The following is a 144179-nucleotide window of genomic DNA, read 5'->3' on the forward strand; positions in this document are numbered from 1 at the left end:
AATTCCCGATATTTTGGATCTTTAAATCTCCACGGCAAATGTCGGCTGTTCACTTCCGCTGTTTTCTACTTTCAGTTCCCTCTTGTAAACCTTACTTTCTATCTTTTTTTTTGCCTTAAAATTTAGGTCGCTGTGCTTCACGGTCACTCCGACTAGCACAGAAAATTTCAGCTCAAAAATCGGCCGTTTTCCATGTTTTTAACGGGTGGGAAAGTGCGTGTTTCCCCATTCACTAACATGTACCGAACTGACATATGTCCTCCAGTTAAAATTTTCGGTCACGTGTGGGGGGATCTACGCTCATTTGACCTTTGGTGAAATCACCCTATACATAGCAAAGATCCTACAGCTCTGCTATAGTATCTTTGATACGTAGTACGGTCATGGGCAGATTCATGGGTAATTTTAGGCCCCATTTCCGTAACCGCCTCCCGTCTCCACACCAAAGATCCCATAGCGGAGCAAAGATAACTAGTGCGGAGGCGGAAGCCGGTTACGGAAACATCCTCGTAAAAATAAAAGTTATTTGGTAAAAATCTTCTCCTCATTTTCAGAATTTTAATGTATTAACACAAACTGTTCTCCCGCAACGTTGATTACACTGTGAGTCGGGTCGGGTTACGGAAATGGATGAAAAAAAGGTCCACGTTCCGTTGCGTAGCAGGAGTGATCTATCTGATCTTTGGTGGAGTCATTCTCTGCAGCCCGTTGCCATAGTGACTTACGCTTCCCCCCCTCAATGCGGCTTGCAGGTTTTTGTGTTCCCTCCCCATTTTGCTCCTTATCCATTCCTCTCTCAGCTGAGGCGTGACGCCGTCGTTCAATCGCAGTTCAGCTTCCACCAGATCCCCACTGCAAGAAGCAAGCAAAGATAACGACAGCTCGATTCCGGCTGAATCCCAGCGACGTGCCAGGCTGACAGTGAGTACTCGATACAATTTGTATCAACTGATACAACATGGAATGTTGAGGAATGGATACATCGCACACGTGGCCCATTCACTCCACAGCCGGCCGGTCGCTCGCTCGCTCGCTCGCCCTCACACACAAATAATTCGACTGTAAACCACTTTGAGCCAAAAATAAAACACGTTAAAATATTCCCAGCGTCGCCTCGGATAGATTGACGACTGATAGGGGGGGAGAAGAATGGGGGTTGAAGTTTAAGACCCAAGTGAAAATGAATAGTGTGTTCTTTACCTCCCCCACCCCAACCCCCAATTGTTTGTTGATATGTTCCCGGTCGCAGTCGGGGTAGACTGTTGGAAAGGAAGGGTTCGCACAGATCTTTAGTGGTCGGATGAGATACAGTTTTGGTGTCGAACACCCCTCTCCTATAGTCGAGCCCGGCGAGTCGTACTTTATTTCGGAAATTAACAAGAGGCAGGAGGAAATTGATGCGCCGAACGGTGCCGCGAGACAAGGTGCAATTCTTGGGAGACGGTCCTGTGCGGGTCTTGTATCTGATCCAAGCTGTATTTTAGCACAAGAAGACTATTTTCTCCGTCCCTTCTTTCTACCTCGGCGTGACGTTAGCAGGGCAGGTTTATCAAGGACGGTGTCGTCCAGTTAGTTGCACATCTATCTGAGGCTCTGTCGCTTTCATCTTCGGCACTGTGCTCGCACCAAGGTGAGTTTATGAAGCTCTTAAATCAGTGTTTTTTATTCTTGCCCTCCCCCTGTAAAAATGTTCGTTGTTTACAGAATCAGTATCATCTAACACTGTCAGTTCAATGTGACCTTGGCAGGGAAGGAGGGAGGGGGGGGGGGCGGAAGCGTGTGTCTCATGTTTTGTGTGTGCAATAGCAACTCTTGCACGCACTTGTCTATTTCTTTCCCCGAGGCCACTTTAAACTCATTAGGAGTTGCCGTGGTCCGTCGGGGAAATGGGGAGGAGCGGTGGGGTGCCTCCAAAAACAATTCATTTAGTTGTGATAGAGGTGGTTAGATAGAGAATGAGGAAGAGAGACAGCTCCCGGGATAGTCCTGTGTTGTTGCCAAGCGCTGAGCCAACTGAGATGGCGTGGGTGACTCCATTGGTTTGGCTAAAGACATTGGGTTTGGAGAGTCATGCAGCACGGACACAGGCCCTTCGGCCCAACTCGTCCATGCCGTGTATGCCAACGCCACCTATTCCTTTTCTCCAGAGATGCTATCTGACCCGCTGAGTTACTCCAGCTTTTTGTGTCTATGACACTTGAATGTAATTATGACGAGCTTTTGTTTTGTATATTCCTGAATAAAGTTGATTTTTGAAATTAAAAAAACAAGATACCTCATTAGCCCGTGTTTGGCTCATTAACCCTCAAAACGTTTTCTTGTACCTGCCCAAGTGGCTTTTCAATATTGTTATAGTACCTGCCCTCAACTGCCTCCTGTGGTACCTGCCTCAACTACCTCCCCTTCTGCCAACTCATCCATGCTGTTGAAAGACAGGTGTGAATATCACTGAATATGACACTGTTTAATGTAATTGTGATGAGTTTTTGTTTTGTATATTTCTGAATAGAGTTGATTATAAAAAAAATTAAAAAAGGATGCCCTACAAAGCTGCAAATCCCGTTTGGCCCATAGCCCCTCTAAAAAATTCCCATCCATGTACCTGTTCAAGTGTCTTTTAAATGCTATTACTGTAGAGTATCTGCCTCGACTACCTCTGGCAGCTCGAAGATAGACACAAAATACTGGAGTAACTCAGCGGGACATGCAACATCTCTGGAGAGAAGGAATGGGTGATGTCACAGGTCGAGACCCTTCTTCAAACTTCCTCTGGATCCTTCAGACTTCCTCGTTCCATATACCTACTGCCTTCTGAGTGGGGAAAATACCCCAGGGGGCCACACGAGTGGCAAAGGTGTTTTGTTTAAAGACGAGTGCGAACACTACTGAGTTTGACACTATTGAATGTAAAGATGCTGTGAATGTATGATTTTATTTTTTTTTTGTTTTGAGTATTTTTACTCTGAATAAAGTTAATTTTTGAAATAAATAATTAAAAAAAACCAGAAAAGGCTGGAAATGCTTAGCTGGTCAGGCAGCATATATAGAAAGAAGGAGGAGTTAATGTTTTGTGTTTGGGATCTGGGAAAGAGATATTGGAGATGGTCAGGTCCATGAGTCATAGGAGCAGAATTAGGCTGTTCGGCTCATTGAGTCTACACCGCCATTCAATCGCGGCTGACCTATCTTTCCCTCCCAACCCCATTTTCCTGCCTTCTCCCCGTACCCCTGACACCCTTACTAATGAAAAATACCCAATGACTTGGCTTCCACAGCCATCTGTGGCAATGCATTCCACCATTGGCTCAAGAGGCTGGGCTAGGAAGAACATAGAAACATAGAAAATAGTGCAGGAGTAGGCCATTCGGCCCTTCGTGCCTGCACCACCATTCAATACGATCATGGCTGATCATCCAACTCAGTATCCTGTACCTGCCTTCTCTCCATACCCCCTGATCCCTTTAGCCACAAGGGCGACATCTAACTCCCTCTTAAATATAGCCAATGAACTGGCCTCAACTATCTTCTGTGGCAGAGAATTCCAGAGATTCACCACTCTCTGTGTGAAAAAATGTTTTCCTCATCTCGGTCCTAAAAGATTTCCCCCTTATCCTTAAACTGTGACCCCTTGTTCTGGACTTCCCCAAAATCTTCCTGCATCTAGCCTGTCCAACCCCTTAAGAATTTTGTAAATTTCTATAAGATCCCCCCTCAATCTTCTAAATGCTGATATAACAGGGGTTTATAGGGATGAGAGGATGGAGAGTGTGCCAAGGCGTGCATTATCCGGCTGGTAGCGGGCATCGACGTTTAGAGGTGGTTGGTGTATTTTCTTGGGACTCAAGTTGTGGATAGGTACAATGGGCAGCATGGATAAGGTGGGCTGAAGGGCCTGTTCCTATGCTGTATTACTCTATAGAACAGACAAGGTAATATTGTGCCTTACCGTTTGGACTGTGGAGGATCCATGTGACCATTTACAGGAGGTGGAACAAAGAGATCGGCTAGGAGTATACCGAAGCAGTGACAATTGAATGCAAGATGCATGTCTGATACAAAAAGGGTTTTGATACAAAATGGTGGGAGACTCAGTAGTTCAGGCAGCATCTGTGTGGAAATAGAATAAGCATTTCTGGTTTAAAGAATATAAAAGTTGTTGACCTTTTGATTTCTCTTTCTCTTTTGTTTCCCAGTATTGGAGAGGGTCCAGAGGAGGTTTACGAGAATAATCCCAGGGATGTTGAGTTTGCGTATGATGAGCGTTTGATGGCATTGGATGTTTTTAAAGCAGAGAATGATAGGTTCTTGATTAGGTAGTATGTCAAAGGTTATGGGGAAAAGGCAGGAGAATTGGGTTATGAGAGAGAGATAGATTGGCCATGATGGAATGGTGGAACAGATTTGATGGGATGTGGGGAAAATGGCCTAATTTTGCTGGAATGAAGGAGCAGAATGGATGCGTCACTGACTCTTTGTGCCATTCCTTTGCTATTACTAACTGTTTTGAACGGGAATATTCAGGGGGAATTTAGCTAAGTTTGCAGATACAACAGTTCCTCGGTCCACCGAGTCCACGCTGACCTCGATCACCCATTCGCACAGTTCGTTATCCCACTTTCTCATCCACTCCCTACACACAAGGGGTGACATACAGAGGGCCAATAAACCTACAGACCTGCACGTCTTTGGGATGTGGGAGGAACCCCAAGCAGTCACAGGGAGACCAGGCGAACTCCACACAGACAGGTCCGTGATGCTGGAGGCAGTAGCTTTACCCATTTCCTCCCATGCTCCAAAGACATGCAGGTTTGTATGTCACTTGGCTTTGGTAAAATTGTAAATTGTCCCTAGTGTGTAGGATAGTGCTGGTGATCGCTGGTCAGCTGGGACTTGGTGGGCCGAAGGGCCTGTTTCCATTCTGTATCTCTAAAGTCTCTCTGTGTCTCTTACCATCCTATTCAGTTTTACTTACTTAGTTTTGGATTTAAGGCAGCATTTTGGTTCCCTATCCACTAGGACATTGACCAGCTATTTGGAACGCATTACACTTCCTTATCACTCTTTTAACATCCTCAATAGTAGCTTGTCCTCGCCCCAACTACATCCTCAATCTATTACAGGTATTCCATTTGTCCTCTGCATCCCTCCCTCACCTTCTCTGCGACTTATAAGACCCTAAGACATTAGGTGCAGAATTAAGCCATTCAGCCCTTACACTTTAGACTTATAGCACGGAAACAGGCCCTTCGGCCCACCGAGTCCGCGCCAACCAGCGATCACCCTGTACACTAGCACTATCCAACACACTAGGGAAAAAATTAACAATTTTACCGACATTTAACCTACAAACCTGTACATCTTCGACACATGGGATGAAACCGGAGCACCCGGAGAAAACCCATGCGGTTGCAGGTAGAACGTACGAACTCTGTACAGACAGCAGCACCCATAGTTCGGGTCAAACCCCCAGGCCTCTGGTGCTGCACCACCCAGCTGCCCATCAAGTCTACAGAGTCATTCAAGAGTTGGGTGAGACTTGGAGCTAACTTGTTGTCTCCCTTTGAGGTTTAACAAAGGGCTTAGCAAAGATGAGCTGAAGGGCCTGTTTCCAGGCTGTATCTCTAAACTATACTAGTCCCCCTATCCTCTGCATCTCATTGTTGTGACATGGGCTAACTGGGGGAAGGGGAATGTTGTGGAGATGTGTTGTGTTGCTGAAATTGATGACTCTTTCCCTTCACTGATATCAGTGCAGGAATGTGGGACCGGTGAAAGATCCGTATGTGCGAGTCGCACAGAAGTAGACGTGACAGTGATCACGCTTGTGAAGCGGCTGACACCCCACGTGGTGTGTTGGGTCACTCAGTCCTGCCCAGTCAATCACGTGGAGATGGCAGGCGGACATTGTAACTTGAATCGTGCTTGAAAAGGGAAGATTACTCGTGCTTTGTCAGATTCTAGGTCACGGATATATCATTAAAGTCGTCTCGTCATCTGTTTATGAGGGTTTATGCATCTAACCCAGATGGATAGGATTTCATAATCAGCCTGCCTGGAACATTTAAAATATGCACCAAAATTCTCCAACCTCGTAATTAAGTAAAGTCCAGCTAAAGTTTAAAATTACTCAGCCAAAGGAAATGCAGATGCTGGTATGGCTAGACCCAACGTGCTGGAGTATTTCAGCGGGTCAGGCGGCATCTCAGGAGAACATGGAAAGGTGAAGTTTCAGGTCGAGACCCTTCTTCAGTCGGAACGTCACCTATCCTTCTCTGGGGATGTTGCCTGGTCTGCTGAGTTACTCCAGCATTTTGTGTCCATTTGTGTATTAACCAGCGTTTGTACTTCTTTGTTTCTAGATATTTCAGCATGTAAGCTTACACCGCCAGGCTCAGGAGCAGCTTCTGCCTCTGTTATCAGGTTTCCGAACAGTCTTTCCATAAGCTAGGGTACTGTCTGATTCACCTCTATTCCATTGCAATCATTGGAAATGGTGCACTACAATTAGAACTGTATTCCACACTCTGTGTCTTTCCTTTCTCTCTACCTATTGTACTTTAGTTTGACTTAATTGTATTGGTGTACAGTATTATCTGCTTTGATTGACCACCAAGCAAAACAAGATCATTCACTGTCCCTCTACAGCGGTAGAGTTGCTGCCTTACAGCGCCAGAGACCCGGGTTCGATCCTGACTACGGGTGCTGCCTGTACGGAGTTTGTACATTCTCCCCGTGACCGCGTGGGTTTTCTCCGGGAAGCTCCGGTTTTCCTCTCACACTCCAAAGGTGCACAGGTTTGTAGGTTAATTGGCTTGGTGTAGGATATGCTAGTGTGTGGGGATCGCTGGTCGGCGCGGACTCGGTGGGCCGAAGGGCCTGTTTCTGCGCTGTATCTCTAAACTAAACTAAAGATCGGGCAGTGTTGCCCATTCTAATTCCAATTTCTAACATCCACAATCCTCTTGCTCTTGAATGCTTGTTTGTAGCTGTGGGTAGCACATCCACCGAATATAACTGCCTCTATTAATGTGCCAATTTGGCAAATAGATTCTTGCAGCCTTCTGATTTATTCTCCTCTGTACAAATCTATTTTAGTTTACTGCAGCACTCTGAAAAATCCGATCGTTTAAAGTCATAGTTTTACGGGATCATAGAATTTTACCACATAGGTGTGTCTCTTAGTTCCATTACCTTCAGAATTATTCAACACCTTTCATTAGCTTTGAAAGGATTCTGCTTCCACTGCTGTTTCTGCTAGGCTGCCCCATTCCTACAAAATAAAATGCGTTTAAAACCCGGAAACAATCTTGCATTTATCTCAATCTACTGATTTGCCAACTATTTGTCTTGGGAAAAGCCCTCACGATCTTGAATTTAAATCTGGTTTAATTAGATAGAAAGACACTCCACCTCATTAACAGCTCCTCGTAAAATAATGCATCACGTTGCTGGTGTCACCTTCAGAAATCTTGCTTCGAAATTCTCCTTGGCCTTAATCTCTTCCCTAGAGCAAGGCACCTTAAAGGCATTTCATCCTAACTCTGGTGTAACTGTAAGCTATTTAGGTTTAGCATTTCTCTTTGTCGTAGATACAATTGAGAAAATAGTTCCCTCTTGGGATCACACCATGCCTAGCCAACCGTTAGCCTATCTGAGTACCCCGCCGTCTGAGGTAATGTGTTGCTGCCCTGATGTGTCCGGGTCTTTTCTTGCTTCCAGTTCCCTCCCCTCGCAATGAATCTGATGAAGGGTCCTGACCTAAAACGTCACCTATCCATTTTCTCCATAGATGCTGCCTGACCTGCTGAGTTGCTCCGGCATTTAAAAAAAATCTTTACCACGTTAGAAAACAGTTCCATTCTTTTCTGCAGCCTTATTTACTGGTATCTATTATATCCTAAAAGTGCTTGATCCAGAATATAGAAATATAATGCACAGAACGACACAACATGTTGGAGTAACTCAGCGGGTCAGGCAGCATCTCTGGAGAACGTGGATAGGTGAGGTTTTAGGTCTGTGCCTTCCCTTTGTTCACCCTGATCCATTGGTCCATCCTACTTGCTCAACAAAGAACATAATCTAATTAATCCCATTCCCTTATCCTTTGCCCAGAGCTCTGCAAATTTCCTCAGTCTTTTCAAATTCACTCTTTCATTTTTTTTTCTCCGTACACCTTTTTGGTCTCTTTTTTTTGTCTCCTTTTGTTGCCCTTGTGACTCTCTCTAGCCGTTGCCCATTCATTTGCCAATCATAATGCCCCCACCCCCCCCCCCCCCCCCCCCCCCCCCCCCCCCCCCCCCAACCCCCCCCCCCCCCTCAACTGTATCCACCCATCACTTGCAGGCTTTGTCACACCACCACCTAGGGCCATACATCGTGGAAATGGGACAACATGCCCCATCTACCTGCCTTTGGCTCATATCCATCTAAACCTGTCCTATTCATGTACCTGTCTATATGTTTCTTAAACATTGTGATAGTGCCTACCGCGACCACCTCCTCTTGCAGCTCGTTCCATACATCCACCACCCTTTGTGTAAAAAAAAAAAAAAAAGTTGTTCTTCTCGGGTTCTTGTTAAATCTTCCCCCCCCCTCCCATCTTAAATCTATGTCTTCTGGTTCCCTTTTAACCCTACTGGGTAAATGTCTTTGTGTATTTACCCAATCTATTTTTCCGCATGATCTTATACACCAAAGGAGCTGATCTTCTACTGATGTTTTCCATCCATTTCGCACCTCGGGTGGTGCCTGACCTACTGAGCTCCTCCAGTAGTGTTTAATGTTCCAGAGAATACATCCTCAGCAGAGATTACTTCTTTTCCACCTTTTCCGCGCCTAGAGAACTTCTGCTGAGGGGGGGGTAATGAGGACTAAGGGGGACCATGATTAATGCTCTTGTAGCTTTATCGGCGCCTTTACGTGGCGGCTCTTTGCGTACGTGTGTATTGTATGCAAAACAAAGAATTTCACATGTGACAATAACTCATTCATGTACTTAACGGATAAATATAATTCTGTGACAGACTTCTAAACTCGAGCCTATTTCCTTTCACGATTGTGGTTGCTTTAACGAGAGCCAGAGCCAGCCATGATTCAGTGCAGGTTGGCACTCGGAGTGACAGGGAGCCGGGCTTCAAGGCTCCCAAAGTGTGAGCAAATTTCACTTTGCAATTAGCTTATTGCCATCCTATTACCGCCCGCTGTTTATCACAGCGACCAACCTCCCCGTGGTCCATTGATTTATTTTCGCACTCTCTGGATGGAGATGGTTGAGTGATTGTAACTTTGTCACACTTTTATTGCAGAGAGTGTAAGAAATAATCGATTCATTGCTGACTACGCAGTTTGTGTTGAATCAATTCGAGCTTGATGCTTTTTAATGAGTGTAGCAGCAATGAAAGATCTTTGTCATTCTCTCGTTCGTAAGGTCATAGGTGATAGGAACCATTCGGGCCCATCAAGTCTACTCTGCCATTCAATCACTCCCTGTAACCGTGTAGGTTTTCTGTTCTGGATCCCTCTGGCATCCAAAATACATGCTGGTTTATAGTTAAACTTTAGAGAGACAGCGTAGAACCAGGCCCTTCGGCCCATCGAGTCTGCGCCGACCAGCGATCGCTCTGTACACCCCCACTATCCTTCCTACCCACTAGGGACAATTTACAATTTTACCAAAGCCAGTTAACCCACAAACCTGTCGTCTTTGGAGTGTGGGAGGAACCTGGAGAAAACTCACCTGGTCACACAAACTCTGTACAGACAGCACCCGTTGTCAGGATCGATCCCGGGCCTTCGGTGCTGTAAGGCAGTAACTCTACCTCTGCGCCACCGTGCCGCCCTACAAGGTTGCTCAGCCTCTGTAAATTCCCCTCGGTGTGTAGGTGGATGCGAAAGTGGGGTAACACAGAACTACTGTGAGTGGGTGATCAATGGCCAGTGGGCCGAAGGGACTGTGTTGCGACATATTGTCTTTTCAGAGCCCTCTACTGTGACTTAGCTGATCATCTGGGTTATCATTCAGACAGCCAGTGGCAGCATCTTTGAACAACACTGTTCTTTCACCATCTGCCTTTATTTCTGTACTGGTTTCTTTATGAACCATTTGAGTGGACTTTGGAAGGTATGGGGAGTTATTGATTCACTTGAATGATGCCAGAAGCAGAGGCACGTGCGATTGTGCCATTCGGACAGGTTCATGGATAGGAAAGATTTTGTTTATGTTACAAAGTGGCCATGTTTGATCTAGTCTCTGACCCACTGAGTTATTCCAGCCTTTTGTGTCTATCTTCAGTGTAAACCAGCATCTGCAGTTCCTTCCTACACGAACAAACATCATGTCGTGCTCCTATAAGACGGGGAGTGAAATACCGGAAGGCCCAGGTTTAAGATTAGAGAGGAAAGATTTAAATGGGACCTTAAACGGGTCGCGAGGAGCCGTGCGTGCGGTGGGAGTGTCCCGGGGAGCTGCGCGCGCCCAATCCAAAGGCACTTAGGTCCTTGGAGCAGAAAGGTTTGGAGAGATGTGGGTCGAGCACAGGCAAGTGGGACAGGTTAAATAAGGTTGGCATGGATGAGTAGGGTGAGGGGCCTGTTTCCTTGCTGTATCGCTCTCTCTATAAGCAAGCCCAGCACAGAACATTGCACAACAGGCAGAGTGGCACAGCAGTAGACCCGGTAAACCCACTGCCTTGCGCCAGGAACCCGTGTGCAATCCTGACTTACGGGTGCTGTGTGTGCAGAGTTTGCACGTTTTTCCCATGACTGCGTGGGTTTTCTCCAGTTTCCTCCCACATTCCAAAGTCGTACAGGTTTGCAGGTTATTTGGCTACGGTAAGAATTTTAAATTGTCCCTAGTGTGTTGGATAGTGCTAGTGTAACGGAGGTGTTGGTGGTCGGCGGCACTTAGTGGGCCGAAGCATTTGTTTCCACACTGTATCTCAAGTCTAAAGGAATATGGTTCAATAAATAAGTTTATTGGCCAATATACAAGGAATTTGCCTTGTATGAGTACATACAATTGCCTTGTGTGTGTGTGTGTGTGTACATTCAATGGTGCATTATTGTCATTAGGAGCCAAGTACAGTTAATTTATTTTTTGCATACAGTTCAGTGATGATACTAAGTATTGGAGTGTGTGCTTCACTATACAGTAGGATTGTCACTTTCCTCAATATGCCAAATATACCATTTGCTTCAATAGTCTTTACCAGTGTTTGTACACCTCGTGAAATTCTGCCCCCCCCCCCCCCCCCCAGTCTGTCACAACCACTACCTTTGTCCAATTTGGCTTGTGGGAGGAAACCAGAGCACCCGGCGAAAACCCACGCGGACACGGTGAGAATGTGCAAACTCCATAAAGACAGCACCTGTAGTTGGGATCGAAACTGGGTCTCTGGCACTGTAAAGCAGCAGTTCTACCGCTGCACCATCATGCCACCCACGGATACAGGCCATCGGTACCAAGGGTTAACATCATTATTTAATTCCTGTGTCAGTCGATTTTTTATTCTCCATTAATTTTTGGTATAAAATGCTGCCTTCAAGGAGCACAGGGCAATATGTTGGCTTAATGCCTCCAAGCTCCTGACATTTATTATCCAACACCCTTCCCATTTGTCCAGTTATTAAAACGGAAATCTGTGGTGGATGGAAGCAAGGCCTGGATTGTGATTGGGAGACTGCTCCAGGTTTAAATATCATGCCAGGGGAGAGGTTGGGCTTCCTTCATTCTGCACCAGCCAGTAGGTTGGGCTTCCTTCATTCTGCACCAGCCAGTTTCCCACTCGCAGGTCAGAGAACTGGCTTATTGCTTTTAAATTCACTGATGTGTCTAGAAACAATCAGCCTCCAGCTCTTTGTTGAAGCCTTTTACATTGTTTATGATAATGAACGTTGAAGATTTTTATTTGGTGTGTGTACCAACACTGAGGTTGTTTGTTGACTGCGGCAAAGCTTAAAACAGAGGAAAAGATTGTCATTATAAACCTGTTACACCAGCATCAGTGCAATGATCCTCTTCTGCATTAAGGTCAGCAGGCATGGATTCTCTGCATGATTATCAGGTAGTTGGGGTTATTTTCTCTTAATCTTAAGACGAGGAGTGGAATCGATCCATACTTATGTATCCCCCCCCCCCAATTATAATGTAAAGCAATGTTTCCATAAGACCATAACACACAGAAGTAGAATTAGGCCATTCGGCCCATCGTGTCTGGTCTGACATTTGATCCTGGCTGATCTATCTTTCTCTCTCAACCCCATTCTCCTGCCCTCTCCCCATAATCTTTGAAGTCCTTACTAATCAAAAACCTGTCAATCTCCGCTTTAAAAATACCGTATGATTTGGCCTCCACAGCCGTCTGTGGCAATGAATTCCATAGATTCACCACCCTCTGGGCTAAAGAAATTCTCCCTCATCTCCATTCTAAAGGTACGTCCTTTTATTCTGGGGCTGTGCTCTCTGGTCCTAGATTCTCCCACAGTGGAGCAACTGGTAGAGCTGCTGCCTCGCACCACGAGCGTCCTGGGTTCGATCCTGAACTTGGGTGCTGTCTTTATGGAGTTTGCATGTTCTGCCTGTGACCGGGGGAAAAGGGAGTTAAAAGGGGTAGGGACTGGGAGATCCCACAGACCAAGGCAGACCGAGCACAAATGGTTCTCGAAATGGTTGCCAGGTCTGTGCTTGGTCTTGCCAATGTACGGCCAATACTAGATTAATCGAGTAACAGTAAGCTTCCTCCCCTCCTCCCTGGAGCAAGGAAGGATGGATGGAAGGTCGTTGGATCCTGCTCCCATTCTCCAGTTGAAGGCTCCCCTGGGAACAGCCAGAGTAGCTGGCAGCCAGGGAGTCGCTCTTTCACAAAGAATGGTTGATGGTCATTCCTGGGAAAGATGCCAGAATCATTTGGCTACATCTCGGAATATGTTGGTGTTTCTGAGAGCTGAGAGGCGCTGGGTAAAGTGTTTTAAATGGGAAGTTTCAGCTTGGGCATTGTGACCTTGCCAAGCGACTGTCAGGACTTGATGCCCTGAATGATAGGGAAAGGTTGGCTGGCTAAGTCTTTATTCCTTGCAATGCATGAGGCTGAGGGGTGATTTTCCAAAAGTACATAAGATCATGAGGGGGATAGATTGGGTGAATGCACAGTATTTTATCCAGAGCGGGGGAATCGAGCCAAAGGACATGGATTTAAGGTGAGAGGGGCAAGATATACAGGAACCTGGGGGCATTGTTTTCATCAAGGGTGGTGGGTATATGTAGCAATGTTACAAAATTTTGAGATTTTAAAAATCAAGTCTGCAATTTATCCCATCAGATAAAGCATAAAAATAAATTTAATTTGACACCTAATTCACTTTCATATCTTCAGTATTAAAACAGTTATGGCCATTTTCATACTTGGAAATTAGCATCTTGTTCCCTATTGCTTTTCTATTGACTTAACACAAAAGTTGTGATCAAGGACAGTCAAATGGCCATAACTTTATTAAAAATTAAGAGAACTGAAAGATATTTTCAGTTATTATAGATTGAAGCATTCTGAAACAAATATTAAACAATCTTACTTGGATGACCTGAAATTAAAGCATATAATTAGTTAGTTACCCAATTGTAGCTAATTCCAAAATTAAATTACTAGATCTAAACATCTATCCATTTCTTAAGAAAAGATTAACATTTTTAAATAGCCTAAGTGTCCAAAGAACATTCACACAAGAATTCACAATAAAACATGATTTTTAAATCTCATTGCCATTAATTTATAGGCCAAATGGAAGGAATTTAGTGTTTAATTGCTGTAAATTAATGGCCATTTAAATCGGCTTTGCGGGTGGGTTTTTCTGGAACGCCTTGTCCCCTACGTGTAAAAATAATAGCCTACCTTGCCTTGTCCCTTACGTGAGATACGTCCCGTTTGCGGGTTCGCGGCTTTAGAGGATGATTTTTAATCTACTACATCAATTAAATAATCCAATTAAGTTTAAAAATAACTGCAGCGAACGAATGTCGCAGCGATTTTTCGTCAGCAACTAAGGAGGCTGAACAACCTCGATTTCAATAGCCTAGAGAAAACGGCGTTTTAAACCCTCTCAAAGGCGTCAAAGTCGCGCACGGGCAGCGACAGAACTGCAGCGCTGCTGAAGGTAAGTTTTGCAACATACCTAGTATATGGAATGAATTGCCAGAGCGGTAGTTGAGGCAGGTTCTACAGCAACACTTAAAGATGTTTGGACAGTACATGGATGGGAAAGGTTTGGAAAATAACTAGTGACCAGATGGGGCATCTTGGTCAACATGGGCAAGTTGGGCCAAAGGGCTTGTTTCCATGCTGTAAGACTGACTCTACGACTTCGTAGAGTCAGTCCCCGCAGATCTCAGTCATACAGCGTGGAGACAGGCCCTTCAGCCCATACTGACCAACATGTCCCATCTACACTAGTTCCACCTGCCTGCATTTTGCACATATCTCTCTAAGCCTATCCTATCCATATACCTGTTGCGATAGTACCTGCCTCAACTACCTCCCCTGGTAGATTCTTCCATTCATAACCCTCTGTGAGTACAATTTTTTTTTTTTTTTAAATTACCCGTCGGGTTCCTATTTAACTCTCACCCCCACCACCTCCCCCAACCCTCCTCCTCTACAGGTACAACATAACCTGTTGAGCTACAACCTGTATTAATGTGAAAGTCTAAATCTCTCCTTTGAAGGCAATGATACCAGGCAGAACAAACGCTGGCAGCGTTGGTATTCATTGCCATCCCTGAGGAGAATCAGTCGGCTTCCGCTGCAGTGGGGATGGGTGTGTGTTTAACCGCTGGCAGCTGGAGATGTTTCCAGTTACCAATCGGGCACATCGATAGTGTTGCTAGGAAAGGGACTTGTACCGGGTGTGTGTGTGGCTCGCTAGCTAGCAAGCGCACTTTAGCACCTAGCATTTCATGACTTTGCGATGTCCCCAGAGTGCTGTACAGTCAATTAATTACCGGTACTTTTTTTGAGTCTCTATTGCAATATTTTCCACTTTGTCGCCCGGGGGAGCCGGTGCCATTTTTAGCCTCTTTATCTCAGCTATTTGTGGAACGACTGAATCATAAAAGAAGCACACTTGTGTCCCGCCCGGCCTTGCCATCTTGGCGTTCGCAAAGCACTTTGTGACAGTGAAATGGAGATCATGGAAATGCTGGAGCAACTCAGCGGGTCAGGCAGCGTCTCTGGAGAGAAGGAATGGGTGACGTTTCCGGTCGAGACCATTCTTCGTTGCCCTATACGTGACGCCTCTTTACATACTCTGTGTATAGTGTGCAAAGCAAAGCATTTCACTGTGACATGTTGCATGTGATAATAGAAACATAGACATAGAAACATAGAAAATAAGTGCAGGAGGCCATTTGGCCCTTCGAGCCAACACCGCCATTCATTGTGATCGTCCCCTATCAATAACCCCTGTCTGCCTTCTCCCCATATCCCTTGACTCCACTAGCCCCTAGAGCTGTATCTAACTCTCTTAAATCCATCCAGTGATTTGGCCTCCACTGCCCTCTGTGGCAGGGAATTCCATAAATTCACAACTCTTTGGGTGGAAAAGTTTTTTCTCACCTCAGTTTTAAATGACCTCCCCTTTATTCTAAGACTGTGGCCCCTGGTTCTGGACTCGCCCAACATTGGGAACATCTTTCCTGCATCTAGCTTGTCCAGTCCTTATATAATTCTATGTTTCTATAAGATTCCCCACCCCCCCTCATCTTTCTAAACTCCAGTGAATACAAGCCTATATAATAAAATGTTATAAAGTATAAAAGTTCTGAAGAACGGTCTCAACCTGAAACGTCACCTATTCCTTTTCTCCACAGATGCTGCCTGACCCTCTGAGTTACTACAGCATTTTGTGTCCATCTCTTCGGTGTAAACCGGCATTTGCAATTCCTTCCTACACTCATGATAGCCGACAAAGAGCCCAGTTAGGTCCCAGAGACGGCAATTGAGTATTGTTTAATGACGAGTTTAAATATCATTTCATGTCGCCTTGTGTCTCTTTGACTAATCAACTCAGAAGAAAAGGACGTACCTTCAGTAAGGAGATGAATTTCTTTAGCCAGAGGGTGGTGAATCTGTGGAATTCATTGCCATCGACAGCTGTGGAGAGCAAGTCACTGGGTCTATTTAAAATGGAGATTGACGGGTTCTTGATTGGTAAGGGTTTAAAAGCTTATGGAGAGAAGACAGGAGAATGGGGTTGAAAGGGAAAGCCATGATCGAATGGCGGAGTAGCCCCAATGGGCCGAATGGCCTAATTCTACTCGTGTTTTATGAACATGAAAACAGAAGGGCCACATTAAGCAGCATAAATAGTTGGCGATTGCTAATACATGTAAACGTACAAATTAGCACCTCTTGGATGTTCTATTGCCATTTAATGAGATCGTGGCTGATTTGAATGTGAAAGGACACTAAGTGCTGTAATAACTCAACGGGTCAAGCGGTAGCTCTGGAGGACTTGGATGGTGTCCTTTCTCATTTCTTGATTACATTGGAGACCATTTGGCCCATTGCATCTCTGCTGGCTCTCCATTCTGTTTTTCCCATGTATCTCTCTGTAAATCACTCTCTTCCCTTGCTCACAGACATTATTTGATTCTGCACTAGCGGTAATTTACAGTGGCCATTTACTCTACCAACTGTGGGAGGGAACTGGAACAGCCAGAGGAAATGTGGTCACGGGGGAACGGGCGAACTCCACTTAGTCAGTACCCGAGGGTGGGGTTGAACCTGGGTGGCTGGAGATAATAAGCAACTGCACTACTTTCAGTGGCGCAGTTTGCCACGCCCATGGTCCTTCTAGGAAAAGATTGGCATTTTTAAATTGTTGAACTGTGAAAATATTTTTCCAAGCTTTGCTCAGATCACCTGTGGAGCCCGGCGTCTACAGCTCACGATAATTGCCTGGTTGACATTTAATTAGCTTGTATCTTTATTGTCCTTCAAGTGGGTAAAAATTCCAAAGGTTTATGAGGTTGTTATCAAAGATCCTGAAAGCACGGTCTAAACAGCAGGCTTTGAGGAATAGAGTTAAGAGTCTAATGTGTTTAATTGTCATATGGATTGACAATTCTAACTTGCAGGAGCATGAAGGGCCTGTCCCACATCCATCGTAGTTGCAGCAGGTCGCCGAAAATGTTCCAAATGTTAAAACTTTAGCGGCAACCAGAAACGGTACGACTCTTTGGCCGACTACTCGCGACTAAACGGGTGTCATCCCGCGACATGTTTCGTCGTGAGTAGTCGCCCAAAGAGTGGCACCTTGTTCCGGTCGCCACTGGATTTTCAACATTTTGAACATTTTCACCGACCTGCTGTGACTTTGATGGGACTTCCAGGACCTTGGAGAGTCTAAGAACACCAGTGATGAAGTAGTAAAAATAAAGGGCATGAAGGAGAAAAGGGATAATAATAATAATACATTTTATTTTCGGGCGCCTTTTAAATCTCAAGGTCACCTTGCAAAGATTAAACAGAAGAAAAAAAAAACATATAGTCGGAGAAAAATAAATAATAAGGACATCATCAATACACAAATTAAAGATAGAAATCGCTCCACAAAGACACAAAATCAAAAAATCAAAGAAAAACACAATGTGAAGAGAGAGCAGCAGCAGCTAAAGTGCGCCAGCGTCCACTCTCCCTTCCGACAGCCATCTTGGACACAGACTAACAAAGTACCTTACACACAGAAAAATCATCCCCCCACAGTGGATACCACTGTGGGGGAAGGCACAAAAGTCCAGTCCCCAACCCCAGTTCTCCCAAAAGTCAGGCCTATTGAGGCCACCGCTGTTGCCTCAACGGAGGCCCGATGTTCCTGGCCGTTCTAGCCAGGTGGTCTTGCTTTGGGAGAGTCCTCACAGCGGCTGGGCCAGCTGGAACGGCCGCTTCCTAGCAGGGGATTGTCGGCTTCCGAAGCCGACAAGGACGCACCGAGTTGGAGCTCCCAGGCTCCCGATGTTAATGTCGGCACCGCCCGCTCCGCTCCGCAGACCCACAGCCCGGAGATGTTGCTCTCGGCGGTCCAGCTCACAGGAGCTCCAGCGCGTCGATCCAGCGCGGCGACCCAGGCAAGGCATCGCCCGCTCCGCTCCGCGATGGCGCTCCAGCGCTGTGCCGCCACCGAAGCCGAGATGCTGGGCGGTCCCCACCAGGAAACAGCGCTCCAAGCCCGCTGGTAGGCCACGAGGATGGGTCGACGGGCAGCCCAGAGAAAAAGCTGCCTCACCGACCAGGTAGGGACCTAGAAGTAAGATCACCTCCTTCCCCCCACAATAAGAAGTCCATTTCTCCGAAAAAAAACGACGAACAAAACTAACTAAAAACTGAAAAAAAAATGAATTAAACGGACGGCTGCTGGTTAGCAGCCGTTCCCCAAGATGGCTCCTCCTCATGGTTAGTGGCCATGTTGGACTGAGACGGGTAACAAGGACGGAAGGAGAAGACAATGCTAGCTTTGGAACAGAAAAGAATGCTGGAAAATTGCATTTGACAGTGATTCACCAACGTGTAATTTCCATAATTCAACGGTCTCACATTGACGTCAGCTGTCAGATTTATTGACTGAGGATTTTGATGAAGGAGCAGCTTTGATTTCTCAATCCTGCAGTGACTTTCAAAACCGATGCATTAATAATTCCAGTTTCATTTAAAACTAGGAGCGAGTGCTTTGTCCTCTCTGCATACTCCTGGATAAGAGGATGGATTGCTCCTTGGAAATTCTTTTAAAGCCGCTCACATCTCGGTGTAGTCAGGGAATATAATTTCCCTTATTTCCTTGTGATATCGAAAGGAGGCTATTTTGGCCCCTCTAATCTGTACTGCCTCACAGAGCAATCTGGTTTTCCCTGTAACCTATTCTCATCAACTCTCTAACCACACCATTCTACCCACATCTGCAGAATTTTATAATAGCCAATTAAGGGTGACATGGTTGCACAGCGGTAGAGTTGCTGCCTTACAGTGCTTCCAGCGCCGGAGACCCGGGTTCGATCCCAACTGCAGGCGCTGTCTGTACGGAGTTTGTACATTTGTCCCCGTGACCTCGTCGGTTTTCACCGAGATCTTCGGGTTCCAAAGACGTACAGGTTTGTAGGTAAATTGGCGTAGTATTAATGTTAAATTGTCCCTAGTGTGTTTAGGATAGTGTTAATGTGCGGGGATCCCTGGTCAGTGCAGACTTGGTGGGCCAAAGGGTTTGTTTCTGCACCGTATTTCTAAACTAAACTAACCTACCCACCTACTTATCATATACACACACACACACACACTAAACACACATACCTATATACACACACGCACACACACACGTGTATGTATATATACAGCATGTCCCAGCAAACATCCTTGTTGTACAGCACAGGTCCCAGACTTCTAGCTGCAATAACTACCTTCCACTGTTATCCCCTGCCTTCCATAAGTAAGCCAGTTCTGAATCCAAACTACCAAGTCACAGTGGATTCTATGTGGCCTAGTCATCTAGATCAGCGTACTATATACAACTTACTTGAATCCATGTAGACAACATCCACTGTCATGCTCTCATCAATCACCTTCATCACAATAATAAAACTCGTCGACTTGGTAAGATATGAGCTGCTTTGGACAACCCATGCTGAAGCTCCCTATTTAGCCCTTTATCTTCCAAATGGAGGTAAATCTCATCCCAAAGAATTGTCTCCAATAGCTTCCCTACGACTGACGCGAGACTCATTGGCTTTTAATTTCCTCGATTATCTCTACTTCCCTGTTTAAACAAAGGAGCAAATTGACTATTCTCCAGGCGTCTGAGACCTTGCTTGTGGCTAGAGAAGATTCAAAGATCTCCATCAAGCCTCCTGCAAACTCCTCTCTTGCCTCTTTCAGTAGCCTGGGATAGATCCCACCAGCTCTTGGGATTTATCCAACTTAATGCTTTTCAAGAGTTCCAACATGATCTTTGCTTGATCTCAAGGTGCCCTTGCATATCACTACACCGCACCAACCCCATTTCCCCCTTGTCCTTAGTGAATGCAAACAAGTACTTGCTGACACTTGACTACAAGCATAAATTCCCTCTTTTACTCTTGCGAGGTCCCATCTTCTCCCATTATCCTCTTGTTCTTAATGCAGATATCAAATGCCCTGGTTTTATCTTTAATCCAATTTAACCAATGATCTTTTATGGCTCCTGCTGGCCCTGCTAATTGCCTGCTTGAGCTCTTTCCAACTTGTTTTTTATTCCTCAAAGGTCTTGTCCGATTTCATAATTCTAAACCTTCTATTTCGTTTTTCTTTTACACCAAACTTGCAACTGCTTTGATCATCCAAGGTACCCTTGTCTTGCCGGTCCTGAACTCTCATCAGCTGGTCTTTTGAAATGTATTCTGTGGCTTTTTATAGTTTGGTTTGGAGATACTGCATGGGAACAGGCCCTTTGGCCCACCGAGTCCGCGCCCACCAACAATCACCCACACGCTAGTTCTCCCCGCCACACTAGGGACAATTTACAGAAGCCAATTAAGCCACAAACCTGCACGTTTTTGTAGTGTGGGAGGAAACCAGAGAAAACCCACGCGGTCAAGTGGAAAATGTGCAATCTCCGTACAGACAGTGCCCTTGGTCGGGATTGAACCCGGGTCTCTGGCGCTGTAAAGCAGCAACTCTACCGCTGTGCCGCCCTACTGGGAGTGAACTAGTGTTCAGGCTTGTTTTAATTGTTCTGTACCATTGGGTTGCTTGAGTTTGTTACAGGTTAGACATTAGTGGAAAGCCTATCTTTGTGTGACAGTCATTTTAGAAGATAGACACAAAGACCTGGAGTAACTCAGCGGGGCAGACAGCATTTCTGGAGAGAAGGAATGGGATCAGAGGAAGTTGAGGAGGGGATTTCTCGATGCCAAACGCCCCCCCCCCCCCCCCCCCCCCCCCCCCCCCCCCCCCACCCCACCCCCAGCCCTTCTCTCCAGAGATGCTGCCTGTCCCACTGAGTTACTCCAGCTTTTTGTGTCTATCTTCGGTTTAAACCAGCACCTTCAGTTCCCTCTTAGTCATTTTGGAAGCTCTGATATGGTGTTACAGATACATTTGCATTAAACAGTGTGACATGTGCATTAAGTCAGGAGATGATTCAAGTAACTTTTGCAATTAAAAATAGCTGACTATTCCATAATTTTGATTACAGTTTTGAATATTAATAACTTAATGGAAATTAAAGTTTTTAATTGAATTTTTACATGATTTGAATGCACTTTGAGATCCCTTGGCAGGTCACGTTGTAGTCACTGTGCCAGAGTCATTGATCAATTGATTAAAAGACACAGCATGAAATCGGACAAGGTGCTGGAGAAACTCAGCTGGTCAGGCAGATTCTTCCCCTCCCCCCCCCCCTACCAAACATCATCTCGACCTCAGTCCACTCGCCTGCCTTCCTCCGGCCCCAACCCCCATCCTTGCAGTATGTTCACCATCTCCCCCTGACCTCCCCCTCTCTGATACCGAATGGGGTCTGTCCTCAGCAGAGGCCTCACCTTTGTCCCCCTCTGTCCCCAGCTCAATGAGTTCCGCGCCAGCCACGATGTGGAGCTCTTCTCCCGTCGCCTCTGCCTCACAGCATTCTTCCATGGGAAGGAGACCTCAGCCCACTGGCTCCACCTCTTCCTTTCTTCTTCCTTTCCCCCCCCCCTCACATCAGTGAAGAAGGGTTTCAACGTTGCCTATTTCCTTCGCTCCATAGATGCTGCCTCACCCCCCTGAGTTTCTCCAGCATTTTTGTCTACCTTCGATTTTCCAGCATCTGCAGTTCCTTCTTAATCATGGATAGGCAACGTTTCGTGTCAGGACTCTTCTTCGGGTAAGTTTCCTGACCCGAAACATCTCCTAGCCACGTTCTCCAGGGTTGTTGTTAAGCTGGAATAGGTACAGAGAAGATTTCCAAGGATGTTGCCAGGAATCGAGGGCGTGAGCTATAGGCAGAGGTTGAGCCGCCTAGGACTCTATTCCTTGGAGCACATGAGGATGAGGTTGATCTTATGGAGGTACTAGATCATGAGGAGAATAGATCGAGTAGATGCACAGATGCACAAATCTGTTAGTCCAGAGTAGGAGAATCAAAAACCAGAGAACATAGGTTTAAGGTGGGGTTGGGGGGGGGTAAAGATTTGATAGGAGCCTGAGGAGAACTTTTTTACATAAAGGGTGGCGGGTGTATGGAAGATACAATCACAACTTTCCAAAAACATTTGGACAGGTACATGTACAGAACTGGTTTAGAGGGATACGAGTCAAATGCAGGCAGGCGGGTCTCTTGTATGGTTCAATGGTTTCTTTATTGTCACATGTGCCAAGGTACAGTGAAATACTTTTTGTTTGCATACAGCTCAGCGAGACTATGACCACACATTAGCATCATCCACAACAGCCGACTGAGTCCATATGCAAGAGGCTCAATTTTCGTGTCATTTTACTGTCCCAACTGCAGCTGGCCACAAAGGCCCGTTGCAGCTGCCGCTGCCATTCCCGTCGTCCCATTGTCCCTCTCCTTGCATGGCCCTCTTCAGCCCTTGTTCCCAGGGGTGCCTCCCGCAGCCAACCTAGAGGGTGCAGAAGATTAGATCCAGCGTTCACCTCCGTCTCCATCCATCCTCCTCTCTGATTCCCAGTCTTCAGAGGCGAACACGGCCCGCTCGATAGCAGCTGGAGGAATCCGAACCATGAAGCATTCTTGCAAAATTAAGGAATTGGCTTTGTTTAGAGTGTGATTATTTTCATCAGCATCACCAAGGTCCATCCAGTTCATAAATTCTAGGAACAGAATTAGGCCATTCAGCCCAACAAGTCAACTCTGCCATTCAATCATGGCTGATCCACCTTTTCCTCTCAACCCCATTCTCCTCCCTTCTCTCCATAATCCCTGACACCCGTATTAATCAAGAATAATCTGGTCTAAACTATCTGTGTGTTATACATTCCTTACCAATCCAGCAGTCAGCCAATGTTAGTAGAGGGAGAGCAACGTCTGATGTTTCTCTGTTAAATGATCACAGTGTGAAATACACTGTCATCAGGCAACTGAACCATTCTATCAACCACCAGAGAGTTGTCCTGATCTACCATCTACCTCATTGGAGACAGTTGGACTATCTTTAACCGGACTTTACTGGACTTCCGCTATACATTATTCCCTTTATCCTGTGTCTGTACACTGTGGACGGCTCGATTGTAATCGTGTATAGTCTTTCCATTGACGGGATCGCACGCAACAAAACGTTTGTCACTGCACCTCGGTACACGTGACAATAAACTAAACCCGTTACCCCTTTGTTGTGCTGCCTGACCCGTCGAGCATAATCCAGTATTTTCTGTTTACTTTTCTCCTGTTTCCAACACAAAGCTTTATTTCACTCCCCACCGGCCTTTTGGCCTGTAGTTATTTTTGTTCCGTATCTCCATTTGGACGCCGAACGGCTGTTCAATTTTTTTCCCAGCGTTTCCCAAAGCAGACTTTGTTATCGTCCGGTTGTCTTCTATGGATGTGGCTTTCACTTGTTCAAAGACCAACTGTAGCTGCCTACCTAGCCACAGCATGAAAAGCCCATGACCTTGTGATTTATTTTTTATTTTTTACACTCAACACTGACTAATGCCAACTGCTTGTGTACGAAATCAAGTTAGTTTATAGTGTAAATAACATGGCTTCAGAGTAGAATCTCAAATCAAAATAAATGACAGTAGGTGTTCCTTGTGCTGTCCAAAAGTGTTCATGCTTGAATCTCCGGTGCGAGCCAAATTGCCAACCAATACTCAGACATATTTACCCTTCTGTTTTCCATTGCCACCTGGTCTCGGAATGCTTCAGTTTTAACACTTTGTTCAAATATCTCTAGCCTTGCTCTTCCACATCTGGAATTTCTTTGATCACGCACTTCTCGATGTCTGTAAGACCCAATTCCAAATTTCTTCCCCTTCCACCAACATTCCTTCCTCTGGCTTCACATTTTGCAAGTCTTCTATCCATATCTTCTTAAGCATTTTTTAAAATCCATCATCAACAGTCCCTTTGCCCAATTATCCATCCCCTGCCATTTGCTGCTGTTCCAAATCCCCTCACTAAATATCGGGATGAATAAAGGGTGGCATGGTGATACAGTTGGCAGAGCTGCTGTATCACAGCGCAAGAGACCCGGTTTGATCCTGACCTCGGGTGCTGTCTGCGCGGTGTTTGCGGGCTCTCCCTCCGTGACCATGTGGGTTTCTTCTGGGTGGTCCGGTTTGCTCCCACATCCCATCAGAAATAAAAGGACGTACCTTTATGCCCCTGTCCCACTTAGGAAACCTGAACGGAAACTTTGCGCCCCACCCAAGGTTTCCATGCGGTTCCCGGAGGTTGCAGGTGGTTGCCGGAGGTTGCAGGTAGGGAGACTGACAAAAACCTCCGGGAACCGCACAGAAACCTTGGGTGGGGCACAAAGTCTCCAGAGGTTTCCGTTCAGGTTTCCTAAGTGGGGCGTGCATTAGAAAGGAGATGAGGAGGAATTTCTTTAATCAGATGGTGGTGAATGTGTGGAATTCATTGCCACAGACAGCTGTGGGGGGTCAAGTCAATGGATATTTTTAAGGTGGAGATTGACAGATTATTGATTTGTAAGGGTGTCGGGGATCGTGGGGAGAAGGCAGGAGAATGGGGTTGAGAGGGAATGGAGTTGAGATGGATCAGCCATGATTGAATGGCAGAATAGACTTGATGGGTCAAACAGCCTAATTCTGCTCCTCAAACCTATGAAGTGGGCTGCTTGGAACCTGTTGTAGCAATGGCGTATCAGATGGTCAGCATGGACTTGGTGCTTTGTCCTGTTTCCCTGCTGTATCTCTGAACTAAATATCTTTAAACTCTCTCTCCTTGTCCTCAGTTGCTTCTTACAACGTACCCCTTGGAGCTTTGGTTCTTGTGTGTAGCTACGAGTTGTTTTGCTTCATGGCACTTCTGTGGAATTCTTTAGGATGTTTTACCAAGATAAAAGCATTACATAAACACAGAATGTTTGAGTGCATTTGGTTGTGAAAGGGTAATTGCAGCACATTGAGCCTGTTGCAGGTTGACAGATGGGTTCCCACGCGGTTGGCATTATCCTCCTCCAGTTCTGGCATCGAGTGAATCCGTTTTTTATTTAATCCACAAACCTGCCTTCATCGACGGCTGTGCGGTGGAGAGTGTCAAAGACTTCAAATTCCTGCATATCATGCACATCTCTGAAGATCTGTCCTGGGCCCAGATAATTGAACCATCAAGGCCTCTACTTTCTGAGAAGATTCATGAGATTTGGCATGTCAACGAATACTCTCTTGAACTTCTGCAAGTGTACAGCAGCGAGCATTTTGCGTCACAGCCTTTTTCGGCAGGAACGCCCAGGAAAGAAAGAGATTTCAAAAAGTGGTGAACGCTGCCCAGGGCCGCCATGGGCACTGACCTCCCCACCATCAAAGGGATTTACAGGAGTCGCTGCCTCGAAAAGGCAGCCAGCGTTGCCAGAAACCCACACACCACCCTGGCCGCGCTCTCATTTCTCTCCAGCCGTCAGCAAGAAGATGAACTGTAATGTCCAAGTTCAGGAGCAGCTTCTTCCTCACATCCGTCAGTCTATTAAACACTACAACCTCCAAATAAACCCTGAAATACATAGACTTGGGGGCATTGTTTTTGTCTTTGCACATATCATGACAATGGGTGCAGGCGTAGGCCATTCGGCCCTTCCAGCCAGCACCGCCATTCAATGTGATCATGAGGTTTACAGAGTACTATGTAAGTTTACATGTCTGTGGTGCTGCTGTAAGTCAGAGTTTCAGGAATAAAACACTCTTGACTGGGTCTTTAGCTGCTACAGTCCTGAGGTCTGAAATATCAAACCCTCTCCATCTCGCCTCTCCTTCATCCTCCCACCGTTGTTCAAGTTTTAAGTCGCCTGTCCTAATATCTCCTTGTCTGGTCTGTCAACAGCTTTTGTGGAAAACATTGCCTGGGTTTTTTTGTTATCTCCCTGGAAGAATGTAGGGGATTGAGGAGGGGACATTGGAGGGAAATCGGGATGGCAAAAAGAGGGCATGAGATCACTTTGGCAGATAGGATTAAGGAGAATCCAAAGTTTTTATGAGAATATTTAGGGAAAAGTAACTAGAGAGGGAAATGAGCCCCTCAGAAACCAAAGTGTGGAGCCACAGAGGATGGGCAAGATCCGCAATGAATATTTCTCCTTTTTTTTAACAGTATAGAAAGGCACAAAGACTTTGGAAAGACACAAATGTATTATGCTATTCTTGGCTTATATTATTGTAATGTACACTACTTCTAATAAAATAAATAAATAAATAAATAAATAAGTAAATAAATAAATAAAGACACAAAGTGCTGGAGTAACTCAGCGGGTCAGGCAGCATCCCTGAAGAATGTGGATGAGTGACGTGTCAGGTTGGGACCCTTCCTCAGACTGGTCTCTAGACCCATCCATCCATGTTATCCGGAGACGCTGCCTGTCCTGCTGAGATTCCCCAACATTTTGTGGGTCCTTTCCTTGCTCAGCCAGCTTCTGCAGTTCTTTGTTTCTACAGGAAGACCAGAGAACTTGGGCGAGCTAATGGCGATGTCTTGAGGTGCTATTTATGATAACCGGTTAATCCACGAGCCTGTATCTTTTTGACCTGTGGGAGTAAATGCTCGTGCACCGGGGAGATCGTGCAAACTTTACACAGTGGTCAGGATTGAACCTGGGTTGCTGAAGATGTGGGACAGCTGCCTCACGAACTGTGCTGCCCTGATAGCAGTAGCAACTGGAGCTGTGGCAGGATATTAGCCATGATCTTGGTGAACGGCGGAGCAGGATTGGGCTGACTCCTGCCCCTAATTCTGACCTTGCGCACAAAGTGCTGGAGTACCTCAGTGGGTCAGGCAGCGTCGCTGGAAGAGATAGAGAGATGACGTTTTGGGTCGGGACCCTGATTCAGAATTCCTCCTGCAGTTCGTCATAGAGTCATACAGCATGGAAATGGGCCCAACTTGCCCATGATGCCCCATCTACACTAGTCCCACCTGCCTACGTTTGGCCCATACCTCTCTCTAAACCTTTGATATTTATGCATCTATCCAAATGTCTTTTAAAGGTTGTTGTAGTACTTGCCTCACTACCTCCTCTGGCAGCTTGTTCCATATACCCAACATCTTGTGTCTACATGTGCAGATGCTGGTTTAAATCAGAAGTTAAACACAAAATGCTAGAGTAACTCAGCCGGACAGGCAGCATCTCGGGAGAGAAGGTATGTGTGACTTTTGTGGGTCGAAACTGAAGAAGGTCCTCGACCCGAAATGTCGCTCATTCCGTCTCTCCAGAGATGCTGCCTATCCAGCTGAGTTACTCCAGCATTTCGTGTCTACATCCTATTTATGTTGTGTGACTATGGGTATGGTGCCCAATGATGGGGAGCAAAGGGGATAGGAACACAGAATTTCCCATGATATAAAGTGTAGGAAGGAACTGCAGATGCTGGTTTACACTGAAGATTAACACAAAATACAGGAGTAACTCAGCGGGTCAGGCAACATCTCTGGAGAGAAAGGATGGGTGACGTTTCGGGTCGAGACCCCCCCCTTGTTCAGGGTCTGAAGAAGGGTCTTGACCCAAACGTCACCCATCCTTTTTCTCCAGAGATGCTGCCTGACCCGCTGAGTTACTCCAGCATTTTGTATCTGTGTCCCTGATATAATTCAGGACTTGCCGCCAGCTCTCAGTTAATCTTGGTGCTCAACTTGTCTCCGTGAGGATCTTCCATTTTCCTTTGATCCCGTTTACATGTTTTAACACCGGATTCTTAAAATTCTCCATCTGCAGCCAGGCTTCATCTGCTATTTCTACTCGTCTCTTTAGATTTGTTTGCATTTTAATTATTTTTGTAAAACCAATTTCTGCATGCTGCATCTTCAGACGTTTTACTGTTTTTTTTTGTTCTTTTGTAGAACTTGGGAGTGATGGAGGAACTGCAAGATGTACAGTTGACCGAGATTAAGCCACTTCTGACGGATGGGGTAAGGAGGTTTTTTTATTTAATGTTACTGAGCTGGTGAACCAGCAAAGAGGTTGGGTTAGCTGTGGGAGCTTGAGAATGGATTCTATAAAGCCATGGATTTCAAAAGCGGAGAATTATAATTTATATACCTAAATACTGAATTCTAAAGTGAAGGAAACATCCGATTCTTGCTGAAGTTCACCTTTATCGGACTTGGTGGACCTCCATGGTTGATTTGTAACACTAGCTTGCAAGCTGCTCAATGCACTATATGCAGAATAGATAATGAATTGACAGCAGGATATTGTGGCTGGTAGAGCTGCTGCCTCTCTGCGCCAGAGACACAGGTCCCATCCCGACCTCTGGTGCTGTCTGTGTGGAGTTGGCACGTTCTCCCTGCATCCATGTGGGTTTCCTCACACATCCCGAAGACGTGCAGGTTTGTGAGTTATTTTGCTTCTGTAAATTGCTCCTCGTGAGTGGGGAACGGATGCAAAGATGGGATAACCAAACTAGCGTCAAGGAGCGATTGATGGTTGCCGTGGACTTGCTTGGCCGAAAGGGCCTGCTTCCAAGCAGTATATTTCTATCGATTCAATTGTCCAGACATGAATGCCCACATGCAACGGAGAAACTTCAGGATGTCCAGCATTCTTTCTTTTGAAGAAAAGGTGCTAAGTATCATCTGGTGTGTTAGGTGCTGTTTGTTGCTCGCATCAGAATTGCTAAGTTACAGTTGCACACAATGAGCATAATCGCACCAAGCCAAACTGATGTACAGAACTTCCAGTGCTTGTAGCATGTTTAGTGTAGAGATGCAGCATGGAAACAGACCTTTTGGCCCACCAAGTCCATGCCGACCATCACTCACCCGTGCACACTAGTTCTACGACGTTATCCCACTTTCTCATCCGCTCCCTCTGCACCAGAGGCAATTTACAGAGGCCACTTAACCTACTAACCCGCACGTCTTTGAGATGTGGGGGCAAACGGAGCGCACTGATGTCGTTTGGGTTTGGTCGACTGCAGAATTACAACGTCGACTCCGTCACTGCGCAGTCCCTTGAACGAGGAGTGGGAGCTGGTTCCTTGCCTCGTGACGGCAGACTAACGTGTGTACTTGGAGCTAAAGCAAATGGGACCTTGGAGGATTGATGGTGTAAAGAATGGAGAGGGAAGGAAGGTTCGCACATTGTTGAAACGCATTAGGTTTGGGTTGATTATTGCCACGTGTACCGAGGTGAAGCTTTCTTTGATATGCTATCCAATCGGGTAATACTGCACATAAACACAATCAAGTCAAAGTCAAGTACAATAGGTAGAGCAAAGGGGAAGATGCAGAGTGCAGAATATAGTTCTCAGTTTTGTAGCGCACCAGTTTCATAGGCATAGTACAATGGGGTAGAGGTGAATTGGACCGTACCCTAGCTTATGGAAGTACTATTCAGCAGCCTGATAAGAGGGGAAGAAGCTGTTCCTGAGTCTGGTGGTGCGCTCTTTCAAGCTTCTGCCCATTGGGAGCAGGGAGAAGAAGCAATGACTGGGGTGGGACAGGTCTTTCATTATCTTGTCCTCCTATAATTGTAGACTAAACCTTTACCCAAGACGACAGACTAAATTAAGAGCCAAGCAAATTGGAATAAAATTCAAACCTTTCCTTCCAAAATGAAAGTCTCCATGATCCAGCGATGGACTCTGAATTTACAAAAATATATAATTTTGGAGCATAAAAATAAATGGCTATCAAGATTGATCTTTTAGTGCACAATTTTGTTGGTTTCTGTTCAGGTTTCAGCCTCAGCTCTTTATAATATCGCTGTTAGTTTGTTTAATGTTGTTTGTGAGATAGGATTAAACTCAGATTGGAATTGGGTCTACCATTGGTTCACTGAATTTAGCCCCACTATCTCCATCATGCATTAGCTCTCTGGACTTACCAACCTTTCATTCCTTCAATGCATTTCTATTTTGAATTGAATTAATTCATAAATGATAGCAGCAGAATTAGGCCATTCGGCCCCTTGAGTTTAGTTCCCCCATTCAATCATGGCTGATCTCTCTTTCCCTCTCAACCCCATTCTCCTGCCTTCCCTCCATATTCTTACTAATCAAGAATCTGCCAATATCTGATTTTATAAATACCCAATGACTTGGCCTCTACAGCCGTCTGTGACAATGAATTCCGCAGATTCACCACCCTCTGGCTCAAGAAATCCCCCCTTCTCCTTTCTAAAGGTATATTCTTTTATTCTGAGACTGTTCCCTCTGACCTTGGATTCTCCCACTAGTGGAAACATCCTCTCCACATCCACTCTGTCTAGGCCTTGCACTGCTCAGTGGGTTTATCCCACACTTTATGGATCTGCCATGAATCTTGTTGTCTCGGAGTAGCGTTGCTGCCTTGGGTCAGAGGGTCAGGTGTAGCAGAGCAGGCCAATGAGGTGGTTAAACAACCCATGGGATGCTTTCAGTTTAGTTTATTGTCATGTGTACTGAGGTACAGTGAAGAGCTTTTGTTGTGTGTTAACCAGTCAGTGGAAAGACTACATGGTTACAATCGAGCCATTAATAATGCACAATACTTGATAAAAGGAATAACATTTGCTGCCTGGTAAAGTCAGATTAAAGATAATCCAAGGATCCTCAATGTGGCAGTTCGTAGCTCAGGCCCGCTCTCTAGTTGTTAGTAAGGTGGTTCAGTTACCTGATAACATCTGGAAAGAAACTGTTCCTAAATCTGAAGGTGTGTGTTTTCGCACTTCTAGCCCTTGTTCCTCAGAAGCACACTTCAAAAATAAGAAACCCTACTGCTTGCGGTTTAAAACAGTTTGACTTGACAAAAACTGACTGAAGTCTGAAGAAGGGTTTCGGCCCGAAACGTTGCCTATTTCCTTCGCTCCATAGATGCTGCTGCACCCGCTGAGTTTCTCCAGCTTTTTGTGTAACCTTCGATCCTCCAGCATCTGCAGTTCCCTCTGAAACACTGTGTATACTCTACTGCGTTATCTCTTCAAGATATGCCTACCTTGAAGAAGTTCTCCTCTAAGAAGGGTTTCGGCCCGAAACGTTGCCTATTTCCTTCGCTCCATAGATGCTGCTGCACCCGCTGAGTTTCTCCAGCTTTTTGTGTAACCCGAGATTTTGTGTCTCTCTTTGGTCAACCAGCATCTGCAGCTCCTTGTCACTTCACTTTCACTCGGGACTCTCTATATTATTTTTTTTGCGCAGTCTGTGTTGTTGAATTAAAGATTCTGATCGGGTTGTACATCGTTTGTGTTGGCCCATGTAATCCAGTGGGAAGATACTCTGGCAGACAGATCAAGGCATTTCTGGTGCCCCGTTGACTTTGGGCGATTGTTACAAACATTGACAGGTTGCAATTAATTGGGATATTGATGGCTGCTTTCTTTTCTTCACAGAATTCTGCCAGAAATTTCCAGGATTTTGACTGTCAGGTAAGGTGTCTCTCTGTATTCTATGGGTTAGTGGGTTTGGTGTGATGCTTTTTGGTTCAGTTCAGAGATGCAGTGCGAAAATAGGCCCTTCGACCCAGCGAGTCTGTGCTGACCAGCGATCCCCGAACACTAACGCTGTACAATTATACAAAACAAATTAGCCTACAAATCTGTTTGAAGACCCGAAACGTCACCCATTCCTTCTCTCCAGAGATGCTGCCTGTCCCGCTGAGTTACTCCAGAATTTTGTGTCTACCTACAAACCTGTACGTCTTTGGAGTGTGAGTGGAAAATGGGAACCCAGAAAATAACCCACGCTGGTCAAGGCAGATCTAGATCGTACAAGCTCCATACAGACAACATCCGTAGTCTGGATCGAACACAGGTCCCTCACACTAAGGCAGCAACACTACCACTACACCACGGTGCTGTCCAATTTGTTTTGCTTTATAGAGAGACACAAAGTTGGAGTAACTCAGCGGATCAGGCAGCATCTCTGGAGGAAAGGAGTAGGTGATATTTTGTGTTGAAACCTTTCTTCACGTTGCTTTGTGCTGTTTTAGTCTGTCATTGGCCATATGCTGGGGTCTTGAGTTCCTGGCCTGGTGACTCTTGGAACAGAAAGAAAGCAGGGCATGTATACAAGGTCACAACTTCATGGCTGACACCGGCCTCCTGTTACTTGTAATCAGGCACGTGCCGTGAGTGATTGCTCAGGGTAGGCAGTCAGTCGCCTTTTAAAAAGAATCTTAAACTGCGCATGCGCAGATTGTTCTCTCCGTAAACTGTCAGTCGACTTTTATAAAGTCTTCAAAAGCTCCTAAGATAATGGCAATCCATGTTTGAAAAACCCGCCAAGAAACTTGCTCTGCGCATGCGCGGTAATGCAAAGCAGAATTTCAGCTGCCTTCAGTACACTGGATATTGGCGGCTTGAAGCAGCGTCGACGGCACGCCAGCGGCACAGACCTTCGCGTATTACATATGCTGCGGATGAAAGACACGGAGAATTATGTGTACCTAAGAGATCGATCTCTTCGATAGTCATAGTTCTCCCATGCCTTTACAATTTATATTTAATAATGACCATTTTATAATTTTAGTCAAGGTTAGGCAGTGCCTACCTTGCCCACCCTGACGGTACGTGCCTGCTTGTAATTGTTTAGTTAAACCCTCCCTCAGTGTAAAGCTCACAGGCCTGGTATATTTTAGGTTTTGTGCCTCAAGATCTACGTTACCCAAAGCAAATTAAGGCGGTGCAGGTGATACTGCTGCGGCCTCACAGCACCAGCATCCCAGGTTCGATCCTGACCTCTGCTGCTGTCTGTGTGGGGCTCGCACGTTCGCCCTGTGACCGCGTAGGTTTCCTCCCGTATCCCAAAGAAATGCAGGTTTGGAGGTTAATTACCCCCCTGTAAAGTGTCCCTCGTGGGTAGGGAGTGGATGGGAAAAATGGGACAATGTCAAACTAGTTTGGGGGCGCGATCGATGGTCAGCATGGACTCGGTGGGCCGAATAGCTTGTTATCACGCTATAACAAATACAGGGCAACAGGCAAAGGTACCAGCAGTAAAGTTGGAATTGCTGGTATTACCTGCGGGGAGATGGTAACAATTCGGGTAAACCTGAGTTGCAGAACTTGTTTCCCTCTCTGTTGTTGCTGCCTGACCTGCTGACTATTTGCAGTACCTTTTGAAATGAGATAGTCGGGCATGTTTAGTGTCTAGTTAGTTTTGTGAAAAAGTCTGCTGGTACCAGTTGGATTGTGGTGAAGGGTGACTCAACTCGTCTTTGAATCTCTTAATTGGGGTGTTATTTTTATCACATGTGGTTATATTGTGTTCAGTTTTGGTCACCCTGTGAAAGGGAAGATGTTGTCAAGCTGGAAAGCATGCGACGATGATTTATGGGGATGTGGCCAGGAATCGAGGGCCTGGGCTATAAGGAAAGGTTGAGCAGGCTGGGATTCTATTGCTTGCAGAACTGGATGAGGGGGTGATCTTATTGAGTGTATAAGATCCTGAGAGGTGTAGATTGGGTGAATGCACTGAGCCTTTTACCCAAAGTAGGGGAATCGAGAACCAGAGGACCTGGGTTTACGGTGAGGGGGGTAAATATGTAATAGGAACCCGAGGGGGCAAGTTTTTTTACACAATGGGTGGTAGATATATGGAACGAGCTGCCAGAGGAGGCAGTTGCGGCAGGTGCTATCACAGCATTTCAGAAACATTTGAACAGATGCATGGATAGGATAGGCTTAGAAAGATATGGGCCAAATGCAGGCGCAGGTGGGACTAGAGTAGTCGGGACATGTTGGTGGGTTGGCGCGGGGAAGTGGGCTGAAGGGCCTGTTTCCACACTGAATTGGACAGTAAATTCCCTCTTTTTTTAGGTGAGTGACAGAAACTGAAGGGTTTTCTTGAGATTGTGGGGAGAATGAAATGAGATTAGTGTGAGTGGGTGATTGGTGGTGCGAATGGACTCGCTGGGCTGAATGGCCTGTGATTCTAATTCTAGCTCATTGCAAAACACTTTGGGGCAGTGGAAGACAGTTGAGAAACGCTACAAAAGCAACTTTACACTGCAACAGCAACGTAGATTTGGTGGTGTAAATGGGAACCAGAACGAGGGCCAGCTGTACACGGGGTTAGTGTTTGAGCAAAGCAGCATGGGGTCACTAATCCCAGGCTTGGAGGTTAATGCGTGGTGACAGGGCTGGCCTAGATACCGACGCGCTGGCTTCTGCCGTCTTGTTATTCAGCGGATCTGCCCGTAATCCTGGAGCTGATGACTCTAAAGCACGAGCAAGCAGCTGCCATTAACTGTTGCCACATGAACAGGTTCATAAACAGGGCCCAAACAAGGAGAGATTATATGTGTCGGAAGGAATGGCAGATGCTGGTTAAAATCAAAGATTGACACAAGATGCTGGAGTAACTCAGTGGGACAGTCAACATCTCTGGAGTTAAAGAATGGGTGACGTTTCGGGTCGAGAAGGCTGAAAAAGGGTCTCGACCTGAATCGTCACCCATTCCTTCTCTTTAGAGATGCTGCCTGTCCTGTTGAGTTACTCCAGCATTTTGTGTCTATCATAAAGAATGATTATAGATTGGAAATGTATATATAAATCCGGACATTGGACTTTGTCTATGGAACTGGTGCGCTACAACGCTGAGAACTGGGTGGCGCAGTGGCGCAGCGGTAGAGCGGCTGCCTTACAGCGCCAATGACCCGATTTCGATCTTGACCACGGGTGCCGTCTGTACAGTCTCTCTGTGACTGCGTGGGTTTTCCCCGGGTGCTCCGGTTTCATCCCACACTCGAGAGACCAAGTTTGTAGGTTAGTTGTATTCTGTAAATTGACCCCAGTGTGTAAGATAATGTTAGATTACAGGTGATTGTTGGTCAGCATGTACGCGGTGGGCCGAAGGGCCCAATTCCACATTGTATCTCTAAACTAAACCGTGCCACCCCAGAATGGGGAAACATGAGGCCAGGAAGGGAGCAATGCAGAGATCTCTCTATCACGGTACATGTGACAATAAATCAAGACACATACAGCGTGTAATATGGGGAGAGAAGGCAGAATGAGGAAGAAACAGAATGGTGGCTCGGAGAAACCTCCACATGAGGAAGGAAAGGTTTTAAATTTAGATACTGGCTCGCAGCCCAGCAGTATATTTGTGAGAGCGATGCAAGGAACTGTAGATGCTCGACTTTTGAGCTGAACGCAAAGTGCTGGAGGAACTCAGCGGATCAGGCAGCCTCTGTGAGGGGTATGGACAGGTGACATTTTGACTGGAGTCTGAAGAATAGTCCCAATCAGAAATCTCACCTCCCCAATCCCTTCACATTGCTGCCTGACCTCCATCACTCTAGTTCCTCCAGTACTTCTGGTATTAAGTCAAGTCAAGTCAAGTTTGTTTGTCACATACACATATGACATGTGCAGTAATATGAAAGTGGCAATGCTATTAATGAGAGAGAACAGGGTTGGGAGGAGGGGAGGGGCAACAAAGTGGGGCAGTGGTAGAGTTGCTGTGCCAGAGACCCAGGTTCGATCCTGACTGCGTTGGTTTCCTTCCACATTCCAAAGACATTCAGGTTTGTAGGTTAATTGGCTTTGGTAAAATTGTAAAAGATCCCTTGCAGGATATTGTTAGTGCATTTTTTGTTGTGTGTTACCCAGTCAGTGGAAAGACTATTGTTTAGTTTAGAGTTACAGCAGCGAGACGGGCCCTTCGGCCTACCTAGTCCGTGCCGGACAGAGATCACTACCATACACTAGCACTATCCTGTTTATTAAGGACAATTTACTATTTTTACTGAAGCCAATTAACCTACAAACCTGTGAGTTGATTTTTGAAGGAGTAATGGGGCCTTGGTCTGAACCTCTGGGCTGGACCTTCACGTTAGTAAAGAGATTGAAGTTCTACAGGTGTAGAGAGCATATTGTCTGGTTGCATCACGGCCTGGTTCGGCAACTCGAACGCCCAAGAATGAAGAAGATTGCTAAAAGTGGTGGGCACTGCCCAGTAAATCACGGTACTGGACTCTCCACCATTGAGGGGATCTACAAGAGTCGCTGCCTCTAAATGGCAGCCAACATCTTCAGAGACCCACACCACCCTGGGCACGCTCTTATTTCACCCCTGCCTTCAAAAAGGTACAGGAGCCTGAAAACTAACGTCCAGGTTCCAGGAGCAGCTTCTTCCCGACAGCCATCAGCCTATTAAACACTGCAACCTCCAAATAAGCTCTGAACTACATAGACTTGGGGACATTGGTTTTGTCCATTCGCACACGCACACACGTGTTGTGCGTCTGTGTGTGACTCTTGACAATTAGCTGATCTGGGAGTTCTTGACAAAACCTTCTCTCGGGTGCCCAGAGAATTGCCTGTTGTTGTTTTCAAAGTGACGCTTTAAAGCAATTATCAATGTTTCAAACCCGAGATAGCTGGGTTCAGAGTTGCAGATACTTGTGGTGAGTGAATTGCGGGAGGGGCAGAGGGGATGCGTTGAATACTCACCTGTAGTGCACCTGCTGCCCTCTCCAGTTTCAGGCAGAGCTGCTTCCACATTTGGTGTGTTCACCTGTGGTATGTTTTCACCCTGATGTCCTGAATGACCTTCATTTACCCACGGCTCAGCAGTGACAGCAAGAGTCCCCTCTCCTTCAACCATGTTTCAGAAGGGCTGCTTTTGACCGAGCTGCCAGAATTCCAATAGCTCTCTGCGGTTTGGTGTGAGATTTGGTTAGTTAATCATTCCTCATAACTGCCTTTAAGTTTCCATAGAAACATAGAAAATAGGTGCAGGAGGAGGCCACTCGGCCCTTCGATTCATTGTTGGTTGATCCATTCATTGTGATCATGGCTGATCATCCCCTATCAATAACCCGTGCCTGCCTTCTCTCCATATCCCTTGACTCCACTAGCCCCTAGAGCTCTAGCTTACTCTCTCTTAAATCCATCCAGTGACTTGGCCTCCACTGCCCTCTGTGGCAGGGAATTCCATAAATGCACAGCTCTCTGGGTGAAAACATTTTTTTTTTTTTTTCTCACCTCAGTCTTAAATGACCTCCCCTTTATTCTAAGACTGTGGCCCCTGGTTCTGGACTCGCCCAACATTGGGAATATTTTTCCTGCATCTAGCTTGTCTAGTCCTTTTATAATTTTGTATGTTTCTATAAGATGCCCCCTCATCCTTCTAAACTCCAGTGAATACAAGCCTAGTCTTTTCAATCTTTCCTCATATGACAGTCCCGCCATCCCAGGGATCAATCTCGTGAACCTATGCTGCACTGCCTCAATCACAAGGACGCCCTTCATTTAGTTTATTGTCATGTGCACCGAGGTACAGTGAAAAGTGAAAAGATTGTTCAGCAGGAGCATTCTCTTGTCTGTGAAAAGACAGTTCAGTAGCCTGACAACAGCTGGGAAGAAACTATCCCTGAATCTGGAGGTGTGCGTTTTCACACTTCTGTTCCTCTTGCTTGATGGGAGAGGAGAGAAGAGGGAGTGACCGGGGTGAGACTGGTCCTTGATTATTCTGTGGTGGCCTTGCCGAGGCAGCGCGAAGTGTAGATTGAAGGAAGTGAAGTGTAAATTGAAATTTATATACTGCTGTTTGACTGATTATTATTATCTTGGAGAACATGTTTCTTCATGGTGGTGTACGTGAGGTCTTTCCACCATTGCAAAGATCAGGATTAATCCTTCAACCTGGTCTGAAGAAGGGTCTTGATCCGAAGCATTGTCTGTCGATTCCCTCCACAGACGCTGCCTGACACTCTTAGTTCCTCCAGCACTTTGTGTTTTGCTCAAGATTCCAGCATCTGCAGTTCCGTGTGTCTCAATGCTTCAACTTTACAGCTTGTTGGCCATTGGAGATAGCAGCAGGTTGGTGCGGGGCGGTGTTGCGGTTAGTGTAATGTTCTGCTCTTCATCCACAGGAACATGACATTGAAACCGCGCACGGGGTGCTCCACGTGACCATGCGCGGAACTCCGAAGGGGAACAGACCCGTCATCCTGACCTACCACGACATTGGGCTCAATCGTAAGTCCGTGGTTTTTTAATATCTCCGGCTCTCCTGTAGACTTTAGAGATGCAGCGTGGAAATAGACCCTTCGGCCAACTGAGTCCGCACCGACCAGCGATCACCCCGTAATCAAACCGCGCCGACCAGCGATCACCCCGTACTCCAGCTCTACCCTACACAAGAGGGACAATTTACAATTTATAGAAGGCAATTAATCTACAAACCTGTATGTCTTTGGAGTGTGGGGGGAAACGCACACGGACATAGGGAGAAGGTATAAACTCCGTACAGACAGCACCCATAGTCGGGATCAGACCCAGGTCTCTGGCGCTGTAAGGCAGCACAACGCTACTTCTGTGTTGCTATGCTGGCTCACCAGACTCCTTGTCTGATGCCGAACTTCAGGTGCGTTTGGAGGAAAATTGATTGCCTGTAGATCCCAAACTGGGCAGACAAGTCCACTGGTTTCTTTATTATCATGCGTACCAAGGTACAAAGAGATACTTTTTTACATACAACTCATCAATACTATCACCGTACATAAACACAATCCCCCGGTCAGTACAGAATGTACAGAACAGCCAACTGAATCAAAATGCCAGAGGAGCCATTTTATAGTCCCCACTGCAGTGTGTATGATAGAACCAGTGTACGGGTGATCGCTGGTTGGCGCGGACTCCACAAGGGGCTATTTCCACGCTGTGTCTCTAAACTAAACTAAATTGCCCTCTGAAAATTAGTGTGTAGGAAGTGCATACAAAAGTGGGATAACATAGAATTTGTATTGATGGTCGAGGTGGGCCGAGACATCCATCTTTCCACACAGTAGCCAAGGATCAGAGCCAGATTCTCGGCGTGGGGAAGTCATGGATGCTTGGCAGGATATACCATGTATTGGGATGGGGCCATTTGATCCACTCCACTGAATATTGAAGCGTGCCCTGGTTTAAAGGAAATGCAGGCAGTGAATGATACACATACTCGGTACTTACCCTGGCTGTGAAACAAAGAGGTTGCAAAAGCAACAAGCTCCAGAAATCAGGAATAGATCGGGTAGATGCACAGAGTCTGTTGCCCAGAGTAGGGGAATCGAGAACCAAAGGTTTAAGGTTGGGGAGGAAAGATTTAATAGGAACCTGTGCTGATGTTTTTCTCTGTGTGCCCCTATTCTTCTACTTTGTTAACATTTCCTTGTTTCCCCACAGATAAATCTTGCTTCAACACATTGTTTAACTATGAGGACATGCATGAGATCACGCACTACTTTGCCGTGTGCCACGTTGATGCCCCTGGACACCAGGAAGCGGCTCCACCTTTCCCAACAGGGTAAGGCCGGTTTTCCCAGTTCTATCTTTCAACATTGGAACGGCTACAGGCCATTCAAGCCATCGAGCCAGTTCCTCTGATCAAAGGGGTCCCAGCTGATCTGCACCTTAAATTCTTCAGTTCAAACTCCTCTTCCCAACCTTGTCAATGGAAGTTGAAACTGTGATCTGAACTTCTTTTGTAGAAAAATATATTTTCATTATCTACCGAATATCATGGAGGGAGGGAGGGGGGGCGGGGCACAGCGGCTCAGCGGAAGAGTTGCTGCCTTACAGCACCAGAGACCCGGCCTCCATCCCGACTCCAGGTGCCCTCTACGGAATTTGTACGTTCTCCCCGTGACTGTCTGGGTTTTCTCTGGTTTCCACCCACATTCCAAAGACGTACACATTTGTAGGTTAATTGGCTTTGATTAAATTGTAAATTGTCCCTGGTGAGTAGGTTAGTGCTAGTGTGCAGGGTGATTGCATGGTGGGCCGAAGGGCCGTTTTTTTTGTGTATCTCTAAACTAAACTCTACACTCTACACTTTAAAATTGGATATGGAGTTTGCTGAATCCTTCGGCTATTTTGATGAACGGCCAAGTAATTGCGAATAAAGCCAGAAGCTGCTTTTACCAGAGTGGCCTAGAACTCCATGTGTACAAGGACTAGCAGGCTGTTTAACTACACGGTTATTAGCTTGGATTGCCTCAATGCAATTTCCCTGACTTGTGTTTTTGGGCTTGGCAGGTACCAGTACCCAACCATGGATGAGCTGGCTGAGATGCTGACTGCAGTTCTAACCCACTTAAAGTGAGTACATGTGAAAATGTCCTTAAATGGAGCCCGCACCAACAGCCGTTCCATTCCCTTCTCCCCACACCCTCCACCACTTTCCGTCATACGATCTTCCTTCTGTTCCATGTCAGTGAGTGCTGGGAATACTGAAGTAGTCTGATTATCTTGCAGCATCCAAAGTGTGATTGGAATTGGAGTTGGGGCTGGGGCCTACATCCTTACCAGATTTGCGGTGAGTATCCGACCAATCCCGATTTAGAGCAATGTGTTCAGTTTTGGTCACCGTGCTACAGGAAAGACAATGCTAAGCTGGGAAGAGTGCAGAGATGATGTTGCCAGTACTTGAGCACCTGAGCTATAGGGAAAGGTTGGGCAGTCTAGGACTATTCCTTGGGGCACAGGAGGTTGAGGGGTGATCTTATAGAGGTGTAAAAAAATCATGAGGGGAATAGATAAGGTAGATGCGCAGTCTTTTACCCAGAGTGAGAGAATCACAAACCAGAGAATATAGGTTTACGGTGAGTGGGGCAAGATTTAATAGGAACCTGAGGGGCAACTTTTTTGAGTGGTGGGTATTTAGAATGAGCGGCCAGAGGAATAGTTGAGGTGGGTACTATAACAACATTTAAAAGACATTTGAACAGGTTCATGGATAGGACAGATTTAGAGGGATATGGGCCAAAGAGGGGGCAGGTGGGTCTTGTGTAGATGGGGCATGTTGGTTGGCATGTGCAGGGTCTGTTTCCATGCTCTATGTCTCTACAACTAATCCGGTGCAACATTTGCCGGTGCAACTTTTGTTATGTTTTGGTGGCATGTTTGTATCACTTGTGGTGAAGTTATTCTATTACCATGGCTTGCAGTTTAGATTCTTGCACTAATGGGTTAAAATGCCTCTCTGGCAGCTGGGGAAATTAAATTGTTAACTAAATCTAAATTGCAGAGCTAATTTCAATGCTTGGTAACCATGAAATTAGCAGATTGTTGTAAAATAATTTGTTTGGCTCACCGAAGTTGCTCTAGGGTAGATGATTGGCCATCTCTACCTGGGCCGACTAACAAGAGACTGATGTGGTTTAGTAAATGCCATCTGTGGAAGCCTAACTGTCCAGTTGCCCAAAGATTCCTCTGCATGCCCCTTGCTCACTACTGCCCTGGTTTAGAGTAAAGGAGAGAACGTGGAAACGGCCCCTTCAGCCCACTGAGTCCACGCCGACCATCGATCACCCACTCACACTAGTTAATAGACAATATAGACAATAGGTGCAGGAGTAGGCCATTCGGCCCGTTGATCCAGCACCGCCATTCAATGTGATCATGGCTGATTATCCACAATCAGTACCCCGTTCCTGCCTTCTCCCCATATCCCCTGACTCCATCTTTAAGAGCCCTATCTAGCTCTCTCTTGAAAGCATCCAGAGAACCTGCCTCCACCGCCCTCTGAGGCAGAGAATTCCACAGACTCACCACTCTCTGTGAGAAAAAGTGTTTCCTCGTCTCCGCTCTAAATGGCCTACTCCTTATTCTTAAACTGTGCCCCCTGGTTCTGGACTCCCCCAACATGTTTCCTGCCTCTAGTGTGTCCAAGCCCTTAACCATCTTGTATGTTTGGGAACGGGAGGAAGCCCAGGCGGTCACGGGGAGAAAGTGCACCCGAGGTCAGTATTGAACCGGGGGCTCTGACTCTGAGGGAGCAGCTGTGCTGCTGTGCAGTTCGACCCGTTTAATGTGTGAGCCTGGATTATTGCGCAGGAGGCTCTGGAGTGGGATTTGAACCCAGAAACTCTCAAATCGGGACGAAGGGTCACGGGCGTCTCTGTGCGATGCCTCTCCGTGTATCTTGAACTGTTGCTAATGTTTAACTTCTGCCTGTTGTTCTATGCAGCTGAATCACCAAAGTCTCGTTGAGGGACTTGTCCTGATCAACATTGACCCTTGCGCTAAAGGCTGGATGGACTGGGCTGCATCAAAGGTTTGTCGGATAACATTGTCATTCATTTGCCAATTTCTTTCACCTGAGGAAATTTGCAGTGTAATACTATGCAATGTGTGATTTTATTTTTGTATACATATAAATATACATATGTGTATGTGTGTGTGTCTATATATGCATACCGTTCAAATATGTGTGTGTGTGTGTGTATATATATATGCATACTGTTCAAGTGTGTGTATGTGTATATATGTGTGGAGGATGAAGAAAGCGGGGTGCCTGCAGCCGATGTGGCTTTGCTGATACAGTCCTCCTACAGTAAACAGGCTGCGAGAACAACCCTGGCCTCCAGTCATAGCCCAGGGTTCTCTGCACAGCCTGACAGCAACACTGCCTGCAGCACGCGCTGTAACTGCCGGCTTCTCAGCGGCGTCGAGCTCAACAGCGCCGGCTGCAATGTTGTCAAAGCTGGGAAGGTAAAGCACAAAATGCTGGAGCAACTCAGTGGGACAGGCAGCACCTCTGGAGAGGAGGGACGGGCGACGTTTGTGGAATTCTCTGCCTCAGAGGGCGGTGGAGGCAGGTTCTCTGGATGCTTTCACGAGAGAGCTAGATAGGGCTCTTAAAATAGCGGAGTCAGGGGATATGGGGAGAAGGCAGGAACAGGGTACTGATTGGGGATGATCAGCCATGATCACGTTGAATGGCGGCGCTGGCTCGAAGGGCCGAATGGCCTCCTCCTGCACCTGTTGTCTATACGCATACCCTTCAAGTGTGTATGTATGTAATTCTTCCCTATCACTAACCGGTTTCCAGTGACTTGCACTAAAATATTTATCCTGAGCCTTGGCAGTGAGCAGGCATTGGCATTAAACAAATAGCAGGTGCTGCAAGTCAGAAATAACATGAGTGAATGCTGTAAATGCTCAGCAGATCAGCCAGCATATGTCAGTTAATGTTTTTGGGTCTCTTGCTCTTGTGGCTTTCTTAATGGAGATATCAATAGTTCTTTGTTATCATGTTCACCAAGGTACAGTGAAATACTTTTATTGCGTACGGCTCAGTAAGGTTATTGCCAGACATATAAGTACTTCATCCCTGTTTTAAGTACAGAATGCATAGAAACAGTATGTTCATGGTAATATATTGTCACATATACTTGGGTGCAGTGCAGTTCCTTTCTTGCATTCAGTTCAGTAAATATCTGACTATACAGGGGCACAATGTGTTGGAAGGAATATCTGCAGATACTGGTTTACACCAAAGTTACGCCACACAATGCTGGAGTAACTCAGTGGGTCAGGCCGCATTTCTGGGGGGAAAAGAATAGGTGACGTTTTGGGTCGAGACCCTTCATCAGTTTAGAGTGTTAACCTGGCCACAAAGGCCTGTTGTTCTAGCGGGGACTGTGTCAGCGTGTTCCCTGCCACTACAAGCAGGGTCCCATCTGCGTGGAGCGGCGCCTGATCCACTCTTAGACCTAGAGATGCAGCTTGGAACAGGTCCTTTGGCCCATCGAGCCCTCGATATCCTTTACGGAAGCCAATTAACCCACAGACCTGTCTTGCCTTTGGAGTATTGGAGGAAACCGGAGCACCCGGAGAAAACCCACGCAGTCACTTGGCGAGTGTACGAACTCGATACAGACAAGAACCCGTAGTCGGGATCGAACTCTACTGCTGCACCGCCATGCCAACCCTTCTCCACTCATCCGTGTTCTCCAGAGATGCTGCCTGACCCACTGAGTTACTCCAGGACTGTGTGTTCGCAGGTGATGATATCGGCTCTTGCAGTGCTGTTCTCGATGAAGTAACTCTCCCTTTGTTTATTTCAGCTCACGGGATGGACCACCAACTTGGATGACATTGTGCTGGGTCATCACTTCAGCAGCGTGAGTTACTGCTGAACGCACGAGTTACGATCGCAGTTACCATCATTGGCTTCCTTTCTCCTTGTCTAATTAATGGAGTGGTTGGCACCATGTTGCTGATATAAATTAATATGTTATAGGAGCAGAATTAGGCCATTTGGCCCATTTAATCTATCTGCCCCATTCTCCTGACTTCTCCCCAAAACCCCTGGCACCTGTACTAATCAAGAATCCATCAACCTGCGCCTTAAAAATATCAATTGACTTGACCTCCACAGCCGTCCAGTGAATTCCACAGATTCACACCCTCTGACTAAAGACATTTCTCCATATCTCCTTTATAAAGGTACGTCCTTTTATTCTGAGGCTGTGCCCTCTGGTCCTAGATTCTCCCGCTAGTGGAAACATCCTTTCCGCATCCACTCTATCCAGGCCTTTCACTATTTGGTAAGTTTCAATTAAGTCCCTCCCCCATCCTTCTAAACCTCAGCAAGTACCGGCCCAGTGCCATCAAACGGCTCATCATATGTTAACCCAATGATTCCTGGGATCATGACATGGGGGTCTAATCAATGGTTGGTACTATGTTGCAGATATGTGAGTGTTTGCTGATAAGCCTGTCATTTACTAATTGATCTTTCAGCAATATCTCCATCAAGGAGATCAGTGTTTATGGACAATCGTGCTGATGTGCATATGTTTAGTTTAGTTTAGAGATACAGCACGGAAACAGGCCCTTCGGCCGACCAGCGATCCCTATGCATTAACACTACCCTACACACATGAGGGACAAATTTACATATACACCAAGCCAATTAACCTACAAACCTATACTTCTTTGTGTCGATCCTTAAGCATGATGCATTATTTTTAACAACCTTCCATCCTTTGGGGCGACACAGCAGGGGAGTTGCTCCCTTACAGCGCCGGAGACCCGGGTTCGATCCTGACCGAGTGCTGTCTGTAGGGAGTTTGCATGTTTTACCCGTGACCGCGTGGGTTTTCTCCGGGTGCTTCTGTTTCCTCCCACATACCAAGGATGTGCCTGTTTGTAGGTTAATTTGCTTCTGTAAATTGTCTCTAGTGTGTAGGATAGAACTAGTGATTGTTGGTCGGCATGGACTTGTTGGGCCGAAGGGCCTGTTTTCTAAACAAAACTAAACTAAACTGCGAAGCTGGGGAGCCCCAAAGCACTTGATGTCCAAAGATACACTGCTTTGTAAAATCGGAAGTGCTGTTTTTTGGGTTAGGGAAATTTGCTCGTACAAAATTCACGGATTACTACCCTGAAATTTGAGATATGGAATGAAATTTGCTCTAACAGAATTTGAAGGGGAACAAAGTAAGTAAACACTTTTTTAAACTCGTGTTTCTTGATAAATGTGCATATGATGGGGCTTCTTGTCATGGACAGTTCTTTAGAGGTACAGCACGGAGACAGGCCCTTCGGCCCACCGAGTCCGTGCCGACCAGCGATCCCTGTACGCTAGCACTATCCTACATACTAGGGACAATTTTACCAACCTAGAAACCTGTACATCTTTGGAGTGTGGGAGGAAACCAGAGGACCTGGGGAAAACCCACGCAGGTCACGGGGAGAAGGTACAAACTCTCGTACAGACGGCACCCGTAGTCAGGATAGAACCCGGGACTCTAGCGCTGCTGTAAGGCAGCAACTCTACCGCCGTGATGTCCAGTACATGAAGCAGCCTGTTTTGCAGCAACACGTTGCGAGCTGTAATATAGACCAGCTGAAACACTAAGCAGGTCAGGCAGCATTGGTGGAAATAAATAATTAATGTTTTGCGTTGAAGATTACTCAACTTCAACCTGAAATGTTAACTCCGTTTCCTTTTCCACAGATGCTGCCTGATGTAAAAAGAGAAAATGCTGAAAGTGCTATTCTGTTTTTACTTGGGGTTGCTGACATCTGCAGTTTTTATAATTTTTCATTTGTTGTTGCTTTTGCTGACGTTTAGTCAAAGGTTGCTGTGTTTCTCTGGAGAAATAGAATGGGTGGCGTTTCGGGTCAGGACCCTTCTTCAGTCTGAAAGAGGTGTGTGTGGGGGTGGGGGGGGGGGAATTAACTGGAAGCGAGAAGACCAGAACCAATCGGGGCCGGCAACAGATGCCCTCAGGAAGGGTGGAGCCCACAATGGTCCATTGTTGTCAGGGGGGAAGGTGTGATAACAAGCAGGATACAAGGATGCGAACAGGGGAACTGGTAGGACGATTAGGGTGGGGGAGAGGGGAGAGAGGTGAGGGGAGAGAATGCAGGAGTTGCTTGAAATTAGAGAAATCAATATTCATACGCAGAGTAAGATCCTATTTTAAAAAATCTAATTGAGGTCAATGCTACATCATCTGTTGTCACAAGAGACTGTAGATCGTGAAATCTTGAGCAAAATACAAAATGCTGGAGGAACTCGGCAGGTTATGCGGCATCTGTAGAGGGAATAGATGGGTGACATTTCGGGTCAGGACCCTTCTTCAGATCGATTGGAGTAGAGCGGAGAAGGCTGGAAAAGAGAGTCGGAGGGGGCTGGGAAAGAGGAGCACGAGCTATTTAACCCCCTCTCCCTTGTATCCACCTATCGCTTGTCTGATTTTGTCCGGCCCCCACCTCTCATTTCCAGTTTTCTCTCCCATAGTCTAGTCTGTCTGAGGAAGGGTCGCGACCCAAAACGTTGCCTCCAAAGATGTACAGGTTTGTGGGTTAATTGGCTGCTGTAAATTGTAAATACTATTGTCACAAGTGCGTTTAGGATAGGGCTAGTGTACGGGGTACTGCTGGTCGGCACAGACCCAGTGGGCCGAAGGGCCTGTTTCCGCGCTGTATGTCGAAAGTCTAAATCGGCTCTATCTGCCAACAATGGTCAAGGTACCACCGGCAGAATCTTAGTGTGCATACACTAATGTTAAGTCTAACAAACGGCTAACGTTAAGTCTAATTTCTGCAGGAATGCAGGGCTGTGATTGTAACAATCTTTGTCACTGATTAACTATGGTGAGGAGAGTTAAGCTGTGTGTCAATTTTAATGACTACCTCTGTATATTTTTCTTCCGAAACCACTGCCACATGCAGGACGAGCTGGAAAATAACCTGGAGCTGATCCAGACCTATCGACTCCACATCGCCCAGGATATCAACCAGGAAAACCTGCATTTCTTCGTCAATTCATACAACAGGTACGGTTGCATTTATAAATAAATTGTGGCCACTTTTAAAGATACTGTGTGGAAACAGGCCATTCGGCCCACCGCGTCTGCGCCGACCAGAGGTCGCCCCGTACACTAGCACTATCCAAACCACTAGGGGTAACTTACAATTTTTACCAAAGCCAATTAACCAACAAACCTCTACATGTTTGGAGTGTGGGAGGAAACCGGAGCGCCTGGGGAAAACCCGTGGTGGTCATAGGGAGAATGTATAAACTCCTACAGACAGCGCCTGTATTCAGGATCGAACCTGTAAATCTGGCATTGTAAGGCAGCAGCAATTGTACCGATGCACCACTGTGTCGCACCTAAATTTGTTATTGAAAACCATGTAATCTGGAAAGGTAGGTGGCACAGTGGCGCAGATGTAAGGTCGCTGCCTGACATCGCCAGAGTCCTGGGTTCGATCCTGACTACGCTGCTGTCTGTGCAGAGTTTGTACGTTCTCCCAGTGACCATATGGATTTTCTCTGGCTGTTCTGGTTTCCTCCTACATCCTGTTGACATTCGGGTTTGTAGGTTAATTAGCTTCTGTGAATTACTCCCAGTGTGTCGGATGTGAAACTGGGATAATGTAGAACTAGATGGTCGGCGCAGGCTCAGTGAATCAAAGGGCCTATTTTCGCACTGTATCTCCAAAATAAATAGAATTTTGTTTCAAAATCATAGCTAACTATTTTAACACCCCCTCCCATTTCCATACTGACCTTTCTGTCCTTGGCCTCCTCTGTTGCTGGAGTGAGGCCACACGCAAACGGGAGGAACAGCACCCTGTATACCACTTGGGTAGCTTACAACTCAACGGTATGAACACTGAATTCTCCAATTCCAATGTACTAACAAACAAACACCCACTTCCCCTTTTTTCCATCCTTCCCTCTCTTCCAGTTGCCTCACCTGGATATGCACCTATTTCTCCCACAATTCTACATTGTAATGGAAAAAGTAAAAGTAATATTTTTTGATTCTTGGCAGGATTATGCAGAAGATAGTTACTTGAGTTTATTATTGTCAAGTGTACCAAGGTACAGTGAAAAGCTTCTTTGTCGAGTGCTATCCAGTGTGATGGTCTAGGTTGTATCCCTGTCTCTGCAATTTCTTGTGGTTTTGGATGGAGCTCATTCCAGACTGTGTTGCATCCTGGTTTATTTATTTGTGCATGGGAATGGGGTGTCACATCTGTATTTTTTTTGATTATCCCTCGTAAACCCTTGGAATAAGTGAAAGGACAAGCTTTTTTAAGTGGCAGTTCAGTCTCAATGACAGAGCTGACTTTAGAGTCTTGTAAAATCCAGACTGGGTAAAGATGACTTGAAGGACACTATTGAACCAGTTTGGTTTTTATGGCAGCCATGTTGTTTTGTGGCCATCCTTAATAGGGTTTGCTTTTTTGTAAAGGTCACGATGAGATTCATGGTTGTTAAGTACTTTAGTTACAAGTCCAGTAACGTAACCACCAAGGGCACAGCAGTAAGGGGGGAGGGGGAGGGGGGGGGGGGGGGGGATTTAATGGAGATGTGCAGGGCAAGTCCTTTAGAACGAGAGTGGTGAGGGCCTGGAACACCGGGGTAGTGCTGGAGGCAGGTGGTCACATGGAAGTGCAGGAAATAGAGGGATATGGATCATGTACTGGCAGATGTACTGGGACTGGTTTAACTGGGCATCATGTTTGGCATGGGCATTGTGGGGTTAAATGCCCATTCCTGAACTGTACTGTACTATGGTCTTTGAAACCTGCTGCTAGTATCTGAAATGTAAAGACAAGGCAGGACTCTGCTGAATAGCCAGCACCCTTAAATTACACAGGAAGTTACAGTATGTGTGAAATGCAACGTGTAGAATCCGAAGACACAAAAAGCTGGAATAACACAGTGGGTCAGGCAGCATCTCTGGAGAAAAAGAATAGGTGACGATTCGGGTCGAGATCCTTCTTCCGACTTGAGAGCCAGGGGAAAGGGAAACGAGAGAATGACTGTTATAGAGAGATATAGAACAAATGAATGTAAGAAGGGTCTCAACCCAAAAGGTTACCTATTCATTTTCTACAGAGAATGCTGCCTGACCCGCCAAGTTATTCCAGATTTTTGTGTCTATCTTCGGTTTAAACCAACATCTGCAGTTCCTTCCTACGCATTGCGTAGAATCAGTCCTGTTGCAAAAAATCACCTATCCATGTTCTCCAGATATGCTGTGTGACCTGCTCTATCTTCCACTATCTTCATCCCATTCTCTTCAGAAGGTAGACAAAAGTGCTGGAGAAACTCAGCGGGACTGGCAGCATCTATGGAGCGAAGGAAATTGGCAACGTTTCGGGCCGAAACCCTTCTTCAGACCCAATCTCTTCATCTGTTCAGCAACGGAAACAAAAGACTGCAATACCACGGACAAAAGTCAATGAGACCATTAGTGTGACGCCCCTGCCCCACTTAGGCGATATATTTTTTTTAGGCGACTACAGGCGATTAGGTTGTCGCCACGTGGTTGCCGGGGTGTCGCCTGTATGGTTGTGTGTAGTCTCCTCAGTCGCCCAATGAATCGTAGTCTTTTTCTGGTCGCCACTGGAGTTTGAAATGTTCAAAACTTTTCACCGGCAGTCAGCTTGTTGTAGGTTGTCGCCGGTGCAGACTTCGGTGAATTCCATTGGTGACCACCTATGCCAAACGGCGACTGAATTGTCTTATCTTGTCGTAGGTGGACGTCCTAATGGGTCGCCGGTTGTCGGTAGCTTGCCGTAGCTGGACGTCGACTAGGTGGTAGGTTGTTGTAGACATTGTCGTAGAGGGGTCCAGTCGCCGGTTTTTCGTCGACCTGCTACAACTATGACAGTCGCTGAAAAAAATCGCCTAACTGGGACAGGGCAATAACAATCCACAGCTAAACCAGTACTTGAACGCTTGAGCTATAGGGAGATGTTGAGCAGGTGCCCCTCCCCCCCCGCCGGGTCCCCAACTTGTTGTCCCCAGTAAGGGTCCCCCCTTGCACGCGGCTAGGCGGGTCCTTCCTCGCTCTCGGCTCATTGGCGTTGGGATGAAGACTTTGGAAACACGATCCACTCAACCACCTAGTGACAACGTCCAGCAACCACACACGTGGCCAGACAGAGAAATGTTGTAGTAATTTGCAATGGTGAAGTCTGACCCAAATACTGTGGCGACAGGAAGGAGTGGGTGGCAGGTGCTAAATGCAAGCCTCGTACAAACTATATATATAGTTGTTTATTTACAATTGCCATGCAATAATTTACCGACATTATTTTTCCTTTTTTGTAGTCGCAGAGACCTGGAAATTGAGAGACCAATCATTGGTGTTAATGAAACCACGGTTAAAACGCTGCAGTGAGTATTTTTTATCATCAAAGAAAGCTTAAGTCAATACCAGGGTCTGCTCTTCAATGTACATGCTAATTCCTCACCACTGCCTTGAAAGCTGCCTATATTGGGGATACCCTGCAATCATGTTGAATCTTTTCCTATTGTATTGTGCACTGTAGACCTCATTGATTCATAGTCATGCAACACAGGAACAGGCCGTTTGGCCCACCATGTCCAAACTGACCCCATCGGCCATCTACACCGTTCCCATTTGTCGGCATTGGAATCATATCCCTTTAAGTCTTGCCTATTTAAATGTTTTCCTCATCTCAGTCATAAATGGCCTACCCTTATTCTTAAACTGTGACCCCTGGTTCTGGACTCCCCCAACATCGGGAACATTTTTCCTGCATCTAGCCTGTCCAATCCTTTAAGAATTTTAGATCTTTCTATGATCCCCTTTCATCCTAAATTCCAGTGAATACAAGCCCAGTCGATCCATTCTTTGCATTATTGCTAGTGCATGGGGCGATCGCTGGTTGGCGCTGACTTGGTGGGCCGAAGGGCCTGTTTCCGCACTATCTAATGTCTAAAGTTTTGCTCTATCTAGTGCACTTTAGTTTAACTGGATTGTATTTATGTATGTACACGTGATAATAATAAGCCTAAACCATATTGAAAGACAGAGTGCATGTGGCATATGTGCCTGCTAAACAGGTGTGCCTCCGGAAGGTATTCACAGTGTAATAAATAGCTTTGCAAACCCAGTTTTCCATTTACACCTGTTGGTGATTAATGTTTATGTAATGACATTCTGTTCACATCAAACCTTTTGATGTTGAAACCGGCTTCCCATCCGTTTGATCATGAGCTCCATTTTGTTTTTCCAGTCTTGTGGTGTTGTCTCGCCTCTTAAAGCTTTGCTTTCAATCACAATGATGGAGTTATAAAGTCGAACGGCACACTAACAGGCCCTTCGGCCCAACTCATCCATTCCGACCGAGATGTCCCATGTTTACCCACGTTTCATCCATGTCCCTCGACACATTTCCTGAAAATTGAATTGAAATGTTCTTTTTCTCTCCACTGTAATAAGAGAGACTTATTTAGAGATATTCTTCAGATAATTCTTAAGATGAAGCGAGCCCTTCGGCCTACCGAGCCCGCGCCAACTAGAAGCCACCCCGTACACGATTTACAATTTAACCAAGGCCAAAACTGTATTTTTGGAGTGTGGGAGGGAACTGAACCACCCAAAGAAAACCCACGCAGGTCACGGGGAGAACGTACAAACTCCGTCCAGACAGCACCCGTCAGGATTGAACCCGAGTGTCTGGCGCAGTAAGGCAGCAACACCTCTACCGCTGCGCCAATGTTCACTTTACATGATACACCCTTTTGTGCTTAGTCTCCTCATTCTCAAGTCATTAAACAACAAAATTCCCATGATTTGAACATTTGGTGTTAACGTTTGTGCAGCGGTCACTAGGATTGAATCGGGGAACTCAGACTGAACCTTTTTCTTCACTCAGGTGCTCTGCCTTGCTGGTTGTTGGTGACACCTCTCCTGCCGTGGACGCTGTGGTATGTGACATGGCAGCTACCTTCTTGGTCCGACGTTTGAAATGAATTAATTCTGAACCGACTTTCTTTTTCTTTAATTTTCTGCTCACTTGTGTGTGTGTGATTCAAGTTTCCAGTGTTATAACCTTATTTACAAGGCTCTCTCGTGTGTCCGTGAAGGTCCGCGGCTTTATCAGGGTAGATGTCGGAGTGATCTCTCCCGTGGGAAAGTCACGAATAAGGGGACACAGCTGCAAAATAAGGAACGGAGTATGATAACTGATAGGAGCAGAATTAGGCCATTCAGCCCATCAAGTCTAATCCACCATTCAATCCTGGTTGATCTATCTCTCCCTCCTAACCCCAAGTTGCAGAAGAACTTTCATCACAGAGGGTAGGGAATGGCTGGAGTTCCCGGCATAATTTGGTGGGAGCATTTAAGGAGTGAAGGAAATCAAACACTTCAACCCAATTGCTTTCCATCTGAGCTGGATGGAGTGAGAGGCTGTAGTTAATAGTTTAAAGTTAAATAAGGGGCAGGGAAGGAAGGAAAGAAGGAAAAACAAATGTTATTGGCAGGAGAGGGGAGATGATGGTGCAAGGTGCAAGATAAGCAGCAAGCCTAGTCTAGAGGAGATGGATGCAAAGTGCTGGTGTAACTCGACGGGTCAGGCAACATCTCTGGAGAACATGGACCGGTGACGTTTCAGGGTCGAGACTTCTTCAGACCTGAATCTGAGTAGAGTTAGCGTGGCACGCTGGTCAGCGGTACAGGGCCAGAGACCTGGGTTCGATCCTGACTACGGGTGCTGTCTGTACGGAGTTTGTACGTTCTCCCTGTGACCGCGCTGATTTTCTCCGGGAGCTTCGGTTTCCTCCCACGCTCCAAAGACGTACAAGTTTGTAGGCTAATAGACTTTGGTAAAAATTGTAATTTGTCCTTAGTGTGTCGGATAGTGCTAGTGTACGGGGTGATCGCTGGTGTGCACGGACTCTGTGGGCCAGAGGGCCTGTTTCCGCGCTGCATCTCCAAATTCTACAGTAAAGTCTGCAGCGTCTGAGGAAGGGTCCCGACCCGAAACATCACCTGTCCATGTTCTCCAGAGATGCTGCCTGACCCGCTGAGTTCCTCCAGCACTTTGTGTCTATTATTGGTATAGACCAGCATCTGCAGCTGGTTTTCATTACATAGAGAGGAGCGTAGTTTTTATACCAGAAGGCTATAAAGTACGTAAATGCAAAATTAGATGCAGTTTGATATTAATTGGCTGAGATGTGCAATCAGTTGTAATTTGACCTAAAACTGGTTGAGCTGTGTACCTCCAACAGCAGAGGAACATGGCAATAACATCTAGAGAAGCAGGAACAGCTAGTGTGTAACGTGACCTTGACCAGTGCTTATTTCGTGTATGTAGGGCCTATTTTGAGCTCGATGAGATGTGTTTGTGAAACTTGATTTTAAATACATTCGTGACTTGCTAACGTTGTCCAACATTGCCCATTTGGCTCCAGGTCGAGTGTAATTCCAGACTAAACCCAACAAACACGACACTACTGAAGGTGAGTCTACCTTCCTGAGTTCGCTGGTGCTTTCTGTTCTATGTAAGTGTGGCCTTTGCTCCAAGCCTACTCCCTGATCACCAGGAATGCAAATCCAGCTAACTTGAGCCAAACTGCCAGGCCCAAGCTTATCATTGGACCTCTCCTGGGCCAAACCAGGCCGCGATAGAGTGGATGTGGAAAGGATGTTTCCAGTAGTGGAGAAATCGCAAAACTGTCAATCTCTGCTTTAAAAATACCCAATGACTTGGCTTCCACCACCATCTGTGGCAATGAGTTCCACAGATTCACCACTCTCAGGCTATAGGAATTCCCCCTCATCGCCATTCTAAAGGTGTGGCTTTTTATCCAGAGGCTGTGCCCTCTGGTCCTAGACTCTCCCACCAGTGGAAAACATCTTCTCCACATCCACTCTATCCTGGCCTTTCACTATTCGGTAAGTTTCAATGAGGTCTCCCCTCATCTTTCTTAACCCCAACGAGTACAGGCCCTGTGCCGTCAAACACTCATCATAAGTTATGGGAATTAGAGGGTTATTCCTATGGCATCCATGTTAAAGATGTAGCTGTCTAATCTGTCCTGTGGCCTGTACGTGCCGTATCTGCAGCAATAGATTACCGATTGATTCTGGATGTCCCTGATTTGAAGAAATAGGAATGTTACTTATCCTTCAGGAATTAAACTGCAGTGAGTTCTAACCAGTGCTGAAGTTTAAGAGACTAGTCCGTATTGCTTCCAGCCTTCTAAGAAAATTTGAAGCACGTTCTCCTTCTACATTTGGGAGAGGTTGAGCAGGCTTGGTGCGCAGAAGGATGAGGGGTGATCTTATAGAGGTGTACAAAATCACGAGAGGAATAGCTCGGGTAAACTAATGCACAGAGTAAGGGAATCAAAAATCAGAGGACGTAGGTTTAAGGTGAGGGGGGAAAGATGTATTCAAGGAAAAGATTGAGATGTACAGAGTCTCTTGCCCAGAGTAGGTGAATCGAGGACAAAGGTGAAGGGGAAAAGATTTACTGAGGGGTAACTTTTTCACACAAAGGGTGGTGGGTGCATGGAACGAGCTGCCGGAGGAGGTAGTCGGAAGCAGACATTACCGCAACGTTTAAGAAACAGTTAGACGGGTATGTGGATCAGTCGGGTTTGGAGAGATATTGGCCAAAAGCAGACAGGTGGGACTAGTGTAGATGGGACATGTCGGCCGGTGTGGGCAAGTTGGGCTGGAGGGCATGTTTCCACTCTGTATGACTCTGATTCTAACTTAATCTTCCTTGTCAGATGGCAGATTGCGGAGGTCTACCACAGGTTGTCCAGGTAAGCAGAATCAGTGTTGCTTCTTTGCTGACATTGGATTTTAATTCCTTGGACTTGCCTCACTTTGTTTGGGACAGATATCCACTGCCAACAAAAGGACACAAAATGCTGGAGTTACTCAGTGGGTCAGACAATATCTCTGGAGAACATGGATAGGCGAGACCCTTCCTCAATCTGCAATCATTCCTTACACGGTCTACTATAATCAATACCCCTATAATCAGACTGAAGAAGGGTCTCAACCCAAAACGTCACCTGCCCTTGTTCTCCAGAGATACTGCTTGAACTAAGTTTAGTTTAGAGATACAGCGTGGAAAAAGGCCCTTCGGCCCGCCGAGTCTGTGCCAACCAGCAATCCCCGCACAATAACACTATCCTACATACACTAGGGACAATTAATAATTTTACCAAAGCCAATTAACCTACAAACCTGTGCATCTTTCGAGTGTGGGAGGAAACCGGAGCAACCGGAGGAAAACCCACACAGGTCACAGGAAAAACGTACTGGGATAACGTACAAACTCCGTACAGACGGCATCCGTAGTCGGGATCTCTGGCACTGTAAGGCAGCAACTCTACCACGGCACCACCGTGCCTTCCTAACAAAGAGATATTTTGCTGAGTTACTCCATTTTTTTTGTGTCCTTTTTAGTGTTAACCAGCATTGGTGGTTCTTTATTTCTACATATCTATTCTCTGCAGCTTGTTGCATCTCCCAGTGTTTACGTTGCTCAGGCTATGTCCAAAACTCTTCTAGCTCCTTGTTTTTGAGAATAAGACATTTGGAAGAGTGGAAGTCGTTATAGCAGCCAGTATTAAAACTAATATTTCGCCCCACATCATTTTTCTTAATTCCTTCACATTTTTTTTTCCCTCCATTTGCCTTCTCTGATTTCCTAATTGCTGATGGGATTTAGTTCAATTTCCCTTATTTAGCCAGTCAGATACAGTTACCCATCACTGATGTAGCCAGTGTGCAGGTATGAGCTACTGTGCCACCTTGCCCAAGTTCCTGCTGTCTTTAGTGGCGAGATTAGTTATCGGAGAGCTATCAGGAGTTGGGCTTGAGTTGGGGCCCTTCGGCCTACCAAGTCCACGCTAACGATCGATAACCATTCACACCAGTTCTATGTTATCCCACTTTCGCATCCACTCCCTACACTCTCGAGACAATCTAGATGGCCAATTAACCTACAAACCCTTTCATCCTTGGAATGTGGGAGGAAACTGGACCCAGTTCGCAACCAAAGTAGTGCGAACGGGTGATGGCTGGTTGGCGTGGACTTGGTAGGCCGAAAGGCCTGTTTCCTTGCTGTATCTCTAAACTCAAACTAATGGTAGATCGGCCATGATTGAATGGTGGGGTAGACTCAATGGGCCGAATGGCCTAATGCTGCTCCTATGACATGAACTTTATAATAAATATCTGTGTTTACCTCCTAGCCTGGCAAGCTGACCGAAGCCTTCAAATACTTTGTGCAGGGAATGGGCTACAGTAAGTATCACCTCTTGAACCTTTCTTACTGCAGTGATTATTTTTCCAATGGCTTGTTTCTCAAGACTTGGCTTTAGCAACTGTATCATTTAATAATAGCGTTCTCCTTCTCCCTGTCACCTCAGCACAGTGCTTGATTTAGTGGAAGGATTCTGGAATAGACCCCAAACAGTTGGGCAGCTTGTGTTTCATTGCAGCCAGCTTGACATGCTCCCTGCATGGGTCCCTTGATGCGATATAGTAACGTAGCCAGCAGAGCGCTGTGTTTATATTCTGATGGTGCCCGAGTGCAGTAAGAATCACTTAGACTAATTAATCTGGGATCAGCATGTGTTTAACTTTTCTGGTTCTGACCATCTTTGCAAAGTAAACCTCATCCCCATATTCTTGGAGCATTATCTGGTATTGTTAGTGTGGCAGGTTTTGCTGAATGATTGAATGGCGAAATGACAGTGAGAATCTTTCGTATTTGCAGATGAATTTGACTGGTGAAACACTGTCGTTGCTTGGAATCATAATCTCTTGAAATTGCAGGGGATTTAAAGCATCGCACAGCTTTCTCTCATCTTTCTTCTCTTTCCATCACCACAACTTGTTTTTATTTTTCTCTCTCAATGTATCCAGCTGCTGCTTGAAGGATCAGCGTATCTCCTCCACACTCTAATGGAAATTTCCTCTGATTTCTTCTCAGATTTATTTATGATCTGTTGCCTTTAGATTCTGCAATGTGGACAGAACTCCCATCTCTATTGCCACCCTATCGAGCTACCTCATGTTCTGTTTGTTACCCCTCACTACCAACCCACCATTTCCAGTCTGTCATCGTGGTTCTGTCTGCAATCAACCTCATCAATCATTCTAGTTTATTGTCAAGTGTACTGTGGTACAGTGAAAAGGTTTTGTGCGTGCTATCCAGTCAGCGGAAAGACTATACGTGATCACAGTCGTGCCATCCAGAGTTTACAGATGCGGGATAAAGGGAATAACGTTTAGTGATTAAAGATAGTCTGAGGGTCTCCAATGAGGTAGGTGGGAGGCCCGGACTGCTCTCTCGTTGGTGATCGGACGATTTGATGAGAGGGCCAATGTGTAAAGGAGATGCGTGAGGCAGGGGTGGTGATGGACACAGATATGATCGTAGTGTCTAAAAGGCTTCTCAGTAGGTACAGGATATGGAGGGATATGGATCGCACGCAGGGAGAGGAGGTTAGTTTGACTTGGCATCATGTTCGGCATGGATATTGTTGGCCGAAGGGGCCTATTCCTGTATTGTCCCTATGTGGTTTATGTACTGGCACAGCTCACCTTTAATGTTTAAGGGCAGTAATGGATGGAGCAATAACTGCTGGCTTTGTCAACAATGTCCACAAGCTGAATAATGAATAAAATGAAAGAAAATTGGATCGTCTTGTTGGACATCTTAGTATCTTCTATCCTTGAAAGGAAAGCCGACACAGTTGTGCAGTGGTAGAGTTGCTGGCTCACAGCACCAGATACCCGGGTTCGATCCTGACTACGGGTGCTGTCGGTATGGAGTTTGTACGTTCTCCCCGTGACCATGTGGGTTTTCTCCGGTTGCTTTGGTTTCCTCCCACACTCCAAAGACGTACAGGTTTGTAGGTTAATTGGCTTTGGTAAAAACAGAAATTGTAAATTGTCCCTAGTGTGTAGGATAGTGCTAGTGTACGGGGTGATTGTTGGTCGGCACGGACTCGGTGGGCCGAAGGGCCTGTTTCTGCGCTCTATCTCTAAAGCTTAAAGTAAAGTCTAAAGGAAAGCAGTGTAGTCTTACCAGACTTCCAAATTTGGTCACATAAAAAATGCCAATTTAACATTTCCATTGTTTTAATTTGTTTCCTTTCACCTTCATCTGCGTCTCTCTCCCTCTCCCTCTTTCTCGTCATCCCCTCTCCCTCAAACGCAACAATGCTATTCATCTTGGGGTACGCTGCACCAATTAAAGGCGGCAGTCGCCAGAATGCAAAGGTTTGGGGGAAAAAGATTTCAAGAGATTAAGATTAGATGGGTAACTTTCCATTGGTTTGGAGAGTCTAACACTGGAAAAATAGTCTTAAAAACTTTGGTAGTGAATTTAGGAAACAGTTCTCCAGTATTCTGCTTGGAGAAATGTGGAACTCTCTCCCACAAGCAGCAGTGTGCTCAAGGTCAGTTAGTTCAAATACATGATTGATGAATCTTAATCAAAGTGCAGGGTGCAGGTCCACTACCCATTTGTTGGCCCCCTTGTTTCCAGAGCCTTTCTGGATTATCTGCCTTGCTGGACCAATAGAGGTCACGGGCTCCGAGAGGAATCGAACGGTCCGCGAGGGCTCGAGATACCGACCCGCAAAGTCGGCTTCAGCGGTCGGCCATGGGAACGGCTCTGCCGTAAATTTGTCCAGATTAAAGGAGGGGCTGGACGGCCAGTTGCCGTAAAAATTGTTGGTGGACCTGTATTAGGGACAGGAGGGAGAAGTGGGTGACTGGAGTTGGTTCATGAATAAACCAGACCATGAGGGTTAATTAATCTTCTGCTCCTCGTTCCTTGGCCAGCTAAATTTGTAACTTGAGCTTAGAGGCTGATTGGTGCTTGTGTTTGTTTTCACTGGAATGGAAACTGCATTAGTTCTGAGTGATGAATTTTTCCGCAATAGTGGTTGTGTAGAGAAACCAGTGTGGAACACTGCCCTCATCTCTCTATCTGGCCCCAGAGTGCAAGAAATTGTGTAGATGCAACCGTTTTATATTGAGAGAGGGGGGGGGGAATTTCTTAAAGACGTGCTCAAAATTCACGAAGTAGGTTAAGGCCAAATGGAACATGTAGTTGGGTCTGGATTAATGTGTAGTCACAGTTTTACTTCAATTGTGCAGTGTTGCAACTCCAGCGGGCGAAGTGGTGAACTAACCGTCCGATTGCTCTTGTTTGCAGTGTTTCGCACTAATTGTGAGTATTGCAAGTATGGAGTTGGAATGCATGCATGCTCTGGGAATCGCGGTCTCTGGTCAATGGTGCCACCAGCCCTGGGTTTCCTTGGACGACAGCTCTTGGACAGAAAATAGGAAAATTCAAGCTTTGAATGAATAGGATTTAACTTGAAGTAGGAAGAGCCCCATGCTGCATATGAGTTTAGAGGTACAGCGCGGAAACAGGCCCTTCGGCCCATTGACTCCACGCTGACCGTCGATCACCCGTACAACAGTTTTATGTCCTACAATCCAGGGGCAGTTTATTTTTACAAAAGCCAATTGTGATTGCATGGTCAAGAAGGAACTGCAGATGCTGGAAAATCGAAGGTAGACAAAATTGCTGGAGAATTCAGACTGAAGAAGTGTTTCGGCTCGAAATGTTGGCAATTTCCTTCGCTCCATAGATGCTGCCGTACTCGCTGAGTTTCTCCAGCAATTTTGTCTACCTGTGATTGCATGGGTTTTCTTCGAGTGCTCCAGTTCCCTCCCACCTCTGAAAGACGTGGGGGTTTGTAGGGTAATTGGCCTCTGTAAATTGCCCCTAGTGTACTGTACAGGGAGTGGATGTGAAAGTGAGGTAACATAGAATCAGTGGAAACGCGTCACCAATGGTCGGCGCGGGCTCGCTGGGCCAAAGGGTCCATTTCCATGCTGTATCACTAAACTAACCTAAACTTCACATCCAATTGATGTGACACATACCGCACTTGTAACCCCCAATGGCCAAATTAATTCACTTTTTCATGGTCTCTTGGCTGATTTACCTCATTCCCTATTGTCACTCTGATTCAGAATCCCCTGTGAGTAATTGGTTAATGGAAGTTTCAGATTTTTTTTATTCCACAAATTTGAAGGTGGCAAATGCAGTTGTAGCATTAAGAACGGGAATGGAAGTATTCTAAAGGGAATAGATTGCAGGCTTTACGAGTGGGATCCACTTAGTTGGAGCTACTTAGAACTCTTGTTTCCTTTGGCTGGTGCAATGGTATTGCTGCCTTACAGTGCCAGAGACCCGGGTTGAATCCTAACAACATGTGCCGTTTGGAGTTTGCACGATCTCCCCATGACTGCGTGGGTTTTCTCCGGGGTTTTTTCCAGTTTCCTCCCACACTCCAATGACGTGCAACTTTGTAGATTAATTGGCTTCAGTGAAATTGTAAATTGTCCCTCGTGTGTAGGATGGTGCTAGTGTACGGGGGAATCGCTGGTCAGTGCGGACTCAGTGGGCCGAAGGGCCTGTTTCCACGCTGCATCTCTAAAGTATAAAGAATAGTTTCCTTGAGTTGTCCCACCTCCAGCTAATAGACACGGTATTGAACCACAGGCTGGATGAGTGGACCGTGAAATCCAACACAAAGTCAACACAATGAAGAGGGATAAATTGGGCCACGGAGGGCAGAGGAAGAGAGCAATTAGTTCTGATGACACAGATAAGACTACCCGAGCCGTTGTGTGCCAGAAATCCCGATTTGAAATCTGAACGTCAATCATTTAAATCCTCACTTTATGATATTAAAAATCTATTCATTTGTTACATTTGTTCTCAAACATTTAAAATGAGGCCCGTGTCTGGCTAAAGATAGCCACAAAATGCTGGAGTAACTCAGTGGGACAAGCAGCATCTCTGGAGAGAAGGAATAGGTGACCTGAAGAACACGAGTGTGAAGAAGGGTCTCGACCCAAACCATCACCAATATTCCTTTTCTACAGAGATGCTGCCTGACCCGCTGGGTTACTCCAGCTTTTTGTGTCTTATCTTTGGTGTGAACCAGCATCTGCAGTTCCTACACACCATCTCTGACTAACCCAGAGCAGTGCACTGTTTTGCTGCAACCTTCTGATGGAAAAAGAGTCTTCTCTGTGGAAACCCAAGGATTTTCCCTTCTCTCTGTGCATTCTCAGCATTGCCCTGGGCGGTAGAATCTCTAGTGAGTCTGTAGACCGCTGGGAGCAGAGTACTATGAAATGTCTGATGTCCATGTTCTGCTCCGTAGCTGGCTGCATGTTTCAGAGAGCGCGTGTAATGTTTTATACTTCACTACAATTTCTCCTGATAACTGTGGGCACTGTGTAGAATGAAGAAGATTCGGCAAAGTGTCAACTCCAGCACTGACCTGGATTCCATTTGCACCATTATCTCTGTCTATGTATAACTTCCCTTCAGACGTTTAATTTTTCGGTTTTAAATTCATATGTCATAGGAGCCATTCAGCCCATCAAGTCCATTCCGCCATTCATTCATGGCTGATCTATCATTCCTTCTCAACCCCATTCTCCTGCCTTCTCCCCGTAACCCCTGGCACCCGTCCTGATCAAGGTCATGTATGTAGTTGCTTGTGAGGTCATAGTCCTAGTTATACAGTGTGGAAATGGGCCCTTTGGCCCAACTTACCCATGCCGACCAACATGTCCCATCTATACTAGTCCCACCTGCCTGCGTTTGGTCCATGTCCTCCAAACCAATCCTATCCATGTAACTGTCTAAATGTTTCTTAAACGTTCCAATCATCCCTGCCTCACTACTTCAAACAGCAGCTTGTTCCATACACCCACCGCCATTTGTGTAAAAACAAAAAAAAAATTACCCCTCGGGTTCCTATTAAATCTTTCTTCTCTCACCTTAAGCCCATGTCCTCTGGGTCTCGATTCCCCTACTCTCGGCAAGAGTCTCTGTCCACCTCTGTAAGATCACCCCTCATCCTCCTGCACTCCAAGGAATATGATCCTAGCCTGCTCACCCTCTCCCTGTAGCTCAGGCCTGTGATGGAGCTCCCCCCCCCCCATGGTATCCCGACCAACATAACATCTGACTTGCACCAGGGTCTGCCACTCATAACCTTTATGTAAGTCAGAGTGTCTGTACTCTAAACTAAAGGAAGGGATTTGTGACGAGTTACATGTAGACTGAAATAATCAGCTGCGTTGCATGGTTGAGCAGGGAGCGGCTGAGCCCCACCCAGTAGTACTGTGGGAATGGGCGCAGTCAGCTGGTGCTCTCCACGGAAGTGGCTGCTTGTCAAGACCTGACCCCTCCTTCACCAGCCCCGACTTGAACGCACGCACCCCTCTGTGTATGCCACTCTGATGCACGCATTGGATCCCATCCCTCCTTCACTCATCCTCCTAAAGGTCTGGCAAGTTGTACTGAGGATAACATGAGCCTGGGTAGACTGGTTCACTCTAAGCTCCACCAGGGTTCCCAGCCAGTGCTTCTAGTGCAGGGGGTGGGCTCATTAACTAACTCCAGCTACTACTATGAAGCACAACACAAAATGCTGGCATCACAGTAGTGCAATTGTCAAGCTACTGCCTCACAGCACCAGAGGCCCGGGTTCAATCCTAACCTTGGGTGCTGTCTGTACGGAGTTTGCACGTTCTCCCTTTGACCTTGTGGGCTTTCTCCAGGTGCTCCGGTACCCTCCCACATTCCAAAGACGTACAGGTTTGTAGGTTCATTGACTTTGGTAAGAGTTGTACATTGTCCCAAATGTATAGGATAGTGTTGATCGTTCGTTGGCACGGACTCGACACAGATCTACCTGTCTAAATGTTTCTTAAACATTACGATAGTATCTGCCTCAACTACCTCCTCCGGCAGCTCGTTCCATTCACCTTTGTGTAAAGAAGTTACCCCTTGGGTTCCTATTTAATCTTTTCCCCCCTCTCCCCCTCACCTTAAACCTATGTCCTCTGGTTCTCGATTTTCCGTACACTGGGCAAGAGACTTATTCTTGTATTATTATGTGACCACTGTTGGTCCGGCAAAACGGATAATTCGGCAAGGCCCTGGTACCAAGGGTGCCGGAAAATCGGTGGTGGATCTATAAATGCACCGTTGTTTATTATTTTATTATTTTTAAGTGTGTCAACAGGAAGCGTTGTGGTGTGTGGCGTCACATAGTGTTACTGACAGGGCTGAAGCTGACTGCAATAAAATTCAGTGGAATTACTACTTGCTAACAATTTAAAGATTTCTGTAAAAGAAACTTCTGCATTTACTTTCTCCCTCATTGGTGTAAGATCTCAAAGGCAATGCAAGAGCTCATGCGATTGTTTCCCCCATCAGTGGTACTTTAATCTCTAAGCCTGCCATGATGTACACTTTTGGTAATGAAACCTGCCATTTCCTTGCCTGAGCATAACACACAGTGCTGGAGTATCTCTGCAGGCCAGGCAGCATCTGTGGGAGGGAATGGATAGGCGATGTTTCGGGTCGGGACCCTTCTTCAGACTCCTTGCCTGACATTGTAGGAGATTAACCGATGTCCATGTGTTGAATCTAATCTCATTGTTCAGATAATGGCCACAGTGGCACAGTGGTGGAGATGTGGCCTTGCAGTGCCAGAGACCCGAGTTCAATCCTGACTAAGGCTGCTCTCTGTAGGGAGTTTGCACGTTCTCCCTGTGATTGTGTGGGTTTTCTCCGGGTGCTCCAGTTTCCTCCCACTTTTCAAAGACTTGTAAGTTAATTGGCCTCTGTAAATTGTCCCTAGAGTGTAGGATAGGACTAGTGTATGGGGTAATCGTTGGTCAGCGTGGACTCGGTGGGCCGTAGGGGCTGTTTCCACGCTATATCTCTAAACTAAACAAAACAATCCTGATGAGCTTTACCAATGATTTGCTACGAATGTGACGATTTGAACAGCACTCTATGCTGTCTGCATTTCTTTGGGCTCTGGGTGTATGGATGTACAGAGACTAGAGGGTGATAAACAGGTTTGAACTTCAGCAAGACTTTCTCACTGTGTTGTGTGGAGCCTTGCAATTAAGTCACCGCACTCAACCCTAATCACTAATTGCTCCTCACCTCTTTGTCTCAGCATGTAAAATTGTGGCAGAATGTACCAGCCATCTCTGTCCTACAGTATTGGACATGTGGCCTAGTATTACAGAAGGTGGCCAGTATCAAATGGGAATGGGGCGCTCATGTTGTGGCAAGCATGTTACAATCATACAGCGTGAAACAGGCCCTTCGGCCCAACTTGCCCACACCGACCAACATAGAAACATAGACATAAAAATTAGGTGCAGGAGTAGGCCATTCGGCCCTTCGAGCCTGCACCGCCATTCTCACTGATCCCAACTCTCCCGTACCTGCCTTCATCCATACCCCCTGATCTCACAAGGGCATCTAATCCCTCTTAAATATAGCCATGCACTGGCCTCATACCCTCTGTGGCAGAAGTTCCAGAGATCGTGAAAAAAAAGTTCTTCTCATCTCGGTTTTAAAATTTCCCCTATCCTAAGCTGGACCCCTTGTCGTTCCCCAAATCGGGAACAATCTTCCTGCATCTAGCCTGTCCAAAAAAGAATAGGAAGATCCCCTCTCAATCTCTAAATTCTAGAGAGTATAAACCAAGTCTATCCAGTCTTTCTTCATAAGACAGTCCTGACATCCCAGGAATCAGTCTGGTGAACCTCTGCACTCCCTCTATGGCAATAATGTCCTTCCTCAGATTTGGAGACCAAAACTGGACGCAATACTCCAGGTGTGGTCTCACCAAGACCCTGTACAACTGCAGTAGAACCTCTCTGCTCCTATACTCAAAACATGCCCCATCTACACTGCTCCCACCTGTTTGGCCCATATCCCTCTAAAGCTATCCCATCCATGCACTTGTCCATATTTAAACATTGTGATCATACCTGCCTCAAATACCTCCTCTGGCTGGTTGATCCAAATACCGAACACCCTTTGTGTGTTTAAGAAAAATAGGAAATTACCCCTCGGGTTCCTATTAAATCTTTCCCCCGCTCAACTTAAACCTGTGTCCTCTGGTTCTTGATTCACCAACTCTGGATAAAAGACTCAGTGCGTCTATCCCTCTCATGATTTTGTACATCTCTATACGATCACCCCTCGTCCTCATGCGCTCCATGGTTCAACCTATTCCTATAGCTCAGGGCCACGAGTCTTGGTAACATCCTTGTAAATCTTCTCTGCACCTTTGCACCCTGCTCATTTATATACAGGTCTCCATTATATACGTGGCCTATTTACTCTATCTATTCCTCTCGTGATCTTCAATAAGATCAGCCTTCACCCTCCTGTGCTCCACGGAATAGAGTTCTAGCCTGCTCAACCTCTCCCTGGAGTTATTTCAACATCCTTGTAAATCTTCTCTGCACCCTTTCCAAGCCTAACAACATGGGCATCGATGTTGGGTCAAAGGGATGGGTTTCAGGGAGAGTTGACGCTTGAGAGTGCGTGACACGTCCAATGTTGTTTCTCGGTCGTCTTTCCACCGCTTCTGTGTACTGCAACCTTTGCAATCTGCTGCTGCCTATTGCGTGCAATGTGTGTTCTATGATCACTAATAACCTGGTTCTCTTCCTGTGTGTGTCTCTCCCCTCCCCCTTCCACCTCCCACTGCCTACAGTCCCGTATGTTCAGCTAAACCATCTGCACAGTGAAACAGGTAGCTCCACTGGCATTATTTACAATCATGCTTCACCATTCGCCACAGTCCTTAACCTTTGCCCCTTCGCTCTGACTGCCTGTCCATGGTCCCATCTGGACGTTCGTTTGAGTAAATCATTGACAAGGCAGCTCAATTGAACACAAGCCCAATGTCATACATTTTTATTCAGTCCACATCTCCCAATTTAATTCCTTGATTAAATCTCTTTTGGCGCTGAGCTCCCTACTTTTGGCTGGCTGATATCAAACTGTTGGATAAAGGCTTTTTAAAAAATATCACAATTGCCTTTGAAACATTGCAACTTGACAGTTAATTAGCGAAAGAAGCTTTGTGCAAAAGTGCTCCAGTCATTCAATGCGTTTAATCAAGATTTTGGCTCCATTGATGGTCATTTTTCAGGGAGACAAGCTTACTTACCCAAAGGTTGAGCCAAAGATGGATTTTGAAGAGAGGTGAAGGTAAGAGTAGCACAGCTAATATGGTAGAGACCAGAGACCTGGGTTCACGTGACCTCGGGCGGAGTTTGCACGTTCTCCCTGTAACCTTGTGGGTTTTCTCCAGGTACCCCAGTTTCCTCCCACGTCCCAAAGACGTGCAGGTTTGTAGGTTAACTGGTTTCTGCAAATGACCCTTAGTGTGTGTGGAGTGGGTGAGAAAGTGAGGTAAGGTCGAGCTAGCAGGTGATTGTTGGTCGGCATGGGCTGAAGGGCCTGTTGGCGTGCTGTACCTCTCAACTAAACTAAGGTGCTTCTAAAGTCTTGGTCCTTGTTAGTGCAGGATCCTTAATGGGAGGGAGAGTGAGGTTCAAGAACATGTTTCTGCAACTTGGGGAGACTGTACTTGGCTTTTGGTAAGGACTGGACCTGTATGGAAAAAATCTCCATCCCAATGCCTGCCAGACCCGATTAGGAAGCTGGTGGAGGGAAACAAAACATTGCTGGGCAAACTGGGAATGTGTTGATGGAAGTGACATCCTCATGTGGCACAAACATTGAAATCAGTGATTCCAGCCCATTGGAATTCCCAACCAGGCTGAATGCTGTTCCGTCACTTTGTTTGTGCCTTGTCTTGTCCGGTGCATGTCCCTTTGCCCTTTGTGCTGTGTTTGCCATCGTGACCTGCTTCCTGATTTTTGTGTGCTCGTGTATTTGTGTCAAATAGCTTGCAAATTCCTCCCCGCCACACCGCCCCATTCCAAGATGGATCCTGAATGTGAATGAATGGAGACTTTCATGTCAACCGGGTCATATTTTTCGAATATTTCCTGTGTCGAAATGTGCAAAACTTTGGATATAATTATTTTTTTAATTCTGGAGTGGTTGGGCGTATTGCAATGGTAGCACCCTTGGTTTAGAGTTAAATGAGTGAAGCAATATTAAACCAAGGAATCGATCAGTCCTTTAGATTCCTACTGGAAGATCCAAGGGGTTCACTGGCACCCAGTTAAATATGCAGCCAGCTCGATTAAGGTAGTGTATCGATAGAGTCTGCAAGGTGATAGTTTTGTGTTGGTCAGACCTCCTTTGCATTTTGTGATTCATAAAACGGGTGTAGCTGCACTTTCAAAATAAATTGTTCGTTGTTAATGATTTGGACACCCAGAAAATAGATTTGCAGAGCAAGGAACCTTTACTGGTTTCATCCATAACTAGAGTATTGGGTCCTTATCTGGACTTTTGCAGCCATTTAAGAAAGAAGTGAAGGCGCTATAGGGGGTGAGGATGAGACGTACACTAATGCCTCCAGAGATCAGTTACTGTGGTTAGTTGGACACAATGGAGAAATCCAGACTTGTTTGCTTTGGATCAGCGGAGGTTGTGCAGGGATCGGATGCCTTTATACTATTCTCAAGGGTATCCAAGGAGGTGAGAAGAAAGTTCAAATTGGTAGAAAGAGAATGAAGTTTGTTGGGGAGAAATAGACCTGAAAATGACACGAGGGAAAAACGATCCGGAAGAGATCTGGAAGCAGAAACAAGGAACTGGAGATATCAGTTAATACACAAAAGGACACAAAGTGCTGGACTAGTCTGAAGAAGGGTCTCGACCCGAAAAGTCACCCATCCTTTTTCTCCGAGTATGCTGCCTGATCCACTGAGTTACTCCAGCACGTTAATTATGTACCAGCATCTGCAGTTCCTTTCTACACAAGGTGCTGGAGTAACTGCGCAGGTCATGCTGCATCGCTGGAGAACGTGCATAGGTGACGTTTTGGGTCGCGACCCTTCGTCAGACACTGAAGAATCTGAAGAAGGGTCTCGACCTGAAACATCACCAGCATCTCTGGAGAAAAGGAATAGGTGATGTTTCGGGTCTGAGAGTCAGGGGAGATGGAAACGAGAGGTATGAAAAGGTACAGATCAAATCAGAGCCAGAACTGATGGCCCAAGGAAAGGTGGAGCTCACAATGGTCCATTGTATGCTGTGGAGGAGGTGATAATGAAGGGATATGAAGTGAAAGTAGCAGGACAACTAGGGTGGGGGAGGGATGGAGGGAGAGGGAATGCAAGGGTTACTTGGAATTCGAGAAATCAACATTCATACCACTGGGCTGTAAGCTGCCCAAGCAAAACGAGGTGCCGTTCCTCCAATTTGCGTGTGGCTTCAATTTGACAGGAGGCCCAGGACAGAAAGGTTCAGTGTGGGAATGGGAAGTGGAGTTAAAAGCTCGCTGCCTACGTTGAACGAGCTTGTCTCGGTCTGGTTGGACATTGGAACTAACCTGCATCAGAGAGTAAACATTAGACTAGGTTTCAACCCCTGATGTTGTCTCCAGGCTGATTCATGTGGGCAGCTTCATGGGGACATTAAGGGATGGAAACAGGTGCTGGCCTTGCCAGATGTGAGTACAGGGGGGGGGGGGGGGGGGGGGGCACGTGACCTCTGCCCAAAGGAAGGAAAGGCGATCAGTTTTAGAACGGGAACAATTCAAACAGATTTGCTTCAATAGTCAAATTGTTGGTCATATTAGTGTCATATAATTGGCCAAATTAAGGGTAGCACAGCTGGCAGAGTTGCTGCCTCATAGCGCCTGTCACCCTTGTTATGATCAAGTTCCAACTGATCTTAACAAGTTACAGGAGTAGAATTAGGCCATTCAGTCCATCGAGTCTACTCTGCCATTCAATCATGGCTGATCTCTGCTTCCTAATCCCATCTATTCCTCTCAAGATCTTGTACATCTCTATAAAGTATCTGGACAAAACGCGAGTTGGTATGACTAGTGTTGGGCCAAAGAGCCTGTTTCCATGCTGAATAACTCTTAAGTGTTTATAGGGTTCAGAATAGAGATATAATTTGAGTAAATCAAAGATGACATCGAGTGCTGGAGTAGCTTCATGTGGACAAGTAGCTACAAAATAAAATCCGGGACCGCTGATAGAAGCTTCAATTTGAGAAAACAATCTACTTTTCTTTCCCCCCCCCCCCCCCCCCCCCCCCTCCCCGTCTTATACTTTGTCCAAGAAAGCCCTCTAATACAGCAAGCTTGTAAGCAGAGCTGATTAAGTAATGACTGGCCTTTGTTTTTAATTATCTTTTTTTGTGTGTGTGTGTGTGTGTGTGTGTGTGTGTTTCTTCCTGTCTCCCCTTCTCCCCACCCTTAGTGCCAGCGGTCACCATGACCAGGCTAGCCCGGGCCAGGACCACTTCCGTATCGAGCGTGGGATCCGGCGACATCGCTCGCAACCAGTCTCCTGCCGTCAGCCAAGCCGATGCCATCAGGAACAGAGAAACAAACCAAGGTGCCGCTCGGACCATGGAGGTCTCCTGCTAAAGCAGCAATGTCATCCTCTTATTTATATTTTTCCTTTCCCCCTTTCTTGATTTAAGAAATTCCCTGCCGACATGGCTGAGCCTTCAGTGCAGAATCTCAACAGTAGAGAGCAAGGTTCTTGTTTAGCTGTCGCAGTAGTGTATGCTGGCTCCTCGGTTGAAGCTTTTGTCTATGGTTGATGTTTGTGTTTTGTTTCTATTGCTATACTTTCACCCAAGTAGTGAATGCACACTTATTTTCCAGCGTTCCCTGAGTTAGCCCCGATTCATAAGTTCATAAATTAGAGGAGCGTAATTAGGCCATTCGGCCCATCAAATCACAGCTGATCTATCTTTCACTCTCAACCCCATTCTCCTGTCTTCTCCCCGTAATGCCTGACCCCCATACTAATCAAGGACCTATCAATCTCCACCTTAAAAATATCCATTGACTTGGCCTCCACAGCCTTCTGAATTCCACAGATTCACCACCCTCTGACTAAAGAAATTCCTCCTAGCCTTTCTGAAGATGCGTCCTTATATTCTGAGGCTATGGCCGCTGCCCCTAGACTAGTGGAAATATCCTCTCCACATCCACTCTATCCATTCCGGTAAGTTTCAATGAGATGCCCGCTCATCCTTGATTTGTTTATTCCCACTGGATTTAAAGGCCAGTGCCAGAATTTCCTTGCTATTCATTGTAAAGCTTCTCAATAGACAGATGCTGAAATATATAATTCTGCATAGTTTTTCAGAATACATTTTTTTGGGGGTTTTTTTGCAGCCTCGCGCTCTGTTACCTATGGGCTAAAATAGGTGGTGGTTATAGATACAGAGACGGGTTCCTGCTCGTGATTTTTGGGTTAACGTCACAGTTAAATATCCTCAGTACGTGGAGATTTGACGGGGGGGGGGGGGGGGTTTAGTTTAGTGATGCAACGTAGAAACGGGTCCTTCGGCCCACCGAGTCCGCGCCAATCAGCGATCCCCGTACACCAACACTATGGGACAATTTTAACCAAAGCCGATTAGCCTACAAACCTGGACTTCTGCAGAGTGTGGGAGGAAACCGGAACTCCCAGAGAAAACCCACGCGGTCACGTGGGGAACATACAAACTGTGTGCAAACAGCGACCGTAGTCAGGGTCGCACCTAGGTCCCTGGCGATGTAAGGCAGCAACTCTACCGCTGCTCCACCCTACCGTATACTTTGTGGGTCCGATTATTTAATTCCAAAGATGTGCTCATATAACCGAACCGGGTCTATCAACCTCGTTAACTCTACCCATAACCCACGCCAATTATCCTGATACTCATGGCCAGTTCAACCTTGAGCATTGCTGACACAAAGCTAACAGGCTTGGTGTCCATTTTGAAGATTCAAGGTGATCTCAGCAAGTGTCGAAGCTTCGATTACTTTTTATTTAACCAGCCTACCGTTGCTTCCCCCCACCCACGACCCATGGACTGGGCAGTCATTGGGAATACGTCACGTGCAGGACCTCCTTAATGTTTGGAGCTGCGCCTCCCCCATATAACGAAGGTTATTGGGCAATATGTGTCTGGGTCTTTTGTCACCAAGGTAAGATGCAGAGTTCTGGAGTAACTCAGCAGGTCAGGCAGCTTCTCTGGAGGGAATGGATGGGTGATGTTTCAGTTTATAACCCTACTTCAGAGCCAGTATCTCTGGAGAACATGGATGAGCAACGTTTCAATTTGGGGCCCCTCTTCAGAGCCTGAAGAAGGGTCCCGATTCAATTTTGCCACCCATGTTCTCCAGAGACACTGGTTGACCCACTGAGTTAATCCAGCACATTGTGTCCTTTTTTTTTTGCATCTGCAACTCCTTGTATCGCTGTTTTCTCTCCAGGGTTTGAGTCCAGTTATCCACCCAAATCAGTAACGTGAGTGAGTTGCCACTGAGGGGTGAGAGGAACACACTTTTTTGCAACTGTTTCAAGTTTTTCCCCAAAACCTGTTCAGCATTTACTTAAATCCCTACGTCCATATTAAAAATGCAACTGCAGATGCCTGTTTCCACAAAAGGACTCAAAGTGCTAGAGTAACTCAGCGGGTCGGGCAGCATGTCTGGAGAACGTGGGTAGATGGCATTTCAGGTTGGGACCCGGAATAAGGATCGGGACCCAAAAGGTCACCTACCCATGTTATCTAGCGATGCTATCTGACTGGCTGAGTTACTCCAACACTTAGTGACTTTTCCAGGGTGGGAATTCCTATTAAATGTTAACTCTCCTCTCTCGCTTTCGGTGGTGGAAGAAGTGCATTTTGGGTGCTGTCTGTACGGAGTTTACACGTTCGCCCGGTGACCGCGTGGGTTTTCTCTGGGGGCTCCGGTTTCCTCCCACACTCCAAAGATGTGCAGGTTTGTAGGTTAATTGGCTTTGGTAAAAATTGTAAATGGTCCCCGGTACGGGGTTGATCGCTGGTCGGCACGGACTGGGTTTGGCCGAAGGGCCTGTTTCCGCGCTGTATCTGTAAAGTCCAAAGGTTTAAGCTTGAGTTTTGTTTCCTTTCTGTCATTGGGCACAGAGTGAAGGAAGGCCTGCTGATGTGACTCTCCCTGTGACCCAGCTCTGCATCCATCCCTTCTGCTTCTTTTGTTCTCCACAAGACTGGAGCACCACCAGCTTAAAAAAATATTTTTTAATAAAATGTTCCACAAAAAAAGAGGATCCAGATACAAAAGCTGTTTGTGTGAGCTTGTGGCATCAGTGTGTAGGTTTGTTGTGATAAAATCCCGGCACCTGACTCTCGCGCTGTCTTTAATCATCTAGAGATTAACTAAACTGATGTGGAAATAAAACTTGTTCTTGCTTACGGTTTGAAACTGGTTGCTGGAGTTTCTGGCTCCAGATGTTTGTGTTTTTTTGCAGCTGGAGTTCATTTAAAGCATTTATTAAAATTTGAATGTGTTGTGTACAAATTGTTTGCTTGTCTTGCCTACAGTTCAATAATGACCATTCTTTATTCATTGGGTTTACTTCGGAGATGCAGCATGGAAACGGGCCCTTCTGCTCACCAAGTCCACGCTGATCACCTGCTCACACTAGTTCCATGATATCACACTTTCCCATCCACTGCCCTCACAGTAGACAATTATGCCAAGGCTGATTAAACTGCAAGCTTGCATGTGGTTGGAAACCATAGAACCTAGAGGGAACCCACACTCCACACAGACAGCACCTGTGGTCAGAATTGAACCTGTGCACCTATATATCCCTCTTGGACCTGTCCCTAGCCAACATTCACCTTATCAGGGAACTTCCTTGCCTGAGGTCATTTGTTGCTGGCCCTGATATATCCTGTTTTTTCTCTTTGCTTCTAGTTTTTATTCTCTCCTACCTATAATCAGTCAGAAGAAGGATCCTTCACCTATCCATGTCCTCCAGTGGTGCTGCCTGACCTGCTGAAGGTCAGCAGTTACTCCATCATTTAGTGTCTATCTTTGGTATAAAACAGCACCTGCAGTTCCTTTTCATTACATTGGGATAATATAGGACTAATGTGAATGCATGATCAATGGTCAACATTGGCTCGGTGGCCATAAGGCCTGTTTCCATGCTGTATCTCTACACTAGCCATATGAGGCCTTAAGGGCCTGTCCCACTTTCACAACCGAATTCAGGACCTTTTTTTACTCGTGGCCATTTTTCATCATGCTAGAAAAAACGGCCCGACCTACTTGATGTCACGAGTACCTACGACTATCATCACGGCCTGCTACCACCTACCTGCGACCTCCTACGACCATGTGATCAAATATCCTGTAGTGAGCAAGACAGATCACTCGACAAAAAAAACGTAGTACGGTCATGGGCAGATTCATGGGTAATTTTGGGCCCCATTTCCGTAACCGACTTCCGTCTCGGCACCAAAGATCCCATAGCGGACGGAGCAAAGATAACTAGCGAGGAGACGGAAGCCGGTCACGGAAACATCCTCGTAAAAATAAATGTTGTTTGGTAAAAATCTTCTCATTTTCTGAATTTTTATTTCTTAACGCAAACTGTTCCCCCACAACGTTGATTACACTTCGAGTCCGGTTACGAAAAATATGGAAAAAAGGCCCACGTTGGGGTCTGTTGCGTACTACACGTCAGCCCATTGCATTTAGCAGGAGTGGTCTATCTTGTTCCGCTATAGGATCTTTGTTTATGACGGCCATGCTGCGAGTATGAGTCAAGGGCAAACTCGACAGAGGTCGTGAAAGACGCACACACGCACACGCACACACAGACAGAGACACAGACAGGCACACGCACACACACACACACGCACAGGCGCGCACACACGCACAGGCACACACACAGGCACACATACACACACGCACACACAAACAGGCACACACATAGACAGGTGTGCATGTGCGCACACACACAAACAGGCACACGCAGACAGGCACACATAAACAGGTGTGCATGTGCGCACACACACACACACAAACAGGCACGCTCGCACCTAGACAAATCTGTCCTCCACACTTCAGAAATGATAGGTTCATGTGGAGGGATTCCATTGCAGGTTTGCTAAACTGCACCAGGTCCTCGCGAGGGTTGGGTTATGAGAATAAAAAAACAGAATAACACGGCAAGTACGCAGCAGCTCGGGCTGCATGTGTGATATGAGAAACGTGTCGACCTTTTATCTGGGAGACCCTTCATCGCAATGGAGAAGACAAAAGCTGCTGCGCCATTGATAATGCATTGCCAACTCTCTCTGGCAATGGAGGAAGCCCTGGACAGAAAGGTCAGTGTAGCAATGGGATCTCATACAAATACCTCTGCAATTTTTTCCCCTAGCTTCCCACAATATATTTGAGATATACTTGATCATGCCCCAGGGATTTGTCTACTTTAATGTTTTTAAGACCTCCAGCACCTCTTCTGTAATGTGAACTCCCTTTGAGACCTCATTATTAACGTCCCCAAGTTGCCTGGCCATGCATGCGTTTCTCCATGTTCATTGCAGATTGTTCAAATATGTCCATTGAACAGCTCTCCCATTTCTTGTGCCTCCACATAGATTACGTCCTAATCGTAATTTAAGGGGCCCTCTACTCTCCCTGTTTTTCCCCCCTAAATATACGTAGAATGTCCTTAAATTCGCATTTACCTCATCTGTCACAGCTATCTCATGTCCCTTTTTTGTCGTCCTGATTTTCCTCGTAAGAGGACTCCTCTGCCCATCAGAACCCCCCCCCCCCCCCTTGCATGTGTTTACCTATTACCTGCCACGCTTTGTCCAGCCCCTCCTCTCTTCCACCTTTCTCCCCTCCCCCCACCTCCCACCCCCTGTGGTCAGTCTGAAGAAAGGTTCTGACCCAAAACGTTACCTATTCATGTTCTCCAGAGATGCTGCCTGACTTGCTGAGTTACTCCAGCACTTTGTGTCTTTTTTTTAAATGTCTATGCAGTTGAAGGTAACACCAACAGATGGCGCCATTGTGTGCCAAGAGTGGTTCACTTCCATTAGTGAAGCATGTTGACTTGCTCCTTACAAGGGGAAATAACCAAAATAAATTTGATACTGAAGAGACTATGGAGATTTTTGGGCAGGTGATATCAATATTGATGTACTTCCTTATATTGAAGAACAGGATTTCCCCACTGCAACTTATATCCAACTAATGCCACGTTTCAAGAACTGACTGTGTCAAGTGATTGCCACCATTCTAATTAACAGTGGTAGTTGTCAGAGCATCAACATATAGGTGATTCCAATGGCTAATTATTGATTGTGTTGTCAATGTGACTGGGGACATTGGATAGCGAGAGGGTGGTGAATCTGTGGATTTAATTGCCACAGATGATGTGAAAGCTAAGTCATTGGTGTATTTTTAAAGCAGAGATTGATAGGTTCTTGATAGGGTCACGGGGAGAAGGCAGGGGAATGGGATTCATATGGAAAAATAGGGGGGAAATCACGAGAGGAATAGAATGGGTAAACGCAATGAGGCTTTTGCCCAGAGTAGGGGAATTGAGAAACAGGTTTAAAGTGGGGGGGGGGGGGAAGATTTAATGAGAACCTGAGGGGTCACTTTTTTTACACAAAGAGTGGTGGGTGAATGGAACGAGCTGCTGGAGGAGGTAGTTGAGGCAGTTACTATCGCAACGTTTAAGAAACATTTAGACAGGTACATGGATAGAGTAGGTTTAGAGGGATATGGGCCAAATGCAGGCCAGTGGGACTAGTTTAGTGGCATGTACGGCAGCATGGGCAAGTTGGGCCGAAGGGCCTGTTTCCACACTGTATGACTCTATGACACTATATATAAATCAGCCATCTCGACTCGAAGCGTCGAATGGCCTAATTCTGCTCTCATGGCTGATGGTCTTATGATATGAAAATAGTGTGCAATAGAAATGATCACCTATTGAAGTTGATTACTTCCGTAATGGGTGCCAAGTCAAAGTGGCAGATGGAAAATGTTCAACTTGAGAAGCCCAAACAAGTGTTCTTCTTATCAGCCACTGTTGTCATGGATGATAGTTGGAGTAAGATGATATAATGAACATGGTATAAATCTATTGAAGTGGCTCAGTTGGTAATGACTTTACCTGTGAGTCAGATGTGAATGCCAGGGCTGGTGAGGTTTAGTCATCAGGTAAAACAGACAGAGGTGGGAGTTGTTTCTGTAACATCTTCTTCACAAACTGATCCGTCTGAAGAAGGGTCCCGACCCAAAATGTCACCCAACGATGCTGCCTGACCCGCTGAGTTACTCCAGCACTTTGTGCCCTTTAGTGTGAATCAGCATCTGCAGTTCCTTGTTCCTTATTGGGAAGTTTGGTTTTGGTGTTGAAATAGGAGAGGGTTCTGCATCTTTGTCATGGCTGCTCGAGTTTGGTTCTTCAATTCCTGAAGTCCTCCCAGGAAGCAATTAGTCCATGTCAAGATCAAGAGCTTCATGAGATCTGCATGAACAATTTGCATTTTGTCACCAATTCAACTAAGTAGGTCTAGACACTGTAAATTCCTCCCATGGCTCGTGCATTCCACTCCTCAGCAAGTTGGGATCGTAGAAGATTTAAGAATTCAATTGTGTGCTCGTGTTTTTCTGATTAGTGCTATGGTGGCATTTTGGACTCGACTGCACATATCTAGAAGCCAACACAACTACCCATTGCAATAACTATGCAACTGTTTTAGTTCTTTGTCTGGACCATGAACACATTTTCTGAGTTATATCTGTCCATAAACCCTTTTCAACACATTTTATATCTGGCTCTTGTGCACAGTTTTAGTCAGATTATAGGAAAAGCCTCTTGGTTAACATTTAACATGGAGATTACAATTTTATTTCCAATGTGAAGAGATCTCATAGTAACTTCAACAAAGCATTCATAATGTTATTTTTATTAGATCTCCTGAATAGTTGTACAGCAATATCACTCAATTTTGTATGTTTGATACCATTACAACTTGCATGTATGGCCAAAATATCATTAATCAGATGTTACTAGGCTTTATCTTCCACTAAATGTTGTACCATTTATCCCGTATCTGTACACATTGTGCATGGCTTGATTGAAATCACTGTATAGTCTTTTCACTCTCTGGATGGGGTCAAGGAAAGAGCATTCACGTCGGGCAGCCCTGTTTCCACCAATTTATCTACCACTATGCACAAGAACCACAAGAAGTGCAAGACGCCATTGTGCGCAGATGCCGAGGAGTGTGTTCAAATCTGGCTGAACAATTTCTAATCTTGTGATGTGGATTCGATAAGAAGACTGACTGGATAGCATGTAACAAGCTTTTCAGTGTACCTCAGGACACGTCACCAAACCAAACCAAACAAAACCAAACTCATGATAGACACAAAAAGCTGGAGTAACTCAGCGGGACAGGCAGCATCTCCGTAGAGAAGGAATGGGTGACGTCTCGACCCGAAAGGTCAACCATGCCTTCTCTCCAGAGATGCTGCCTGTCCCACTGAGTTACTCCAGCTTTTTTGTGTCTTATCTTCGGTTTAAACCAGCATCTGCAGTTCCTTCATACACAAAACCGAACTCATAATAAGAGTATAGAAACATGGAACTGCAGATACTGCAGATGCTGGTTTATACCGAAGATGGGCATCAAATGCTGGAGTAACAACAGGTGAAGCAGCATCTCTGGAGAAAAACAATGGATGACATTTTGGGTCAGAACTCTTCTGCAGCCCCATAGTATCTTCAACAAAGCATTTGCAATGTTATTATGTTTAGATCGCCGGAATAGTTGTCCAGCAATATCACTCAACTTCGTATGTTTGATACTGGTGCATGGATTGACAAAATATTTCTAAAATGCCTTCTCTCCCATGCTCCACAGAGTTGAATGTCATAAAAAATACTTGGCCGTATCTGACCATCAGCATGCACAAAGTGCTCCGCTCTTATTTAAAGTTACCTTTCAGAATCAAGTCTTCACTATTTCCAGCACATTATGATAACATCTTGAAAGAAGTGAATCATTGCTTATGTAATAAAGATAATATATTGATGGCAACGTGGGCAGATATAGAAAATCTGATGTTGGAGAAAGAGTTCCGATGATTACACGTGCAGAAATGTAAAACTGTCGAGAACCAAATGCATCACGTGAGTTCTCGTATCGTTTTTCTGACGGACAGGGGCAATGGCCTACTCCTTGTAATTGTAAATGAACTGGAGTTGCCAGGAAATGTACCAGGTTACAGTTTAGGCACAATAATAAAGCAGGTTTAGGGCAGCACGGTACATGATAAGCTGTAGATGGAAGATGAACCGTTTGCTTTTGCTTCTCACACTCTCGTGAGTAACACCCACTATTGAAAATGAGAAGGACGTTTTTTAAATCACATTTGGCATCTAAAAATTCCATATCTCTTTATCAGCGACCTGTTTGTCCCGGTTACAGATCTTCAACCACTTTTGGTGATGGTGGCTCCTCAATCAGCCTTCCTCTGCTTTTATCCATTCTTTTTTGGAAACTATGAAGGGGATTAAAATGTCCAGCGCAGGAACATGCCACTCAGCCCACGATGCCTGTGCTGAGTTTTATCCCAATGCAAAACGCTTTGTTTAGTTTTAGTTTTAGTTTAGTTTATTATTGTCACGTGTACCAAGGTACAGTGAAAGGTTTTTTAATGCGTGCCCACCACTCAGTGAAAAGATTATATATGATTACAATCAAGCCGTCCACCGTGTATGGATACAGGATAAAAGGAATAATAGGTACAAATAGGAAAACAGCTGGAGAAACTCAGCGGGTGCAGCAGCATCTATGGAGCGACGGAAAAGGGCAATGTTTCAGGCCGAAACCCTTCTTCAGGAATAATGTTTAGTGCAACATAAAGTCCAGGAAAGTCTTGATTAAAGATAGTCTCCAATATGGTAGATGGTAGGTCAGGAGCGCTCTCTAACTGGAGAGAGAGAATGGTACAGTGGCCTGATAACAGCTGGGAAGAAACTGTCCCTGAATCTGGAGGTGTGCGTTTTCACACTCCTGTAACTCTTGCCTGATGGGAGAGGGGAGAAGAGGGAGTGGAGACTGGTCCTTGATTATGCTGGTGGCCTTGCCGAGGCACGTGAGATGTAGATGGAATCAATGGAAGGGAAGTTGGTTTGCGCGATGGTCAGGGCTACGTCCACAACTCTGCAATTTCTTGCAGTCTTTGGTGGAGCTGTTCCCAAACCAAGCTGTGATGCATCCCGATAAAATGCTTTCTACGGCACATCTGTAGGTTGACAAGGGTTGTTGGGGACATGCTGAACTTCCTAAGCCTTCTAAGGAAGTAGAGGCATTGGCGTGCATGCTTGGCCGTTGCGTGATTCAAGCTCTTACCTTGAATCAAGTTCATTTTGAACGTTATTAATAGGAAAAAATGACTTATTAAACAGTCAATTGTTTTTGGAAGTGGGTGTCAGAGGAAGGAGGTACAAGCTTCACTGCGTATGACTAACAGTGAGCTGGATTTCCACTGTAATGGCGGCACCGTGACGAAAATCTGTTTACGAGAATTACGAGAATGTTGCCAGGGCTCGAGGTTCTGAGCTATAGAGAGAGGTTGAGTAGGCTGGGACTCTCTTCCCAGCAAGAGGATGAAGGGTGATCTTATAGACGTGTATATAATCATGGGGAAAAGATCGGGTAGATGCACAGTCTCCTGCCCGGAATAGGGATATCGAGGACCAGAGGACATAGGTTTAAGATGAGCGGGGGAAATTTTAAAATAGGAATCACAAAGAACCACAAAGAGTGGAGGGTGTATGGGACGAGCTACCGGAGTAGGTAGTTGAAGCAACGACTATCGCAATGTTTAAGAAACAGTTACACATGGATAGGACAGGTATGGACCAAACGCAGGCAGGTGGGACTAGTGTAGCTGGGGCATGTTGGCCGGTGAGGGCAATTTGGGTCAAAGGGCCTGTTTCCACGCTGTAGAACTCAATGACTTGTTGTATAGAAGGATTGGAATGCCGCTGCAAGCAAGACTTGCATTGTTCTTCAGGGCTACCAACATTTGGTGAGAGTTGGGAGTGAGAAATTGTGAGAGACCAAGCCCGAGGGACTGCAGCAACTGAGAGGGGGGGGAAGGGTGTGGGAGGGGTGAGGAGGGTGTGGGGGGGAGGGTGTGGGAGAGAGGCGCCCCCCCTCCCATTGGTACGGAGCTTTCGCATTTTTCAGCTTGAAATTGTGCAATTTGGTGAATACTGTAGCGAGTCTTTTAACTTACACTTGAATCCAATATTTATGCTTTAAATTGGATTAACAATGAATAAGGTTAGGCTAAATTACATTTCTAATTACATTCCACATTAGACCCAGGCTCTGATCAACAGGTGCAGCACATGAATGATCTTAGTATATTCATGTATGGAAATCAGATTGTAATCAAACACTTGGCCCATGTTGACCAACCTGGGTCTCACTGCACACCTGGTACTACTCATGACCCTGACTCCAGTTGCATACTTTCTCTCATTCCTGACCCAGAGTCCAGCCTTACACCTGGCCCCCTATTTTCAAGATGGCGGCGCTGGCTTAACAGCCTGTTTTTTTTTCTTTCTTTCTTTCTTTTTGTTCCTTTGTCCTGTTTTTAGTCAATTTTGTTTTATTGTGTATGTGTGTGGGTGGGGTGGGGTGGGAGAAACATGTTTTGGTCTCTTCCTTCGGGGGATGCGACTTTCTTTCTGTCATGTTCCCCGTCTCTGTCTGCGCCAAGGCCTAATGGCGGAGCTGGCAGCCTCGGAGCTGTGGCAGCGCTCCAGCAGCAGCAGCAGCAGCGGCAGCGGAGACCCGACTCGGCCCCGGAGCTGTGGCGGCGGCGGCAGCGACCACAGTTTGAACCGGCCCGTTCACGGAGCACGGTTGAGACGCGGGATTTACCGTCACCCGGTGAGGTCACAACATCTGGAGCCTGGATCGCCTCGGCGCAGAGGGAGAACAAAGAGGGAAGAGACAGAGACTAAGATTTTACCTTCCATCACAGTGAGGAGGTGTTTGGTGAACTCACTGTGGTGGATGTTAAATTTGTGTTGATTGTGTGTTTTTGTCATTTTTATTATATGTATGACTGCAGGGAAACAAAATTTTGTTCGGACCGAAAGGTCTGAATGACAAATAAATTAAATTCAATTCAATTCTACCCTGATCATAGCTGCTTACCTGCTTAGGTTCCCAGTGCTGAACACTCCTATTGTCCCCGCTTTGACTGCGCACCCAGTGCTATTCCAGACCTTGACTTTGGATGCACACTTGGCCTTGCTCCTAGCCCCTCTGTACTGACAATATATCTGGCCCACACATAAAGCCCCATATCTGACCCCCTGAACTTAACCTATTATGTTCAAGTCCACAGGTGCTTATCTAACGTGGTAATCTTTTATGGGGCACTTCACAGACCAAATTTTGTATAACAAAATTTGCTGCATCCATTGGCTTCCTTGTTATCTAACATGCTAGTTACTTTGTCAAAGAAGTCATCAATTGGTTGAACACAATTTCTCATCCATAAAATTATACTCACTCAGCTGTATAAGTATTCTGTTACCATTTCCTTCATTTTCCTAACAAACTGTCCTGAAGTTATTTTCACCCCCAACATTTTCAGTATTTTGCTGTCTTCCTCTCAGCTGGGACTTTTCCGAAATGCAAAGTCCAATAACTATATATTTAAGCAATATTATTCTCTTAAATGTGATCTTGAGAGTACATCATATTTTCTGTGGTATTCATAACACAATGATAAAAAGATCTTTGTTTTGATTGCACCTACCAACATGCATACATTATTATATTACAGTTAATATGTACCGAGGGCAATTTTTTGTTCCAATGCTCCCCATTCCCAATTGCTTTTACATTGAAGTGATTGAAATCCAAGTGAAATTTAAATGGCATCAGAAAAATAAATCCTCTGGAATGGATGATATTCATTACGTGGTTGGTTGAAGTCAGTGTCAGCACAATTACTATATTAAACTTTGAATCTTCAGATGTCCTGGTTCAAGCTAAAACTAAAGACAAATAATAACCTCCTCACCCATTCCCCTGCAAGTATCTCTGTCACTCTTTAAAAACATGCCCCTTCTTGAACAGGCTCTTAAACATCGCATCTGAATCAGTTTCCATCTGATGTTCATCTACGTGTTCAATTAATAAATCAATGAGATTGGGGACATTTCTACTCAACCTGTCAAAGGACTTTGGGGAGCGGGGGTTAGAAATAGTCAGTGAGGTAAACAAACATAATAGTTGAGTGGCAAATGACAATAGTGCAACCTTCCAATACTTAACTGAAGGAAATAATGGGTTATCGGGGCTGCATGTTGTGACAGACAGCCTGACACCTTGCATGTCATTTTAATATTACACTTATCCCACCCCCCTGGATATTTCAGATTAATAAATTAAGGTTCTTTCAACTAATTACAAATCAGGCCAATTATAAATCACTAACATTAGCCAACTCCGAAACACGAATTGCTGAGCATTGGGATCCAGACATCACAGACAACTGGCCTCAGTTCCCCGCTCACATCTGGCAGTGCTCTCAGTCTGAACCAGGAGCTACGGAGGGTTTTTGAAAGGGGGGGGCTGAGCGATCACTGATCACTGGCCTTGGGGGTACCCATTGAGGGAATGGAGCAACTGAGTGGGGGGAAGGTGTGGGAGGGGGTTCTTCCCCCTCCCACAATAGGGACTTTTTCAACATTGATGTATTAAAATCATGTTTTAGTGCATTGTACAATGTGTACGTCAAACATTGAAGTATGATTACAATGTTTTTTGTTTGAAGAATTTTTAAGAGGTAACTTTTTAAGGGGTAACTTTTTCCTCACAAAGGGTGGTGGGTGTATGGAATAAACTGCCGGAGGAGGTAGTCGAGGCAGGGACTATCCCAACATTTAAGAAACAGTTAGACTGATAGTACATGGATAGGACAGGCTTGGAGGGATATGGACCAAAAGCAGTTAGTGTAGCTGGGACATCTTGGCGGGTGTGGGCAAGTTTCGCCGAAGGGCCTGTTTTCACACTGTATGACTACATTATACCTCCTTCGTGCATGAATGCTTCAAAATCGTGGTCGAGTTTTATTGCCATATACTCAAACATAGAAACATAGAAAACAGGTGCAGGAATAGGCCATTCGGCCCTTCGAGCCAGCACTCGGATTTGAGGGGCAGCACGGTGGTGCAGTGGCAGAGTTGCTGCCTTACAGCACTAGAGACCCTGGTTCGATCCTGACTATGGGTGCTGTCTGTATGTAGTTTGTATATTCTCCCTGTGACCGTGTGGGTTTTCTCTGGGTGCTCCGGTTTCCTACCACATTCTAAAGATGTGCTGGTTTGTAGGTAAATTGGTTTCTGTAACTTGCCTCTAGTGCGTCTGGAGTGGATGAGAACGCCAGATAATATGAAACAAGCGAACGAGGCTGATGGATGGTCGGCATGGACTCGGTGGGCCGAAGGGCCTGCTTACACACTGTATTTCCTAATTAAAACTAAGCTGAAATGTAATGAAAAGAACTGCCGATGCTAGTTTAAAGGAAGATACGGAATGCTGGAGAAACTCAGTAAGTCAGGCAGCATCTCGTGAGAAAATGGATAGGTGACGTTTCGGGTTAGGACCCTTCTTCAGACTCCGTCCTTTTTCTCCGATAGACACAAAATCCTGCCTGACCCACTGAGTTATTCCAGCATTTTGTGTCTTAAAACTAAACTAAATGCACACAACTAATTTTCGCACAGTCTCTTATTTTTCATTGTCTTGTAGGCTTTATGTATAATGTGTATTTTGTGTGCTATCTGAGCCTGTGTGCCTGTGATCATCTTTGGAGATTGAACCTTGTATTTTGTTTCTAGCTGATGAAGCTGACAAACGCTCAGTTTCTCATTTTAGTTTAGTAGAAAGGTGATCAGGTCAACACGTCTGGAGTGGGATTGTAAGCTGCAACTTTCTCAATCGAAGCCAAGTAACAGAACCATGAGTCAAAGTCTCCATCAGAGGAGAGTAGATTTATCAACTTCAATCGCATTCCTCTCTGCTGTTCCATAAAACCTTTGACCTTTTATATTGTTCCACTGTCTAGATTAGACAAGCAGTAAGCCAGTATTTTCCAATTGAGGAAGTACAATGTGAATCAGAGAGATTCGCTGTGATGTTTCTGTGGGGGTTGGGCGTGGGTAACTGGTTCTGTAGGCTTTAGCTGCAAATATATGCCAATGTTCTTTGGAAAGAGTTACAGAGTCACGGGGCCCATTTGCCGATGCCAACCTGGCTGCCTTCCTGAGCTGCTCCCATTTGCTGGCACTTGGCCAACATCTCTCTAAGCCTCTCCTATTCCCGAATTGTGCAAATGTGCCACAAACAATGCAGTTGTACCCCTCTGCTACCACTTCCTCCACAGCTCGTTCCATACAGCCCACCACCCATGCACGATGGTACAGCTGGTAGATCTGCTGCCTCAGAGACGCGGGTTCGATCCTGACCTCGGGTGCCGTCTGTGTGAAGTTTTCATGTTCTCCCTGTGACAGCATGGGTTCCATCTGGGTGCTCTGGTTTCCTCCCATGCTTTTTGTTTAGTTTAGTGTCGTGTACAGAAGATTATTGAGAGAACATTTGGGCCCCATATCTGAGGAGGGATGTGCTGGCGCTGGAGAGGATTCAGAAGCGGTTTACAAGAATGATCCAGGAATGAGTGGGCTGACATATGATGAGCGTTTGACCGCACCGGGCCTCTACTCGCTGGAGTTTAGAAGGACGAGGGGGAACTCCTTGAAACTTGCCAAATAGTGAAAGGGCTGGATAGAGTGGATGTGGAGAGGATGTTTCCACTAGTGGGAGAGTCTAGGACCAGAGGTCAGAGCCTCAGAATTAAAGGACGTTCCTTTAGGAAGGAATTTATTTAGTCAGATGGTGGTGAATGAGTGGAATTCATTGCCACAGAGGGCTGTGGAGGCCAAGTCAATGGGTATTTATAAGGCAGCAATTGACAGATTCTCGATTAGTACGGGAGTCAGCGGTTATGAAGAGAAGGCAGGAGAATGGGGTTAAGTGGGAAAGAAAGATCAGCCATGATTAATTGGGGGAGTAGACTTTATGGGCCGAATGGCCTAATTCTGCTCCTTTCACATGAACTTAAAAGTGTTTTGTTGCGTGCTAACCAGTCAGTGGAAAGACTTCACACGATTACAATCGAGCCGTCCACAGTGTACAAGATAAAGGAAATAACGTTTGGTGCAAGATAAAGATGTGCAGTTTGTAGGTTTATCGACCTCTGTAAATTGCATATAACAATGTATATGACGTAAATGAGAAAGTTGGATAACATCGATCTGATGGGTAGGGAGGAACTGCAGACGCTGGTTTACACCGAAGATAAACAAAATGCTAATGGAACGGGTCGTTGATGGTCGGCATTGACTCAGTTTCTGTGACTAAGGAAGAGACAAACATCTCTGCCAGGGCACCTGCAAACCCTTCGCTTGCTTCCCACTGCGTCCTAGAGTACACTATTGTGAAGAGATACAGTGTGGAAACAGGTCCTTTGGCCCACCAAGTCCACGTTGACCAGCGATCACCCATACACTGGTTCTATCCTGCAGACTAGGGACTAAGTTCATGGACTGCTTCCATGCTGCATCTCTAAACAAGGATAGAATAATGGACAGCCATGAGTCAGAAGGTAGCCAGAAAATGCTGGAGTAACTCAATGGGTCAGGCAGCATCTCTGGAGAAAAGGAATAGGTGACGTTTCTGGGTCAAGACCCTTCTTCAGACTGAGGGTCAGGGGAGAGGGGAGCTAGAGGTAGGAAGACGATTAAAATAAATCGGAGCCGACACCGATGACCAATGAAAGGTGGAGCCCACAATGGTGCATTGCTGGCTGCAGAATGGGTGGTAATGAAGGGATATATGGATGCAAACATTGGAACTAGCAGGAAGACTAGAGTGGTGGATGGGTGGGGAGAGCGAGGGGATGCAAAGGTTACATGATATTAGAGAAATCAATATTCATATGGCTGGGTTGTAAGCTGCCCAAGCGAAATATGAGTTGCTGTTCCTCCAATTTGCGTGTGGCCTCACTCTGTCTCAAGAGTCAGTGATGCCAGTGTAGTCACGATGTTTACTCAGTGGTAAAAGGCTCTCAACTCTGAGTCAGTAGAATGCTCACTTCCTATTAATATGCCACACATTGCATACTGTGGCCACAGTGGAGCAGATGGACTGTGCCCTTGGCTGAAGTACCACACTTCTTCTTTCGTGTGGCGTGCACAGCCTAAAGTTGTTGGATAACTTGTTCTATTTGATCTTCCGTTTGTGCACGTCGAGTTGATTGCATTAGTCGAAACAGGGCAGACCACGTGAAGGTTGCAATCTCCCACCCCATGTACGACACCAAGTCAGCCTGCGTCCTCAAGTAGTTGAGAACGACACTGTTGGCAGACGGGTTGTGAATTAGACAATTGGATTATCACTAACACCATAAAAACAGCCTCTCGTTAGCACACTCGGTGTGGTCACAGTCATTAACCTACTCACTACAACTACAACTTGATCAATGTGGGTGTCAGGGGTTATGGGGAGAAGGCAGGAGAGTGGGGTTAAGAGGGAAAGATAGATCAGCCATGATTGAATGGCGGAGTAGACTTGATGGGCCAAATGACCAAAATTCTGCTCCTATCACTTGTCAACTAGGGCGGCACAGAGGTAGGTAGAGTAGCTGCCTTACAGTGCCAGAGACCCAGATTCGATCGTGACTACAGGTGCCGTTTGTTTGGAGTTTGTACGTACTCCCTGTGACCCCGTGGGTTTATTCCGGGTGCTCCTGTTTCCTCCCACATTCCAAAAATGTGCAGGTTTGTAGGTTAATTGGTTTTGGTACATTCTAAAATCTTCCCTAGTGTGTACAATAGTGTTAGTGTATGGGGTGAACGCTGGTCAACATGGACATGGTGGGCCGAAGGGCCTCTTTCCGCACTGTATCTGTAAAGTCACAAGTCTAAATTCTAAACTAACTGGCAGAATTGCTGCCTTACACTGCCAGAGACCCGGGTTCCATCCTGACTACGGGTCCTGTCTGCGCAGAGTTTGTGCGTTCTCCCTGTAACCACGTGGGTTTCCTCCGGGCGCTCCGGTTTCCTCCCACACTCCAAAGTTGCGGGGGTTTTGTAAGATAATTGGCCCTCTGTAAGTGTTGGGAAGGGATAAGAAAGGGAGACGACATTAAACTAATGTTAACGGGTAATCAATGGTTGATGTGGACTCGGTGGGTTCAAGGGCCTGTTTATTGCTGTATCTTTCAAGCAAACTAAAACCAACATGTGAACATGAAGAATCAGAAACAGTAAATGCTGGAAAGACAAAAATGAATCGGCATCGGTGGAAAGAGCAATAGGCTCCATTTTTGTTCTGCAACTCTTTGTTAGAAATGGAAAAGAAAGATTACATTTCACTAGATTTCCAGCAGGAGAGAAGATCAAAGTTGCAAGGTCAGTTTGTTGTCGCATGTACTAATTAAGGTACAGTGAAATTTGAGGGGTGGAAGATTGCAACTTTCACTTGGTCCGCCCTGTTTCGACTAACGCTATCAACTCGACGTGCACAAACGGAAGATCAAATAGAACAAGTTATCCAACAACTTTAGGCTGTGCACGCCACACGAAAGAAGAAGTGAAATTTGAGTTGGCGTACAGCGATACTAAGTGAAAAGCAACAAGACATACAGCCACATAAAAGTTAACATGAACATCCATCACATCACACTCCTGTGATGGGAGGCAATAAAGTTCAATCTTCGTCCTCTTGTTCTCCCAAGGTCGGGGCAGTCAAACCATCCGCAGTCGGGACGATCAAAGCCCCCCCCCCCACAGCTGCCGATCGAAGCCCCCGTCGGGGTGATCGAAACTCCCGCGTTGGGGCGGTTGAAACTCTCTCCGCGGCATGGAGCTCCCGAGTCTGCCTCTTCTTACCAGAGACCGCGGGTTTCACGCTGTTAAGTCCACAGGCCCCGCGGCTGAAGCTTCGATTCCCGGCAAAGGGATCGCAAGTTCCGCGACTTGGAATGTCCATCAGTCTCCAGAAAAGGCCGCCAACTCCACGATGTTAGGCCGCTGTGGGGATGGAGTTAAGACACAGAAAAAAAAATCGCATCCCTGTCGGGGTAAAAGATTGAAAAATAGGGAGAGATGTGAAGAACATAAGGAATATTTGTATTAGGATGAGTGAAATGGCTTATTGTGGACAATTATGAGAACATTAAGCTACTGGGCAAGTGTAATGAGTTTTAATGCTAAGGTGATGGGATATTTCTTGTAAGCCTGACTTATGCATGTAGTATAAGAAAAAACATAAGCCATAAAATATAGAACATTAAAGAGTGCAGCACAGGAACATGCCCTTTGGCCCACAGTGTCTATGCCAAGCATGATGCCAACACCAATTTAAATGTAACATCTCCAAGTTTGCGGATGACACCAAGCTGGGTGACAGTGTGAGCTGCGAGGAGGATGCTATGAGGCTGCAGGGTGACTTGGATAGGTTGGGTGAGTGGGCAGATGCATGGCAGATGCAGATTAATGTGGGAAAATGTGAGGTTATCCACTTTGGTAGCAAGAACAAGAAAGCAGATTATTATCTGAATGGTGTCAGATTAGGAAAAGGGGAGGTGCAACGAGACCTGGGTGCGTTTGTACATCAGTCAGTGAAGAAAGCAAATGGCATGTTGGCCTTCATAGAGAGAAGATTTGAGTATAGGAGCAAGGAGGTTCTACTGCAGTTATACAGGGGCCTGCTGAGATCACACCTGCAGTATTATGTGCAGTTTTGGTCTCCTAATTTGAGGAAGGACATTCTTGCTATTGAGGGAGTGCGGTGTAGGTTCACCAGGTTGATTCCCAGGATGGTGGGACTGACATAAGATGAAAGAATGGATCGACTGGGCTTAGATTCACTGAAATTTAGAGGGATGAGAGGATATCTTATAGAAACATAAATTTTTTAAGGGATTGAACAGGCTAGATGCAGGAAAAATGTTCCCGATGTTGGGGGAGTCTAGAACCAGGGTCACAGTTTAAAAATAAGGGTTAGGCTATTTAGGACTGAGATGAGGACATTTTTTGTCACCCAGACAGTTGTGAATCTGTGAAATTCTCTGCCACAGGCCAATTCACTGGGTGTATCAAAGAGAGAGTTAGATATAGCTCTTTGGGCTAGCAGAATCAAGGGATAAAGGGATAAGGGGACAAAGCAGGAACAGGGTACTGATTCTGGATGATCAGCCATGATCATATTGAATGGCGGTGCTAGCTCGAAGGGCCGAATGGACCTACTTTCTATGTTGCTATGTTTCTTATCTGCCTGCGCATGATCCATATCCCTCCAATCCCTACATATCCATGTGGCTGTGCAAGAGCTCCTTAAGCATTACCCCTGTACTATTGTATCTGCCTCCACCTCCACCCCCAGCAGTATGTTCCAGGCACCCACCACCCTCTGTGCAGTAAACATGCCTTGCACATCGCCTTTCAACTTTACCCTATTCACCTTAACGTTATGTGCTCTTAATATGCTATATACCCACCTGGGGAACAAGATTCTGACTGTTCCCCCCCATCTATGCCGCTCATCATTTTAAACACCTACCAGGTGTCCCCTCAACTTCTGGCTTTCCAGAGATGGTGCAAGTGGAAAAACCTATCTGGTTGGATTACCAAACAATGGGCCTGGCATTGTCCCATCTCTCTTCCAGCTTTCTCCCCACTGCCACAATCAGTCTGAAGAAGGGTACCGACCAGAAACGCTACCTATTCATGTTCTCCAGCGATGCTGCCTGACCCACTGAGTTACTCCAGCACTTTGCGTCTCCTTTTAGCTACAAGGTTAGTCCTTAGCTCTCAATTATTCACTATCCCATATTAAGGGTGGCACAGTGGCGCAAGGGTAGAGTTGCTGCCTCACAGCACCAGACACCCGGTTCGATCCATACTACGGGTGCTGTCTGTGTGGAGTTTGTACGCTCGCCCTATGACCGCATGAGTTTTCTCCGGGTGCTCCAGTTTCCTCCCACACTCCAAAGACGTGCAGGTCTGTAGTTAATTGGCTTCTGTAAAATGACCCTAGTGTGTAGGATAGAACTAACGTACGGGTGATCACTGGTCAGCACAGACCCGACGGGCCGAATGGCCTGTTTCCACGCTGTATCTCTAAACGACACGAATGATCTGGAAGAAGGGCCAAAATAGGAGGGCAACCAAGTTTGATGATTACACAAAAATAGGTGGGTGGGTGGCCATGCAGGGACGAGGATTTGTGTGTACTGCCACAGGATGTGGAGGGGGTTAAATGAGTGGGCACAAACTTGGCAAATTAAGTTTTACGTCAGAAATATGAAGTCAAGCACATCAGTAGGAGGAAACTATAGGAAGCCTGTTATGTACAGGGTAAGTGAGGTTACCCTTGGCATTGCAACTTGTGCACTGACTCAGTGTGGTCTAGTGTCTTACTCACTAGTACTTAGTATAATTATACTTAGTATGAAGGGGGAACCTGGCGGAGGCGGCAGGGGTGCAGGGAACCGAGGGGGGGGGATCCGGCGGGGGAGCGGGGGGGGGGGGGGGGGGGGGGGGAGAGTGAGGGTGAGGGAGGAGGGGGGTAGATGGGGGGAAGTGTGGGTGTACATTTGTGTAACTCTGTCGGTGGCAAAAACGGTGGCGACGCTTGTGTACTGCCTGGGTGAGTTGTGCTGTATGGTTTTACCGGGCTGTGTACGAGACAAAGCATTTCATTGCACAGGAACATGTGGCAATAAAATATCATTGAATTGAATGATTGCGTCTAATGTGGAGCAGGATTGTTATTGAACTGTATGCAAAAAATAACTTCACTGTACCTGCTTACACGTGACAATAAAGTACCATGGAACTATTGACAGTGGCTGCATTCGAATGGAGTACGGGGGTACTTAGGTGTTCATGCATGGAAAACTAAATGTTCGCATGGCATTGCAATAAGGAGTTAAGACGGAAAATGGCATATTTTCCCTTTATTGCAAGGGATTGGAATTTAGAAACAAGGAAGTTTGTTACATAGAGAGCCATGGAGTCATAGAGCATGGAAACAGGCCGTTCGGCCCAACTTGCCCATGCCGACCAACATGTCCTATCTGCACTAGTCCCACCTGCCTGCGTTTGGCCCATACCCCTGTAAACCTGCCCTATCCATGTACCTGCCTAAAGGTGACAGTCACTGATGACTGAAGAAAAGGGGGTTTCTGCTCCTTCTTGGGCAGAGAGCAGCAGCTAAAGCATTGCACGATTCACCTCTATCCCATTGAGGAAATTCAACATTGTCAGTGGATCTGATGCGCTACAATGCTGAGAACTATATTCTGCACTCTGTATCTCCCCCTTTGTACTTTATTGTACTTGAGATTGAGCAGGTTGTGTTTATGCATGGTAGATCTGATCTGTTTGGACAGCATGCGAGACAAAGCTTTTCACTGTACCTCAGCACGTGACGATAACAAACCTAAACCTAGATGTACGTGAAGTGAGGGTGCTTGAACTTGTGCACACTAGGAAGCTCCAAATCATCGTCAACATCGTCCCTGCACCAACCTAGATGATCAATCCTACATTCAACATCTGCAAGGCAAACCAGCCCCCGGGTCTACAACTCTCCCCTCCTAACAAAGGTCCTCTGGAAGTTCCCGGAACACTTCCCATCCTTCAACATTCACCCTAGTTTAATGTAGTTTAGTTTAGAGATGTAGCGGGGGCTCCACACTAGACCGCCCAGACCAGCGATCACGTGCACACTAGTTCTATGCTACACAACGTAAAGATAACGGAGTCAGGGGATATGGGGATAAGGCAGGAACAGGGTACTGATTGGGGATGATCAGCCATGATCACATTGAATGGCGGTGTTGGCTTGAAGGGCCGAATGGCTTACTGCTGCACCTATTGTCTATTGTCTATAACACGAGAGGGCGTAGACTTTAGACTTTTAGCCTTTAGAGATACAGCGCGAAAACAGGCCATTCGGCCCACCGTATCCGCTCCGGCCAGCGACCACCCCGTTACTAGCACTATCTTACACACTAGGGACAATTGACAAATTACAGAAGCCAATTAACCTATAAACCTGCACGTTTTTGGAATGTGAGAGGAAACTGTAGCACCTGGAAAGAACCCACGCGGTCACAGGGGGAACGTACTAACTCCGTACAGAAAGCACTGAGTTGAACCCGGGTCTCTGGTGCAGTAAGGCAGCAACTCTACCACAGCGCCACTGTGAGTCTCTGACATCTCAGTGAAGGCCACACCACGACCTTGTCCTTCCTTAACACGCCCACACAAGTACAAATGAAGATATCTGTTTACAGGCTATGATCATGTGACGCAGGCACTGAATGTTACCTGTTTCATCTGCGTACACACCACGGAACAACAATTGTTGTCTCTTTTAAAAGGTGACCAAGCTGCATGTAATATTTTGCAAATAAAAATATTTGTTGCCTCCATGTTCAGTTCTTCAATCATTAATTAATCAACCATTAATTATAATTAAGTTGCCTCTATGTCCACTTACTGATCTGTAAAGGTGCTATTCATAGGTTTTAGGAGCAGAATTAGGCCATTCGGTCCATCAGCTCCTGCCGTTCAGTCTACTCTGCCGTTCAATCATGGGCGATCCATCTTTTCCTCTCAACCCCATTCTCCTGCCTTCTCCCCGTAACCCCTGACACCCTTATGCCCCTGTCCCACTTAGGAAACCTGAATGGAAACCTCTGGAGACTTTGCGCCCCACCCAAGGTTTCCGTGCGGTTACCAGAGGTTGCAGGTGGTTGCTGGAGGTTGCAGGTAGTGGAAGAAGGTAGGGAGACTGACAAAAACTGCCGGGAACCGCACGGAAACCTTGGGTGGGGAGCAAAGTCTCCAGAGGTTTCCGTTCAGGCTTCCTAAGTGGGACAGGGGCATTACTAATCAAGAATCTGTCAATCTTCGCCTTAAAATTGACTTGGCCTCCACAGCCGTCTGGGGCAATATATTCCACAGATGCACCGCCCTTTAAATAAGTGGAACCTGTTGTGATCTTGGTCCTTATTACATTATGTATTACAACATAAGTATCCTTTTGTTTTTCCTCACAGCATTGTGGTTTCTTTGTGTTTCAGTTGATGTGAAGCAACTTAAGTTGAGGTCACAAGCTGAATGTACTGAGGGTTAGGTACAAGCATACTAAGCAATACACAGTGCCCCTGTGGTGAGCGCAGCATTAGACACTTTGTTCTCGTGCAGGACCTAGCACGTCACAGATGTTCAGAGATGTTAACTTTGCAGTTTAGGTCACGCAGTGACAGCGTTACATGTGGCCACTCGGGGGTGGGGGGGGGGGGGGGGGGGGGGGAGGGGGGGGTGGGGGGAAGGGGGGCACAGCAGCAGAGTTGCTGTCTTACAGCACTAGAGACCCAAGTTCCATCCTGAACGTCAGGTATGGAGTTAGTACGTTCTTCCTGTGACCACGTGGGTTTTCTCCGGGTGCCCCAGTTTCCTCCCACACTCCTATAGACATACAGGTTTGTAGGTAGGTTGTAGACTAATGCACTTGGAAGAGGGGTCCAAACCTGAAACGTCACCCATTCTTATTCTCCAGAGATGCTGCATGGCCCGCTGAGTTCCTCCAGCAGTTCGTGTCCATCTTTGGTATAAACCAGCATCTGCTGATCCTTTCTATACAGGTTTGTAGGTTAATTGGCTCCTGTAAATTGTAAATTGTCCTAGTGTATCGGATAGTGCTGGTGTACGGGGTGATCGCTGGTCGGCGTGGACTCAGTGGGCTGAAGGCCCGTTTCCATGCTGTATCTCTAAAGTCAAAATACTCTCCTCTCAAACTCTCCTGGAAGTTTCAAACAAAGTGCCAGGACTTCTTGGACAGGATTCAAAGAGTTGAATTTTAGTTGGATGACAATAAGAATTCTGTGCACAATTCTGATTCCCATGACGTTTGTAGAACAAGTGTTGAGACACCGGTGAAAGATGTATGCGGATGATACAAGTTATGGAGGAGTTCAGCTTGAAATTCATCTGGTTTAGTTCAGAGATACAGCTTGGTACCAGGCCCACCGTGTCCCTGCCGACCAACAATCAACTTTACACTAGTTCTATCCCACACACACTGGGGACAACTTACAGAAGCCGATTAACCTACAAATCTACTTGTTGTTTGGAATGTGGGAGGAAACCGAAGCACTCGGAGAAAACCCACACGGTCACAGGGAGAACGTACAAACTCCGTACTGACTACCTCCGACTATTATCAGACTACCTCAGTATTCCCGGCGCTCACTGACATGGAACAGAAGGAAGATCGTGTGATGGAAAGTGGTGGAGGGTGTGGGGAGAAGGGACTGGAACGGCTGTTGGTGCGGGTTCCATTTAAGGACATTTTCACATGAACTCACTTTATGTGGGTTAGAACAGCAGTCAGCATCTCAGCCAGCTCATCCAATGTTGGGTACTGATACCTGCCAAGCCCAAAGAGGAAGGAAACACAAGTCAGGAAAATTGCATTGAGGCAATCTAAGTTAACAACCGTGTAGTTAAACAGCCTGCTAGTCCTTGTACACATGGAGTTCTACACCACTCTGGAGAGCTTCTGGCTTTATTCTCAATTACTTGGCCATTGATCAAAACGGGTGAAGGGTGTAGATGAGTTGAGTTTTGTTTATCATTGTCATGTCTCTGAAACTAATGCCTATGTCGGCTGGTTCTTGAGTCTGCCGATTGTAGCTCCATTTACTGTTCAATATACCACCACTTCTCCTCCGAGAAATCACACCTTGAAGAAGTTCTGCTTCTCGCGCTGTCTCTTTCATCAAGCCCGCCTTCTATGGTTTATACTTCACTTCTTGTTTTCGCTGAGGTTTTGACCAAAACTCACTTCATGACAACTTGTTTCCATTAGTCTAGGACCAGAGGCCACAGCCTCAGAGTAAACATAGAAACATAGAAAATAGGTGCAGGAGTAGGCCATTCGGCCCTTCGAGCCTGCATCGCCATTCAATATGATCATGGCTGATCATCCAACTCAGTATCCTGTACCTGCCTTCTCTCCATATCCCCTGATCCCTTTAGCCACACGGGCCCCATCTAACTCCCTCTTAAATATAGCCAATGAACTGGCCTCAACTACTTTCTGTGGCAGAGAATTCCACAGGTTCACCACTCTGTGTGAACATTTTTTTTCTCATCTCAGTCCTAAAAGACTTCCCCCTTATCCTTAAACTGTGACCCCTTGTTCTGGACTTCCTCAACATCGGGAACAATCTTCCTGCATCTAGCCTGTCCAACCCCTTAAGAATGTTGTACGTTTCTATAAGATCCCCCCTCAATCTTCTAAATTCTAGCCAGTACAAGCCAAGTCTATCCAGTCTTTCTTCATATGAAAGTCCTGCCATCCCAGGAATCAGTCTGGTGAACCTTCTCTATACTCCCTCTATGGCAAGAATGTCTTTCCTCAGATTAGGAGACCCAAACTGTACGCAATACTCCAGGTGTGGTCTCACCAAGGTCCTGTACAACTGCAGTAGAACCTCCCTGCTCCTATACTCAAATCCTTTTGCTATGAATGCTAACATACCATTCGCTTTCTTCACTGCCTGCTGCACCTGCATGCCTACTTTCAATGACTGGTGTACCATTACACCCAGGTCTCGTTGCATCTCCCCTTTAACTAATCGGCCACCATTCAGATAATAGTCTATTTTCCTGTTCTTGCCACCAAAGTGGGTAACCTCACATTTATCCACATTGTACTGCATCTGCCATGCATTTGCCCACTCACCCTGCCTATCCAAGTCACCCTTTCAGCCTCCTAGCATCTGTCTCCAGCCACAGTTAACACTGCCCACCCATACTTGTGCTTTCATCTGCATACTAATCTTTATGTGGGATTTGTCGAGAAACTTGGGACTTTGGAGATAACACATTCAATTCCCTTTATCCACTGTATTAATATATCCTCGAAAATAGCTGGTGATTCCCAGCACATGACCCTTTCGGTACCCCATAGTCACTTTGCCTGCCATGTCTGAGTAAAAGGACCATACCTTCAGAAAGGGGATGAGGAGGTTTACTCAGAGGGTTTGCTTCCTGTCTGCCAGCCAGTTCGTCAATCCACATTTTCAATACTGAAGAAACCAATACCGTGTGCTTTAAGTTTGCATAGGAGAATCTCTTATGTTTATGGGACCTTGAAGCGAACGCCTTCTGAAAGTGCAGATATAACACATCCACTGGTTCTCCCTTATCCACTGTACTAGTTACATCCTCGAAAAATTCTATAAGATTCGTCAGACATGATTTACCTTTCATAAATCCATGCTGACTTTGTCTGTCATGCTGTCTGAGTAAAAGGACATACCTTCAGAAATGGGGGTGAGGAGGAATTTCTTTAGTCAGAGGGTGGTGAATCTATGGAATTCATTGCCACAGACGGCTGTGGAGGTCGTCAATGGATATTTTTAAGGCGGAGAAAGATAGATTCTTGATTGGTACGGGTGTCAATGGTTAAGGGGAGAAGGCAGGAGAATGGGGTTGAGAGTGTTTATAGGGCATTGAAGCTGGCCCTTTGGCCCAATGCACCCATGGCATCAACCCAGGGCAGCACTGTGGCACAGTAGAGTTGCTGTCTTACAGCGCCAGAGACCTACATTCGATCCTGGCTATGGGCGCTGTCTGTATGGAATTTTGTATGTTCCCCCCATGTCCTCTTGGGTTTTCTCTGTGAGCTCTGGTTTCCTCCCACATTCCAAGACATACATGAATGTAGGTTAATTGGCTTTGGTAAATATTGTAAATTGTCCCTAGCGTGTAGTATAGTGCTAGTCTAAGGGAAGTGTAGGTAGTGCTAGTGTAGGTACAGCTAGTGTAGGTAGTGCTAGTGTAGGTAGTGCTAGTGTAGAGGTACTGCTAGTGTAGGTAGTGCTAGTGTAGGTACAGCTAGTGTAGGTACTGCTAGTGTAGGTACTGCTAGTGTAGGTACTGCTAGTGTAGGTACTGCTAGTGTAGGTACTGCTAGTGTAGGTACTGCTAGTGTAGGTACTGCTAGTGTAGGTAGTGCTTGTGTAGGCAGTCAGCTAGTGTAGAGGAGCCGCTGTTGGCACGAACTCGATGGGCGATACTCTGAACTAAACTTAAACTTAGATGGATATCTAAGCTAATCCCGTTTGCCCACATTTGGCCCATATCCTTCTAAATGATTCCTTTCTATGTACCTGTCCAAACAATTTTTAAGCATTGTAATTGTACCCACCTCATCAACAATACATGTCTTTATCGCTTATCCCAAGCTGGTCTTCAGAAAGCAGCCATCAGCTGCCTTCCTCAACCATCATGAAGGAGCTCCCATAGGATTGGGAATCTCAGGATTCAGATTGACTATCAAAGAAGGAATGACGATAAACAACCTTTGGCAAGTTGCAAGAGCATGTTTTGCAGAGGATAGCTTAGCAATGGCATATATATATATGCTGCTTAATGTTACCCTTGTGTTTCAATTAATCAAATATACACAGGATGACATCGAATGATATCGTTTGAATGTTTAGTTTAGTTTAGTTTGGTTTCCTTTATTGTCACGTGTAGCTTTTTTCTATTCATGTTATCCAGTCAGCGGAAAGACTGCACGTGATTACAATCAAGCCGTCCACAGTGTACGGATACAGGATAATGAGAATAACGTGCAGTGCAAGACAAAGTACAGTAAAGTCAAATTAAAGATAGTCCAAGGGACTCCAATGAGGTAGATGGAAGGTCAGGACCGACCACTCTCTAGTTGGTGATAACAGCTGGGAAGAAGCTGTCCCGGAATCGGGAAGTGTGCATTTTCACACTTCTGTACCTCTTGTCTGACGGGAGAGGGGAGAAGAGGGAGTGAGACTGGTCCTTGATTATGCTGGTGGCCTTGCCGAGGCAGCGTGAGGTGTAGATGGAGTCGATGGGAGGGAGGTTGATTGGCGTGATGGTCTGGGCTGCGTCCACAACGCTGTTGTCACAGTGGGCCGCGGGTGTTTGGAGAGGTGGGTTGCGGGTGGGCTGCTCTCTCTGGAAGGTGCCGCGTTTCCGGTTTGCACTATTCCAGACAAGCGGAGAATATTGCGTCACATTGCTGGTTGGTGCCGTGTTGGTGGCAGGGAAGGGTTTGGGCAGTCAGGACATGAGTCAGTTACCACAGGATATTTGTTGTTTGTGTTCTCGCTGCTAAATAACAAGCTTGTGGGTTCCCACTCCAGAAATGCGTACAAACAAATCTGAGCGGCCTCTCCAGTGCAGTGTTCATGGAGAACCAAACATTTAGCACCGTAGTCATTAAATCAACATCCTCCCGACCCTGCCAGACTTCAGTCTTTAGATTCTACTATAAACTTTAGAGGTACAGCGTGGACACAAGCCCTTTGCCTCAACGAGTCCGCGCTGACCAGCGGTCACCCTGTACACTAACACTATCCTACACACTAGGGACAATTTACAATTTTATCGAAGCCTATTAATCTACAAATATTTACATTTTTGCAGTGCGGGAAGAAACCGGAGCACCCGGAGAAAGCTCGGGCTTTCTCGGGAGAAAGTATAAACTCCGTACCGACACAGCGCCCATAGTCATGATCAAACCCGGGTCTCTGGCGCTGTAAGTGCGCGACTCTACTGCTGTGCAGCAAAGATAATGCCAGTGTAAATAAAATTCATTAGAATGAGTCATCAATTATCCGGTCTGTCCAGAATTATCATGCAAACTCCAAATCTCTGCCACTCTATTTGTCCACTGGCAATGTTTCAGCCACATAAGGAAATATTAATCCACAGCGTGCCAAGAAAGCACATCAACGCCTCTACTTCCTCAATGGCTCTGACAAACTTCTATAGATGTACTATAGGGAGCATAGTGTCAGGTTGCATCACAGTTTGGTTTGCGAACAGCTCTGCCCACGACCACAAGGAATTGCAGAGAGTTGTGGATGTAGTCCATTTCCATCACACAGTCCAGACTCCCCACCTACAGCGCAAGAGACCCGGGTTGGATCCTGACTACGGGTGCTGTCTGTGTGGAGTTTGTACGTTCTCCCAGTGACCACGTAGGTTTTCTCCATATGCTCCGGTTTTCCCCTGCAATCCAAAGACGTACACATTTGTAGTTAAATTGGCTTCTGTAAATTATAAATTGTCCCTAGTGTGTAGGATCTGCTAGTGTACGAGGTGATCGCTGATCGGCGTGGACTTGGTGGGCCGAAGGGCCTGTTTCCACACTGTGAACTCTGAAGTCTATACTTCACGCTGCCTTGGAAAAGTAACCAACACAAACAAGAAGGTCTGAGCAAGTTGCCGAAATAATCGCATAAGTGGACAGGCCCTTTACATCACAATATCAACCTCCAAGATCTGGTAGAATGCATAGGCAGCATTTCCAACACTCTAGTCTTTAAGGTGAAGGGGGAAAGTTTGAGATGAGAAGAGGCAGATTTAAGAGGTATCTGAGGGGCAACTCTTTTACACAAAGGGTGGTAGGTGTGTAGAACGAGCTGCTGGAGGAGGTGGTTGAGGCAGGTACTATCACAACGTTTAAGAGACAATTAGACAGGTACATGGACAGGAAAGGTTTTGAGTGATATGGGCCAAATGCAGACAGTGTAGAAGGGATATGTTGTCAGCGTGGGCAAATTGGGGCAAAGGGCCTGTTTCCACGCTGTATGACTATATGACTCCATGACTGTGAGTCATTGATTCGTCTAGAGTTCTAACTACAATTTTGTTACTATAGATAATCAGGATGTACTAATTCAGTCTAAAGAAGGGTCGCGACCCGAAACGTCACCTATTCATTTTCCCCAGAGATGCTGTCTGACCCGCTGAGTTACTCCAGCATTTTGTATCTATCTTTGTATTAATATCTCCATTGGCAGATGCCTTCAACATGAGGTAAGTGCGAACAGCTCTTTGCCACAACCCTGATAAATCATAGTGTCTGCGATAACCGTTCTTTTCCATTGTATCACACAGCCAGATCCCCTTTCTCTACCTCACACAGAGTAGCAGCTGCTCCAGAATAGTTCCCTTTTCCACTGTATTGGTCACACAGGCATTAATCAGCACACCATTTGGTTAACTTTGCAGTATCTGCCTCTTTCTGCCAAGGTCAGATTTTATCCATTAATGCTGGCGGGTAGTTTCAGTTTAGCTTATTGTCACGTGTACCGAGGTACAGTGAAAAGCTTTTGTTGTGGCTAACCAGTCAGCAGAAAGACAATGCAATTGATCTATTTACAGTGTAGGGATACATGATAAGGGAATAATGTTTAGTGTAAGGTGTGATGATCTGGGTTGCGTCCACAATTCGCTGTAATTTCTTGCGGTGAAGAGGTGTTCTTTTTTTTCAAGCTTAAATTTTATGAACAAAAATATACACAAAAAAAATCCAAACCCTGAGCATAGCTTCCTTTACATTCATTGTGTCCTTCAGTCAAGACTGCACAGCGACGCATCAGTAGAGTTCAGATTCAGATTCAGATTCAGATTCAATTTTAATTGTCATTGTCAGTGTACAGTACAGAGACAACGAAATGCATTTAGCATCTCCCTTGAAGAGCGACATAGCAAACGATTTGAATAAATAATAATAAGTGTCCGGGGGGGGGGTGGTGATTGGCAGTCACCGAGGTACGTTGTTGAGTAGAGTGACAGCCGCCAGGAAGAAGCTGTTCCTCGACCTGCTGGTTCGGCAACGGAGAGACCTGTAGCGCCTCCCGGATGGTAGGAGGGTAAACAGTCCATGGTTGGGGTGAGAGCAGTCCTTGGCGATGCTGAGCGCCCTCCGCAGACAGCGCTTGCTTTGGACAGACTCAATGGAGGGGAGCGAGGAACCGGTCATGCGTTGGGCAATTTTCACCACCCTCTGCAATGCCTTCCGGTCGGAGACAGAGCAGTTGCCATACCATACTGTGATGCAGTTGGTAAGGATGCTCTCGATGGTGCAGCGGTAGAAGTTCACCAGGATCTGAGGAGACAGATGGACCTTCTTCAGTCTCCTCAGGAAGAAGAGACGCTGATGAGCCTTCTTGATCAGAGTAGAGGTATTGTGGGTCCAAGAGAGGTCATCGGAGATGTTGACTCCCAGGAACCTGAAGCTAGAAACACGTTCCACCTCCGTCCCGTTAATGTGGATGGGGGTGTGCGTGCCGCCTCTGGACTTCCTGAAGTCTACAATGAGCTCCTTGGTCTTCTTGGAGTTAAGGGCCAGTTGTTGTTGTCAGCACACCATGCTGCTAAGTGCTGGACCTCCTCCCTGTAGGCCAGCTCATCGTTGTTGCTGATGAGGGCAATCACTGTTGTATCATCTGCATACTTGATGATGGTGTTAGTCCCATGTACAGGTGTGCAGTCATAGGTGAAGAGGGAGTAGAGGAGGGGGCTCAGCACACAGCCCTGTGGAACGCCGGTGTTCAGGGTGAGGGTTGAAGAGGTGTGCTTGTCTAACCTCACAGACTGGGGTCTGTTGGTTAGAAAGTCCAGTATCCAGTTGCAGAGGGAGGGGTCGATGCCCAGGTTACCGAGTTTGGTGATCAGTTTTGATGGTATAATGGTGTTGAATGCTGAGCTGTAATCGATGAACAGCATTCTTACGTAAGTACGTTGCTGCCTCACTGCACCAGAGACCTGGGTTCAATCCTGACTACGGGTGCTGTCTGTACGGAGTTTGTAGGTTCTCCCTGTGACTGCGTGGGTTTTCTCCGGATGCTCCGGTTTCCTCCCGCTTTCTAAAGACGAGCAGGTTTGTAGTTTAATTGGCTTCTGTAAATTGTCCCACCGAGTCCACGCCGACCAGCGATCCCCGTAGCGAAACCAGCGTTCTATCCTATGCACTAGGGATAAAGCCTACCCGGTCACAGGGAGAATGTACAAACTCTGTACAGACAGCGCCCATAGTCAGGATCGTACCCGGGTCTCTGGCGCTGTAAGGCAGCAACCCTACTGCTGCGCCATCGTGCCGCCCATCAAAGCAAATGAACACCAAGGCCACAACAAAGAAACAAAGGTCAGTGTGGGAATGGGAATGGGATTGAAGTGTTTGACAACCGGAGACCAGGTAGGTCCAGGCGGACTGAACGAAGGTGTTCGGTGAAACAAACACCCTGTCTACGTTTGGCCTGAAGAAGGATCTCGACCCGAAACATCACCTATTCCTTTTCTCCAGAGATGCTGCCTGACCCGCTGAGTTACTCCAGCTTTTTGTGTCTACAGTATCTTCAGTTTAAGCCAGCAACTGCAGTTCCTTCCTAGAAAGAATGATGGGTTGTACTCGATAATGGTGGCTGACTTCTATCCATCAGTGTCTCTTCATAAAGTCAGGCAGATAACACACAGATTGCCTGGAAGTGTCCCATCTTGATATTGCTCAAGGAGATCACTGCTATCAGGTGTCAAGTCCACTGGATCAATGCACCCCACTCTGAACTCAATTGCCACCCTCTCTCCTGCCAGTGCACCATGGTTGGGTAGGACTTGCTTACAGGATACACTGCAATAAATCACCAAGTTTATCTTGGCAGCATCTCCCAGCCTCTTGACCGGCACTGCAAAAACACACGCAAACTGCATCAAGAGGGAGATATGTTATTTCGGCATGTTATTTTTCCTTTATCTCAATTATCTCTGACACAAACCATTTATAGTTCCAACCCGTAACCATTGGAACCGCAAATGGTTCCATTGCTACAACCAGCAGCCATATTAATATTCTAAACCATGGATGGTGCAAAATCATGGCAGGAGAAAGGGTGGCGATTGGATCCAGTGCAGGTGGCACAGTGGCGCAGCTGGCAGAGCTGCTGTCTCACAGCGCCAGAGAATCGGGTTTGAACCTGGCCTCGGCTGCTGTCTGTGTGGAGTTTGCAGAGGCCAAATAACCTACAAACCTGCAAGTTTTTAGAATGTGGGAGGAAACCCGAGTACCTGTAGAAAACCCACAAGGTCACAGGGAGAACGTACAAACTCCGAACAGACAGCATCCTGAGGTCAGGATAGAATCTGGGTCTCTGGCGCAGTGAGGCAGCGACTCTACAGCTACGCCACTGCATTGCTCATAGTGGAGGGAATGGACAGATGATGTTTCGGGTCGGGAGTCTCCTGCTATTCCCTCCCCAGATGCTGCTTGACCCGTTCCATTCCTCTAGCACTGTGTCTTGTAGCTCACGATTCCTGCATCGGCAGCTTACAGTCTAAGTCCAATTCTGTTTGCATCTGATGTCTGGTTTAGGTAAAGTGGGATTTGCCAGTGCCTTTTGTACTCTGTGAATATTCCCCACTTTCCAGTCTCTCCTGCTTGACATCTGATGCAAGCAGAATTGGACCTAAACTCTGATGCCCCTGTGGGTGAAGGGCTGGAACAAATAGTTGCATCAGGACTTGGTTTGGTAACGCAAACACTCAAGAACAAGGTAGACTGCATAAAGTGGTGGACATTGCCTGGACCATCAAAAAGGCAGCTAATGTCATAGAAACATAGACATAGAAACAGAAAATAGGTGCAGGAGTAAGGGCATTCGGCCCTTCGAGCCAGCACCGCCATTCAATATCATCATGGCTGATCATCCAAAATCAGTACCTCGTTCCTGCTTTCTCCCCATATCCCTTGATTTTGTTAGCCCTTAGAGCTATATCTAACTCACAGACCTACACGACACTGGCCACACCCTCATCTCGCTGCTACCATTGGAAAGAAGGTACAGGAGCCTGAGAACCCCGACCTCCAGGCTCAAGAGCAGCTTCTTCCCATCAACCATCAAGCTCTTGAAGGGTCTGAAGAAGGGTCCTGACCCGAAACAACACCTATCCATGTTCTCCAGAGATGCTGTCTGAACTTTTGAGTTACTCCAGCACTTTGTGTCTTTTTTTGTAAACCAGCATCTGCAGTTCCTTGTACCTAGCCCACCATCAAATGGATTTACTGGAGTCGCGGCCTCAAAAAGGCAGCCAGCACCATCAGAGACCCACACCACCCTGGCCATGCACTCATGTCACCCCTGCCTTCGGGAAGAAGGTACAAGAACCTGAAAACTTTAATGTCGGGTTCAGGAATAGCTTCTTCCCTGCAGCCATCAGGCTATTAAACACTACAATAAGCTCTGAACTACATAGACTATTATTGTTATTATTGCACTATTATTGTTACAGTAAGTGTATGTATGCGTGTGTGTGTTTTCACACACTGAACGTTTTTTTCTCACGCAATATTGTTTACAGTGTACTATGTTTACAGATTCTATTGTGCTGCTGCAAGTAAGAATGTGATTGTTCTCTCTGGGACATATGACAGTAAAACACTCTCGACTCTAAAACACCACTCATCCCCAACCGCAACACAATCTCAGCCCCAAACTGCCATGGACTTTGTATGGGTTGCACAACACACTTTGATTTGTACGTTTACGCTCCGGTTACCAAGTATTGCTGATACTTGCCCAGGTGAGGCAGAGGTTCCCTTGCACCTCCTCCAACGACATTTACTGTATCCGCTGTTCCATGTATCAACTGCTCTACATCGGCGAGACCAAGCGCAGGCTCGGCGATCGTTTCGCCGAACACCTCCGTGCAGTCCGTCTTAACCTACCTGATCTCCCGGTGGCCCAGCACTTCAACTCCCCCTCCCATTCCCAATCTGACCTTTCTGCCCTGTGCCTCCTCCCTCCATTGTCAGAGTGAGGCCCAGCGCAAATTGGGAGGAACAGCACCTCATATTTCGCTAGGGTAGTTTACACCCCAGCGGTATTAATATTGACTTCTCTAACTTCAGATAGCCCTTGCTTTCTCTCTCCTTTCCCTTCCCCTTCCCAGTTCTCCCACTCGTGTTACTGTCTCCGCCTGCATTCTATCTTTGTCCCGCCCCCTCCCCTGACATCAGTCTGAAGAAACGTCACCCATTCCTTCTCTCCAGAGATGCTGCCTCACCCGCTGTGTTACTCCAGCATTTTGTGTCTAGCTGATCATTTATTGCATTGTTAATTATTATGTATTTATTTGTTATTGTTGTTGCATTAATGTACAGCGAAGTTACAGCCAGTATGAATCTCAATTTGCAAAACACGAAGTACTGGAGGAACTCGACAGAAGGAACTACTGAGTTCCTGCAGCACTCTCTGTTTTTTGGCAGATTCCCACCTCCACGTTTCCTATGTAGAGTCATACAGCGTGGAAACAGGCCCTTCGGCCCAACTTGACAAAGCCGACCAACATGTCCCATCTACACTCCAGCAAAAGGATTTGAGTATAGGAGCTGGGAGGTTCTACTGCAGTTGTACAGGGTCTTGGTGAGACCACACCTGGAGTATTGCGTACAGTTTTGGTCTCCAAATCTGAGGAAAGACATTATTGCCATAGAGGGAGTGCAGAGAAGGTTCACCAGACTGATTCCTGGGATGTCAGGACTTTCATATGAAGAAAGACTGGATAGACTCGGCTTGTACTCGCTAGAATTTAGGAGATTGAGGGGAGATCTTATAGAAACGTACAAAATTCTTAAGGGGTTGGACAGGCTAGATGCAGGAAGATTGTTCCCGATGTTGGGGAAGTCCAGGACAAGGGGTCACAGCTTAAGGATAGAGGGGAAATCCTTTAGGACCGAGATGAGAAAAACATGTTTTTTCACACAGAGAGTGGTGAATCTGTGGAACTCTCTGCCACAGAAGGTAGTTGAGGTCAGTTCATTGGCTATATTTAAGAGAGAGTTAGATGTGGCCCTTGTGGCTAAAGGGATCATGGGGTATGGAGAGGAGGCAGGAGTTGGATGATCAGCCATGATCATATTGAATGGCGGTGCAGGCTCGAAGGGCCGAATGGCCTACTCCTGCACCTATTTTCTATGTTTCTATGCATCCACCTTGGGTTAATATAACGCCAGGTTCTGAAGCCGTGACACTGGGAGGCTTCAGGGAACCAGAATACTAATGATCACCACGGCAACTGTATCCAGCCGACAAGGAAATGTTTGAAACTTTAAATGCTTCCCCTCCAGACAGAATAATCAGTCGGGTTACCCAATTTGTGTGTGCGCGGGAGGTGTGCTTGTGATGCAGTGTGGACATTCCGTTACACAGCCAGATGAAGGTATTATGCAAACCTCAGGCGTAAACAGGAACTATCGGTCCGCCTGACCTACAGAAAGACGACGCAAGCAGCAAGAGGAGAACAGGCAGCTGCCAAAAGATATAAAAAACTGGGGCTCGTGTTCTGCACGTCATCATTCAACCTACAGCCAACTTCAGTAGGAATAGCTAGCCACTAAAGTCACTCCCTCTGAGCCAAACCTCCACAGTTCCCACACTGACACTCAAGATCTCGCTTCAGACTGAAAGAGCACGAGCTCAGCAACATTACATCCTCACAGACGGGGATGTTTTTGGATTAACCAGCTACTGGGTGCAGACTCTTCTGGTTGGAGGCACCTTTTGGAAGGAACACTTCTGGTGGAAGATACCCCTCGCTTCAAAATCAGGGGATACAATGCTGTAAGTATGGCAGGTTTTACTTTTCGCTGCATCGGGCGGGAATGTGTGGAGGAGAAAGAATGTGTTGGCTGTTCTTTTCATGCTATTTGTGCTTCTACACACAAGATATGATGGGAGAGTAGAGAAACATTTTCCACTCCAGATGTGCCTGAGTTAATTTAATTAGATGTTAAATATTGTTCATTAGTTTAGCTTAGTTTATTATTGTCACGGTAAAAAGTTTTTTGTTGCGTCAGCGAATAGACTATATACATGATCACAATGGAGCCATCCAAAGTGCACAGAGACACGATAAAGGGAATAATGTTTAGTGCAAGATAAAGTCCAATAAAGTTCTATTACGATGGTTCAAAGGTCTCCAATGAGGTAGATTGTAGGTCAGGACCGCTCCCTAGTTGGTGAGAGGACGGTTCGGTTGCCTGATAACAACTGGGAAGAAACTGCCCCTGAATCTGGAGATGTGCGTTTCCATACTTTTGTACCTCTTGCTTGATGGGAGAGGGGAGAAAAAGGAGTGATTGACCGGGGTGAGACTGGTCCTTGATTATGCTGGTGGCCTTGCCGAGGCAGCGGGGAGTGTAGATGGACGTGGACGGGTGGTTGGTTTGTGTGATGGTCTGGGCTGCGTCCGCAACTCTCTGCGGTCTTGGATGGAGCCGTTCACAAAACATGCTGTGATGCCTCCTGATTAAATGCTTTCCGCGCGCATCCGTAGAAGTCGGTGAGAGTTGTTGGGGACAAGCCGATTATGTGCAGGCAGTTTAGAGTTGGTCATGACATCATGTTTGGCACAGATATTGTGGGCTGAAGGGCCGGTTCCTGTGCTGGACTGTTCTAGATTCTATGTTCAGACGGCCCATGTTCCTCAATGGCGCCTCAAATGCTCATCTAAAAGGGCCAACACCCAACATTGGACAGCATGGACGTGAGGGGCTGAACAAGCTCATTCTCTGCTGCAAATCCCTGTGATTTTAGGTGGTGCACTCTTTATCATGGTCATAAGTATAGACAAATAATCAATAGATCCAAGAATGTACCATTCTGCCCCTCATACCTACCCCATAAGGATTCTATTCATGGTCATAGCCTCAGACAGCGTGGGAACAGACTCTTCAGCCCAACTTGCCCACACGGACCAACGTCCCCGATATCTACGATAGTCCCACCTGCCTGCGTTTGGCCCATATACCGCCAAACCTAATCCTACCTACCTACCTGTCTAAATGTTTCTGAAACATTCTTATTCAAAAAGATCTCAACTGATCAATTATCTCAGTATCATTTTCCTGGAACAGCCCCATATCTCTTGATTCTCAACATCTTAACATCTTCACTCAGAGGGTGGTGGGTGTACGTGGAAGGAGCTGCTGGACGAGGTAGTTGAGGCAGGGACTATTGCCACGTTTAAGAAGCAATTGGACAGGTACGTGGACAGGACAGATTTGGAGGGATATGGGCCAAACGCAGGCAGGTGGAACTAGTGTAGATGGCACATATTGGGCCAGTGTGGGCAAATTGGGCCGAAGGACCTTTCCACGCTGTATGGCTCTATGACTCCATCTTAACTCCCACTCCCGTCCGGCAGAAGGTAGGGAAACTTGAAAGCACGCATCACCAGATTCAGGAAGAGCTACCCACCCCTCCAGCACACACATATCTTGAATGCTTCAAAGAATTAAATGGAGCAAACCTCCTCTTTACTGTGGTGGGGAGTTTTGTAGAAGATTTTTCATGTCACCGAGGCTCTTGATGTACAAGTGGAAACGAAAAACTACTGACTGCGGCAACATTCTTTCCTTATCAATGGGGCACTGATCTCGTAGCCTAAATAAGTTCATTCTCAGCAAAGCTTTGCATTACATCAAGGTACTGAATTTCATAACATATTTTGCAAAGTCATCACAGTCTTTGCAAGAGTGTCCCAATTTGGCAGAGTACATTTACAACCCTTCCTGCACTTTGTTGCTTGATGAACGGTTTTGCCATTGAAATGCTCTTGATTCTCACAATAACAATAATTTAAATCGTAGACTATCTTTCCTGCTTTTGAAGGGTGGCACTGCAGCACAGCGGTAGAGTTGCTGCCTCACAGTGCCAGAGACCCGGGTTCGATCCTGACCACGGGTGATGTCAGTGTGCAGTTTGTACTTTCTCCCTGTGACCGTATATATGTTTTCCCCGGGTGCTTCGGATTCCTCCCACACTCCAAAACGCGTACAGGTTTGCAGGTTAATTGACTTCAGTAAAATTGTAAATTGTCCCTAGTGTGTAGGATAGTGCTAGTGTGTGGGGATCGCTGGTCGGCACGGACTCGGTGGGCCGAAGGGCCTGTTTCCGCGCAGTATCTCTAAAGTCTAAAAGGCAAGGTTTGTAGGTTAATTGGCTTCTACAGATTGTCCCTAGTGTGTAGGATGGGACAGCAATGAACTAATGATGGTCTGTGTGGAATCGGTGGGCTGAAGGGCCTGTTTGCGCACTGCATCTGTAAACTAAATTTAAAAAACTTTGCTGTCTCCCGTGTGGACAAGATGGGCTGATGGGCCGAAGGGCCTGTTTTCACAATGTATCGCTCTATGACTCCCCACTTTCGATTTAATGTTGGTGTTAAATATTTCAACAGGGGACATTTTGTGGGATCAGGTTTTGCAGCTACTTCCTCGGCCCTTGAAGTACATTCAGAAATGAACATTTATTTTGATAAAATGCACTCGATTCACACATTGCTAACCCATGACGCACGAATATGATTTCTTAACATTTTCCCGTCAGTGTGTACCCAAGTGAGATTGAAATGTGTTGAGTTAGTATTACACACACACACACACACACACTGAAGCCTCACTGTTCGTGGCTTAGTCAGTGGCACATTGGAGCAGCAGTAGAGTTGCTGCCTTACAGCGCCAGGGATCCGGGTTCGATCCCGACTACGGGTGCTGTCTGTACGTACTTTGACCACGTGGATTTTGTTCCGGGTGCTCCGGTTTCCTCCCACATTCCAAAGGCGTGCAGTGTTGTAGGTTAATTGGCTTCTGTAAATTGTCCCTGGAGTGTAGGATAAGAACTGGTGCATGGGGTGATGGATAGTCGGCACGGGCTCGGTGGGCCGAAGGGCCTGTTTAAATGCTGTATCTCTAAAACGTAACTAATCTACAGATCAAGCTGAATTTTACTGTGCTCCCATTCCTTGCTGATCGGCAGAATAAGGCCATAACTTTGGCAATCCTTACCCGGAGAGAGTGACAAAACTTCTCTGCACTTTCCCTTCCGCGGTTACAAGAAGAGTTTTTAGGCAGAAAGTGGATACTTGCCAATGAAAGCATTGGGGAGACCCCAGCCCTCCCCCTCTCCCTGCCCCCACCTCCCCCTCACTTGGCACCGGAGTTTTTATCTGCCCGCTATTATTGCACTTGTATGATCTGAAATGTAGCGCAGCTCCCTGTGGTTGGAAACTTGGTCTGCTGGTACAATAAGCTGCGGTTACCTACATCCTCCCAAATAATGTTCTGAGTTTGCTCAGGAAATCTGAGAAAAGAAACAGACAAAGAGAAAATATCTTCACGCAGACTAAAATATTCCTTTTCACTACTGAATAAGGATCCGTATAAATTTAATAAGCAGTGATAATAAGAAGTTCATAATTCATAGGAGCAGAATTAGGCTTTTCGGCCAGACTTGTCACACATTAAGCTGCGGTGATCACTACCATCGATCTCAGTGGGCTAGAGAGGCCTCAGGGGGGCTCTGGAAACACAGGTGGAATCAGAAACCCGGGGCCAGGAAAGTACAGAATAGCTGTCTATTGCGATCGAACCCTTTATTTAATTTCTAAAGGTATGTCCCATTAATCTGAGGCTGCTCTGGTCTTAGACTTCTCCACAACTGGGAACATCCTACTTCATCTAGGCCTTTCATTATTCAGTAGGTTTCAATGAGATCCCCTCTCATGCTTTTAAACTCCAGCGGGTACAGGCCCGGAACCATCAAATGCTCCTCATACATTAACCCAATCATTCCTGGGATAATTCTCACTCAGAAACGTGAAGGGGGCAGGTTAACTGCATCGAAACCTTGGTCCATTTAACATCAGCCTTGCCCTTTGTGCTTTACAACCCAACGTTGATGGTTTACCAGCTGCCGAGCACCAGACGTATTATGTTCTTTTAGTTTAGTTTACAGATACAGTGTGAAGACAGGCCCTTCGGCCCACCGAGTCTGTGCTGACCAACAATCACCCACCAACACTAGTTCTATCCCACACACTAGCGACAATTTACAGAAGCCAATTAACCTAGAAATACACACGACCTTCGAGTGTGGGAGGAAACCGGAGCCCCCGGAGAAAACCCATGCGATCATAGGGAGAATGTACAAACTCTGTACAGACAGCACTCGTACGATCGAACTCGGGTCTCTGGCGCTGTGAGGCAGCAATTCTACCGCTGCGCCACCATGCTGCCTGTACACTTGTCCGTTCGTCGACAATACCACAGCTGGTGTTTTGCGGGGGACAATTCATTGCAGAGCCATTCTGTGTTGAATCATTCGCTAAGTACTAGAAAGAAAATAAGAAAGACTAACGCCTCACGTCAAAAAGCAGAAAAACACAGCGGGTCAGGCGGCATCTGTGGGAAGAGAAACTAAATTTAAATTTCCGGTTGAGAACTGTGCTAACAAAGGACTTTCCACACAGTGAAAATGTTCATATGTCTACCCTCTCTGCTTCTTCTAATTTAAAAAACTCCTATCTGGTTTCCTCTCAACCTCCGACGTTCCAGGAAAATCAATTCAAATTTGTCCGGCATCTCGTTATAACTAATACTAGGCAGTATAGTGGTGAACATGCTTCATCTTTGAAGATCCTTCTCATTGAAAATAGACACAACATGCTGGAGTAACTCAGCGGGTCAGGCAGCATCTCTGGAGAAAAGGAATAGGTGACTTTTCAGGCCGAGAACCTTCTTCAGACTGAGAGTCAGGGAAGAGGGAAACTAGATATAGATATGCCATTTATTGTCACTATACATGTACAATGAAATTAAAAGCTGCTCGTACTCAGTGCATACATATAATGAAGTATACTCTGAAGTATGAATAAATCAGAGCCGGCACCTATGACCCAGGAACGATAACTTTTCCTTTTCTCCAGAAAATCATCACCTATTCTTTTCTCCAGAGATGCTGCCTGTCCCGCTCAGTTACTCCAGCATTTTGTGTCTATCTTCTGTGCAAACCAGCATCTGCAGTTCCTTCCTGCACATCTTTCTCATTGAACTGTCTATACTCACCTGGTCTTCCTTATGTTGCAGCCTCGACAGTTTAATACACTGAGTAGCAGTTCCGTGGCCTGGCCGTGATGGGTAGCAGACCGAGCAAGTCAAGGCGCTTCTCCAATGCAGTGATTCCATCCACCATGAACAACCAACCTTCAAACGGTAAGATCGGGGATAAAACAGAAACTGCACAAGAGGTCAGGCAGCACCTGCGGAGAGAGAAAACGTTGACAATTTAGGTCTGAAACACTTTGTTAGAACTGGGAAAATATGTTAATGTATCGATGCCAGAATAAGTGAGGGGTGAACTGAAGATATGGAATATCTCCGATAGGGTGAGGCCAAATGACTTTTTGTAGCAGTTAAATTAGAAGTTAGAAACATGTTTTTTTTTTAAAGAGAGCAACACAGCATGGAAACAGGCCCATCGACCCACCGAATCCATGCTGACCACCAAACACCCATTCAAACTAGCTCTATGTTATCCCACTATCTTATGCACTCCCTACACACTAGGGGCAATTTACAGAGGCCGATTAACTAAGAAATCCACACGTCTTTGGGATGAGGGAGGAAACCGGGAGCACCCGGAGAAAACCCACGTGGTTACAGGGAGAACGTGCAAACTCCATACAGACAGCACCCGAGATCAGGATCGAACCCGGGTCTCTGGCGCTGTAAGGCAGCAACTCTACCGCTGCACCACCGTGCTGCCCAACTATGCTTGTTTATCGGAGGCATGTGTATTGTGGGTAGGGGCAGATTACACAACTACAAAAAGAAAACCAAAATTGAATGAAAACAGAATAAATATCCACTTCTGTTACATGGAGAAAGAAAATGCTAGTTGTCTAAATTGGAGAATTTGATAGAGAGCCTGGGGGGATGCAATGAGCCCAGATTGGGCTGGTTTAAACACAATGGGCCGAATGGAGTCTTTCAGTGTTTCAGTATTAGTTCTACGATTTAATAATTCACAGCAGTCGGATTTCCCAGTAAGAACTTGCAAACTGAAATGAAGCATTTGCCAAAATAGTGACGGGGCCAAGCAACTCTGCTGGTGGTGAAGCCTGACCTTGAACATCAAAATGCTTTTAAATAACCTTGGCAGCTGATATTAAGGAACAAGTGTTTCAAAAAAACCAGAGGCACTTGTATTTCCCTGCATGAGTGCCGTTTGACATTGTCCATTACACTCCATTTACAGTTAACAAGCGGAGCAGTAATATTGGTTCAGATCAGCTGCAGACATGGCCGGAGAAATGCCAAGTGGTGTTTAATCTGAGCAAGTGTGAGTTGTTGCACTTTGGGAGGTGGAATGTAAGGAGAAAGTACACAATTAGTAGAACATAGTACAGCACAGGAACGGGGCCCTTTGGCCCACAATGTTTGTGCCGAACATGATTCCCAGCAGAACTGATCTCTGTACTTATATCCGCCTATCTAAACGTCTCTTAAACGCCACTATCGTATGTACCTCCACCGCCATCCCTGGCAGTGCGTTCCAGGCACCCCACTCGCTCTATGTAAAACAAACACGCCCCACATACCCTCATTCAACTTTCCCCCTCTCACCTTACAGCTACGCCCTCGATTGTTTGACATTTCAACCCTGGAAAAAAATGATGCGGCTATAAATAACTATTTGGGATCCTTGATTTTATAGGCAGAGACAATGAAATGCAAAATGACATCGGTCCATTGGGTGTGGACAAAAAGCTGGTGAAACTCAGCGGGTGCGGCAGCATCTATGGAGCGAAGGAATGGGTGATGTTTCGGGTCGGTCTCGACCAGAAACGTCACCCATTCCTTCGCTCCATAGATGCTGCCTCACCCGCTGAGTTTCTCCAGCTTTTTGTCTACCTTCGATTTTTCCAGCATCTGCAGTTCTTTCTTAAACATTCGGTCCATTGGGTAACATTTTTGCCTGGGAGAGATAGCAGAAACACGTCGTTGAAGGAACTCAGTGGCTCAGTAACATGGAGACATGATTCAGTCCGAGGTCGAAGTTCTATTACAAACACCTCATCGCACTTGATGAATCTTTACACTTTGGCAGTGACTCTGCCTCCTGTGTGATTGAAACTGGTGGCCTGTATCAAACTGCTTGTATCAGCTTGCTGCTTGCACGAGGTATGAAGGGACACTAATGAGATGGACAGAGGGAAATTATTTCTCTTGGCTTGCGAGTCTGATCCTCAGGGGCTAGGATATCTCCAAACTCTGTCCAGACAACACAGTGGTGCAGCGGTAGAGTTGCTGCCTCACAGTGCCAGAGACCCAGTTTCGATCCTGACTACGGGTGCTGTCTGTACAGAGTTTGTACGTTCTCCCTGTTGCCACGTGGGTTTACTCCGGGCGCTCCGGTTTCCTCCCACATCCCAAAGACATGTGGGCTTCTAGGTTAATTGCCCTTTGCAAGCTGCCCCCAGTGTGTCGGGACTGCTTAGTACAGTGGGATAACATAGAGCTAGTTTGAACGGGTGTCCAGTAGCTGGCATCGACTCGGTGGGCCAAAAGGCCTGTGACCATGTGGGTTTTCTCCGGGTGTTCCGTTTTCCTCTCACATTCCAAAGACCTACAAGTTTGTCGGTTAATTGGCTTCAGTAGAAATTGTAAATTGTCCCTAGTGTATAGAACAGGAGTGTTGTGCGGGGATCACTGGTCAGCACGGACTCGGTGGGCCGAAGGGCCTGTTTCCGCGCTGTATCTCTAAATTAAACTAAAGGAAACCAGAGGACACTGAGGTGAACAATCCATCCTGACCTAAATAACATTGAGCTAGGCTAGGATTTATAATAGGACCATGCTGACATATCATGTAGAAACAAGGAGATGCTGGTGTACAAAAAAAAGACACTTAGGGCTGGAGTAACTCAGCGGGTCATAGAAATATAGAATGGTTCATTGTTAGCGGAGGGAAAGGTGGCAACGGGGCATACAATCAGTAAAATTAATCAGGAGGACAGTGAAACTAATCTGAGAACTAGAGGGAAATGTATCAAACGCTCGTAAAGGGATTAATTTAGAATCAGTCAGTTTGGGCCGAAGTCAGTCATCTCGGTCAGTTTGGGCCGAAGGGGCCGTTTCTGTGCTGTATGACTGTGACTTACAGAATAATGAAAGGCATAGATAGAGTGGATGTGGAAAGGATGTTTCCACTGGTGGGAGAGTCTAAGACCATAGGTCACAGCCTCCGAATGAAAGGGCGCTCTTTTAGAAAGAAAGTGAGGAGGAACTTCTGTAGTCGGAGGGTAGTTAATCTGTGGAACTCGTTGCCACAGTGGGCTTTGGAGGCCAAGTCAGTGGATATTTTTAAGGCAGAAATAGACAAACTCTTGATTACAACGGATGTCAAGGGTTATGGGGAGAAGTCAGGAGAATGGGATGAGGCGGCTGGGATTAGCCATGATTGAATGGAGGAGTATACTCAATGGGCCGAATGGCTTAATTCTACTCCTATAACTTGTGAATTTGCGAGCTTGCGACTGAGGTCAGAGTAGAGACACTATCTCATTATGAGGCGCTAAATGATCCTCTCATTTATCTTTTAGACGGCTTGTATGGTTTCTAAATTAAGTCTGTTCATTGTGGTTCCCAATACATGTAATATTTTCCACTTCTGTTGGTTAGAACCACGCACGCATCAGTACATCTCTTTAACATCGTCACTGTTCAGCAATTCCCTAAAATGACTCCTCCACTTACTCAAAATACTCAAATGGACGTTACAGTTTTAGACAGGCAGCTATGTTGAGCAGCAAGTGAATAATAGAACAACAGTTCTTTTATTATCATTCTAGCTCAAACTGCTCAAGGTGCAAATTTATGTCAGTTAACCTCAGAAATTATTCAATGCGACTTTGTTCTCCCATGTACCTACTGTAGGTCCAGTCAAATGCTTTGTTTTCAATGCAACACGGTAAAATCATACAACAGACCCCTGTAACCACATGGGATTTCTCCGGGTGCTCCGGTTTCTTCCCACATTCCAAAGGCATGCAGGTTTGCAGGTTAATTGGCCTCTGTAAATTATCCCTAGTGTGTAGGAGGGGTTGTTTGGAGTTTAGTTACCAAAAATTGGAGAATCCAATGTTCATACCATTGTGTTACCTAAGCGGAATATGAAATGCTGTTCCTCCAGTTTGCACATTTCTCTATGTAATGTAAAAGCCTTGTACTACTCCCAAAGACAATTTGTTGGCCCCTATGTGTTGCAAGTGAATGATAAAGGTTAATTAGTTCATACGTCATAGGAGTAGAATTAGGCCATTTGGCACATGGAGTCTATTCTGCCATTCAACCATTTCCCTCTCAACCTCATTCTCCTGCCTTCTCCCCATAACCCTGGACACCCTTACTAATCAAGAACCTGTCAATGTATTCTTTAAAAAATATATCCATTGACTTGGCCTCTGCCATTCTGTGGCAATGAATTCCACAGTCACCACCCTCTGACAAAAGAAATTCCTCCTCATCTCCTTTCTAAAAGTTTGTTCTTTTACTCTGAGGCTGTGCCCTCTTGTCCTTGACCCTCCCACTAGTGGAAACATCCTCTCCACATCCACTCTACTCAGGCCCTTCACTATTCGGTAAGTTTCATTGAGGTCCCCCCCCCCCTCACCCTTCTAAACTCCAGCGAGTACAGGCCCAGTGTCGTCAATCGCTCATCACATGTTAACTCAATCGTTAGTGAGGGGTAAGTAAGCCAATTCCATTTCAATGTGGTCGGCACTTATCTCAGTTCTGAGATCTCCAGAAAAAAAGAATATTTTGTGATCTTTCCAAAAATAATTGTTTTCTCTTTTCTAGATATGAGTCAAATTATGGTGGTGGTGGCCTTGTACAATTATCCTTCGTCTTCCGATGTTGAACCCATCATCACTGTGGGAGAGAGGTTGAATGTCATTCACAAGTAAGTATTTCCCATTCAATATTCAATGTACGTTATTGTCACTTGAACCTAGGTACAGTGAAATTCCTTTTTTGCGTACACTTCCGTAAAAATCTTAAGGGCCGGTCCCACTTGGGCGACCTAATCCCCGAGTTCTGGCGAGTTTGCCCTCGACTCATACTCACAGCATGGTCGACACGAGGTCGCAGGAGGTCTTCGTAACTGTCCTTCATGCTCGAGAGTAGTCCCCGTGTACTCGAGGCCTCAGCTAGGTCACAGCGATTTTTTCAATATGTTCAAAAATGCCCGCGAGTAAAAAAAGGTCGCCATGGAAAAAATCGATACTTTTTTTACTCGTAGGTTTCGTCGTAGTAGGTTGCAGTAGGTCATCATGTTAGTCGTAGGTAATCAGGGTAGATAGTCAAATCATAGTCAAAGGGAGATCGAAGGAGATCGAAGGAGGTCGTCTTCACTCTCCACTGTTCCCGAAGTTAGTCGTAGATAGTCGTAGCTATTCGAAGCTGCTACATAGTCAACATAGTCGAAGGAGGTCTTCAACATGTCATTTTTTCAAACTCTTCTAAACTCGCCTATTAGGTCACCCAAGTGGGACAGCCCCCTTACTATACATAAGCCCTTAAGTACCAGAGTGTAAGAATTGTGGATGATACTGAAGCAGCAGACAAGAGTGGCCACATTTACAGTGCCATGAACTAAAGCATCCATACCCTTTAGTTTAGTGGCGTATTCATGAAACATACGGTCTAGCACGCTTGGTTAGATGGGACAAGGTGTTCAGTTTCTCACAACATCCAAAATTTGTGTGAAGCAAGCCGCCATTTTCTCACGTTGGTCTCGGCCTCGAAACATCCACCTAAATGAATAACTTTCTGAACCAGTTACTCTATACTTTAAATGTTATATTATATATTTTACATCTCCTTTCCGATGGGGTGGTACAGTGGTGCAGCTGGTACAGCTACCTCCTCAGAGCGCCAGAGACTCAGGTTTGATCCAGATCTCAGGTGCTGTCTATGTGGAGTTCGCCCTTGAGACAATTTACAATTTTTACAGAAGCTAATTAACCTACACAGTCCGTCCATTTCCCTCCACAGATTATTTGACTTTAGACTTTAGAGATGCAGAATCAGGCCAAACAGCTCACCGAGTCCTTGCCAACCATCGATCACCCTGTACACTAGCACTATCCTACACACTAGGGACAATTTACAAATTTTACAGAAGCCAATTAACCTACAGTTAAACCCGCACTTCTTTGGAATGTGGGAGGAAAACCCACGCGGTCACAGGGAGAACATACAAACTCCACACAAACAGCACCCAAGGTCAGGATTGAACCTGGGCCTCTGGGCGCTGTAAGGCAGCAACTCTACTGCTGCGCCACTGTGCCGCACTCATAGAAATGTTGTATTTCGTTCGTCTTTGTTGAGTAATTTTCTACATTCGTTTCTTGTCAAATGTTCTGGAGATGGGGAAGCAGTAACAGCGTTTTGGCCGCTCGTGCTGTTGCTGCTGTTCAAATTGAGGAAATGTTTTACTTCTCTCTTCCTAAAGTCATGCTGATTCATTTGTAAATGATTTTCTTTTCTCTAACTCACAGTGAAGGCGATTGGTGGAAAGTAGTGTCCTTGGCGACTGGGAAAGAATGCCGCATCCCTTGCAGCTACGTGGCAAAGGTGTATCACAGGTAAATTAAAACTCCGCACATTCTTGGCTACAGGTAGTTTTTTAGTTTTAGAGATACGGCGTGAAAAGAAGCCCATCGTCCCACTGAGACCCCGCTGACCAACGATCACCCACCCGTACACTAGCTCTATCCTACACACTACGGACAATGTACAGAGGGCCAATTAACCGACAAACCTGTAGGCCCTTGGCGTGTGGGTGGAAACCGGAGCACCTGGAGAAAACCCTCGCAGGTCACAGGGAGAACGTATAAACTCTGTACAGACAGCACTCCTAGTCAGGACAAACCTGGGTCTCTGGCGCTGTAAGGCAGCAACTCTACCGCTGGTTCATTTATTACTGCAGCATCACGGTGTATTTTACACGTAACATCTACTCATTGCAACATAGCAACAAAGGTGCAAGGGTGTCCCAGTGGGCACCAATGCATCGACTTTACTGCATGAGTGCAGGGCTGCTCATTAGCCAGAGGGTGGTGAATCTGTGGAATTCATTGCCACTGACAGCTGTGGAGGCCAAGTCATTGGGTATTTTTAAGGCGGAGATTGACAGATTCTTGGTGAGTACAGGTGTCAGGGGTCATGGGGTGAAGGCAGGAGAATGGGGTTGAGAGGGAAAGATAAATCAGCCATGATTGAATGGCAGAGTAGACTTGAAGGACCGAATGGCCTAATTCTGCGCCTATCGCTTTTGAACATGAACTTATGAACTACTTCGGTCTGCCTCACTTTGTTCTTTTCTTGCTTTGTCCCCCCCCCCCCCCCCCCCCCCCCTCCCCACTACCGGTCATTAGGTGGCTGTTTGAAGGCATCAGCAGAGAGAAGGCCGAGGAGTTGCTCTTGTTGCCGAGCAACCAGTCTGGGGCCTTCATGATCCGAGACAGTCAAACCAGGAAAGGTAAGCAGTGGGCGATGAAAAAAACAAGCATCTAGTCTGAGCAATCGTGGAATTAGGACAATGAACAGGAACAGGAACAGGGACAGAAGCAGCCTGAGGCTGCTGTTCAACATAGAACACGGAACATAGAACTGTACAGCACAAGAATAGGTGTACAGGGAGAAATACACAGTCTTCTACCCATGGTAGGGGAAATCAAAAAACAGAGGGCACAGGTTCATGGTGAGAGGGGAAAGATTTAATAACAACTTGAGGGGCAACTTTTTCCACTTAGTGGGTGGTGTTTATATGGAGCGAGCTGCCAGAGGAAGTAGTTGAGGAAGGTACTATACCACATCCCTATATTCCCTGAACATACTTAGACTTGCATGTCCCAGGTGTTTGTTAGTAGGAATTGTATTAAAAACTCTGAGTGAAGAGGTTTCTCATCGAGTGACTTTACCGTTTACGTTTACATCATCAGCTGTTTTTCCATATTACAGCAATGTTTAGAGTTTGCTGGGTCATTTGTTTCGATGGATTGAAAGATAAAGCATGAAAACAGGCTGGTAGGCCCACCGAGTCCAGGCTGACCATGGATCACCCGTTCACACTAGGTCTATGCTACCCCACATTCGCATCCGCTCCCTACACACCAGGGGCAATTTACAGAGGGCCAATTCACCCACAAACCCGCACATCCTTGGGATGTGGGAGGAAGGCGGAGGAAAACCACGCAGTCACGGGGAGAAGGTGTGAACTACACACAGATAGCACCTGAGGTCAGGATCGAACCTGGGTCTCTGACGCTGTGAGGCAGCGGCTCCACCCGCTGCGCCACCCTGCCGGATGGGATGCTCTCACAGGAATTAAAATGATCCCATGATGACATGCGACCCATTATTCTTTAATCAAATTAAAATGTATCCATTAACCAACATTAGCACAATCCTACGCAGTAGGGACAATTTTACAATTTTCCCAAAGCCAATTAACCTACAAACCAGCACATCTATGGAATGTGGCAGGAAATGGGAGCACTTGCAGAAAACCCACGCAGTCACAGGGTGACTGTACTAACACTGGTTAAAAAAAACCACAAAAATTGGAGTAACTCAACGGGTCAGACAGCATTTCCAGAGGACATGAAGAGGTGATGTTAAGGATTGTGACCCTCTTTAGAAGATGACCACTTTTCTCCTTCTCTGAAGGTCCCAACCTGAATCGTCATCTATTCATGTACTTCAGAGATGCTGCTTGACCCGTTGAGTTACTCCGGGACTTTGTGTTTATTTTCAGTCACTAAAAGCCGATTAGCTGACCACCATCGCATTGCTGTTTGCAGAGGCTTGTTGTCACATAAGACAGAGGTGCAAGGGAGGACAAGACATACCCCAGTGGTCGTTAATGCATCATGTTTACAGTTTCACACACGTGCATGAGTGTGGGGAGTTTACAGTGGTGGTCAGCGCTGACACAACCACTCTGGTCCAACTCACTTCACAAACCAGCATTTCTTTATTTCTGCTTTGTTTCTCTTTTTCTATTGCGGGAACTGTTTACCACATTTTCCTCACACCTATTACCTTCTTCTTCTTATCGAGTCCACACACAAGAATAGTAGTTGTTCAGCCAGAGATGAACGCACTTCTCGGCATCTGCATACAATGGTGTCTATCTTATCACTTCTTGTGCGTGGTGGTGGAAACAGGGCCATGACATGAACGCTCTTTCCTTGACCCCCCCCCCCTTCTATTACCGAAGTAACTACACCAAAGGCGGTTCATTTTTGAACTGGGAGGAATATGTAAAAATGCAGAGCAAATCTTTCGGCAAATCCATATTTGTTTGGTCGGGTTAGATGATTAACAAGTTTCACGGGTGGCGGGGCGAGGTCAAAAAGTAATCACACAGTGGAATCAGTCTAAAGAAGGGTTCCACCCCAAAACGTTGCCTATCCATTCCCTCCACAGATGCCGCCTGGCCTCCAGCATAGAGTCACACAGCACAAAAATAGACCCTTCGGCCCAGTTTTCCCATGCCGACCAGGGTGCTCCATCTATGTCCACTACATTACACTACATTACACATACACTACATCTATGTCCACTACATATGTCCACTACATTAGTCCCACCTCCCACATTTGGCCCATATCCCTCTAAACCTTGCCTATCCATGCACTTATCCAAATATCTTTTAAATGTTGTTCTAGTTTCTGCCTCAATTTCCTTCTCCAGCAACTTATCCCATGTGCCCACTTTGTGCTTTGATTCACAAGTTTAATCAGAAAACATTTTCAGCGCTGTGGACATTGTGAATTGACAGGGGATGCAGATAATATTTGAGTTGAACCTCCCTGACCTGTCATGCAGTTTACTAATGGATAATTACATCACCTTGAAACAAGTCACGCTGAGTTGATAGGAGTCAGACTCCACTACAAGGGAGGTGGACATATGTAGCGAGTTATTGATGAGATCCTTAGGATTAAGTGAAGTATAAGCAACAGAAAACAAACAGGAAATGAATTGAACATTGAACACTAGAAATTGCCCATGAACCTTTGTAGAAACAAAGAACTGCAGATCCTGGTTTATACCAAAGATAGACACAAAATGCTGGAGTAATTCAGTGGGTCAAGCAGCATCTCTGGAGGAAAAGAAATAGGTGACATTTCAGGTTGGGATCCTTCTTCAGACTCAATTTGTACCAAATTTTTACCATGCATGCAGGAAGTAAAGCAAGTAGAATCTATCCCTGCGCACATTATTTTGGTCTTTGCTGGACTTAATAGATAAACTTGGATAAAAACATTTGTATAATCACCCTCTATAAATAGACTGCCAAAGACATTAACATTAAGGATAATCTTGAGAGATTTTATAAGAACATAAAGGAAAAAAGGGGTAACCAGAGAGAGTGTGGAACCGCTCGGATATTAAAGTGGCCAGGGGCAGCCCATCAAGTCTACTCCGCCATTCGACCATGGCTGATCTATTTTTATGTTCCATGGTTCTTACAGTGTCCAACCAAATGTACAGTTCTAAAATAAAACCTAACAAGGAGCTCGTCACTATATTCACTCTGATGCTTTAGAAATAACCTATTCCAGCAATGCCAGACCTAAAGTGGCAGTAATTGTCGATGTGTTTCTGGTACTATTTTACCCCATTCTCATTGTGGTACAGTATCTGCCTTGAGAAAATAGAATAGTTAAGAATCAACAAAATAAAACAGAGAGGTAAGAATCTTGACAATCAGTAGATTGTTTTTTTTTTGTTCCAAGAGTGACTGATATAGGAAGGAAGCCAGATAAAAGCTCGCTGCCTGTGTAAAAGGTGGTTGCTAGGTCTTTATCCGTACTAAACCCTGACACCTGTGAGACCGCTATCTGTCAAACAGGTGGTGGTATGAGTAAGCTAAAGTAACACACAGCGGCTGACAGGAAACATCTCCATCAGATCCCCTTCCCCTGCCAGCCCTGCTTGCGGCTTCAGGTGTACACCATCGGATGCTGCAGTGCGGGGTCTCAATGTTCCCGTGACAACCCATTAACCCTTCCATCGTCGCACGGGCGACCTTTCGATGCATGTGAGAGGGTTACATCCCGGTGACAAGAAGTTACGACCGACTTACAGATCCTGTGCTCATATGATGCCCTTTACCTCTTGAAGTATGGTCTCGCCGTGACGGCTCCTTGGGGCAACATATAAGCGGCATGTCCCCAACAACTCTCCCCAACTTCTACAGATGCGCCGCAGAAAGCATTTTATCGGGTTGCACCGCAGCACGGTTTGGGAACAGCTCCGTCCAAAATCGCAAGGAATTGCAGAGAGTTGGGGACGCAGCCCAGACCATCACACAAAACCCACCTCCCTTCCACTGACTCCATCTACCCTTCACGCTGCCTCGGCAAGGCCAGCAGCATAATCAAGGATAAGTCGCACCCCGGCCACTCCCTCTTCTCCCCTCTCCCATCAGGCAAGAGGTACAGAGTGTGAAAACGTAAGTTTGAACCTGAGGGGTAGTTGAGGCAGGTACTCTCGCAACATTTAAGAAACATTTAGACAGGTACATGGTTAAGGCAGGCAGGTGGGACTAGTGTGGATGGGGCATGTTGTTCGGCGTGGGCAAGTTGGGCCAAAGGGTCTGTTTCCATGCTGAATGACTCTAAGACTCTATGAGGTGGCAGTGGCAGTGGCCGGTACAATTACAAACTTAAAAAGACATTAGCACATTTAAATAAATAGGATAGGTTTAAAAGAAAATGGCCCAAATGCCAGCAAATGTGAGTAACTCAGAAAGGTGCATTCATCAGCATAGACTGGTTTGACCAAACATCCTGTTTCTGTGCTGTCTCACCCTATGACTATCAAAACATAGGTGGGGTGTACAAGTCTGTGAACACAATGAAGGATGGTGCGATGCCTCTATGTTCTTCTAATCACCAGCGTGCTCCTCTTGTTTCTGTAGGTTTCTATTCGTTGTCCATCAGGCGATCCAACATTGCAACCTGGGACTCGATCAAACACTACCGCATTAACCGCTTGCCCAACGGATGGTTCTACATCTCTCCACGACTCACCGTTCCATCTCTGCACGACATGGTGGACTATTACTCAGGTGCGTTTCACTTGAGTCCTTGCACTGCAAGACCAGAGCTATGTCCACAGCGATAAGCTCATAGGTCATACATTCATAACTTCACTGGAGTGCAGGAGGATGAGGATGAGGGGCGATCTTGTAGAGGCGTATAAGATCATGAGAAGTCTCAATTGGGTAAATGCCTATCTAAAAGTCATTTAGTCAGAGTAGGGACATTGAGAACCAGATGACAGAGGTTTAAGGTGAAGGGGGAAGAGATTTAACAGGAAACTGAGGGGTACTTTTTATTTTACACAATAGGTGGTAGGTATGGAACAAGCTGCCAGAGGAGGTAGTTGGGAACTATCACAACATTTAGAAACACTTGGACAGGTACGTGGATAGGATAGGTTTAGAGGGACATGGGCCAAACGCAGGCAGACGAGTCTAGTGCAGATGGGCCATGTAATGGGGTTTGTAAGGAAAATAATTTCCGTCTGTGGCAATGAATTCCACAGATTTGCCACCCTCTGGCTAAAGAAATTCCACCTCATCTCCTTTGTAAAGTAACGTCCTTTTACTCTGAGGATGCTTCAATTGAAAGGAGGACTGTAAATACATGATGTTGTTAACATCGTCACTACTTTCTGAATTGGCGTCCAAGTCCATAACTCCCTGATGGAGGCAACACAAGCAGATAGAGTTGTAAAGAAGGCATATGGTGCGCTTGCCTTCATTGATCAAAACATTGAGTGTAAGAATCAGGAAGCCATGATGATTTATAGGACTTCAGTTAGGTCACATATGGAGTATTTCCTGCAGCTCTGGTTGTCCCATTATAGAAAGGATACGGAGGCTTTGGAGAGGGTACAGAAGACATTTACCAGGATGCTGCCTGGATTAGCTCCAAGGAGAGGTTGGACAGACTTGGATTGTTTTCTCTGAAACATCGGAGGTTGAGGGGAGATCTGATAAAAGTACATGAAATAATGATAGGCATAGATAGGGTAGTTGAGACAGGTACTATCACAGCGCTTAAAAAACATTTGGACAGATACGGGTGCATGGATAGGGCTAGGTTTAGAGGGATACTAGACTAAGTGCAGACCCGTTGGGTCTGCTCCCCCAACGCACCCGTTCCCTACCCGTAGCCCCCACGGGAGACGTGGTCCTCCAACTCAAGCTATTTCCGAAAATAAGATTCCAACACTCAGCAGTGCGGCTGTTTTTAAATGGCGTCTTTGAGGCGAGAGGCGGGCGCCAGCAGCCGTTATGGTCGCTGGCCAGCAGGAGGCAACAAAATGAGTGAGTGGGGGGGGAGAAGGATTTTATTAAAAATGTGTACATAAACAGGACGAAATTTAATCAGGAGTGGATACTTGGAATGAAAAGTGAAATCTCTACCGAAACGGAAAAAAATCTCGGCGTTTCTGCGTCTGGTGTTGGCGTAGCAACGAATCAAAGGCTGGCACCCACAAGACAGGCAGAAATACACACACACACACACACAGTTTTAAAGATAGATAGATAGATAGATTTAAAGATAGATAGATAGATAGATAGATAGATAGATAGATAGATAGATAGATAGAGGCCAGAAGCAGGCAGGTGGGACTAGTGTAGATGGGCATGTTGGTTGGTGTGGGCAAGTTGGGTTATTTCCACGCTGTACGACAATGACTTTTTATCCGCATGTCACTGATAATCCCGTTCTCTGCACCCCCTGTAGAATCCGGTGAAGGACTGTGCTGTATGTTGAGGGAACCATGTCACATCCAGGGAGTACGAGCCCCCCAGCAACATCACCCGGACCCCATTATAGTGCAGAACCCTCAGCTGAACTGGAACGAGATGGACAGGTAAAGAAATCTTGTTTATCAGTCGCAATGTTCCTCACCAACTTAGACTTCCCCAACGACAATACATCCCAGACCTCTGCACAGACAAGGAAAGGGAAATGAATCATTGAGATTCAAAATAGTGGCGGATGGGGAAAGTGTATGGTGAAGTCTTCAAACTTAGGCGGTGGAGATTAGTTTAGTTAATGGGCCCGTCCCACTTACGCAACTTTTTCGGCGACTGCAGGCACCCGTCAAAGGTCGTTGCAGGTCGCCGAAAATGTTCAACATGTTGAAAATCCAGCGGGGACCAGAAAGACGCTACGACTCTTTGGGCGACTGAGGATAATACTCACGACCATGAAGGCAACACCCTGGCGACATGTCGCGGGGTGATGTCTGTATGATTGTGAGTAGTCGCCCAAAGAGTCGTTCCTTGTTCTGGTCTCCGCTGGATTTTCAACATGTTGAAAATTTTCGGCAACTTGCAATGACCTATTACAGGTGCCGGCAGTCGCCGAAAAAGTTGCATAAGTGGGACAGGCCCATAAGAGATACAGCCATGACTGAGTGGCGGAGTAGAGTCGGTGGGCTGAATAGCCGACTTCTGCTCCGATGACTGCTGCTGCAATGAACTTATAATTACTCACTGCCCAACTTCTCTCTCCTCTTCTTCAGCTCCGTTTTGATAAACAACGACAAAGAATCGGAAGAGGAGTCGCCCGTCAGCGTGGGATTGCGGGAAGCCATCAACTCTTACCTGTTCATGACCGAGGAGATGGGGCTGGATGAGATGAGCAACAAGAAGACTCGGTTGAAAATGCTGCAAACTCGGCTGCAGAATAGCCAAAGGCAAGCCGGCCACAACCTTGTTGGCAACCTCAGTGGCAGTGACTTCAGCTCTGCCAGATACTAATGCCAGATGTGAAGAGGATGGCCTGCCCCTGCCACAGACTTCATTGTACTCACTTTAATTTATTTACAGTTTATTATTTGGATGCAGTTGAGCTGCCTCTTGTTACTTTTTTTAATTATTTTCCTTAACGAAAGAAACCACGTTGCTTGGTTGTGGTATTGGAATCCAAAATGGCTTACCATGAGATGAAAGGCTTTAAAATGGCTGCCAAAGATCACATCACATCTTGCCTCAACCACTTGGTGGACTTTAAGAACAGAATTGTTAAAGAGAAAGGAAGAAAATCAAACCTATTTTAACTGCATTTATAATTTTGCCAGGGTGATGCTTGTTTAAACCTCCAAGGAGAATAATTCCTGACACCAAGAACTGCAGATGCTGGAATCCTGAGTAAATCACAAAGTGCTGGAGTAATTGTGACCCCCCCCATTCTTGGAACCTTGCATTGAATTGTTTTGCAGTGACTTGCACTCTGCATTTATTTTACACTCTGTCAGATCCCACAACTGATTGAGAAAGAGTGATTGCAATGTTGCTGTCTTACAGCACTAGAGACCCGGGTTTGATCCTGAGTACGGGTGCTGTCTATACCAAGTTTGTACATTCTCCCTGTGACTGCATGCATTTTATCCATGCGCTCCGGTTTTCTCCCACACTCCAAAGACACACAGGTTTGTAGGCTAATTGGCTTCTGTAAGTTGTAAATTGTCCCTAGAGTGTAGGATTGTGTTAGTGTTTGGGGTAATCACTGAGGGGAAGATACAGAGTAGAGACTATAGTTCTTAGCGTAGTAACGCACCAGTTCCATGGACAGAGTCCTATGTCTGCAGGTGATGAGTCCTATGTCTGCGCATCAAGTCTACTTTGCCATTCAATCATGGCTGATCTATCTTTCCCTCTCAACCCCATTCTCCTGCCTTCTCCCCATTACCCCTGGCACCCTTACTAATCAATAACATGTCAATCTCCACATTAAAAATATCCATTGACTTGGCCTTCACAGCTGTCTGGGGCAATGAATTCCACAGATTCACCACCCTCTGATTAAAGAAATTCCTCCTTGTTTCCTTCCTAAAGGAACGTCCTTTTATTCTGAGGCTATGTCCTCTGGTCCTCGACTCTCCCACTAGTGGAAACATCCAGTCTCACCAGGCCTGTTCGGTATGTTTGGTTTTATTAACTGAAACAGAAACAAATTTGGGTCAGAGTTGACCTGGCAAACACCACGAGTTACAATCTGTATGCGCCTAATTGCAATTGGAAACATTTTTGGGTATCAGCCACTTGAATCAAATTGCAACTTTGATAAGAAAACTGCCACGCAAGCGAAGAGCGATGTTCAGCCCCCCGTTTCATTATCAGTGGCCCCAAGAAGCTTCCTGTGGAACGAGCAGGATCTTCTTACCAGGAACCCACGATCAGCCACTGAATGGAAAATGTAGTCGCTCTGCTCTTCTCAGTATTCCATTTAGTCTACGGAAATACTTTGTGCTTTTGTGCTAACACAGCATCTGCTGTTACAGCGAGTCTGTACAATACTGCTGCCAGTGTAGATTTGGTAAATTGTCCGATAACAATGGAGGCAACATGGGCAGCGTAGTGGAGCAGTGGTAGAGTTGCTGCCTTACAACGCCAAAGACCCGTGTTCGATCCTGACCACGGGTGCTGTCTGTATGCAGTTTGTATGTTCTCCCTGTGACCCCGTAGGCTTTGGCCAGGTGCTCTGGTGTTCTCCCACACTCCAAAGACGTACAGGTTTGTAGGTTAATTGGCTTTGGTAAAATTGTAAGTTGTCCCCTAGTGTGTAGGATAGTGCTAGTGTACGGTGTGATCACTGGTCGGTGGGCCATTGGGCACGTTTCCGCGCTGTATCTCTAACGTCTAAAGTTAGATATAGCAGTTGCTTAAAACATTAAAAAAATCACATCCTGCTTGTTCAGAGTGGCTTTAATTCGTCATCTAGGTTTCCAAGAATCAAATTGAAGGTTGGATAATAATAAAATATTAATCTGAAGAAGGCACCCACCCCAAATCCATATTATTATCCTGCAGAAAATCTGCCTGACCCGCTGAGTTACTCCAGCACTTTGTGTTTATCTTTGCAGGTGAGCCAAATCCTTTTGTAAATATCCGTTAAGGTTTCTAAGCTTCAAGAACACCATTTCGTCAACTGGAGATCCTTAAACATAGACAATATTTGATGATTTTCTTAATATCACTAACACCGATCTCTCTCGCCGTTGCAAGGGTGCTGAAGAAAGTAATTTTTTTACTCTTCGAGTGTGGGGTGATCCTAATTCCTGCGATATTCCAAGGGTTGGCAGGGAATTGGGCGTGATGTACTTTGGGAAGTTGCTTTGGCACTCCCAGGGAGCTCCAGAAAAAGAATCCCAATCCTCCCTGCCCACACTGCCCAGATTTCCGAACCAGTTCTCCCAACTGTCTGCGATCCACACTGCCAGTGCCCTGGGTTGGATATTAATGAAGGCTATAGCTTGCTGTATTGAAGCAGTCCACTAGACTTGTTTCAATGAACAGAAGCTGGAATGGATGCTGAGAAGATTTACAAAGTTGAGGGCCTGAGTAGTCTAGGACTCTATTCCTTGGAGCGCAGGAGGATGAGGGGTGATCTCATAGAGGTGTACAGAATCATGAGAGGAATAGATCGGATGGACACATACTGTAGATTCACTTGCCCAGAGTAGGGGAATCTAGAACCAAAGGACATAGATTTCAGGTGAGGGAGGAAAGATTTAATAGGAACTTGAGGGGTAACTTTTTCACACAAAGGGTGGTGGGTGTATGGAACGAGCTGCTGGAGGAGGTAGTTGGGGCAGGTACTATCGCAAGGTTTAAAAAACATTTAGACAGGTACATGGATAGGACAGATATAAAGGAATATGGGGCAAACGCAGGCAGGTGGGACTAGTGCAGATGGGACATTTTAGCCGGTCTGGGCAAATTGGGCCAAAGGGCCTGTTTCCTCACTGTAAGACTATGACTATGATTTGGTTCCTTTGAACTATATTCAATGGGAGAGAAGATGGAACGGTTAAATTCTATGCTTGGATTAGGAATGTTTTATTGAAATAGGAATTCAAAATTTGTAAACCTTCTCCAAAGCCCGGGTAGCCATGTTTTCAAGAGGTTTCTGTGTAATTTATTTGGTTCATTCCATGGTCATTTGTTGACTTGTTATTAATGCAATGGTAAATAAAGCTAACTTTGTACTAAAGCCATGGTTTCTCATGTGATTCGAAGACTCCTAGATCCCATGAAGAGTTAAAGGATACACATAACAACACATTGCTTTCCATTTATTTCCCCATTTGTCAACAGTTTCATTAGAATTCTAGACGCATCATTCTGTTCTGCAAAGTTGCATTGGAAACTATCTAAATCACTTCAATATAGAATAAATGCGTTTACACAGTGCATATCATGGCTTCAGAATGTACCAGAGAGATTTCGAAAGAATACATTGACCTTGAATGGACCAAGTGTTTTACCCAGGGGAGGGGGCATCAAGAGACAGAGGACATAAGTTGAAGGTGAGAGGAGAAAGATTTAAATGGAACCCGAGGGGCAATGTTTTCACACAGAGGGTGGTGGGTGAATGGAACTAACTGCCAGAGGAGGAGGTTTAAGGCAGGGACTACGACAGCATTTAAGAGACACTTGGATGGGTACTTGGATGGGAATGGTTTAGAGGGATATGGGCGAAACTTGGGCAAATGAGACCTGCTTAGATGGAGCATCTTAGTCGGCATGGATGAGTTGGGCCAAAGGGCAAGTTTCCATTCACTATGACTCTAGGAGGTGCCAATGTAGAAAACACTGCAGCCAAATGATTCATGGCAATCAGGTGAAGACTGAATCTGGCTGAGGGATGAGTGTTGGTCAGAATACCTTCCTTCCATTGAAAATTGCTATATGGCCCAGAGGTAGAGTTGCAGCCTTACAGCGGCAGAGACCGGGTTCCATCCTGACTACAACTGCTGTCTGTAAGGAGTTTGAACGTTCTCCCTGTGGGTTTTCTCTGGGTGCTCTGGTTTCCTCCCACACTCCGGAGACGAACAGGTTTGTAGGTTAATTGGCTTCGGTCAATTGTAAATTCTCCATAGTGTGTAGGGCAGTGGTCGTGTGATCGCTGGTCGGCGTGGGCTGGGTCGGCTGAAGGGTGTGTTTCCACGCTGTATCTGTAAAGTCTAAAGAATCCCCGTTTGGGATTCTTCCAACTCCAGCATGCCCTTCCTTACATCAAACAGCCAAATGGGGTTGTATGTGGCCTTTTTAGGGGGTCAACCATTGTGATGTATATCTGTAGTCACAGCCAGACCAGAGGGGGGGGAAATTTAATATGAACCTGCGGGGTAACGTGTTTGGTGGTTGTATGGATCGAGCTGCTGGACGAGGTAGTTGAGGCAGATACTATCGCAACATTTACAAAACATTTGGACTGGTACATGGATAGGAGAGGTTTAGAGGGATCTGGGCCAAATGCAGGCAGATGTAGATGGGGCATATTGGTGTGGTGGGCAGGATGGGTGGAAGGGTAGAAGTTTCCATGCTATATGACTAGGCCCAGGGTCAGATCACAGATTCCCTTATGTTAAGATGTCATTCTTTTAGCTATAAACAAAAATGTATGTTTGCCTTTTCTGATGCACTGCTTCACACATCCACCATGTCCTGTGCCAGGAACATAATACTTTCATCCCCATTGTGGAAATACGTGCAGGGCTAATGCCTGGCACCAACATCCCACTCGTATAAACCAAGTGCAGCTTTCATAACTTCGATGACCTTGTGAAATCGCTTATCCGCCCGCCCACACACAAACAACTTTTTCTGATATTGCTTCAAACGTACGTGGGCGGAATTTTGTGAAACTTGGCCGCGGCAAATGATTAATTAGCACTTGAAAGAAAATCTGCTCTCAATGTTTATCTTGCCAATAGGACTGGTCTCAGGCACTGGGAACAAACTCTGCTGGCAACAGATAGTAATCTTAACCAGGAACAGGCATTAAACATAACCATGCACAGATGAATTAATGTAATTCATTGCCGAACCAGCAGGTCGAGGAACAGCTTCTTTCCGGCGGCTGTCACTCTACTCAACAACGTACCTCGGTGACTGCCAATCACCACCCCCCCCCCCCGGACACTTATTATTATTTATTCAAATCGTTTGCTATGTCGCTCTTCCAGGGAGATGCTAAATGCATTTAGTTGTCTCTGTACTGTACACTGACAATGACAATTAAAATTGAATCTGAATCTGAATCTGAATCTGAATCTGAATGAATGAATGTAACCAGGTACAGGCAATAAATGTAATCAGGTACGGGCAGTAGAGTGGCACAGTGGTAGAATTGCTGTCTCACAGCGCCAGAGACCCAGGTTCGATCCTGACCTCCAGTGCTCTCTGTGTGGAGTTTGTACGTTCTCCCTGTGACCGTGTGGGCTTTCTCCAGTTTCCTCCCACACTCCAAAGATGTACAGGTTTGAACAATAATTGGCTTGTGTAAATTGTCCTTAGTATGTGGGATACAGTGTACAGGTGATCGCTGGTCAGTGCGGGCTCAGTGGGCTGAAGGACCTGCTTCCACGCTGTATCTCTAAGATCTAAACTAATAACCAGCTACAGGCAAATAAACATAACCAGGTTCACGGGATGGAGGCCATGTAGTGGTTGCGTTGTTAATGGGGCAGGTAAACTAAAGCTAAAAAGACAAGAGATACAGGAGTAAGAGTGCTGGAGTAACTCAGCGGGTCAGGCAGCATCTCTGGAGAAAATGGACACGTGACGTTTCAGGTCTGGACCCTTCTTCAGATTATAGTGGGGTTATTGATTTCAGCCTCTGGATGAGATACAAGGAACTGCAGATGCTGGTTTACTAAAAAAAGACGCAGAGTGCTGGAGTAACTCAGTGGGTCAGGCAGCATCTCTGGAGAACACAGATGAGTGACGTTTCAGGTCGGGACCCTTCTTCAGGGACCCTGAAAAAGTGTTACGACCCAAAACTGCACCAATCCATGTTCTCCAGAGATACTGCTTGAACCGCTGAGTGACTCCAGCACCCTGTGACCTATCCAGTGTGGGCATTCCCCATTAAATGCTAACTCTCCTCTCTCACTTTGAGTGGTGGAAGATGTTTGGGCAGCACAGCATCGCAGCGGTAGAATTGCTGCTTCACAGGAGAACACAGATGGTTGACGATTCACATTGGGACTCTTCTTCTCAAGCTCAGGTCGAGATCCAAAACGTCATCTATCCACGTTCTCCAGAGATGCTGCCTGATCTGCTGAGTTACTCCAGCTCTTTGTGTCTTTCTGAGGTGAACAGGATAGGAAAGGGTGCAGGGATTGGAAAGGTTTAGAGGAATATATATGAACCAAACGCAGGCAAATAGGACTGGCTTAGATGGTGCACCTTGGTCAACTCAAGTTCGATGGACAACTCAGTGACTCTCGGAAGTTGTCCGATAGTCATTAAAAGATTCGGTAAAGAGGTCTGGGAAAGGAAACCTCTAGACATTTGGTCTGTAGGTGAGATGACCAATGTGGTTAGATACATCCCTCTCATGGGCACTGCCTCGTCACTCATTTGTATCAGAACCACCCATGAACTTCAGCAACAGGAACTACTGGCCACATTCTCACCCCAGGCCACTCTTCTAAAACTCCCACTCTTCATTTCAAATCCCTTTAAAACCACCATTCTCTCTGTGGTTTCTTCCACCCCAATAATCCTCTGTGATCGCCATGCTTCTTCAATACTGCACAATGACGCAGCTGGCAGAGACGCTGCCTCACAGCACCAGAGACCGGGTTCTGTCTGTGTGGAGTTTGCACGTTCTCTGTGTGGGTTTTCTCCGGGTGCTCCAGTTTCCTCCCACATCCCAAAGACGGCCCCTGGTGGGTAGGGTGTGGAGGACTAGTGAGAATGGGGTGATCGATGGTCGGTGTGTACTCGATGGCCCGAATGGCCTGTTTCCAGGCTGTGTTTCTATACTAAACTAAATCTCTACTCCTTTTTGATTTCACTGTGGACAGAAGCATCTTTACTTGTCCAGGATCCAAGCTCAGGATTTCAAAACCGATCCTCATCATTACAATCTCTTCTTTCATCCTTTAGTTAGTCCTTGTCGCCGATCTCGTTAATTAAGCTTTAAACCTCCTCTGTCCTACTTTGCGTTTACCTTGTGATCTTATTGAATAGCAGAACCATGTGGCGTTGATTGCTTCTGAACACGTGTGGCAGGCACACAGATATTCAGCTTGCAACATTCGTGAAGTCTTAAAGCTGGAAAAGCGTGAGGCTGGAAAAGAGGAGGGGGGGGGGGAGACATAAATCCTGGCAAGCGATAGAACATAGAACAGTGCAGCGCAAGAACAGGCCCTTTGGCCCACAATGTATGTGCCCAACAATATGCCATCATCCAATTCCTCTGTAAAAGCCCAGATCTATTTTAACCGCCTTCATTGCAGGCAGTAATTCCCGGATCACTACTACACTGTTTAAAAATGTTTTTCCTCACATTCCCTATGCATCTGAATCCAAGATGGCGCCCAAGCCTGGCGAGTCTGCATGCTGATCCCAGAACAGGTTCTACTATCATCCGTTACAATCGCTCCGCCCTTTTAAATCTTTATATCAATAGATTCCCTTTATCCTGTATCTGTTCACTCGATTGTAATCATGTGTGGTCTTTCTGCTGACTGGATAGCACGCAACAAAAACGCTTTTCGCTGTGTCTCGGTACACATGACGGTAATAAACTAAACTAAATTAATCCATATCATGCCATCCCCTGCAGGGGATGGCATGATATGGATTAATTTAGTTTAGTTTATTACCGTCACGTGTACCGAGACACAGCGAAAAGTCCAATAGTCTCTTAAATGCCACTTGTGTAACTGCCTTCACCACCAACTCCTCACTACCATCTGGGTAAACAATCTTGTCCCCTCCCCCCCCATATCTCCTTCACACTTTGCCCCCTCACCTTAAAACTATACCCTCTTGTATTTGATTTTCCATCCTGGGAAAGAGTTTATGACTGTCCACCTTATCTATGCCTCTAGTAATGTTATATACTTCTACCAGGTCTCTCCTCGACCTCCGACATTCCAGAGAAAATCAGCCAAGTCTGTCCAACCTCTCCTGGTAGTTAATACCCCCAAATCCAGGTATCATTCTGGTAAATCTCCTCTGCACTCTCTCCAAAGCCACCACACATCCTTTCTGCATTGGGGCAACCAGAACTCCAAATGTGCCCCAGCCAAAGTCTTGTCCAGCTTTCTCCCCTCCACTACAATCAGTCTGAAGAAGGGTCCCCATCTGAAAAGTCTCCTGCCCATTCCCATCCACAGGACCTGCCTGACCCGCTGAGTTACTCCAGCACTTTGTGTTCTGCTCCAGATTCCAGCATCTGCAGTTCATTGTGTCTCCATGTGTGCCGTCCAGTGAATAAACCTCTGTCAAGTCTCCCCTCAACCTCTGACGTTCCAGAGAAAACAGTCCAAGTCTCTCCAACCTCTAATTGCAGCTGAAACCCTTTAATCTAGGCAGCATTCCGGTCAGCCTCCTCAGCACCCTCTCGAAAGCCTCCACATCCTTCCCGTTATGAGGCAACCTGAGCAGCACGCAATATTTGACCAAGGTCAACCAGTGAAGGGAACAGGTCACCAGACTGTAGCTGCTTAAGAGGGTTGATGTCTGCTCTCTGTTTAAAAAGAAAGAAATGAAAGCACTTAACTTAATGGTATACATAATTGATTTAGAAATTAACTTTCCGGATGAATCATCGCTGATGTTCCTGTCTGTACTTTCTCTTGGCAGGAGTCCTGCTGCGGAAAACATTCAGTGTCGTAAAACACCCACCTTGTGTGTTTTCCCATCGGATGGGCTGTCTGGAGTTAGTGGAATCGGGCGACAGGCTGGAGTTCAGAGCTGGGCGCTAACGTGAGCTTAGTTTAGTTTAGTTTAGGAAGGAACTGCAGATGCTGGTTCAGAAGGTGCAACTCCAGAGCCAACTCATGGGAGACCCCTTCCACCCCAGCAACGGACTGTTCCAGCTGCTACGGTCAGGCAAACACCTCCGTTGCCATGCTGTGAAAATGGAGAGGATGAGAAGGAGTTTCTTCCCAAAGGCCATTAGGACTGTAAACTCCTATCTCTCCAGGGACTAACTTTACTGAACCTTTTTACTGTTGTGTGTCTTTTTAAAATTGCTGTTTTTTTTCTTTTTTTCCTCCACAAATATGCAATATGTGAATATGTGTTTCTGTTCCATTCTGTTTCGTAGGGTTTCTTTCAGATTCAGATTCAGATTCAATTTTAATTGTCATTGTCAGTGTACAGTACAGAGACAACGAAATGCATTTAGCATCTCCCTTGAAGAGCGACATAGCAAACAATTTGAATAAAAAATAATAAGTGTCCGGGGGGGGGGTGGTGATTGGCAGTCACCGAGGTACGTTGTTGAGTAGAGTGACAGCCGCCGGAAAGAAGCTGTTCCTCGACCTGCTGGTTCGGCAACGGAGAGATCTGTAGCGCCTCCCGGATGGTAGGAGGGTAAACAGTCCATGGTTGGGGTGAGAGCAGTCCTTGGCGATGCTGAGCGCCCTCCGCAGACAGCGCTTGCTTTGGACAGACTCAATGGAGGGGAGCGTGGAACCGGTGATGCGTTGGGCAATTTTCACCACCCTCTGCAATGCCTTCCGGTCGGAGACAGAGCAGTTGCCATACCATACTGTGATGCAGTTGGTAAGGATGCTCTCGATGGTGCAGCGGTAGAAGTTCACCAGGATCTGAGGAGACAGATGGACCTTCTTCAGTCTCCTCAGGAAGAAGAGACGCTGATGAGCCTTCTTGATCAGAGTAGAGGTATTGTGGGTCCAAGAGAGGTCATCGGAGATGTTGACTCCCAGGAACCTGAAGCTAGAAACACGTTCCACCTCCGTCCCGTTAATGTGGATGGGGGTGTGCGTGCCGCCACCTAGTGCCACCTAGTGTACCATAGTGTAAGTGTGCAGGGATCGGTTGGCCAAAGGGACCATTTCCATGCTGTATCTCTAAACTAAACTAAACTAGAACCCACGTGGTCATAGGGAGAACGTGCAAACTCCACATAGACAGCACCTGTGGTCAGGATCGAACCCGGGTCCCAGGATCTGTACAGCAGCAACTCTAGCGGTGCGCCACCGTTTCTTTGCACAATCCGCGAGCATTGCCACTTTTCATTCCACTGCACATCTCGTACGTGTATGTGACGAATAAACTTGACTTTGACTTTGGTTCACACCGAAGATAGATACAAAAAATGCTCAGCGGGACAGGCAGCATCTCTGGAGGGAAGAAATGGGTGACATTTGGGGAATCTGGAGGGAACGTCACCCATTCCTTCCCTCCAGAGTTGCTGCCTGACCCGCTGAGTTACTCCAGCATTTCGTGCCTATCTTTAGTTTAGTTTAGTTTAGAGATACAGCATGGAAATGGTCCCTTTGGCCAACCGATCCCTGCACACTTACACTATGGTACACTAGGGACAGTTTACTGAAGTCAATTAACCTACTAATCTGTACGTCTTTGGAGTGTGGGAGGAAACTGGAGCACCCGGGGGAAACCCCACGTGGTCACAGGGAGAACGTGCAAACTCCACATAGACAGCACCCGTGGTCAGGATTGACCCCGGGTCCCAGGCGCTGTAAAGTTGCAACTCTAGTGGTGCGCCACCGTGCTGCCCCATCTAACTACTCCCACGCACACGTCATGAAACAAAAAGCGAAGAAACGAGAAGATACGCACATTAACATACTTTTTTAATGAAGAAAATATCCTCATTTTGGGCAGCTGAGTTTTCCGACATCCGAGAATGAGGCAGTTAGTTATTGTGAGAGAAGGGATTGAATCACTGCAGTTCAAAAGGATGAGAGGAAAATATCAATGAGACATAACATGCAGGAAGGAACTGCAGATGCTGGTTTACACGCTTACAATCCAGCAGAATGAATATTGATTTCTCTAACTTAAGTAACCCTTGCATTCCCTCTCTCTCCCACCCTATTGTCATCCGACTAGTTTCACTGTCCTCCTGGTTACATTTTACTGTTTGTAAGCCTCGTTGTCAGCTTCACCTCAGCTAACAATGAACCATTCTACATTTTCCTTGAGCATTGGCCCCTTTTATTTGTCTTTTCACACCTTGCCCTCCCCATGTCTATCTCCCTCCCCCGTGACTCAGTCTGAAGAAGGGACTCGAACCAAAGGTCACCCATTCCTTCTCTCCAGAGATGCTGCCTGTCCCACTGAGTTACTCCAGCTTTGTGTGTCTGACTTCTCTTGTACAAGATGGAACTGGTGTCACGCAGTGGTGTTTAGTTCATTTATATTCAACAGCTGAGATACAGTCTTTGATGTGCATCAAAGGGGCTTCAGATCAATTATAGTTTGGACTCAGTTGACAACTAAAGGAGATAACAGTAGCATTTTGAAACAATCTTTGATATAAACCAGCATCCGCAAACCCTTGTTACTACAGTAAATGATGCATTCAGCTCTCCCTTTCAACATCTAGGTGATCCATATGTTTCAACAAGAGGGGAGAGATAGGCTGAATGGTATCAAAAGCAAGAGGGCATAGGTTTAAGGATAGAGGAGAGAGGTTTAATATGAACCAGGGGGCGGCAACCTTTTCACTCAGAGGGTGATGGGCATATGGAATGAGCTGCCAGAGGAGGCAGATACGACAACAGCATTTAAAAGACACTTGGACGGGTACGCGGGTAGGAAAGGTTTGGAGGGATATGGGCCAAATGGGACTAGTGTAGATGGGGGATCTTGGTCGGTACGGACGGGTTGGGCCGAAGGGCCTGCTTTAGCGCTCGACGGCTCTAAGTGCAGAATTTAATTATTTTAGATTTTATTTACAATTGATTATTCGAAACAGATTAAATATGTTTTCTGGTTCTTATTCCTCTCATCATTCTTGTCCATGCACCATTCCGTGCTGTACTAGTCTGTGATTCTAAATGGATATCCCACTCAGGCAGAATATACGTGTCCTCCTCAAAGCAATTGAGATCTTGTTGTGGTCCCCCACCACCACCCCCCCATCCCCCTCCCCCTCCCCCACCCCCTCCCGCCCAACACCTCTACACATAGTTATGCCTCCGTGAAAAGTAGGTCAATGTCAATGGCTTCTTCTCTGCAGTAATGAAGTCTCTCTGGTGCCTTGGGCAGATCATATACCCTGCCTCCCAACAGCTGACAACACTGTGACACCTTGTGTGGTTTACAGTCAGTCCATGGAAAGTTGTCACTAAACAAACGGAAGCTCTGCGGTTTGGCTCTTTGACATTTGTCTCAAGACATTTTATTTTGAGAGAGAGTGAAGCAGATGGAGAGAATGAGGGGGACAGAGAGAGAATGTGTGGGGGGGGAGGGATAAAGGGAGAGGGAGGGAGGAGACAGAGAGAGTGAGGGGGACAGAGAGACAAGGACAAGGACAAAGGACATTTATTGTCACATACACCAATTGGTGCGGTGAAATTTGAGTTGCCATTTGCAGCACACAGATAAAAATAAAACACAACATTATAGAATTTAATATTGAACATAAAAACATCCCCCCACATTGGTTCCCACTGTGAGGGAAAGCAGCAAAATCCAGTCCTCTTCCTCTTGTTCACCCATAGTTGGGGCCTATTGAGGCCTCCACAGTGGCGGCTCAATGTTACAGGCCCTCTCGTCGGATGATGGAGCTCCGGCGTCGGGAGAACACTCTCAGCGGTTTGGAGTGTCTGGAACGGGTGTTTCCTCCCCGTGGACCGCGGCTCCCGAAGTCCACAGGCCGCGCTGGTCGGAGCTCCAACACTGGCGATCTTGGCGAGAGATCCCAGGCTTAAACCCAGCGCCGCCCGCAGCTGGACGCTCCACGACCACAGCTCCGCGATGTAGGAGTCGGCGGTCTCAGCACTCCGGAGCTTAACACACGGTGACCCGAGTAAGGCATCGCCCGCTCCGCGATGGTGCTTCACCGCTGTGCGGCCGCCGAAACTGAGGTTCTGGCCGGTCCCGTTGGTAGGCCGCGAGGAAGGGGCGAAGATGCGGCTCGGAGGAAAGTCACATCTACGACCAGGTAGGGACTGAGAAATACAGGTTCCCCCTTCCCCCACATAACAAGTCTAGACCTCCAAAACAAAAACTTTCAACACAATAAAAATTAAAAAAAGGGTGAAAGGACAAACAGCTGCTGGCAGGGCAGCCATACTCGACAGCACCTCCACTCACTTGAGGGTGAGGGAGAGAGAAGGGGAAAGAGGGGAGAGGGAGGGAGAAGGCTGTGAGAGAGACAGAGAGACAGAAACAAGGAACTGCAAATGCTAGTTTACAAAAAAAGACAAGTGCTGGAGTAACTTAGCGGGTCGGGCAGCATCTCTGAAGCGAAGGAATGGGTTGACAAATCCCCACCTCAACTTCCTCTGATCCAAGGGGAACACCCTCAGTTCTCTGATCTGTCAATGAAGAAGGGTCTCGACCTGAAATGTCACCCATTCCTTCTCACCAGAGATGCTGCCTGTGTTACTCCAGCATTTTGTGTCTACTTTGGATTTAAACCAGCATCTGCAGTCCTTTCCTACACCTCTCGTATGATTGTGCCTATGCATGGTAGGATTATTACTGAATTGCATGAAAAAGGGACTTCAGTGTACCCAGGTACATGCGAGAATGAAAGCATCATTGAACCACTGAGTTTTCATTGACAGATCAGAGAACTGAGGGTGTTCCCCTGAGAGCAGAGGAAGATGAGGAGGGCTTTCATTTTCTTGAAAAATGATAAAAGCAAGAACTGTCTGCAATGGGAGGAAGGCTTGTGGCAAGATGCAGCAAGTAGGAACATATGCCCGACAATTAAACACTCTTGACTTTGGAGATACAGAGCAGAAACAGGCTCTTCAGCCCACCGTGTCCGCCCGCGCCGACCAGCGACACCCCGTACACGCACACTATCACACACACTGGGGTGTTAATTAGTGCAGGTGTCAGGGTTTATGGGGAGAAGACAGGAGAGTGCGATTGAGAGTGAAGATATAGATCGGCCATGATTGGATGGCAGAGTAGACTCGATGGCTCACATGTCCTAATTCTGCTCCTATGACTTAAGAACTAGAGACAAATGTACAATATCACCGAAGCTAATTAACCAGTGATCACCCCGTACATTAGCACTATCCGACATACTAGGGGCAATTTACAATTTACAGAAGCCAATTAACCTACAAAACTGTGCCTCTTTGAGGTGTCACCTGGATAAAACCCACGCACAGGGAGAACCTAAAAATACCGTACAGACAGCACCCGTAGCATCAAATCCAGGTCTCTGGTGCTGTAAGGCAGTAAGGCGCTTGGACTCTATTCCTTTGAGCGCAGGGGTGATCCTATAGAGGTGTACAAAATGGGGAGGAATAGATCGGGTAGATGTAGTTAGTGTGTCTTGGGGAAGTGAGAGCCAGAGAACATGCAGTAGGTTTAAGGTGAGGGGGGAAAGATTTAATAGGAACCTGACGGGTAACCTTTCCACACAAAGGGTGGTGGGTGTATGGAATGAGCTGCCAGAGGAGATAGCTGAGGCAGGTACTATTGCAACGTTTAAGAAACATATTGCCAGGTACATGTTTAGGACAGTTTCAGAGGGAAATGAGCCAAAAAAGGAGGCCGGTGGGACGAGTGTAGATGGGGCATATTGGTCGGTGTGGGACTATGGTTCCAGAGCAGGATGGAGGGGCTGAATGGCCTCTCCCTCTGCTTCTGGAGCATCTTCACTCACTGAGGCTCAGAATGCACTGTTTAGTTTATGTTCATTTATTGACACATGTACTGAGGTGCAGTGAAAAGCATTTTTGTTGCATGCTAACCAGTCAGCGGAAAGACAATACATGATTACAATCAAGTCGTCCACAGTGTACAGATACAAGATACATGGAATAATGTTAAGTGAGATAGTTGAAGTAAAGCTGCTGTTGGAGTAGAGGTTTAAGAGAGTGTAGCGATTGTCGTGAGTGATTGCAGATCCAGTTCCGGGACCAGAACGCAGAGAGTCTTGATAACACAAACTTGTTAAAAGTGACAAAGGCGGAGGCAAAATCCGCCCATGGAAACATGTCACTTCGCCTGTTGCCTTCAATGTGTACAGGGCTTGGTCTAATCGAAAAATGCAGCAAGCCTGCCGGTGGTCAGACTTGTGTCCCCAACAACTCTCGCCAACTTCTACAGATGCGCCGTCAGGAGCATTTTATCGGGATGCATCACAGCTTGGTTTGGGAACAGCTCCATCCAAGACCGCAAGAAATTAATGATGCCCAGACCATCACACAAACCAGCCTCTTTTTCCATCGACACCATCCACACTTCACATCGCCTCGGCAAGGCCACCAGCATAATCACGGACCAGTCTCACCCCGGGTCACTCCCCTCGCACATCAGGCAAGAGGAATCTTCGTGAAAACGCACACCTCCAGTTTCAGGGACAGTGGCTTTCCAGCTGTTAACTGGCAACTGAACCATCCTATAACCAACTAGTGAGCGGTCCTGAGCTACCATCTACCTCATTGGAGACCCTCGCACTATCTTTAATGAGACTTTACCTTGCACTAAATGTTACACCCTTTATCCTATACCTGCACACTGTGGACACTTGATTGTAATCATGTATAGCCTTTTCGCTGACTGGATAGCAGGCAACATAGGTTTTTCACTGTACCTCAGTACACGTACATGGGCAGCAGAGCAGTGCAGTAATAGAGTTGCTGCCTTACAGCAACCCTGGCTACGGGTGCTGTCTGTACGGAGTTTGTACGTTCTACTCATTACCTCTGTGGCTTTTCTCAGGGTGCTCCAGATTCCTCCCACATTCCAAAGGTGTACAGGTTTGTAATCGTAAAATTGTCTCTATGGTGCATAGGATAATGTTAGTGCGCAGGGATCGCTGGTCGGCACGGACTCGGTGGGCCGAAGGGCCTGTTTCCGTGCTGTATCTTTAAACTGATCCTATCTTCTGCCTCCCGGGTTACTCCATCTATGTTCTATATTACACTGGACTCTGATGAGGAATTCACTTTGCGGACCGCTTGGCAAGGCCAATGGGTACTTCCCCAGAGCAGCGGGCCAGGGTGTGCTGAAGGGAGTTCTCTGCATTCGCAGTCTGAACAGTTTCCAAGGCTCAAGCCCATATAAAGCCTGTGGGAAGCTGGCATGTAACGGCTGCCACTGTCTGCTGCCAGTGAACAGTCCAGAGTCCTTCAACAGACCGGATGTGTCTCTGCCTATTTACACTGCTGACCAAGTGCGTATTGCCAATGCCCCAGCCCGCACAATGATTTTTATTTTTAAATGCTCAATCCTTAACAAAAATAGAACTGCAGAATGTTACAGTGGAGCTGGCTGTTTAGTATAAATCAACAGAGCTATTCATAGTTCCCCTACTTCTTCCCTGCCTAGTTTTTAAATATTTACCCAATTTTCCTTTTGGATAGGATCCCGCTTTCCTAAAAAATAAAGGCGCAAATTCCTGGAGTAACTGAGCGGGTCAGGCAGCATCTGTGGAGAACATGAATCTGCTTTACACACTATCTTATCCCACTTTCTCATCCACTCCCTCCACACCGGGGGCAATTTGCTGAGGGTTAATTAACCAGCAAACCCGCACGTTGTTGGGATGTGGGAGGAAACCGGAGCACCCGGAGGAAACCCACGCGGTCACAGGGAGAACGTGCAAACTCCACACAGAGAGCTCCTAGGTCAGGTTAAACCTGGGTCTCTGACGCTGTGCGGCTGCAGCTCCACCGTGCGCCACCCTAACCTAATACCGTCCTCTTCTGGAACAGCACGTGGAGAGTTGCCGCATTCTGGCACCATCTTTGAAAAGTGGTAGAACTGCCTGGGATCCACATGAGCAGATACCTACAGCCCAGAGCTCCCAGCAACCATCTAGCCCACTGCTCTTCCAAACGTCTGATCATATATACGAGGTGTGCACAAGTCACACACTTGTAACTTGGCGAGGATGTTTATGTGGAATCTTACAAAGTATACCTGGGGCCTTCATGACATAAGCACCCGTCTTCAACAACGTGAGCCAATTAAACCTCCAGCAATGCTTTGTTCGGCTCTGGGCCGGTACTCACTGAGTTTAGAGAGATGACGGGGGACCTCATTGAAACTTACCAAATAATGAAAGGCTCAGACAGAGTGGAACCAGAGAGGATGTTTCCACTATCGGGAGAGTCTAGGACCAGAGGGCACAGCCACTGAATAAAAGGACTTGCTTTCAGAAAGGAGATAAGGAAGAATTTCTTTAGTTAGATGGTGGTGAATCTGTGGAATTCATTGCCACAGACAGCAGTGGAGACCAAGTCATTGGGTGTTTTTATAACGGATATTGGTAGG

General features: G+C 46.2%; 2 protein-coding genes across 8 annotated transcripts; both read left to right on the plus strand.

The window, feature by feature from the left end:
* Window positions 1-550: 550 nt before the first annotated feature.
* Window positions 551-72527, plus strand: LOC129707285 (protein NDRG3-like). 7 transcript variants are annotated; one of them, XM_055652211.1, is made up of 18 exons: window positions 551-921; window positions 28024-28092; window positions 31493-31528; window positions 37984-38089; window positions 39278-39398; window positions 40130-40192; window positions 40349-40409; window positions 42063-42149; window positions 43945-44001; window positions 47066-47169; window positions 50469-50534; window positions 52043-52094; window positions 53586-53633; window positions 54912-54947; window positions 56391-56442; window positions 59372-59386; window positions 69436-69573; window positions 72134-72527. In XM_055652211.1, exons 2-18 carry the CDS (start codon window positions 28036-28038, stop codon window positions 72136-72138), a joined length of 1104 nt encoding a protein of 367 aa, XP_055508186.1. In that variant the 5' UTR covers window positions 551-921; window positions 28024-28035; the 3' UTR covers window positions 72139-72527. The 7 variants fall into 7 exon arrangements, with proteins under 7 accessions (XP_055508186.1, XP_055508181.1, XP_055508187.1 ...); XM_055652206.1 differs by lacking the exon at window positions 72134-72527 and having other exon boundaries at window positions 69436-72041; XM_055652207.1 differs by lacking the exons at window positions 551-921; window positions 72134-72527 and adding an exon at window positions 1387-1630 and having other exon boundaries at window positions 69436-72041.
* Window positions 72528-105859: 33332 nt separating this feature from the next.
* On the plus strand, window positions 105860-127545 carry LOC129707286 (src-like-adapter 2). The gene is made up of 8 exons (XM_055652214.1): window positions 105860-106634; window positions 111941-112066; window positions 116717-116819; window positions 118420-118506; window positions 119299-119402; window positions 123858-124007; window positions 125698-125827; window positions 126485-127545. The coding sequence occupies exons 2-8, from the start codon at window positions 111988-111990 to the stop codon at window positions 126720-126722; spliced, it is 891 nt and encodes a 296-aa protein (XP_055508189.1). The 5' UTR covers window positions 105860-106634; window positions 111941-111987; the 3' UTR covers window positions 126723-127545.
* The last annotated feature ends 16634 nt before the right edge of the window (window positions 127546-144179 follow it).

This window comes from Leucoraja erinacea, chromosome 21 (genome assembly GCF_028641065.1).
Source record: "Leucoraja erinacea ecotype New England chromosome 21, Leri_hhj_1, whole genome shotgun sequence".
Taxonomy (NCBI): Eukaryota; Metazoa; Chordata; class Chondrichthyes; order Rajiformes; family Rajidae; genus Leucoraja; species Leucoraja erinaceus.

What these genes read in the sequence shown, in the direction of transcription:
- LOC129707286 (XM_055652214.1), top strand. Translation starts at nt 111,988, where the DNA reads ATGGGTAGCAGACCGAGCAAGTCAAGGCGCTTCTCCAATGCAGTGATT. An exon ending in GTGGCAAAGGTGTATCACAG is followed by an intron (nt 118,507 to 119,298) that starts GTAAATTAAAAC and finishes ACCGGTCATTAG; the next exon opens with GTGGCTGTTTGAAGGCATCA. An exon ending in AACTGGAACGAGATGGACAG is followed by an intron (nt 125,828 to 126,484) that starts GTAAAGAAATCT and finishes CCTCTTCTTCAG; the next exon opens with CTCCGTTTTGATAAACAACG.
- LOC129707285 (XM_055652206.1), top strand. Translation starts at nt 28,036, where the DNA reads ATGGAGGAACTGCAAGATGTACAGTTGACCGAGATTAAGCCACTTCTG. An exon ending in TGGACTGGGCTGCATCAAAG is followed by an intron (nt 42,150 to 43,944) that starts GTTTGTCGGATA and finishes TGTTTATTTCAG; the next exon opens with CTCACGGGATGGACCACCAA. An exon ending in ACCACGGTTAAAACGCTGCA is followed by an intron (nt 50,535 to 52,042) that starts GTGAGTATTTTT and finishes TTCTTCACTCAG; the next exon opens with GTGCTCTGCCTTGCTGGTTG.